This window comes from Myripristis murdjan, chromosome 8 (assembly GCF_902150065.1).
Source record: "Myripristis murdjan chromosome 8, fMyrMur1.1, whole genome shotgun sequence".
NCBI classification, from domain to species: domain Eukaryota; kingdom Metazoa; phylum Chordata; class Actinopteri; order Holocentriformes; family Holocentridae; genus Myripristis; species Myripristis murdjan.
In genome coordinates, this window is record NC_043987.1 from 27,925,636 (window position 1) to 28,068,621 (window position 142,986).

The window sequence follows — 142,986 nt, forward strand, 5'->3', positions numbered from 1 at the left end:
TTTAAAAAAAAAAAAAAAAAAAAAATGGAGTTAAAGGATTGCATTGCACAACGTTTAAAATAATGTCCTTATGTCTGGATTAAGTTAATATACCGGTAAGTCAATTTTATATTCACATTTCAGGTGTTAGATGTTCGCTAGCTTCTTTCAGCTTTAACATCATCCAAGAAGAGGACAAGGGTGGAGGACATCAGGTCCTTTCTGAAGAAGAACCAAAGTGTAAGAAAGAACCCAACTAAGTTAAGAATATTCTCTAATCATAGCTGATCCAACAGTTACCTTCTTTGATGTTGATAATTTGTATAGCCCGTATGTTTGGCAGACTAACGTCACACCCCCCACTCTTTTCCATGACTTGATCACAGGTTGAATTATTATGTTATTATGTAGCCTACTGATGATGGGTCATTATGAAATCAACATTTCTGATATGAAAAATTAGCCACAGCATGCTGATTTGTTTGTGAATGTGATTAGGAAAAGCACAGGTGAAATACAAATGATAGTGGAAGTTTCTGAGCAAAAATAGGTTTTATAAGCCGTAGAAGCTGCAAGTTTATGAGCTGCTGTTAAAATACAGTGGAACAGTGGAGGTGTTTTTTGTTGTTTTGATTTATGGAGGCTTAAGAGGGGATGACCTGATTTGACAGTATCTGTACTGTGTGATGTTTCTTTAATTGCTTGAAGATATGGTGGACTGCCCTCGTGGTTCAAAGTCCGAAACAATCTTGTGAGCATTCCTCAAATCTGCTCTACTATAACGTGATCTCAACTAATTAGTTTGCTTCTAAAGGTAAAATTGTGTACTCAGTTGAGTTGAGGTTTACCAAAACAAAAGAGGTTGAATACTTTTGCAAACAGCATATTCCATTTACTTTTTTTAAGATTATTTTTTTTGGCACTTCTGCTTTATTTGACAGTCACAGTAGAGTTAGACAGGAAAGGCAGGGGAGAGAGAGGGAATGACATGTCGCAAAGGACCTGAGGTTGGATTCGAACCCCGGTTGCTGCGATCGGGACTGAGCCCTGGTGGGCCTACATGGTGCGTGCTCTTAGCCGGTGAGCCACCAGGGCACCCCCATTTTTTTTTTTTTTACAGTTTGTGGTGTAAAACTCATCTTACCAACTAGTAATGTATTTACTGTAAATTAAAATATCCCATGTGAAAAAATATTAATATATGAATTGTCACTCAATGAAATCGGTGACTTAGCGAAGAGTTGAACATTTTTGCAATGCAGCTGTGTGCATGTCACATGGTCATTAAGGGCTGAGCCCCCCTAAAGGTCTGATCCTTGAATTTCCTCGGCTATATTTGTCAGAAAGGTTTAAAAGTGGGCTTGAATGAAAGAAAGTACTCTTGAAAATGATATCAACCACTGAAAAAAGTCTTGAAGATGAGTCTAAACCAGGATATGCACCAGCATTTATAGTGCTGGGTGTGGTTGCAACTTCACGAGTTGACTACTGCGACAAAGCCGTCACTTATCATATACTTATCATATCAAAATGTTCTCTTATCTACACACACGTATCTTTTCAAAAATTCTAAGTTTTGCCACCTTGAGTGGAATCTGGTCGGGCACACAGACTAACCCTATCTACCGTGTATTTTGATGAACTGAAATGAGTGAAGTGCTGCTTGCTACACTGGGTGTGTGCCAAATTAATGAACTGGTGTCTCTGATTCAGAAAATAATCTATTCCACTTCACATTCTTAAAATTTCCACACAAGCCAGGCAATTAAACTCCAAACACCTTGTGACTTTTATCCAGCAGTCCATTGCTCAATCGGTTACCTTTGCCCTCTTATTCTTCAGGCCTGGAGGCATGAGAGCGGGCCTGAGGTGAGACGTAAAGAGTCGTGGAGATGGTCGCAGAGAGAAGTCCTCCTCATTGACCGTATGCTCTATCCATGGCATGTGCTTCCAGTTGCAGGGATACGCCTGTAGACCACTGTCTCGCTCCAAAACGGAGATGATGATGTTTTGAGCCCATATAGTGCCTGAGTGTAAAATGTGCAGAGACAAATAGAAATGGCTCGTACCTTATAATGACAGTGCATCAAGTCAAGAAAGGCATACAAAAATAAATGATGGGACTCTAAACCATAAATTTGCTTTTTAAAAGATTATGAATATCTGCAGACTAATGCTCACCTGACTTTGGATACGTGACCAGGAATATGTCACTGTCACGGATCTCAAAGCTTTGAAGAGAATCAATGTGCTCAGCACTGGTGGTTCTCTTGGTAAAGTTGTGGTTCTTGTACCTGAAGAGGTAGTCGCTGATCTGCTCCATCATGGATCTCTGACTCAAACAGAGAGACAGAGGAGCGCATGAATGCCTTTATGCAAGGAGAAAATCAAATATTAAACAGCTGCTGAATTTGAACAGGATGTTTGTTTGTCTGTCTTTCCACTCATGCCACTTGTCTGCTACGTGATAACTGAGGCGGATCTACGGGTGGGCCTGGATGGGCGTAGGCCCACCCAGATTGACAGCTTGCCCACCCTATCAGATTCAAGACCAAAAAATAACTAACTAAATAAATAAATGTTTTAATGTCCTTTTTCCAACGTGTATTTTATGCTCGTTTACAACCTCTCGGCTCGTTTACCGAGAGTTTTTTTTTTCTTTCATCATATCATTTTATACATGTCTATCTAAAAAAATAAACAAAATGAAATAACAGGCCCATCCAGAATTTTTTAGGCCCACCCATTAGCCATGTTCTGTATCCGCCACTGTCTGATAGGAAGATGAGGAGGCGTGGAAAACAAGAGAAGAAAGTGAATGCGAGGAACAGGAAAAGTGAGGAGAACTTGTAGAGGTGAATTTGCCCTTTCTCAAAAAGTCTCACCAGGCGCTATGTTTTTTCCACACAAGATGAAAATGTACATCACAGATCTGCCTGGGACTCAATGATTATTGCTTTTCATTTTGAAACATGGATGCTGCATCTGTTTGTGCAGCTCAGTTGTTAGTTATTGTTAATAATATCACTAAATGTATTAACCATTGTAGAGTTCTGTGAGATAAATGGGGCTTTCTTTGAAGGAGTTAATCATGTCGATCAGTCCGTACAGTTAAAGGTATTCATGCAGGATGGGGAGAAGGGTCATATAAATTCCACATAGACTCAAATGTCAAATCACAGATGGCAGGCAGGAGTCGAGGAAAAGCAGCAACTTTACTTGAAGCAACAGGCACAACAAACTCCAGTACAGTCTGGAGTCCAAAACACAAGTTCAATCATTTCAACCAGAAAAAAATAATAACAAATCAAAAGGCCAAAGGCAGAAGCAAAAATATAGAGGAAAGGGTCATAACAGGATCAAGCTGGCAACACAACTGGCGGGAATGAAACAGGCCTGAATTAACAACACGTTCTCACTCATTAGGCACCCATTTCTCAGTAGCGGTTTCAGGCATGGGTGAAACGGGCAGCCGCCCAGGGGGGCATTTTTTCATGTCACATGGTGGACGGCACGAGCGCCAAAAAAAAAAAAAAAATCATCAGTGCTGCAAATCAGTTTTCTATTAGGCTACCGTATTCATCTGAATATAAGACGGTATTTTTTCCATTGAAAATGCCCTGAAAAAAACGCCCTCTTCTAATATCGTCATGGTAACGTGACGTTTTCTGCGTCATATAACGTGGTAATAGAGTCTGCCCAACCTGGGGTGTATTCAGCGTAGACCTACCGGTACGTAACGTCAGTCTAACAGAAACGATAAAGCTCTGAACAACCTGTTGCATTACGCAAGTGTTACATGGAAGCCAAGAGAGCCATTCTCCGTGTGATTGTGGTGGAAGAACTGACTGAGGATGACATTATTCTAAATGGATCACGAATAACAGGGGCACTGCAAAAGACTTTATGACAGGAAATCACTGCCACTGCTTTAGCGATCAGACGCAGGAGGAGACCTCCAACCCGGATCAGTGGAAATGATGTGGAATCATGTGGAAACTGTAGCTCCTAACTACACTGAGCTGACCTTTGTTGCTCATTTTAAGATGTGAAGAGAAACATTTCAGGTGACGGATCTACTCTACTCTGCTGTTTATGCACCTCTTGTGAGCTGAACTATCACTTAGACGTAGACTTACCCACCACTGTTTATAAAATGGAATAAAAGTGTTTTTTTTTTTTTTCTAACCACCGTGTTTTAAGTTTTAAGTTGAATAAAAGTTGCCATATTATTGAAGAAAAACAATCATCTATGTCTGATCTATTATCATACTTACCACATACATCATGTGCTTTTACCTCTTCAAATGATGGGTAACATTTGAAGCATTGGCTACACTTAAATACTACCTTGGAAGCTATAATGGAGCACTACCGTTTTAAATCGCGGAGGCTTGAATACAGGCTGATGCTGATTGGATAACACCTGTGACACGCCCACAAAACGGAGGAAAACTACCTGTGAGGCATGTTGCTCTCTGTCACAAAATATTACGACCAAACAGATCATTCAATGAAACAACATCACACAACGTTACGATACGTAACGTCGCTGAATACACCCCCGATCTCATAGAAATCTGTGAAATGAGCACGACCTCTTAATAACGCATTGCGTGCTCATCGCATGTAACCTGTTTTAATCATAGATTTCTATGGTTTTAATTCCATGTGGTCACCATGCAAACAGTGTCCACTGAAAGCAAATAAGACGTGTTTTCTTAAAATAAAGTTGATATTATACGGGACTTGTGGACTCGGAAGCACATGCCATCGTTACACAACCTTATAGCTTGTGGTAAGGCTGCCTTGGATGGTTTCAACGTTATGGCTAATAATCAGAACTATTTTTCAGAATATTGATTAAATTTGCACTTCCGGGATCTATGAACCACCACCCACAGCGTGACGTCTTTGAAGCCGAGAATCCGTGTGTCCAGCACGGATCCTCGTTGACTTTCAGTGGACACTGTTTTTGTAGTGACCATGCGGAATAAGTCCACGGAGTGATAAGTCCGCGTGCCATTCGTGCGCGACCGGGGGTTGGGGACCGCTGAGTTAAGGTGTCAGTGGAGGACGCATGGAGAAAAATCTTTAAAACTCAACATCTCTATCGTTTGACATTGGATGAAGACATGTCTCCACTTTGGAGATATGTATAACTCACTGAAGTGTGTTGTTATATTTTCTGGAGGCATTTATTCATCTGAGTTTCTTCATACGCCCTCCATTGACTCCAATACAATTGGCTCCAAAGTGAGATTCAGTGATTCAATGACCTCTCCATTGGGCGCCATGGTTTTGTTGGAGCGGCATGCGTCCGGTGATACGTCTCAGCGTTCATTGTTATTTATTTATTTTTTTTATCAGGTTTGTTGCTTTTATTGTTTCAATATGTTCACTTTATTTAGCATTATGAATACTTTTGGTTGGGTTTTGTAACTTCTCAAATTTTAATATATTTTAATATATGTTGTTTAAAATAAGGTAAGAAATTGTTGTTAATTCATTTGTCCATTTCTCATGTTTGTGTGTGTGTGTGTGTGCGCGCGCGTGTGTGTTCATATTCATGCAGTTATGAGCAGTGTGTGCATGATATGATGGTTGTGCTGGATGTGTTTTGGGGCCACAAACAAAATCTTCTTTAGGGCCACCAAAGTCCTAGGGCCGGCTCTGGGCAGACGCCTACACAAAACAGGATGTAGATACAAATTGTATCTCCTGAGTGTAGGCGTAGCCCTTTACAGGGTTGTCAGCGGTTGCCAGCTAGCTGGAGTGTGATTTTCATGTCATGATCTGTAATATTTGCATTGCATGTCTCCAAATAAAACACTATTTATTTAGGTAAACGATCCAGGGCATTCATAAATATTCAAATAACAATAATTGTCTGTCGTTTGAAATATGCAAACATTGCCTTCCCTTTCACCCTTTTTCATATGGCATAACTTATGTATAATTGTCAAAATTTATTGCCTCATAATTACAACAACTAACCGACAGAGCTTATTTTGAGCCTGCAATATGTGTAACACTGTAGATAATTCATAACATTTTACTTTTGCTTATAAAAAAAAGTATACACACTATCCTGAAAGAAACAGTCAGCAAGAGATAATAAACAAAACAGCAAGATAGAGTATTTTACTGTTTACAGCAGGCTAATATGAACCCTGTGGTTTCCATAAGGACAAGTTCCACAACCCCAAGTTAACACTTAATCAAGGACCTTCATTTGAAAAGATTTCGTCCTAGATATGAAAAAAAATATATATTCAATTGAATATTAAATTGTTCAGATGTCATACTTGAAGACTGACAATTAGATTCAAAGACATTTGATGAAAATATAGGAAATAGCCATTCATAAATAAAAAGTTCATTTTTCTCTAAGATAAAATACAATAAAATTAACTAGACCTCACCCCTGGAACCATCCGAAGGGCCCCTGGGGGTTCCTGGACCTTAGGTTGAAAACCACTGGGATAGTCTCCATCTAAATAACAAATTTAAGAAAACGTTCACTGTACATTGTAGTTGCCTTGATGCATTTTACTTAGTATCTGGATAAAAAAAAAAAAAAAATATCAAGGGAGCTCCAGTGTGTGGACGTCTTTTTGTTAAATGTCACATTTATCCTGTGTGGCCCAGCTCTTGCTCAAAGGCTTTATGGAGGTGCATGCAAACCCAGTGTTTGTTCACAGACTCCACAAAACAAAATGGCCACACAGACCAACATTGCAATAAGCCCACTGTGGTAGAGTAAAAGTTTTTCCCTTTATCCATCACCTGCAATATTCTGTCAAATATTAAACTATGTTTGTTACAAATGTCTGTTTGTCTTTGGTTTCTCAGTTTTTATATTTCATTTTATGTTTTTTTCATGCATTTTCACAATATTAAATTGCTGACTTTAAGTTGATAATTATTATTAATTAATTATTATTTATTGTACAAATGGATCCCCATTATTCTACTGACTGATGATGCAATTCACGATTCCGACCCGGAGAAATATAGCCAATAGGATTGGCCGATTTCACAAGACCACGCCCCTCATAATTCCACGTCCAACTGATGTCTCACAAACAAACTTCTTTAGCGACAATGTATCACTAGGCTACTAGCCTGAAGTCTTGCGGTGAAGAAAATTATTCTCAGTGCATTTACAATACATTAGTAACGTTACTAGTCCTTGACACTAGAAGGCGCTCTAAGACCGCCCAACTATCCGGTCCCAAACCAGAGGCTGTTTCAGGTGAGGATTCAGTTCACCCAAGGAGGTCAAAAGGAGTTCACCAGGCGTCTGAGCTCCGGACGTAACGTTAACGTTAATGTGTGCTCAGTCTGCGAGCATGTTGAGACTTCAGAGGTAAGCAGATGAATTTGTTTAGAAGTAACGTAGCCTTGAGTACTACAGTGGGATATACAAACGTAATGACATGTCCAACAGTGCAACGTTAGCTCCAGCTATAACCAGTGGTTAAAGTGGGATTTGACCGGTGGGGGAGCCCTAAACTTCCATTACTCCTGCCCCTCCCGCCGCATCTTGGCGCTTTTGAGAGAGCCATGCAGACTGTGCATGCGAAAATGATCTGTAGTCCGCGGCGCTACTGCCAGTTTGAATTGAATAATTTATTTATTTGACTAAGGTGGCGGCCCACTTTAACCCCTGGCTATAACGTTATAACGTTAGCTGTTTGTTGTCGCTAGCCTAAGTTAGCTAGGTAAAACAATTTAGCCCTTTAGTTAAAACCTTCTTGGAGAACATTGTTATGTCAGTCGTTAGATAATGTAGCCCTATATTATCGGGGATTAAAGATAAATCATCTGACATCTTGAAGTTGCAACTGCCGAAGTGAGACCAGGTGATTGCATTGAGGTAGGGCAGTGGCTTGTGAGACATAGCAACAGTAACTATGCGAGCTGCCAGCGTCGGAATGGTGAATTTAATTCCTAACTAAACGTAGGCTTTTAAAAGGTAACATTCTTGTGTGTAGCCTAGTGTGTAGCCTAGTTGTGTGTAGCCTAAGTGTAGCCCCTTACCTTAACCTTGGACAGAAGTTGAAGCAAACTTCAGTGTTTTATGCAGTTAGCATTTGCTTTTTTATACCTCCAACACACCATGAGCATTTTGACCACACCAGAGGCGTGACACAGGAGATTTTAGACACTTTATAGGCCCACCTATGTTTATATTTGCCCTTCCTTACCTGGCAGACTGGTTGGTCTAACTCAAATGACTAACCACATTTTTTATTCTTGATTCTTTTCATAATAAGGTAAAGCAATTGTAGCGTGAGGGAGGCTAGTACATAAGGTTGCGACAACGCCACCTGGGGAGTTTCACCCCAGGAAATTAGTTAAAGGGCTAATGCACAGGGGCCCACTCAGGTTCACAGCATCACAGGCAGAGACGGTTTCAATAAAGAAATATTTATTAACAAAGAAAGAAATAACAAATAAAGCACCAGAAAATAATCAACATCTTACTAAAACCGCTGGTAGGGGGAGGAAGGTCGGACAGGGCTGGGGCTTACTACAGCAGCAGGGGAGTAATAACGTAAAAAGAAGGGAGAAGGTCCAAAAATTATCCACCCGTGTCACTGCACACCAACCGAAAAGGGAACGTGAGGAAAACACCGCCACCAGGAAACCAAAATGCTGCCGGGAGCCTCAGCATCTGTCCAGGGAAATTCCAGCATCAGACCTGGCTCTGTTTTAATTTGTTTGATTGCTTTTATTCTTTCTATTGTTTTATTGCTCTGTTTTAATTATTATTTTTATTTATTATTTTTCATTTTTGTACAGTACTTTGTTTCAGCTGTGGTTGTTCTTAAAGTGCTATATAAATAAAGCTGAGTTGAGTTGAGAGATATAACTATTCCATTAATACCCTCTCTTTCATATCAGTATATGCCCTTTTAAAAGATTGGGTTTTTGTTTTATTGATCCAGAATGTTTTCCTCCACATTTCTCATGTATTAACATACAGAACAATATAGCTGTGTTTGTAATACAGTTACGTTTTCTACTGGATTATCAGATCAGCGGCATCAATAATGACGAATCTTGGACTCATACTTTTCTGACATAAGACACTGCATCCTTGGCTTGCCTCCAGACAAGTAGGGCAAGTACGGCATCCTCGAGGACGCCAACAAGGTGAGGCATCGCGCCACAACACACCTCTCATGATTTCTGCGTTGTGCCAGAAGATTTCAGAAGGACTTCTTGATGGAAAGTTTGGAATCAGATGTAAATAGTTGCTTTGATGGGTCAATAATGGAAGAACAAGTCGTGTCTCACTTTCTATGAATGGTCCGTCATAAATATTCAACATAATGCCAATTTTTATATATGAGTGACAACAAGAGCTCTGTTGAATATAAATTGAATTAACCAATCTTTCACAAAACACATAATAACTGTTTACAACACCTGAGGCTAAGGTCAACTACCACCATTCAATTCTGAGTTATGTCACAGTGAAGGTTGGCTTATCTTCTCCAGAACTCTGGTGGGATCCATAATAATGTTCCCCCACTAGAGGAAGGCCTAACAACTAACTCATTACTTTATAGGAGCAGTAACTTGGTAAAGTAACTCCCAACAGGCAGCCAAATTCAATTTCGTTCTCCCAATCTATTTTTGTTCATGTTCTTTGCTCGTGTTTTCATTTCTCCCAAATATGACACAGAAAGGTAGAAAACCTTATTTTTAAACATTATTTTACTGGTTATTTTGTGATTACACATGAACAGCATAATTTGTCATAAGACATAGACAGATATGTGGTGCCACAAAGCCCATGAATGTTTGAGCTGCTTATTTCTTGGACTGAGAAAACTGTGACAAACATCTACTAAGGTTGTGGTGGCAGCTCAGTGTCCCAGATGAACTTCAGTCCCATATCACCCAGTCGCTCCTGAAGGATCTGATCAAACCTCTCACTCTGGGCCACGGTAAAGGTGTTCTTCCAGTCACCGATCTTACCTGAAAAAAAAAAAAAAAAAAAAAAGTAGTTATGCCTGCTGTCTGTTTACATGAACCTGAACAGGATCTGCAGCTCAGATGATAAATTACCTTTGCGCAAGAATTGTCCTTTGAATATTTCTTTTGGCAGGAACTGATAATTGGCTTTTGGGTCATTCTTCATGTTCTTGAAAGTAGTTTTCTCAACAATTTGATCAACCACTGCCTCACTGATGCTTTTCCCTAAGAATTTGCAGATCTTAATTATTGCTGCCTTCAGGTCCTGAAAGAGAAACAAAATCAAGCAGGGAAGAGAAAAGAAATTCTGAACATTGATCAAGAAATTACTGGTTTGATGGTTAATATTGATGACCATGATTCACTTCATGCAAATCATCAAATGGATTTGAAATGCATTTCTCTTGCAGATTCTTCACCAGCCTCAGCTAAATGGTCCCAGAAAATCCCCAGAGGAAACCATGAGCCCTGCAGAGTTAAATCTTACCAAAACCATTTCCTCATATGTCAGGAAAAGGATGTTGTACTGGTCTCTCTTAGAATGCCACTCCCTGATGTGATCAAACCAGGATGATCCACCAACTGTTTAATGACGTAAAATTTATGTCAATATCTGAATGAAGAAATATGACCAAAATGGTAAAAGAAAGCCCATAGAATGCACTTACTGTCTGTCTTTGTCTGTTCTCTATGTGAACATCAGAATTGCCCTTTTCACTTTCAGCAACTTTGATAATCAGTATCTTTATTAACTCACCATTCCCCACCAGATATTTTTCCAAAAAGTCCTCGAAACTCTTGGGGGTCTCCAACCCAGCATAAACATAGCTGAAGTGGTAATAGGACACAACATTGTCCTTTGGGTTCCGCATCACATAGATAATCTGTCACGGAAATAACAGTCAGCTCACAACTCTTTTATGGGGAAAAGTTGGATGCCAAACTCCTTTTGCCTGAATTTCAGCAAAAGAGAAAAGAAAGTTGCAGAGTCTTGCTCTTCTTAACTCAGGGGGTCTTTTGGCATTCAAGTGATCTGACAAGCAGCCATGATTTCAATAAAAATGTTCAGCTTTTAGAGCTGTTTCAAGCTGCTTCTTTCCACCATATCTACAGTGCCTTCTGATAAACTGAATTCAGTTCAGTGCTTCTTGATGCACTGGATGTATACTGCTTTGAGGAACAGCTCCTCCAATTCTAAAACTGTCTAGCTGTCCACCTTGTGTTCGTAAAGGTCCCTTATAAGAAAGGCAACTGAAGTGTAATCACCCTGGATTTTAAAGCAATCTGGCACTGACATTGCCACATATCAGTCTGCTGCTCAGTCTATTACCTTTGCCCTCTTATTCTTCAGGCCTGAAGGCAGGAGAGTGGGGGTGAGATGAGATGTAAAGAGCCGCGGAGAAGGTCGTACAGAATAGTCCTCATTACCAACCCCGCACTCCAGCCATGGCATTTGCCTTGAGTTGTTGGGATAAGCAGGAAGATCAGTGTCTTGCTCCAGGATGGAGATGATGATGTTCTGAGTCCATATGGTGCCTGTGTGTAAAAAGCTCAGACATCTGAATATGGCTCCTACGTTATGACAGTGCATCGAGTCAAGAAAGGCTGATTTAAAAAAAAAAAAAAAAAAAAAAAAAAAAATCAGAATCTTGGCCAAAAATTAGAAATGCAGCAAACAACAACTTTGACACTCACCAACAAAACAGCAACCAAAACTGCTCCTACCTTCCTGGACTCCTTCCATGTTTATGCTCCCTCCCGCCCTCTTTGCCCTGCCATGGAGTGATGCCTGGTGCCTCCAGCACAATAAGGCCCTAAATCACCAGCTAGACTCTTCCCTTCTGTGGTTCCTCGGTGGTGGAACGAGCTACTAAACTCCATTCGATCTGCGGAGTCAGTCTCTGTCTTTAAGAGAAAGCTAAAAACCCAGCTCTTTAGGGAACACCTTCTCATATAATAAATTGTGCAATCCCCCAGATAATTAAACATAATAATAATAATAATAAAAAAAAAAAAAAATCTGTGTCCATGCTTTCTTCCTGCCTTGATGCACTTTGTGCTCTAGCTATACGTTCCCTCTCTACTCTGTCTTGTATCTCCTCTGTCCTTTGGACCAGAACCGGAACTTTATGGCACTTGATGTCGTTGTTCTCTCCTGAATAGATTTTTAGTGGATAAAAATCTCATGTGTACGTTGCTTTGGATAAAAGCATCTGCCAAATGTGAATTGTAATTGTAACTTACCTGACTTTGCATATGTGACCAGGAATATGTCACTGTCACAGATCTCAAAGCTTTGAAGTGAATCAATGTACTCTGCAGTGGTGAATCCAATGGGAAAGATGTGCTTTTTATACATGCAGAGGTAGTCGGAGATCTGCTCCATCATGTGGGAGCTCAATGCACAGCAAGAACACATGCAAATAGACAAAATACAGACAAATTAAGAAAACATCATCATTTTGACAGAACATGCATAGCATTTAAAAAATACACTGCTTATACCCCAAACAACAATGGAGGTTATTACAGTTAACTGCCTTTTCTCCTTTCACAGTGATGGTGTGTTTTTTGCCCAAACGCTGATTGGCCATTGCTTTATGTTGCTATTGGTGAGCTCACTTGGCATGTGTGCCTCCCCTATGATCCAGTGGAGCATTCATCGTCATCCAGCTTCAATTTTAATCCCATTAGTTACAAATGCTAAAGGGCAGATGCCTACACAAAATAGGACGTAGATACAAATTGTATCGTCTGAGTGTAGGCGTAGCCCTTTACAGGGTTGTCAGCGGTTGCCAGCTAGCTGGAGTGTGATTTTCATATCATGATCTGTAATATTTGCATTGCATGTCTCCAAATAAAACACTATTTATTTAGGTAAACGATCCAGGGCATTCATAAATATTCAAATAACAATAATTGTCTGTCGTTTGAAATATGCAAACATTGCCTTCCCTTTCACCCTTTTTCGTATGGCATAACTTATGTATGTATAGTCAAAATTTATTGCCTCATAATTACAACAACTAACCCACAGAGCTTATTTTGAGCCTGCAATATGTGTAACACTGTAGATAATTCATAATATTTTACTTTTGCTTATAAAAAAAAGTATACACACTATCCTGAAAGAAACAGTCAGCAAGAGATAATAAACAAAACAGCAAGATAGGTTTCAGAGTATTTTACTGTTTACAGCAGGCTAAAATGAACCCTATGGTTTCCATAAGGACATGTTCCACAACCCCAAGTTAACACTGAATCAAGGACCTTCATTTGAAAAGATTTTGTCCTAGATATGAAAATATATATATATATATATATATTCAATTGAATATTAAATTGTTCAGATGTCATACTTGAAGAAAATAGCCATTTATGAATAAAAAGTTCATTTTTCTCTAAGATAAAATATAGTGAAATTGACTAGACCTCACCCCTGGAACCATCTGAAGGGCCCCTGGAGGTTCCTGGACCTTAGGTTGAAAACCACTGGGATAGTCTCCATCCAAATAACAAAGTTAAGAAAACGTTCACTGTACATTGTAGTTGCCTTGATGCATTTTATTTAGTATCTGAATAAAAAAAAGCATCAAGGGAGCTACAGTGTGTGGACGTCTTTTTTGTTAAATGTCACATTTATCCTGTGTGGCCCAGCTCTTGCTCAAAGGCTTTATGGATGTGCATGCAAACCCAGTGTTTGTTCACAGACTCCACAAAACAAAATGGCCACACAGACCAGCATTGCAATAAGCCCACTGTGGTACAGTAACAATGACAGCTTGCAGTAAAGTTAAAATTCACCACATACAATAGTTTTCTTATTTACTTCAGCCTGTCTTCTTTTCATGCATTTTCTGAATATTATTTATTTAGCAATCTGCTGCTGACCTTAAATTGACAATGACTGATGATGTATTTTAATTACCAGGTTAACAATTGCTCACTAAATCTAGGCTTTTGAGGTAACATTTTTGTTTACTACCTATTTGCATCATCCATCCTTAATCCAAACTATAAACAGCCCCTTACCTTAACCTCTACCAAAGTTGAAGAAAACTTGAGTGTTTTATGTGGTGTGCTGTTGCTATTGTGTACCGTGGCACTTCAGGAGGATCTCTGTATGCAGCAAGTAGGCCCGCCCAGGTAGGCTTGCTCATGTTTGCTTTTGCCTTTCCTTACATGCCAGTCGGGTTGGTCTAATTCAAATGACTGACTAATTTTTTTTTTTTTTTTCCATGGCTCTTTTTAGTTTTAGGTAATATTTTTTGCTCATATTTTGCTCAGTTGTTTGACCCTTGAGTCAGAATAGATAAAATCTGTCTGTACCTACTGATCACTTTGAACCAAAGCATGGTAACTCAAAGATAAAACTATTGTTAATGGCCAAGTCTTCCCCTGCGTTCCAGTACCCATACTAGTCCAGTCATTTTATGAAAAAACCTAGGACAAATTGCAAGAGAAGCAAACTCAACTGATTTTGTATCCTCAGTTTGTCCTGAGTATATATATAGTAACCTTTGAATTCACTGTTATATAGTAACCTTTTAATTCAAGGTTACTATATACAGTACAGACCAAAAGTTTGGACACACCTTCTCATTCAATGCGTTTTCTTTATTTTCATGACTATTTACATTGTAGATTCTCACTGAAGGAATCAAAACTATGAATGAAAACATGTGGAATTATGTACTTAACAAAAAAGGTGAAATAAGTGAAAACATGTTTTATATTCTAGTTTCTTCAAAATAGCCACCCTTTGCTCTGATTACTGCTTTGCACACTCTTGGCATTCTCTCGATGAGCTTCAAGAGGTAGTCACCTGAAATGGTTTTCACTTCACAGGTGTGCCTTATCAGGGTTAATTAGTGGAATTTCTTGCTTTATCAATGGGGTTGGGACCATCAGTTGTGTTGTGCAGAAGTCAGGTTACTACACAGCCGACAGCCCTATTGGACAACTGTTAAAATTCATATTATGGCAAGAACCAATCAGCTAACTAAAGAAAAACGAGTGGCCATCATTACTTTAAGAAATGAAGGCCAGTCAGTCCGGAAAATTGCAAAAACTTTAAATGTGTCCCCAAGTGGAGTCGCAAAAACCATCAAGCGCTACAACGAAACTGGCACACATGAGGACCGACCCAGGAAAGGAAGACCAAGAGTCACCTCTGCTTCTGAGGACAAGTTCATCCGAGTCACCAGCCTCAGAAATCGCGAGTTAACAGCAGCTCAGATCAGAGACCAGATAAATGCCACACAGAGTTCTAGCAGCAGACCCATCTCTAGAACAACTGTTAAGAGGAGACTGCGCCAATCAGGCCTTCATGGTCAAATAGCTGCTAGGAAACCACTGCTAAGGAGAGGCAACAAGCAGAAGAGATTTGTTTAGGCCAAGAAACACAAGGAATGGACATTAGACCAGTGGAAATCTGTGCTTTGGTCTGATGAGTCCAAATTTGAGATCTTTGGTTCCAACCGCCGTGTCTTTGTGAGACGCAGAAAAGGTGAACGGATGGATTCCACATGCCTTTCAAATTTCAAAAGCAACCCATTGTATATAAAATGAAACTACAAAGTTGTCACTGACAACTCTGTAGTTTCGCACTGACCGCTCAGCTGAAGCTCCTTGGGTGAATGACAGTATTGCGACCTGGCATTAACCCTCTGTATGCCAAATGCTATATTAGCGGATTTAATAATAATAATTTGTTGTTATTTCTATCTGTTAAAGCTTCTCCTATGCTGTAGTTTCAATGTTTTGAGAGTGCAAGCGATTTTTTTTTTTTTTTTAGTAAATTAACATTCAGGGCTAATTACAAAATATCTGGGGCTTTAGCCCCGGATAAAACAGCCTAGTGACGCCACAGTGTTGTGCAATTAAATCTCTTTGTCAAATATAGACCTTAAAGTATAACAAACATGTCAATTAAATGTAGCCCACTTATAGCTTAAATTACAAGAGAAAGGCCCTGAGCTCTGTAATTTGATCACCTTATGCACAAAACTGCAAATCAGATTAAAGTTGATCAATGTCTATTTTAACTCTTTTTTTTTTTTTTTTTTTTTAATTTTAATATTAGTGTCTTGAGTCTTGTCTTTAACTGGTAATTAACTCTACCACACTTCATTAACCGTTATTGTTACTTTTTTGTCCAAATTATGAAACAACATCAACTTCTAAGTAATTAAGTTACATCAATATCAAAATATCACATCACTGTAACAATATATCACCTAAATGACTGAATAACTTCTCTGAAAATCAAACTTCAGAATCATAGGCACAATAAAACTCAAATCAGTGGGCCCACACTCACTGAACACACACTCACTAAACACACTAAACACACACGCCGGCAAACTGAATGTAACACCTGATGCAGGCCTGATGCGGAGCTTGGGAGCGGTGAGGCCTAAAACAAAACGGCCGCTTCACTCAGAAGAGCAAAAATAAAATATGGTACCTTATTGAGAGGTGCAGGTCCAATCTCCAAATTAAACTGTGTAAGAAGGTAAGATGGCGCAGCGAAGTCCAAAACGCAGCAAGGTCCGTTGAGCGGCAGGTGATGACGGTCGGCAAAACCAGGAGACAGGTGATGGCGGTCGGCTGATCTGAGAATAGTCTTGGCAGCTCACAACGATTACGATTACAACGATTTCAAGGTTTCCATGTCGGGAACGATGGGAAAAAAACAAGGCTCTGATGTGTGCTGGGATAGCTGCAACACGCCCACGAGTCCAGTCAATGGGCTAATGACTGCTACTTCACACAGCTTTATGCTAATACAAGCTATTTTACAATGTGACAAATAAAATCTCTCACTTCCGAGCTGAAAGTTTCTCCACAGAAAGTATGTAGATAATGTCTTAGAAACAGACTGTCGGGTAGATGGTCTTAAAACATACAACTACGCACTTCTGCTATACACTCACTTGCCCAGTGTTGGGCAAGCTACTTGGAAAATGTAGTGAGCTAAGCTACCAGTTACTCTGCATTAAATGAAGCTTCACTACACTGAAGCTACCCTCCAGATAATGTAGCAAGCTAAGCTACAATACAGTGACAAAATGTAGCTGAACTACATCAAAGCTACTTTTTTTTTTTTTTTTTTTTTTTTTTTTTTGTTAACATGAACCAACTTCATTCCAAGTCATTGCTATCTTAGTGATCAATAAAACTGTCAGTCAAACAGAAAGTCAGGCAAAAAATGTTCATTTCATTAGTTGATGAAACTGTGCTCTCTCTGCTTTTACTGCTACAAACCATGGCAACAAAAATACACAACATGCTTCACATAATAACAAAAAGCAGGTAGTGCATTTATACTAATGTGGGGGAAGTATGTATATACACTATATTACCAAAAATATTCGCTCACCCATTCAAATGATCAGAATCAGGTGTCCTAATCACTTGGCCTGGCCACAGGTGTATAAAATCAAGCACTCAGGCATGCAGACTGTGAAACAAGACATTTGTGAAAGAATGGGCCGCTCTCAGGAGCTCAGTGAATTCCAGCGTGGAACTGTCATAGGATGCCACCTGTGCAACAAATCCAGTCGTGAAATTTCCTCGCTCCTAAATATTCCACAGTCAACTGTCAGCTCTATTATAACAAAATGGAAGCGTTTGGGAACAACAGCAACTCAGCCACGAAGTGGTAGGCCACGTAAAGTGACGGAGAGGGGTCAGCGGATGCTGAAGCGCATAGTGCAAAGAGGTCGCCGACTTTCTGCACAGTCAATTGCTACAGAGCTACAAACTTCATGTGACCTTCAGATTAGCCCAAGTACAGTACGCAGAGAGCTTCATGGAATGGGTTTCCATGGCCGAGCAGCTGCAGCCAAGCCACACATCACCAAGTGCAATGCAAAGCGTCGGATGCAATGGTGTAAAGCACGCCGCCACTGGCCTCTAGAGCAGTGGAGACGCGTTCTCTGGAGTGATGACTCACGCTTTTCCATCTGGCAATCTGATGGACCAGTCTGGGTTTGGAGGTTGCCAGGAGAACGGTACATTTCAGACTGCATTGTGCCGACTGTGAAATTTGGTGGAGGAGGAATTATGGTGTGGGGTTGTTTTTCAGGAGCTGGGCTTGGCCCCTTAGTTCCAGTGAAAGGAACTTTGAATGCTTCAGGATACCAAAACATTTTGGACAATTCCATGCTCCCAACCTTGTGGGAACAGTTTGGAGCGGGCCCCTTCCTCTTCCAACATGACTGTGCACCAGTGCACAAAGCAAGGTCCATAAAGACATGGATGACAGAGTCTGGTGTGGATGAACTTGACTGGCCTGCACAGAGTCCTGACCTGAACCCGATAGAACACCTTTGGGATGAATTAGAGCGGAGACTGAGAGCCAGGCCTTCTCGACCAACATCAGTGTGTGACCTCACCAATGCGCTTTTGGAAGAATGGTCAAAAATTCCTATAAACACTCTCCTCAACCTTGTGGACAGTCTTCCCAGAAGAGTTGAAGCTGTAATAGCTGCAAAAGGTGGACCGACATCATATTGAACTCTATGGGTTAGGAATGGGATGGCACTTCAGTTCATAGTATGAGTAAAGGCAGGTGAGCGAATACTTTTGGTAATATAGTGTATGTTAGTGTGTGTGTATGTGTGCACACCTGTGTTTGCATGTAGTTTCTGCCTCTGTGTTCCAAAGTTTTTTCCTTATTAGTGGATAAGGAGGCCAGGCATCCTGATCTTTCTTACCAGCTTTCTTAACAGCTGCTTGTTCAGGCGACACACGTGCTCGTGTCCCGCTGCAGCAGACAATTAGGACAGGTAGTACGCGACGTCAAACAGAAAAGCGGCTGTCGGCTACACGTACAGGTCCGTGAGCAGCGGTGACGTCACCCACTGCTCCCGATCTACACTATATTGCCAAAAGTATTCGCTCGGCTGCCTTCACACACATATGAACATGAGTGACATCCCATTCTTAAACCATAGGATTTAATATGATGTGGGCCCATCCTTTGCAGCTAGAACAGCTTCAACTCTTCTAGGAAGGCTTTCCACAAGGTTTAGGAGTGTGTTTATGGGAATTTTTGACCATTCTTCCAGAAGTGCATTTGTGAGGTCAAACACTGATGTTGGACAAGAAGGCCTGGCTCGCAGTCTCCGCTCTAATTCATCCCAAAGGTGTTCTCTTGGGTTGAGGTCAGGACTCTGTGCAGGCCAGTCAAGTTCTTCCACACCAAACTCGCTTATCCATGTCTTTATGGACCTTGCTTTGTGCACTGGTGCACAGTCGTGTTGGAACAGGAAGGGCCATCTCCAAACTGTTCCCACAAAGTTGGGAGCATGAAATTGTCCAAAATGTCTTTGTATGCTGAAGCATTAAGAGTTCCTTTCACTGGAACTAAGGGGCCGAGCCCAACGTCCGAAAAACAACCCCACACCATAATCCCCCCTCCACCAAACTTTACACTTGGCACAATGCAGTCAGACAAGTACCGTTCTCTTGGCAACCACCAAACCCAGACTCGTCCATCAGATTGCCAGACGGAGAAGCGTGACTCGTCACTGCAGAGAACACGTGTCCACTGCTCTAGAGTCCAGTGGCGGTGTGCTTTACATCATTGCATCCGATGCTTTGCATTGTGCTTGGTGATGTAAGGCTTGGATGCAGCTGCTCGGCCATGGAAACCCATTCCATGAAGCTCTCTACGCACTGCTCTTGAGCTAATCTGAAGATCACATGAAGTTTAAAGGTCTCAAGCTATTGACTCTGCACACTATGCGTCTCAGCATCCGCTGACCCCGCTCTGTGATTTTATGTGGCCTACCACTCCGTGGCTGAGTTGCTGTCGTTCCCAATCGCTTCTACTTTGTTATAGTACCACTAACAGTTGATTGTGGAATATTTAGTAGCGAGGAAGTTTCACAACTGGACTTACTGCACAGGTGGCATCCTATTACATTACTATTACAGCATCACGCTAGAATTCACTGAGCTCCTGAGAGCGACCCATTCTTTCACAAATGTTTGTAGAAGTAGTCTGCATGCCTAGGTGCTTGATTTTATACACCTGTGGTCATGGAAGTGATTGGAACACCTGAATTCAATAATTTGGATAGATGAGCGAATACTTTTGGCAATATAGTGTATGTCAGATATCAAACCGCAGCAAAAAAGCTCCGTTGCGTTTAAGTTTGAGAAATGGCTGGGAAAATGTAGCTTCTGTGGACGCTACCGCGCTAATTGATCAGTAAAATAGTTTCACTACTTAAAAGCTGCTTGATTTGGAAAACAGCGACGCTATGACCGCGCTACTGAGAAATGTAGTTAAACTAGTAACGTCGTTACTTGTAACGCCGCTACTGCCCAACACTGCACTTGCCTTAACTTTTTCTCAGCCAAGCCACCAACATAACATCAATTCACTTCCCGTTTACTTCTTCTTACTTCTTCTTCGACCCAAACTCCTTTTCGTCTTGTTTTGGTCAGTCTCTCATAACACTTTGGCAAACACAACTTCCCGATACGTGTGAGAACCAGTGGCGTCGTTAGGCCTATTTTAGGGGGGCTGAAGCCCCCCTAAAATTTTCTTAAGCCCCCCCAAATAATTTAGTGTTTTTTTTTATATATATATAATTTTTTTTTTTTTTTTTTTTTTTTACAAAAAAGTGCAGACAAAATCAATATAAAGACGCAAGAATATGAATTTAAATAAATAATAATATAACCTGTCATAATTCACTTGAATATGATCATAAATCTGTTGGTTTCCCTTCACTTCACAGTGTAAGGTGGAGAGCGCCGTCAGTGCTTTGTTTTCCAGTCCGTTCCACTTGTTCGTATAGACAACGCCCACATTACTGAAAATCCAGTCCACGTTTTCACTGCTACCTTACACCCCGCAGGCATACACGGCATACATGCTGCACACAGCTGACTGAGAGCAGCGTTACTGCAACGTAAAGCAGGGATATACGGTACACAAGTTTTTCAAGAAAGTAAGTCGTTATCACTGCTGGTAGTAACAGTTAGTTAGCTACAGCCTCCAGCTAACAGCAGAAAGCTCTATATAATTTATCAACTAGGTGCTCCCCATTTTAACAAATAAAAACCTGGCTTGTGAATTAAATTGTTGGCATGATGTTGATTTCTGTCACTTGTTTTAGCTCTGAAAAAAGGGAGCGGAGCTCCTTGATGTATCACAAATATCAGTACATAATAATGATATACTAATAATATCCAGACGCGGCACACTAAGTATCGATAATGTCCCGATGGCAAATAGATTAGTATGTCTACCTGACATGCAGGAGACTGACGGTTCGATTCCCGGCCTGGACAACAAGGTGTTCCAACTTTATTACCTAATTTTGTTGTTGACAAAAACAATAAAGTGATTCTTATTATTCTGCCTGTCATTGGCTAGATGAAACACACAGTGGCACTGAAAAGTGACCTGGTGACTGTTTGTTATGTTTGTAGCCGCTAGCCTAGCCGGCTCCATATATTTCAAAGGGACCATTAGCTCCGCGGCTAACGCTACTTATTGAGAATGCATTTTGACTTAAAAGTCTGGTGCTGGGTGCTTATATTGATTTGAAATGAACTGGAATGAATGTCAAATCCGAGATTATTGCATTGCATTGTATTATATTGACAAAAGAAATGATACAGTATTTTGATGCATGTTGCTTTTAATTGATTGATCGACTGATTGATCTTTATTATTATTGTATCACAATACAACGAAATTTAGTTTGGAAAAATCCAGTCCAGATAGCAGCAATAATAAATAAATAAAGTGCCATAAACATAACATTTAATGACAGATCTCTTGTAATGCACTTTGTAACTGCACTAATTGAGTGTGCCCCTTCTTGTTATTTAAACACTTGTTAATTCTTCACACTGGATTTCAGTAAGAAATCCAGTGTGACACATACCACCTATCTCTCATTCTTCCCAAAATGAAATGATAAGTAGTGTCTCACAAGAAATCATAGAGCACATTGTGAAGGAATTAAAACAGGCCAGGATGTACTCTGTCAATGAGTAGGTTAATGTGAAAAATAAGGCATTTTTAAGCCTTGTTCTAACTTTGTGGGGAGATACATACACCAACTGATTCAGATTCAGATTTAAACAAAGATTTGTGTGGTATACTTTGTTGCCATGGCCTTCCTATGTGCAGTTTGGGCTCATTCTCCATTCATGCTGATAGGCACCTGCACTTACTGATCTGAAATAGATGCCTAAAAGGCGTTATCAATATGGCCATTAAGTGAACAGGCTTGGACTAAAAGGACTTTGATAGAACTACATGAGTGCTTTCAATTCCAGTGAGCCGCATACTAGGCCTATTGACCCTAATTAAGCACACACCCTTAATTGATTATACAGTGACTTGAATGCATTATGTTTTATGTCTAAATTTTGATATTATAAGTCTCTTAAAAGTCCCCTGAAGCCACTATTTAAGGGGTTGTTTTTCAAAAATTTCTCATGAATATGAAACATTTCAGTCAAGGTGCACCTTGTATGACTTATTTAACTTTAGCTTTTATTTAAGAGTCAAGATTAGAAAGTGGAGAGAGCCAAGAGACATATATATGAGCCAAATTAGCCAAATTTAAAGAATAGACTGAAGTAAAACAAACAAACAAACAAACAAACAATCAAACAAAAAAAAAAAAAACAAATCTATTGGTGGCCTAAGACTTTTACACTGTACAGTATCTTTGTTAAATCTGTCCAAAAATGTTGAAAAGCAATTTCTCAGTCTTTGTTTTCTGTCTGTGAAATTTTGTGCTTGCGCGCGTTCACTCACATCCTGTGCATCTCCTGGGGCTAAGCCCCCCCTGTCCTTAAAACCTAGTGACGCGAACCCTTTTCAATCTTGCTTATCTTGGACTCCCACCCATGGTCTCTGGTTACTTAATACCATAAACGTGTGTGGTGTGCCTGTCCTTTTCCCAGAAATCCCCAGATGTTTCGCACTCATGTTTTCAGCCTGTTTGGCACCAGTGCCGGTCACAATGACCTGGCACACACACACTTCCTGCCGCCAGAACAGAACATGACTTGACCTGTCTATTTGACCCTATCACTCTCCTACAATATTTATAACAATGAATTTGTACTTTAACATATTTATACTGTGACATCTGTTAAGCTTAAATGAAATTGCTTTTTAAACCATTTTAATTATTAATTTGTTAACCTTGAACATAAATTTTATTACCATATATATATATTTTTTATTAACCTGGTTACATAAAGTTAATGTGTAATGTGTGTTTGTCCAAATCAGCAGGAAATTACTGCTATGACAGAGCCTTCAAATAATCAGTGACAAGATGATGAGGTACACAATAATCTTTAGTTACACAATGAAAGGTAAACAACTCATAAAAAGGGTGAGGAGCTGTCAGGACAAGGCAACTAGTCACTCCAGGACAATTAAGTTAATTGTCCAGTTAATTCACATATGTACATAGACCATTAAGGCATTGAAGAACCACCACACACAGAGCTAGCCTACATTAGCTTCACGGCACACCTGGGCACGGCATGCTGAATTGAAGAACCATTACACACTGATTTGCACCCTTGCAAGAGGCACTGCAGTACAAAATACAAACTCACTGGAACCCATAAACTGTCCCGCTCTAAACTGTCACCCAATCTACAATGAATCACTCCATTCAATGGGAAGAAATTACTCAAAAATCCCCTCATTCAATGCGGCGGAATTGTGCAATTTTTGCAACAATTACAGGAATTACTCCAAAATCCCCATCGAATGGAAACGGGTTTCTATTGGCTGTCCTCTGGGGGCCCCCGGCCACCGCCTCCAGACCCAAATTGCATGAATTGCTCCCAAAACCCCATTGAATGACAATATTGAAATATTAATTTTTAGCCCTCGTTGCCATAGCAACCTCACTCCCTCATCTGAAAGAGGGGGCGGGGCGCCCGTTAGAACAGCCAATGGGGAAGCGTTGCCCACACACACACACACACACACACAGGAACAGCTCGCCTGGCTACCTGTCTTCACCGCCGGCAGTTCTAAATCACTGCGAGCGGCGCCCTCCCACACCCTAACAGAGTGCCGATCCACAATCTTGTGCTCCAACAACGAAATGCAGCCTCTGCTTGTCTTTTATTGTCCATCTCTCCCGCACCCACAATCAGTCACACCTGAATCAGTTTAGTCATTAGGGAGTCCCGGCTGTTGACGTCACTAGCCACTGCGTCCACAGCTTGCTCTCACCACAGTTTTTTACTATGTGCCACCCCCTCAAAATCACAAGAGGGGCCACCTTGGACAAAGCAAATTTTTAAGCAACAGATGGTTAAACACTGAGCAGTAAAGCCTTTTTTTTTTTTAACTAACTGCTTTGATGAGAAGCTCATTCATGCTTTTATTTACAGTAGACCAGATTACCATTTACCACCAATTTTAATGTTATTGAGAGAGAGGAATGGTGTGACCTTGGCAATATTTCTGCACTGGACAAAACAGCCTTTTACAACGGAGTTGATGTGCTTGTCAAGTTTTGTCACTCACAATTAGTCAATAGTGTCAATATTTTCGAAATTGACACCTAGATTGGCAAATGGTTATAAGTTAGGTGCCCAGCTATATCCCTGGAGGGGTTGAGGGGATCCATATAAAAGCACTTCGGTCTTACTGTCATTTAGCTGGAGAAAGTTTTTTTTTTAATCCATCCTGGACACAATCAAGAAGGGACCTAAGTGATTTCGTGTTGTTATGACCAGCTTCTGAGGGGAGGCACAGCTGAGTGTCATCTGCATAGCAATGGTATGAGATATTGTATTTTTGGAATATGGAACCTAGTGAGAGCATGTAAAGGGCAAATAAGATGGGACCTAAAATGGAGCCTTTTAGTACTCCACAGTTACACTTACACTTAAGCTGTAATGTAATATTTAGTAACTTCAGTTTGCAGGTAATATTTCGTAGTGTTTGTATGTTTTTGTTAATGCTTGTTAGTGTTGAATGTTTGTGACTGTTCCTGTGACAGTTCCTTACGATAGAGTGCAGTCTGTGGATGTGTGTAGCGGCCCTGGCAACTGACACCACCCTACCACCAGTCGGAGTATTCGGTGAGTGAGTCAATCCTGAGTTCCAGGTAGAAACATGGATTTCATATTAATTTGTTCTTAAATTAGCAGCATTAACATTACAAACCATAAGCTTACTGCTTTATCCTACTGTTGGCAATGAACGACTTTGACGCTGGTCCCAAAAAGTTCAACACACTCAGTGGCATGAAGGCAAAGCCTCACCGCACACACAACTAGCAACACTGGCATTACGTAGCTAGCTTTCCGAGATAGATGGAGGGGAACACAGGACTTTCCAAGTTCCCGGTTGCTTCTATATTTATCACGCAGGTGGATTGCAATCCGAGAGTGAATTTTACAGTAAACATTATTACATTAACCTTCATTGTCACTGGGTTACACATTCACAAGTTTCAGAAAGGCAAACGTCTTCATGGCCTTGTGTACTCATGTACATACAGTATGTGCTGAATGTCTTCCTGTCTACCTCTTGTTAACCTCTAAAAGCATTGTAATCTGAAGGATTTTTGTTTTTCTGAAGAATAACAGCTACAGATTGACCTGGTGGACCTGCTGTGCCATGCCGTCTGGATCAGAGTACCCCATGTTGGCGTAAGGAACACACTTTTTATTCACATGGCAGTCTAATTTGGTTTAAATCGGATTTGAGGTGTATAAACAGAATGAAACATATTTGCATATTATTATAGAGGCTGCAGTTTGCAGTTTGCCTGCTGGGAAAACAGGTCAGTGGATGATGCAGTCAGCATGGGACTGTGCAATGACTGCCCAGGGACATGTGCTAGGATCTTGTTTGTGGACTTCAGCTCGGCATTCAACACTATCACCCCAGAATCCTCTCCTCCAAACTCCCACAACTCACTGTATCCCACACCATCTGTCAGTGGATCACCAGCCTCCTGACAGGTAGAAAACAGCAGGTGAGGCTGTGGGAGATCACTTCTGGTGTGCAGACAGCCAGCACTGGTGTTCTCCTGGGATGTGTCCTCTCCCCATTGCTCTTCTGCCATTACACCAAGAACTGCACCTCCGGGGACCCAGCTGTTACACTTGCGAAGTTTGCGGATGACACTACAGGCACTGGACTCATCCAAGTTGGTGACAAGTCTGCATATTGGTGAGAGGCTGAATAGATGGTGCACTGGTATAGTCAAAACAACTTGGTGCTGAACATGCTCAAGACTGGGGAGACGATAGCACTGCTGCCGCTCATAATGTCCAACAACCCTGTCCAACATACTTGGACAGGGACCCTCTGGCAAACACTACAGAGCAATGTGCACCAAAACCAGAAAAAAAAGAAAAAAAAAGATCTTTTTCTTCCCACAGGCAATCTCTCTCATGAGCAGTTAACAGCATAGTGCAATAATGGACACTTGTTATAAAAACTTATGTAATTGCATCGTGCTGCATGTTTCTGTATTGTGTTGCATTGTCTGAATCTTCCAGCACATTTTCATAATGCCATTTGATCAAATTGATGTGGTTTTCTTAATTTGGTTGTTTTTTTGTCTGAATTTGCAGTGTTGTCAAATTTATTTATTTCTTTATTTTTATTTTTATTTTTTTTTAATTTGCTTGGGTTTTGTCTGCTTTCATGTGTTTTCTTAAGTTGAAGTGTTTTGAACTCTCAAGGCCACTGTACTGATAGAACAATTTGACTTTGACAGGACCACAGCTTGTTTATTTTCCTCTCTCACTATGCTACTCCTACCAGATAGAAAGACAAGGAGGCCTGGAAAAGGAAGGAGGAAAATGAATGAAACTAAGAGGCAAAGTGAGCAGAACCAGAAAAAAAGATCAACGGATCAATGCCTTTTCTCTTTGAAATTTACCTTGCAAGCTGCCTGTACTGTACTCGAGATGCGGAAGGTGAAAGATATTGTGTGTTTGTGTCAGGGCTGCCCCTGGACAAATTGCAGTAATGTGTGCGGTGGGATGTCAGATTACAGGTCTCTTTTTTTCTCTCCTCCTGGCTTGGGCTGATTTGGTACTCTAGCCTCGCGGGCGATGCGCGCGCCATGCCTGCGGGCAAAACGAGGCCCCCCATGGATCGTGAGGCTAGGCTATACGCAGCTGCGTGTTCTGCGTGTTGTTATATAGGCTACATGTTTTAAAAGGATATGATGTTTTGTTGAGTCTGACTACACAACATGATTTCACCAAAATATGAGACAGAATATCAGCTAGAAAACATGATTTTACTGGTTATCTTTGTGATTACATTTTAACAGCATAATTTGTCATAAGATATATACAGACATGTGGCGCCACAAGGCCTATTTTGAGCTGCTTATTTCTTGGACTGAGAAAACTGTGACAAACATCTTCTAAGATTGTGGTGGCAACTCAGTGTCCCAGATGAACTTCAGTCCCATATCACCCAGTCGCTCCTGAAGGATCTGATCAAACCTCTCACTCTGGGCCACAGTAAAGGTGTTCTTCCAGTCACCAATCTTACCTAGGGAAAAAAAAAAAATAATAATAATAATAATAAATAAATTATATATATATATATATATATATATATATATATATATATATATATATACAGTACAGGCCAAAAGTTTGGACACACCTTCTCATTCAATGCGTTTTCTTTATTTTCATGACTATTTACATTGTAGATTCTAACTGAAGGAATCAAAACTATGAATGAACACATGTGGAGTTATGTACTTAACAAAAAAAGGTGAAATAACTGAAAACATGTTTTATATTCTGGTTTCTTCAAAATAGCCACCCTTTGCTCTGATTACTGCTTTGCACACTCTTGGCATTCTCTCGATGAACTTCAAGAGGTAGTCACCTGAAATGGTTTTCCAACAGTTGGTTGGAAAACCATTCACAGTGGTTCCCACTGTGAAGCATGGAGGAGGAGGTGTGATGGTGTGGGGGTGTTTTGCTGGTGACACTGTTGGGGATTGATTCAAAATTGAAGGCACACTGAACCAGCATGGCTACCACAGCATCCTGCAGCGACATGCCATCCCATCCGGTTTGCGTTTAGTTGGACCATCATTTATTTTTCAACAGGACAATGAGCCCAAACACACCTCCAGGCTGTGTAAGGGCTATTTGACCAAGAAGGAGAGTGATGGAGTGCTGCGGCAGATGACCTGGCCTCCACAGTCACCGGACCTGAACCCAGTCGAGATGGTTTGGGGTGAGCTGGATCGCAAAGTGAAGGCAAAGGGGCCAACAAGTGCTAAACACCTCTGGGAACTCCTTCAAAACTGTTGGAAAACCATTTCAGGTGACTACCTCTTGAAGCTCATGGAGGGAATGCCAAGAGTGTGCAAAGCAGTAATCAGAGCAAAGGGTGGCTATTTTGAAGAAACTAGAATATAAAACATGTTTTCAGATATTTCACCTTTTTTTGTTAAGTACATAACTCCACGTGTTCATTCATAGTTTTGATTCCTTTAGTGAGAATCTACAATGTAAATAGTCATGAAAATAAAGAAAACACATTGAATGAGAAGGTGTGTCCAAACTTTTGGCCTGTACTGTATATATATATATATATATATATATATATATATATATGCTGCTGTCTGTTTACATAAACCTGAACAGGATCTGTAGTTCAGATGATAAATTACCTTTGCGCAAGAACTGTCCTTTGAGTATTTCCTCTGGCATGAACTCATAATTGGCCTTCGGGTCATTCTTCATGTTCTGGAAAGTAGTTTTCTCAACAATTTGATCAATGACTACCTGATTGAGATTTTTGCCAAGGAAGCTGCAGATCTTTATTATTGCTGCCTTCAGATCCTAAAAGAGAAACAAAATCAAACAGAGAAATAAAATCCAACAGAGCAGAGAAAGGAAGCTTTGAACATTGATAAAGAAATTACTTGTGTTAGGCATAACCTAATTGGTAAGAGAACTGGAGCTTAGTGACATCTGATATTGGCATTGAGGTAACCAAATTGGGGAGAGTGAGGCAGCAGGTTTCACAATAAAAGTATTTATTCCTTCCTTTAATGACAACATGTGTTGTTTTTGATGCACTTTACAGGCATAAGGGGACAATCTTGCTGGAGGCAGAGCAAAAAGAGCAATGCTCTAGACAGATTAATTTCATCTGTGTGCAGTTAACTCTGAATTGAAGGGGTGGTACCCTGCATTCCAAATCACATACTTCTACTTTTTACTTTTAGTATGTACTGCAGCTGCCTTACAAAGTATGTAGTGTAGTATGCAATATGCATGCATATGCATACTATTGGGCCACACTACATACGTCATCTCTGACCTCCGACCCTCTTGCTCACTTCTGCCGCCGTCCGTAGCGCCACATTTGAATGTTGTTGTCAAAATGCCAGTGCTGTTTCATACTGCGCTGTCGTCTGTCATACACTATATTACCAAAAGTATTCGCTCACCCATTCAAATGATCAGAATCAGGTGTCCTAATCACTTGGCCTGGCCACAGGTGTATAAAATCAAGCACTCAGGCATGCAGACTGTGAAACAAGACATTTGTGAAAGAATGGGCCGCTCTCAGGAGCTCAGTGAATTCCAGCGTGGAACTGTCATAGGATGCCACCTGTGCAACAAATCCAGTCGTGAAATTTCCTCGCTCCTAAATATTCCACAGTCAACTGTCAGCTCTATTATAACAAAATGGAAGCGTTTGGGAACAACAGCAACTCAGCCACGAAGTGGTAGGCCACGTAAAGTGACGGAGAGGGGTCAGCGGTTACTGAAGCGCATAGTGCAAAGAGGTCGCCGACTTTCTGCACAGTCAATTGCTACAGAGCTACAAACTTCATGTGACCTTCAGATTAGCCCAAGTACAGTACGCAGAGAGCTTCATGGAATGGGTTTCCATGGCCGAGCAGCTGCATCCAAGCCACACATCACCAAGTGCAATGCAAAGCGTCGGATGCAATGGTGTAAAGCACGCCGCCACTGGCCTCTAGAGCAGTGGAGACGCGTTCTCTGGAGTGATGAATCACGCTTTTCCATCTGGCAATCTGATGGACGAGTCTGGGTTTGGAGGTTGCCAGGAGAACGGTACATTTCAGACTGCATTGTGCCGACTGTGAAATTTGGTGGAGGAGGAATTATGGTGTGGGGTTGTTTTTCAGGAGCTGGGCTTGGCCCCTTAGTTCCAGTGAAAGGAACTTTGAATGCTTCAGGATACCAAAACATTTTGGACAATTCCATGCTCCCAACCTTGTGGGAACAGTTTGGAGCGGGCCCCTTCCTCTTCCAACATGACTGTGCACCAGTGCACAAAGCAAGGTCCATAAAGACATGGATGACAGAGTCTGGTGTGGATGAACTTGACTGGCCTGCACAGAGTCCTGACCTGAACCCGATAGAACACCTTTGGGATGAATTAGAGCGGAGACTGAGAGCCAGGCCTTCTCGACCAACATCAGTGTGTGACCTCACCAATGCGCTTTTGGAAGAATGGTCAAAAATTCCTATAAACACTCTCCTCAACCTTGTGGACAGTCTTCCCAGAAGAGTTGAAGCTGTAATAGCTGCAAAAGGTGGACCGACATCATATTGAACTCTATGGGTTAGGAATGGGATGGCACTTCAGTTCATAGTATGAGTAAAGGCAGGTGAGCAAATACTTTTGGTAATATAGTGTATTTCTTATCTTCTGTCTTCCTGTTGCTTCTGCTGTCACTGAGCGAGGTGAGTGCGATAAGTGTGTCGTGTTGTCTTCTGTATGTCGACGTGGCTTGTGCACGCAGCTCAGTCAGTGCGATGTAACGTCCACTGCGCAAAGGATTGTGGGTCAGAATGGCCAGAGAAGTATGCTGAAATGCATACTGCGAAATCTGACCGATGTAGTAGAACATCCTGGTACTCTTGGCATACTGCATCTGACACACTATGTATTGGGACATACTAATTATTTTTTTCCCCCTACTAAATAGTATGGTAGTATGAGTATTGGAACGTAGGGGTACTGATTGCTCCTCCCAGAGCTCAACAATGTCATGAGACATGAAAGACTTCAACTTTTTTGATGGTTAATGTTGATGAACATGATTCACTTTATGCAAAGCATCAAATGGATTTGAAATGTATTTCTCTTCCAGACTCTTCACCATTCTCAGCTAAATGGTCCCAGAAAATCTCCAGGTAAAACCATGAGCCCTGCAGAGCTAAATCTTACCAAAACCATTTCCTCATATGTCAGGAAAAGGATGTTGTACTGGTCTCTCTTAGTATGCCACTCCCTGATGTGATCAAACCAGGATGATCCACCAACTGTTTAATGACATGAAATCCATGGTCTTGGTTAAATATTCACCTCAAATCATATATTTTATTGGATATTTTATGAACCACAACAAGTAAATGAAGGTGAATGAGGACATATTGCCATAGTGGTAAAAGGCCACAGACCTCAGATGAAAAAATTCTTGCTTTGTTCACCTATTTGAACATCAGAGTACTCTTCCTCACTTTCAGCATCCCTGGTAACTAGTATGTATTTTTATTGACTCACCGTTCCCTGCCAGATATTGCTCCAGAAAGTCCTCAAAGCTCTTGGGCGTCTCCCAGTGGGCAAAGATATTGCAGAAATGGTAATAGGACACAATATTGTCCTTTGGGTTTCGCATCACATAGATAATCTGCCATGAAAAAAGAAAAAAAAAATCGGATACCAAACTGTAATCAATTTGTTAGCGGTTTAACATTGTCTCAATTTTGAACAAAGTAGAATATGAGTTTTACTCCTCTTAACTGAGTCTTTTGGCATTCAAGTGATCTGAAAAGCAGCAATGATTTCAATTTAAAAAAAAAAAAAAAAAAAAATCACCATTTAGAGTTGGTACAAAATGCTCTTCCCTACATATCTATTGTGCATTTTGATGAACTAAATTGTTCCAATTTAATAGTCAGTCAGTTGCTCAGTCTGTTACCTTTGCCCTCTTATTCTTCAGGCCTGGAGGCATGAGGGTGGGTGTCAGATGAGATGCCAAAAGCCGAGGAGAAGGTCGTAGAGAGTAATCTTCATTACCCCCTTTGTACTCCAGCCATGGCATTTGCTCAAAGTTGTTGGGATAAGCAGGAAGACCAGTGTCTTGCTCCAAGATGGAGATGATGATGTTCTGAGTCCATACGGTGCCTGTGTGTAAAAAGCTCACAGACATGTGAATATGGCTCCTACCTTATTATGACAGTGCATCGAGTTAAGAAAGACTGATAAAAATTGTAGGAGTCTCATCTAAAAATTGCACTAAGTTTCTGAGAAGTCATTGTACTTACCTGACTTTGGATATGTGACCAGGAATATGTCACTGTCACGGATCTCAAAGGTCTGGAGTGAATCAATGTACTCTGCAGTGGTGTGTCCCTTGGTAAAGTTGTAGTTCTTATACTTGAACAGGTACTGATCAACACTGAGCTGTTCCATTCTGACTCAATCAGGGAGATCCAAGCTTACTGCCACAGAGTCACAGCCTATATGACCGTGCCTGGCGAAGAGGAGCAGAGATCACAAAGTGGTTGGACTTTGACAGGGTACATCCCATTTGTTTATCCTATGTCTTGTTTCCTTTCTTTCCTCATAACCTTGTCTACTACCAGATAGGAGGATTAGAAGGGAAATAAACTGAAGGGAGGAAAGTGAATGAGAGGAGGAGGGAAAGTGATCACAACTGGAAGTCCATATTGGTGAAGTGACCTGATCACAAATTTTCAGTCTTATAGCCAAGGTCCAGGGTTCTCTTTGCTATTCAAGTTGATCAGTCGAAACAGTCAGAAGTTTTCATGCTTGGAGATAAAGGTTATAAAAGTTCATAGTCAGTGGTGCAGCAGGTGGCCACAAAAGTTGTACAGTCAACAAAGGCCAAGCACAAAATAACCTGCCCCTTAAGATGTACAAAGCATTATGAAAGACATTATGGTGTATAAAAGCTTATAGCAATGAGTTCCAATTTCTCAGAGAAAAGGAAAGTTTTAAACACAAACAAATACACAGTTTGAAATTACACTTGTAGGCCATTCCATTGAGCAATTTGCTACTTGTCCTTACTTGACCCTCTTACTTTTCCTCTAGCACCATCCTCAGGCCAAACATATGAATTGCACATCATGTATCTCTAAAATAAATGTAATTGTCAAGTAGTTTGCAAACCATTCCCTGGCCTTCCAAGAAATGAACCTCTCAATATTTGTAACCGTGAGACCTTCAGTAACATCTTAAAGAAAAAACAATTTATTAAAAGTACATTAACAGAAGTCAAAAAATATTTAACAAGAATAAATAAGGGACAGTGGAAACAAAACAACAACAACAAAAAAAATCATGACAGAAGCTCAATTTTCCCTGGATTTCTCAGACCTATCCAGCTGCACTAATCAAGACCATAGTGATCAGGGATAACCGGTATCACAACGCTGGTCATCAACTTGCTCATTTAATCCAGGGGTGTATTCAACGACGTTACGATACGTAACGTTGTGTGACGTCTCACTGAATGATATGTTTGGTTGTAACGTTTTGTAACAGATATAGTTTTCCTCCATTTTGTGGGTGTGTCAGAGGTGTTATCCAATCAGCATCAGCCTGTATTTAAGCCTCCGCGATTTAAAACGATAGTACTCCATTATGGCTTCCAAGTCGCTATATCAGTGTAGCCAGTGGTTAAAATGTTACCCATCATTTGAAGAGGTAAAAGCACATGTACGTGGTAAGTATGATGATAGATCAGACATAAATTAGGTTTATTTACCAACAAGAGATAATTAAACACTCCTATGGAATAAGAAAACAAGATATGAATGCATTTAAGGAAGAATTAAGCCAAACTGATTGGAAAGATGTTTTACTCACAGCTGATATAGAGGCCTCTTGTGAGTCCTTTATAGGTACAATAAACAGAATTAAAGAAAAAAAAAAAAAACATAAAAAAAAACATTTAAAAATGGGCGCCGTAAGAGTAGCCTACCCTGGTTTAATGACCACCTGTGGGACTTGATGAAAAAATGTGATTTTGCTTTGAAAGTAGCACTGAAGTCTAAATCAATTAACAACAGACACATTTTTATAAGCCTTTGTAATAAAGTAGTGAATGAACTAAGGAAAGTTAAGGCAAACTTTTTTATGGACATTATCAAAGAAGGAAAAGGAAATAGTAAATTGATATGGAGGAACATAAGTAAACTAACAAAGAAAGACAGCAAGCAAAATCAGGGAAAGGGACATGAACTGAAAATTCAGGGAAATTTAACCAATGATCTTAATGAAATTGCCTCTGCATTTAATACTTATTTTTACTGCGTCAGTGCAGAATCTATCACACACATTTGGTGCAAGACCTAAAGACATAGCAGCACCAGACTTTACTAAATTGATTTTTAAGATAACTGAAGTCCCAGAAAGTAAAGTTTGTAAGATCCTAAACACTTTAAAGGCCTTGCCTCAAAGGCAAAAGATACATTTAAGTGGGATTCAACATTTCTACCCTCAGCACCCCCATTACTCATCTAGTTAATTTGTCTATAAAACAGTCAATTTTTCCAGCTGCATGGAAGGCTGCAGTTGTAGTTCCCATTTTTAAGGCAGGTGAACCAACTGATGTAGCCAACTATAGGCCCATCGGTATTTTGCCTGTGGCATCAAAGATCACAGAAAAAGTGGTAATTGAACAACTAACTGACTTTCTAAATTTTGGACAAGGCCTCCTTCATCCCATGCAATTCAGCTTCAGAAAAAAAACATTCAACCGAAAGGACTACCTGTTATTTTATTGAAAAAATCTAATCAAAACTAGACAGTGGCAGTGCTGTAGGAGTTGACTTCTTGGATCTTAAAAAAGCATGTGATACAGTAAACCATAATGTCCTTTCAGTGTTGTCAAATTTTAATTTTTCTGATGATGTAATGAAATAGATGGAATCCTATCTCACTATGAGAAGACAATGCACCAGAGTTGGGAATAAGATGTCATCATTCATTGACTGCTCTGTTGGTGTCACGCAGGGCTCAATTTTAGGCCCTTTATTATTTAGTTATTATAACATACAAGTCTAAAAAGTTGAGGTTGGCCACATCTAAAAAATGCCAAAGATACTCAGGGCCTCCAAACTGAACCTTTTAATGACATTAAAATGTATTTTCCAACAGTTTTGTGAAGATTTTCTTTTTTTTTTTAATACAAGAAAGATTGCTTTCTGTTGTGGCATATGGACTGGCAAATATGATTTAAAGTTTGATTTACATCACTAGACTAGGGATTGGCATTTTCAGTGATTTCAATATTCAAGTACTCGAATTACATTATCAACAAGTAATCAATTATTCTCAAATTAAATATTTTAATGTAAACAAATAATTATGGAAGGTCTGTACTTAACATCGGTTCTGCTAGTGTTTCCAGTCAGACATGGACATCCCCGACATGGCCTGTTGTTTACTAAAAACCAGCTTCTGGCTGTCAGAGACCATTATTACATCATAATAAACCATTTATGTGAATAAACGGCCAACACTGAAAACCAAATGTGTTTCCAAATGCAGTTATTGAACAACTGCAACAGGTCCGTCAATCACGTTGTTGTAACATTCAGCTGCCAGACGTCACAGTGGTATGGACTTCTGTTCTTTGTTGCTTCACACGTAGCTGTCAATCAACAGCCTAAATCATAAACACAAAGTTCAAATAAATCTAATGTTCTCCGCTCTGGTATCATCACATCGGCATGTGCTAACAGGGCTAGCAGTTAGCTGGTGTTAACAGGACTAGCAGAAGATGTGACATGAGGCTGTCTGTTAGCCGTCTCCACTGTCTTCTCCTTGTGCTTTAAGCGCATGTGGTTTAGCATCGAGCTGGTATTATACAAGTTTAACGCCACATATCTTACATTGCACGTTATCATCATCCTTTTTGTCAAAGTATTTCCAGACATCACTCTTCCTGGTCGCGGCTGGCCCCTCTGCCCGCTAGTGGTGCCCCTTCAGCAGATGGCGCCCTAGGCAACTGCCTATGCCACCTATGCCAAAAGCCGGCCCTGCATCCCTACATTAGACAGTTTAAAAAGAACAATAGTGAGGAAGGTTGCGATGGCCCAGGTGGGGAGGAGGGTTGAGGAGTTCCAGGATGGTCAAGTTGAGGAGGCTTCGCAAACTGTTTGATGGATTGGCAATAACTCTTCCCAGCTTGCTTCTTCTGTCGATACCTGCAAGAATCATAATACATCTATTTATTTATATATTAATAATATTCATCTGATATATGAATAACATATACTTATTTATAGTTTATTTACTCATATCTTTATTTACTGCAAGTCCTTGAATGCACTTTGTACTTGTGGCACTGATAAAGATAATTCAGGCTTATAGCGAATGCCTTTACTGACACAATTGACATACACTGACATTACTACCGTCATATACTTTCACAGTTATACCTTTCCTCTCTCTTTTCTAGTCTGTCCTATCTAGCTGCAGGATCTGCCCTGATCTCTACACAGAAACATGCACCTATCTCTTTACTGGAAAGAGACATCTGTAAAAATGCAAAATAATGTGTAAAATCTACAAAAATGTATTCCATATGTTAAAACTCATTTAAAACAATTGCACAAACTTCACAAATTATTAAAATAATTAAGAAAGAAATAGATAATTCAGTTTTAATCCTCTGTGTCATGTGGTAAAACAGCGTGTCATATGGTAAAACCGTTTGTCCACATGACATCTTTTGTTTGTCCGCATGACGGATTTCACCATTTTCATTCCTAATAGGCAGTTGCATGGCCACCTATTGCCTACACTGACCTTTACCTTGACCAGTAAACGTTAAAGTTTATGTGAAAATCAATATTTTTTAAATCTATAACTTTATCAACACTTTTTTGACATTTGACTGCATGGCACTCAAATCTGTGACACCTTGTATGACACCTGGAAGAGGTGATAATAACTTAAATATAGGAGCACATTTTTGAACTTACCTCCAACTCTGGTGATCTTTAAGGGTCCTCTGAGTGATGTCATCACAGGTCACATGACATGAGTCATATTTCTAAAGTTCAAAATGGCTTCCAATCTTTGTTTTACCGCATGACATTGAGGGAAATCTGTCTTTGCAGAACAAAGTGATTTAGATATTAATGAAATTTCTTAAAGATACTGTATATCCTATTACTACTTTGCAGAGCCTTTCTATACATTTTAAAAAATATGCCAAAGACAAAAGCTGATGATTTTTAAACATTTTTAATCATTTTAAAAGCAGTTGTCTTTTTGAAATTAAGTGACACCCGTTTTACCACATGACATTTACCACTTAAATGCTGTAAAAGTCTGCCAATTATGTATTTATCATGCAAACATGAATAACGTGGAGGGGAAATGATGATGTGAAATTAATGAAAATATACAATATTAAATTTATTTTATACAATTATGTAATAGACATTTCCCCTGGAATCGAAAATCAGTACGGCACGTCACTGACATTATACACCATAATGTCTTTCATAATGCTTTGTACTTCTTAAGGGGCTGGTCATTTTGTGCTTGGCCTTTGTTGACTGTTCAACCTTTGAGGCAACCTGCTGCACCACTGACTATGAACTTTTACAACCTTTCTCTCCAAGCATGAATACTTCTGACTGTTTCAACTGATCAGCTTGGATAGCAAAGTGGACCCTGGACCCTGGCTATAAGACTGGAAGTTTGTGATCGGGTTACTTCACCAATATGGACTCAGAGTTCTGCCAGTTGTGATCACTGTCCCTCCTCCTCTTATTTACTTTCCTCTCTTCAGTTTGTTTTCCCCCTAATCCTCCTATCTGGTAGTAGACAAGGTAGTGAGGAAGGAAAGGAAACAAGACATATGATAAACAAATGGGATGTACCTTGTCAAAGTCCAACCACTTTGTGATCTCTGCTCCTGTTTGCCAGGCACGGTCATATAGGCTGTGACTAGGTGGCAGTAAGCTTGGATCTCTCTGACTGAGTCAGAATGGAACAGCTCAGTGTTGATCAGTACCTGTTCAAGTATAAGAACTACAACTTTACCAAGGGACACACCACTGCAGAGTACATTGATTCACTCCAGACCTTTGAGATCCGTGACAGTGACATATTCCTGGTCACATATCCAAAGTCAGGTGAGTACAATGACTTCTTAGAAATTTAGTGCAATTTTTAGCTAAGACTCCTGCAGTTTTTATCAGTCTTTCATGACTCGATGCACTGTCATAATAATGTAGGGGCCATATTCAGATGGCTCTGAGCTTTTTACACACAGGCACCATATGGACTCAGAACATCATCATCTCCATCTTGGAGCATGACACTGGTCTTCCAGCTTATCCCAACAACATGGAGCAGATGCCGTGGCTGGAGTATGAAGGGGGTCGTGAAGATTACTCTCTACGACCTTCTCCTCGGCTTTTGGCCTCTCATATGACCCCCACTCTCATGCCTCCAGGCCTGAAGAATAAGAGGGCAAAGGTAACAGACTGAGCAACTGACTGTTTATTAAATTGGAACAATTCAGTTCATCAAAATGCACAATAGATATGTAGGGAAGAGCAATTTCTATCAGCTATAAAAGTTGATTTTTTTTTTTATTGAATCATGGCTGCTTGTTGGATCACTTGAATAGCATAAGACTGAATGTGCTGCATTGTGTACCTTGATACAACTTTTGTTATAATAACAAATAACAAATAGAACTGAATTGAATTGAATGCCAAAAGACTCCCTCAGTTCAGAGGAGTAAGACTCACATTCTACTTTGCTCAAAATTGAGGCAATGTTAAACTGCTAACAAACTGAATACAGTTTGGTATCCAATTTTCTTTTTTTTTCATGGCAGATTATCTATGTGATGCGAAACCCAAAGGACAATATTGTGTCCTATTACCATTTCTGCAATATCTTTTCCGACTGGGAGACCCCCAAGAGCTTTGAGGACTTTCTGGAGCAATATCTGGCAGGGAACGGTGAGTTAATAAAAAGATAAACTAATTACCAAGGATGCTAAAAGTGAAGATGGGTAATCTGATGTTCAGATAGGTGATTGAAAAAAGAACATGAATTCCATGTCATTAAACAGTTGCTGGATCATCCTGGTTTGATCACATCAGGGAGTGGCATTCTAAGAGAGACCAGTACAACATCCTTTTCCTGACATATGAAGAGATGGTTTTGGTAAGATTTAGTTCTGCAGGGCTCATGGTTTCCTCTGGTGATTTTCCGGGACCATTTAGCTGAGACTGGTGAAGAGTCCGGAACAAAAATACATTTCAAATCCATTTGATGCTTTGCATAAAGTGAATCATATTCATCAATATTAACCATGAAAAAAGTAATTTCTTCATCAATGGTCAAAGCTTCCTTTCTCTGCTCTGTTCTCTGTTTGATTTTGTTTACTTGCTTGAATTTGTTTCTCTTTTAGGATCTGAAGGCAGCAATAATTAAGCTCTGCAAATTCTTAGGGAGCAACCTCAGCGAGGCAGTGATTGATCAAATCGTTGAGAAAACTACTTTCAAGAGCATGAAGAATGACCCAAAAGCCAATTATCAGTTCCTGCCAGAGGGAATGCTCAAAGGACAATTCCTGCGCAAAGGTAATTTATCATCTGAACTGCAGATCCTGTTTTGGTTCATGTAAACAGACAGCAGGAATATAATTTTTTTTTTTTTTTTCAGGTAAGATCGGTGACTGGAAGAACACCTTTACTGTGGCCCAGAGTGAGAGGTTTGATCAGATCCTTCAGGAGCGACTGGGTGATATGGGACTGAAGTTCATCTGGGACACTGAGCTGCCACCACAACCTTAGTAGATGTTTGTCACAGTTTTCTCAATTGAAGAATAAGCAGCTCAAACATTCATGGGCTTTCTAACGCCACATGTCTGTATATGTCTGATGACAAATTATGCTGTCGATGTGTAATCACAAAGATAACCAGTAAAAATGTTTTCTAGCTGATATGCGCCATCATATTTGGGAGAAATGAGAAATGAGAAACCAAGAGCACAGAACACTAACACTAACACAAATAGATTGTGAGAATGAACTAACTGCTAGTTAGTAGTTGCTTTACCATGTTACTACTCTTATAAAGTAATGATAATCAAACATAACTTTCAGAGTACTTCTGTAGTTACCTGCAATAAAGTGTGCTTTTCAGATTTCTATTTTGATGTTGTGATCACCACTGGTGAGAAAGACATCTTTACTGATTGCACTATCAACTCAGACAGAGACTGACCAAACGTTTTCTATTTTTTTTTTTTTTTTTTACAGGAAATACACAAGTAACAAGTAGTTCTGAATGTAGATAACAAGCTTTGAATTTATGTATTCTTGCTTCTTTGGAAAATACACCAAACTAACATGGAGTAAATACTATGGGGTTCAAGTTTCTTCTTCTGGTACACCAGCAGTAACAGCAACACAGGAGCATGGCTGACACTGGCCTTGTATTTGGTCAAATTCCCAGAGAAGGGCAGCAAAGGGAAAATTTCAGGGCTAGGCCTAGTAAGTCTCTAGGGGTTGTCCATGAGCCTGCTCAGTGTGAGGTGAGGAACGTTCTAGGGACAGATGGAAAGTTTGATCCTGTCAGAAAATGTCACTCACTCAAGGGACACTGGAAAAGGGAGTGTCCAATAAGTAGGAGTGGTCAACAATCAGCTGATTCCACTGTATATGTGAAGTGGGTTGGTTTAACGTCTTCTGCACCAAGCACTGGTCTGTCTGAATCTGATGTTCTTCCCTTGAAAGCAGGTCCATCTAAAGGCATAGATGAAATATATGTGATTATAGTTCAGATGGCTTTGTGTCTTTGGATGGAAGGGTGAAGATACCGTGAAAGGAGAAGGAAAGGGAGAAAGCCATCTTGGAGCCACCCAGTTTATAAAGGCTCCAAACAGGTGTCACCAATCCCTTAATGAGACAGGAGGGGCCAGACCATCAGGGAGGAACCTTTTAAGAAAGGAAGCAGAGGCGGGCCAACAGATATACCAGCCTACAGCCTAAAGCCCATGCACCACCTTTGGGAGCCCAAAGTTAGTTAAAAAGGAATTCAATGCTTTCAGTACTGGCTTGGTTTTAATGGAATGCAAAGGGAATGCAGCATGATAGCTGGTACTCTTATAAATCACAGTCAACAGGTATTCACTCCCAGCCTCCCTCTTTGGAAGTGGACCTGCACAGTCAAGCAGCAGATATTCAAATGGCTTCTTCACCACTGGAATTGGGTGCAACAGAGCTGGTTTAATCTGTTGGTTGGCTTTCCAGTATATTGACATGTTTTGCAAGTTTTACTGTACATTGCCACATCCCTTTAGATCAGGCTAGAAGAAATGGAAAAGCACGTTGTCATAAGTTTTCTTCACATCTAGTTGGCCTGCCACTCCATCACGTGATGAGCTCAACACAAGGTTCCTAAATTTTAAGGGCACTGAGACTTGGACAATACTGTCCACATGCACACTGTTCACCACACAAGCCCACTTCCTTAACAACAAGCCATCATTCAGAGAGTAGCCACTAGGAACACCCTTGAGCTCCTTTTCTGGACAGACCAAGCCAAACACTGATTTCACTGTGGGATCTACAGCTTGTGCTTTAAAGGCCCCATGGCATAAAAAATGCAATTTTTGTTGTTTTTTCGTAATAGGGAATGTCTCAGGGCCACATAAATACTGTCCCATTCATTAATCCTGTGATAAATAGAGAAATGCACAAAGCCCGTCTTTTGAAACTCTCCCTTTAAAACGCACGGACAGCACTTCCTCCTTTTTGTGACGTCACACATAAGGCTACTCCGCCCACTAGCCGGACCGCCTCCGCTTCCCAGGTAACAAGCTAACAAGTTAGCGACATGTCAAAGAAATGTTGTTGTACCATAGACAGATGCAAAGAGACTCATGTTTCTCTGCACACTCTTCCAAAAGAAACACGTTACAGACCAGTGGCTGATGTTAATTTTTTCCTGGGTTCCGCAGGAGTTTAGTCGAGATTTGCTCGTCTGTTCGGCTTATTTCAGCACCGACTGTTTCATCAACCTGACACAATACAATGTCGGTTTTGCAAAGAAAATATTGGTAAAGTAATATTTTTTTTACAAATATTTCATGATAATATTTGACATTGTGTAAAACTTTAACGGTGTCCGAAAACTTTTTTCCACCACTGTAAATACTGTCCCATGCATTAAGCCTGTGATAAATGGAGAAATGTCTATGGATATTCTCATTTATCCAGGTCATCGTTCTCTTTGGGCAAAATGAATCGTAGGCAACTGGACTTGTATTTGTCTTAGGAAGACGTTTTGCCGCTTATCCAAGGGGCTTCATCAGTTTGTACTGATGAAGCCCCTTGGATAAGCGATGTAACGTCTATTGCCTAAAGCAAATGGAAAAATGCACACAGCCTGTTTTTTGAAACTCTCCCTTTAAAACGCGCGGACAGCACTTCCTCCTTTTTGTGACGTCACACATAAGGCTACTCCGCCCACTTAAACTAGCCGGAGCGCCTCCGCTCGACATGTTGACGAAATGTTGTTGCGCAATAGATGGATGCAAGGAGACTCATGTTTCACTGCACAGTCTTCCAAAAGAAACACACGTTACAGACGAGTAGCTGATGTTATTTTTTTCCAGAGTCCTGCAGGATTTTAGTCCAAATTTGCTAGTCTGTTTGGCTCATTTCAGCGCCAACTATTTTATCAACCTGACACAATACAGTGCCGGTTTTGCCGGCACGTGTCTCCTGCCGTCTGTGGTTCGGGATTTGAATCGGGTTCAAACATATACGGTCGAATAACATCACGCTCAACGGTAGCGATGACAATCATACATAATATAGATCTGTATAAGATGATAATTCCCGTTTACTGGTGAGTACCATGGACCACCGCTGAACAGCGTAGGTTTCAGTTACTTGCCTGTGATTGGCCCGACCATATGTCACTCAAATCAGTCAGCCAATTAGTGAAGAGGTGCTGATTCTCTCTTCTGATTGGCTAAACGAACCGTGCTGCCAGAGCTCCGGGAGAAAGGCAAGAGGGAGGAGCTGTGAAGCTATATTTATTGGACCACAGGTACTCAAAACCACAAATACATCTTTCAGTGATATCAACAGTTAAAATAAAACCCTGGAAAAGTGTACAACATGGGGCCTTTAATGTTGTGACAGCAGGAGAATCACAGACACCAAAGCTTGGCGGTAGATTGTCAGTATGACAGAGGTGACTGGCAGCTTTTAAGGTCTTTAGATTTTACATACACTTTGCATGTCTTACATAGTCAGTCAGGTAATAAAGCAATAAAACTTTCACATCACCAAAAACAGACCTAGTTAATTAACAGGCCTAACCATGACTTCCAAACAAGTAACTGACCACTTCTAAATAAGATCAGCAGGCAGAGGGTCTGATCCATTGCAAAGACCACCAGCTTAACTCTGCGGTCAGACAAAGGCTAATGCAATACATGATTTTAATGATAAATTCCCTCACACTTCCCACCCCAGAAGCAGAGCACCAGCGAGTAATGTGAGCCAAATCCTGACATTATGTTGAATACCTATGATGTCCTGTCCAAAGAAAGTGCCCAGCCAACATGTCCCTGTGGGCCCCACATGGGTTAAAAGTGGGCTACATGGGAGCCAAGTGGGCATGGGCTTGAACTGGGCAAACTGTGTGGGCCCCATGCGGTTTTAGTGACATGGGCCCCCAATGGGAAGCCCATGTGGGCTGACTATATGGGCCCCATAAGGGATTTGAGTGGGCTAAGTGGGCATGAGGTGGAAGTGGGTAAAATTATATAGGACTCATATGGTTTCAATAACATGGGCCCACATGGGAAGCCCATGAGGGCTCACTATGTGGGCCCTATAAGGGATGTATGTGGGCTGAATGGGCATGGGCTTCATCTGGGTAACACTCTTTGTGTCCCATATGGTTTAAGTAATATGGGTCTCATATGGGAAGCCTATGTGTCCTGACTATATGGGCCCTATAAGGGATGCATGCGGGCTAAAAGGGCATGGGCATGAACCAGGTAACATTATATGGGACCCACATGGTTTCAGTAACTTGAGCCCCACATGAGACGCCCATGTGAGCAGGCTATATAGGCCCATTGTGGGATATATGCGGTCTAAGTGGGCATGGGCTGTGACTGGGTAACAATCTGTGGGCCCCATAAGGGATATATGTGTGCTGAATGGGCATGGGCTTCATATGGGTCACACTGTGTGTGTCCCATATGGTTTAAGTAATACAGGTCCCATATGGAAAGCCCATGTGAGCTGACTATATGGGCCCCATAAGGGATGTATGTGGGCTAAGAGGACATGGGCATGGACCTGGTTACATTATCTGGGACCCATATGGTTTCAGTAACTTGAGCCCCACATGTGACGCCCATGTGAGCAGGCTATATAGGCCCATTGTGGGATATATGCGGTCTAAGTGGGCATGGGCTGTGACTGGGTAACAATCTGTGGGCCCCATAAGGGATATATGTGTGCTGAATGGGCATGGGCTTCATATGGGTCACACTGTGTGTGTCCCATATGGTTTAAGTAATATGGGTCTTATATGGGAAGCCCATGTGTCCTGACTATATGGGCCCGATAAGGGATATATGTAGGCTAAAAGGGCATGGGCATGGACCTGGTTACATTATCTGGGACCCATATGGTTTCAGTAACTTGCGGCCCACATGTGACGCCCATGTGAGCAGGCTATATAGGCCCAATGTGGGATAAATGCAATCTAAGTGGGCATGGGCTGTAACTGGGTAACAATCTGTGGGCCCCATAAGGGATATATGTGGGCTGAATGGGCATGGGCTTCATCTGGGTAACACTCTTTGTGTCCCATATGGTTTAAGTAATATGGGTCCCATATGGGAAGCCTATGTGTTCAGACTATATGGACCCCATAAGGGATGCATGCGGGCTAAGAGGACATAGGCAGGAACCAGGTAACATTATATGGGACCCATATGGTTTCAGTAACATGGGCCCGACATGGGACTCCCATGTGAGCTGACTATATGGGTTTATAGTTCATAAATTTACAAGAAAAAATGTTAGTCTATTTCAGGGGTCCAGTGTCACTGCAGGTTTCATTCCCACCAAGCAAGATCACACCTGATATGACCAATCCACTGTGATTGTCAAGACTGGTTTCCTCCTGCTTGGTTGCAATGAAAACCTGCACTCACACTGGACCCCTGGAATAGACACAAACATTCTTTTCATGTGAATTTATTTTTGACCGATTGTGCCGTATCTATTTTGCACTAGAATTTACTAGATGGGGTTTTAGTTACACCTATGTAAATGTGTACATCTACTGTCCAGTGTGAAACCCAATTGTGTGCAATTTGCATGAGGTCAACAGCATTCGCTAACTCCCAGTGTAATTCTGCTTGAAATTCATTGGGTTAAAGTGAAACGGGCCCATTATAGAACTTGTTGACAAACCCACTTGCAACCCATATTTCAGCCCATGTTTTGCCCATATAGTACCTGCATAGAACTTGAGGTGGGACCAAGATGGGCCTTGCGTATGTTGCCCAGTTGGGGCCCACTTAACACCCAGTCCTAATCCTGCTTGAAACCCACATGGGCAATTGGAATGGGGCCACCATGGAACCCGCGGACAATCCCATATGGGGCCCATCGGACAATCCCATATGGGGCCCGTTTTTTAGCCCACTTAGTACCCACATGGGCCCCACATACAAATGTTGGCTGGGTGTTACCCAAGTATCATGCAAGCTTGAAATGCTGTGTCAGTGTCGGCCATGCTGCTGTGTTGCTGTTAGTGCTGGTGTAACAGGAAATGAGGTTTGCGATAGTGGGGCGGCGTAGCTAAACTATCATTCATTTTGTGATAAAAACACCAAATTTGGTACACACATTGCTGAATATGTGTTGAATGAATCTGGATATCGGGCCACTGCAAATTTTTATTCTGATGACTGTAGCAGCCATTTTTAAAAATGGCCGCCAGTGGTTACTGGCATGGAATGCTTTGCCTACCCTATAGCTGCTGTTTCATGTTTTCAGCACCACAAATATAATTTAGAGACATTTTAAAGTGGAAAAAAGCTTTATTACAATGTAACAGAACAGAACATAAACTTTAATAGGCTCTCACATTGCCCTTCACAGTCTACGAATCTTGTATTTTTTTTTTTTTTAAAAAAGGAGACATTTAAGTTCTAAAAAAAGCATAATGAAAGTAAATTAAGTTTCTTGCTTTCAGGAAGCTCAAACAGTCACAAAACTACAGTATAATAAATATGGCTTGTTTGCTGTCACTAACGACATGGCAATTTTTTTTTTTTTTTTTTTAGCATTATCAGTACAGCATTTCAAAGAATATCAATATTTTCTTACACCCCTACTATCTATCAAAATGTAATTTTGTTGAAATGTCTACATTCTACAATACATAATTTTACAGTGTCTTACTCTCCCACACTCAGCTTTGCTACATACTTGCTACATTCCAAGCTAGCTACATGTTCCAAGCTAACTACCTAGCTTAACTACCTAGTTTTGCCAGCTTGAAAATTTACCTCTCCACTGTTCCCCACAGTAATTCTTTTTCTCTTTAGCCTTTATCTATGATGTTCAAAATGTATACATCCAAAAACTAACAAGATGGCGGCACGCAGTGGTGCAGCGGCTTCTCGAGCTCCCGGGATTAAGTCTTTTTTACCGACCTTTGAGGCCGCTTTTAGCACTAGTTTAGTGCTAAACTCGCGTGTAAGGTACAGCTCAACCGAACCGATGGTCATCAGAGACAGTTCGGTTTCTACAATTTCACCGAAGCTGAAATCTGCACTCGGAAGAGAGCGCCTCCTCAGGACAAAGGAGTGGCGCAGCAGAGTACGGCAAGCAGCGGGCAAGAGGAAGCGGTGTGCCCGTAAACAGAAGAGGGGGAAGCGGGCGGGTGTGCTAGCCCAGCTAAAGGCTAGCAGACCGCCGATGCCAAGTCTCTTTCTGGCCAACGTCCGCTCACTGGATAATAAAGTGGACTCGTTACGTCTGAGGCTGAGTGTTTCTGCAGAGATGAGGAACTGTGCTGTTCTTTGCCTCACGGAAACCTGGCTAAACAACAACATGCCAGACTCAGCCTTCCACATAGACGGCCTGCAGCTTTTCCGAGCGGACCGCGACCACCGGTTGGGGAAAACACGGGGAGGAGAACTGTGTGTGTACGTGAATGAAGGTTGGTGCACAAACAGTGGACTGGTGAAAACATACTGCTCTGAGGCAATAGAACTGATGACTGTGAGATGTCGGCCGTACTATTTGCCTCGAGAGTTCACCGCGGTGTTCGTCACCATTGTTTACATCCCGCCGGGTGCTAATGCTAACGAAGCATTGAAGGAGCTACACGACACCATTAGCTCGCTGCAGACAAAGCACCCGGAGGCGTTTTAGGTGGTTGCGGGGGACTTCAATCACGTGAAACTGACGGACACTCTGCCCAGTTTTTACCAGCATGTCACCTTTCCCACACGGGGAGACAACACTCTGGACTGTGTGTACAGCAACGTTCGCGGTGCGTACAGAGCTCTTCCCCGCCCTCATCTTGGCCTCTCCGACCACATCTCCATCCTGCTGGCGCCAGCATACCGCCCCCTGCTGAGACGGATCAGGCCAACAAAGAAGACAGTCACTGTGTGGCCCAGGGATGCAGCCTCTGTGCTCCAGGACTGTTTTCAGTGCACAGACTGGCAGGTCTTCAGAGAGGCAGCTACATATGAGGGAGAGGTGGACCTGGAGAAATACACCTCCTCCGTCCTCGGCTTCATCTCCAAGTGTGCTGATGATGTCACCACCACCAGGACAGTAACCTGCTATTCGAACCAGAAGCCCTGGCTGAATGCTGAGGTGAGAGCGCTGCTGAAAGCTAGGGATGCTGCGTTCAGGGCAGGTGAGGCATCAGCACTCAGAGAGGCGAGGAAAGGACTGAATGCAGGCATTGCGAGGGCCAAAGCCACATACGCCCAAAAAATCCAGGGTCACTTCACCACCAATGACCCCCGGCGCATGTGGAAAGGCATCAAGTGCATCACGGACTACAACACCAGGGTATGCACAATGCCCAAGGGACCCCTCCTTGCCAGATGCACTCAACCACTTTTACGCCCGCTTTGAGGACCATGACACCCCCCCCAGCACCAGACTCACACCACCACCCGGTGACACGCCCCTCAGTGTGACCACTGCAGACGTGAGGAAGACCCTCCAGGGAATCAACCCCCGCAAAGCTGCAGACCCTGACAACATCCCAGGATGGGTACTGAGGGACTGTGCACACCAGCTGTCTGAGGTGCTGACGGACATCTTTAACACCTCACTGTCACTGTCATCTGTCCCCACCTGCCTAAAGACTGCCACAATTGTCCCTGTCCCCAAGTGGTCCACAGTGACATGTCTAGATGACTACCGACCCATAGCCTTAACCCCGGTAGTCATGAAGTGTTTTGAAAGGCTGGTCATGGCCCACATCAAGGACTCCATCGACATCACTGTGGACCCCCATCAATATGCCTACAGGAAAAACCGCTCCACTGATGACGCCATTTCATCGGTGGTCCACACAACCCTCACCCATCTGGAGAGCAGGAACTCCTACGTCCGTCTGTTCTTCCTGGATTTCTCCTCTGCCTTCAACACCATCATCCCTCAGACCCTGGTGCAGAAGCTCTCCTCCCTCGGACTGAGTTCCACACTGGAGAACTGGGTCCTGGACTTCCTGACCAACAGACCTCAGACTGTCAGGATCCACAACACCGTCTCCTCCCCCATCACCCTCAGCACTGGCTCGCCACAGGGCTGTGTGCTGAGCCCCCTCCTGTTCACTCTGCTGACGTATGACTGCTCGGCGAGACACCACAGCTGTCATATAGTGAAGTTTGTGGACGACACAGCAGTAGTGGGACGCATCACTAACAGCGATGAGTCCGAATACAGAGAGGAAGTGGAACACCTGGTGCAGTGGTGCAGTGAAAACAACATCTGCATCAACGTGAAAAAGACAAAGGAGATGGTGGTGGATTTCAGAAGGGACAAGCGCCCTCTCCCTCCCCTGCACATCGGAGGAGCAGCTGTGGAAGTGGTCTCCAGCTTCAGGTACCTGGGTGTGCACATAACCAGTGACCTCACCTGGAGCGCCAACACTTCCCGTCTGGTCAGGAAGGCCCACCAGCGTCTCTACTTCCTCAGGAAGCTGCGGAAGGCTGGACTGGGGAGCTCCGTCCTGAGGAGCTTCTACCACTGTGCGGTGGAGAGCATCCTCTGCACCTGCATCACCGTGTGGCACGGCAGCTGCACTGCTGCTGAGAGGAAGGCTCTGCAGAGGGTGGTGAAGGCTGCACAGAGGACTGTGGGGAGCAGCCTTCCCACCACCTCGGACCTGTACACCTCACGATGCAGGGGGAGGGCCCTCCGCATCTTGAAGGACTCCACCCATCCCGTCTGTTTCAGCCCCTCCCCTCAGGCAGGCGGCTGAGGAGCATCCAGAGCAAGACCACCAGGCTCAGAAACAGCTTCTTCCCTGCAGCTGTCAGACTGTTGAACTCGAGCCATGCTCTGTAGTCTCTCATCTCATTCTCTCTCTCTCCCTTCTCCTGCACAAATCACTTTCCACCATAAGTGCAATATTACTAACATGCGTGTTTAGCACTAAGCTAATTCTGCGCTGACCAAGTCCAACAGTTCCATGAATCCCAGTCCCGGGCATCAGGTTCTGTGGCTTGGTCCATTCTACACTACACTGTCCATATTATATATACATATTTATATATATCTATATCTATATCTATATATCTATATCTATATCTATATCTATATCTATATCTATATCTATATATATATATATATATATATCTATATATACACTATATTACCAAAAGTATTCGCTCACCTGCCTTTACTCATACTATGAACTGAAGTGCCATCCCATTCCTAACCCATAGAGTTCAATATGATGTCGGTCCACCTTTTGCAGCTATTACAGCTTCAACTCTTCTGGGAAGACTGTCCACAAGGTTGAGGAGAGTGTTTATAGGAATTTTTAACCATTCTTCCAAAAGCGCATTGGTGAGGTCACACACTGATGTTGGTCGAGAAGGCCTGGCTCTCAGTCTCCGCTCTAATTCATCCCAAAGGTGTTCTATCGGGTTCAGGTCAGGACTCTGTGCAGGCCAGTCAAGTTCATCCACACCAGACTCTGTCATCCATGTCTTTATGGACCTTGCTTTGTGCACTGGTGCACAGTCATGTTGGAAGAGGAAGGGGCCCGCTCCAAACTGTTCCCACAAGGTTGGGAGCATGGAATTGTCCAAAATGTTTTGGTATCCTGAAGCATTCAAAGTTCCTTTCACTGGAACTAAGGGGCCAAGCCCAGCTCCTGAAAAACAACCCCACACCATAATTCCTCCTCCACCAAATTTCACAGTCGGCACAATGCAGTCTGAAATGTACCGTTCTCCTGGCAACCTCCAAACCCAGACTCGTCCATCAGATTGCCAGATGGAAAAGCGTGATTCATCACTCCAGAGAACGCGTCTCCACTGCTCTAGAGGCCAGTGGCGGCGTGCTTTACACCATTGCATCCGACGCTTTGCATTGCACTTGGTGATGTGTGGCTTGGCTGCAGCTGCTCGGCCATGGAAACCCATTCCATGAAGCTCTCTGCGTACTGTACTTGGGCTAATCTGAAGGTCACATGAAGTTTGTAGCTCTGTAGCAATTGACTGTGCAGAAAGTCGGCGACCTCTTTGCACTATGCGCTTCAGCATCCGCTGACCCCTCTCCGTCACTTTACGTGGCCTACCACTTCGTGGCTGAGTTGCTGTTGTTCCCAAACGCTTCCATTTTGTTATAATAGAGCTGACAGTTGACTGTGGAATATTTAGGAGCGAGGAAATTTCACGACTGGATTTGTTGCACAGGTGGCATCCTATGACAGTTCCACGCTGGAATTCACTGAGCTCCTGAGAGCGGCCCATTCTTTCACAAATGTCTTGTTTCACAGTCTGCATGCCTGAGTGCTTGATTTTATACACCTGTGGCCAGGCCAAGTGATTAGGACACCTGATTCTGATCATTTGAATGGGTGAGCGAATACTTTTGGTAATATAGTGTATATACTGTTTATATTTACATAGGCTGTTTATATTTTTCTCTATATTTTTATATTTACTGCTTATATATACCCCGCGACCCTAGTGAGGATAAGCGGTTAAGAAGATGAATGAATGAATGAATGAATGCTTATATATATATATATATATATATATATATATATATTATATTTATTATTTATTTATTATACATATACTACTTACTTATATATAGGCTGTTTATTTATACTTATTATATATATACTATTTATATTTTTATTTTTATTTACATTTATACATGCTGTTTACATTTATTTACATATACTGTTATAGTTTACATACTGTTTATATCCACACATACTGTCTATATATATATATATATATATATATATATACTGTTATATATCTTATATATCTTATATATCTTATATTCTATATTTACACTTATATTTACACTTCTTTTTCTGGTCTTTTTTTCGGGAGGGGTTTTTTGGCTTATACCGGGACCTGAGTGCTAATTTCGTACCACTAGCATGTAAGTGTGAACTGGTATGACAATAAAGTTCCTTGAATCCTTCCTTGAATCCTTGATATTTTATTCATAATTATTACAGTTGAAATAAAATGTTTAGGCCTAACTTGACAGACTGTCCACTGCACCGCTTGTCGCAGGAAGCATATGGATCATTCCATGTCATTTCAACAAATGGCCAACGCACTTGGATCTCAAAAAATTCTGAAAAATTCACCAGTTGTTCCGTGTTTATCCAATAGGCACATTGTAAAATTTTTGTTTGCTCGGATGGATACTTTTTGAGATACGGCCAATTTAGTGAGGGGGTATGTGTCGATTTTGGTGCAATTTTCGCGCGTCCTTATTTTTACATCTCTACCAACTCTCTCAGAATATACAAAAACATCTGTCATACATCATAACTGGTAGGCATGCCAGCCCCTCAAAAATGGAAAACAAATTACACAGGTTTCATAGTCGACCATGTTTGGGCCTTCAGAAAACAACTTTGTATTTGCCCCAGCTTCTTGATTTTTTCAGAGCTTTGAGATACATACATGGACTGTTCAAAGCATTAATGGTTAGTCAGATATATGCATTTTTTTTTTATATCCCAAACATGGGGCTATTTCACCACTCGCGAATATTGAAACTCCTCAATATTAGACCATTGTGGCTTGCTTTTGTGTATTCATTTATTGTTTATTATTTGTTCATTATTAACCGAAAATATAATGACCATTGCATCAGAAATGCATTTATTTGTCACAACATCACAACATCATTTTCATGAAATTTTTACCAAATCTCTTAAGCTGCACGGTCCGTGTATGATTCGTTCAATTGATATTCAATTGATAATCAAAAAACAGTAAAATGAAAAAATGACTTGATATTCCATAGTTTGTTTTTCAATGTCACACAAAAAACAAATAACAAGTCGTTTTTCGAACCTTTGATGTTATGCTGAGGTCAAAAAAAGAACATTTAAAAAACGGTCCCAGGGCCGAATTTGATTTTGATATTCAATCTTTCTGATTTGTGTGCCCCGGAAGTTATTAGGCGTATGGATTTCTTCATTTGTTGTGATTACCAGTAGGCTACGTTCGGGCGCTTACAATGGCCTCATTGGAGTCGCATGCTGACTTTATCAAGGAGTTAGACTCTCAATTCATGTTGATAAATTACGAAAAACAGCAAAGTCCGATTGGTTTGACAATTGTCACACTGCTTTTTCCTGCACAATATGGTCAATATGGATGGATTTGGGGGGCCCTGTCAGGAATTGTCCTAACTTTTCCCCCATATACGGCGCCCCTGCACAGGATTATTATAAAGAGACAATACCTTGCACACGGGTGATACCATTAATATCTTAATGTAGGATATTTACATGAAACGCCCCGATGGATCAGGTTAATTTCATTTGAACAACAGATTTCCCGAGCATTTATATGGGCTACGCAAACTTCAATCCACATCATAAAAATTAATCCACGGACCACCAAAGTAACGTTTGACTGTTTAATTAAATCAACTTAAAATTACTCTGGCACGGTTGGGGGGGGGGCACCTGTTAGGTGCGCCGCGCACACAGACTGCTGTAGGCTACTTTCATTATAAACCGACTTTTGTAATACGGTTGCAGCAGCACCATGGACACAGACAACATGGTTGATTATTGATTGCGGCCATTCGCTGGTAATCGCGCTGCGCACATTAAACGATTTTGCAGAGGCAGGAGGAAAGTTGGCATGATTTACGTTGTATCCACGTTCGCGCTGCGTGCGTGACCGTGCATGTGCTCGTGCATGAACGCCCGTACCGTGCTGGAGCTCAACAGACAGATCTCAGATGGATCTCAGGCTCAACATATAGATCACAGATAAACAGAACCGTTTTTAGTCAAAAGGGAAAAAAAGGCTCTTGATGAGCACTTCAGCGTGAGAAATCGGAGGTGTGGCGTGAGAGCGTGTGAAGCCAATCAAATGTGTGAGTCTCACGGCCAGTGCGTGAGAGTTGGCAGCTCTGCAGTTATGATGTATGACAGATGTTTTTATATATTCTGAGAGAGTAGGTGGAGGTGTGTTATTGTACCAAATTTCAGTTTCCTATGTGGTGTAGTTCCTGAGATATTGACACCTGAAAATGGAGGAAAAATAAGGACGCGCAAAAATTGCACCAAAATCGACACATACCCCCCTCACCGAATTGGCCATATCTCAAAAAGTATCCATCCGAGCAAACTAAAATTTTACAATGTGCCTATTGGATATATAAGGAACAACTGGTGAATTTTTCAGAATTTTTTGAGACCAAAGTGCGTGGGATGTCCTGAAAATTTGGTGAAATGACATGGAATGACCCATATGCTAGCTAGCTCGTTGGCTAGCTGGTTTGCAGTGGTGGGGTAGAAAGTGTTTGAGAAACTGAGTGTGTATAACTGTATTTTTTCTTAATTTAATGTGTATTTACATTTTAAAAATATTTTAATCAATCATTGTAATATTTTTATTCACTTTAACAAATCAAATGCCTGCTATGGCCACTAGGGGGGCGCTTGTGATGGCCCAATATCCAGATATGTTTGAAATATATCCACCAACACATCTACCAAATTTTATGCTTTTATCACAAAATGAACGATTGTTGTGATATACTGAGCTAAGCCGCTCCACTATGAAGAAACTTGCACCTCATAGTATTTACTCCATGTTAGTTTGGTGTATTTTCCAAAGAGGCAAGAATACATCAACTCAAAACATGTTATCTACATTCAGACCTACTTGTTACTGGTGTATTTCCTGTCACAAACAAGAAACAAACAAAAAACAATCGAAACAACAACAACAACAACAACATCAACAGCACTGAAAACATTTGGTCAGTCTCCGCCTTTGAGTTGATAATGCACTCAGTAAAGCTGTCGTTTTCACCAGTGGTGATCACAACACCAAAATAGAAATCTGAAAAGCACACTTTATTGGAGGCAACTACAGAAGTACTCTGAAAAGTTATGTTTGATTAGGATTAAGTAACTCATTACTTTATAAGAGTAGTAGCATGGTAAAGCAAATATTAACTAGCAGCCAAGTTCATCTTCATTCTCTTAATCTATTTGTGTTAGTGTTCTGTGCCTGTGGTTTCTCATTTCTCCCAACTATGAGAGAGAATATCAGCTAGAAAGCATGATTTTACTGGTTATCTTTGTGATTACATATCAGCAGCATAATTTGTCATAAGACATATACAAATATGTTTAAGCTGCTTGTTTCTTGGACTGAGAAAACTGTGACACACATCTTCTAAGGTTGTGGTGGCAGCTCAGGGTCCCAGATGAACTTCAGTCCCATATCACCCAGTCGCTCCTCAAGGATCTGATCAAACCTCTCACTCTGGGCCACAGTAAAGGTGTTCTTCCGGTCACCGATCTTACCTGAAAACAAATTAATTCATATGCCTGCTGTCTGTTTACATGAACCTGAACATGATCTGCAGTTCAGATGATAAACTACCTTTGCGCATGAATTGTCCTTTGAGTATTCTCTCTGGCAGGAACTGATAATTGGCCTTTGGGTCATTCTTCATGCTCCTGAAAGTAGTTTTCTCAACAATTTAGTCAATGACTGCCTCACTCAGGTTTTTGCCTAGGAAGCTGCAGATCTTAAATATTGCTGCCTTCAGATCCTAAAAGAGAAACACAATAAAGTAGAGAAACAAAATCAAGCAGAGCAGACAAAGAAAACTGAGCATTGTTCAAGAAATGACTTACTTGATGGTTCATATTAATAAACATAACTCACATTATGAATGAGCATTTTTGTTCCAGACTCTTCACCAGCCTCAGCTAAATGATCCCTAAAACTCCTCAGGGGAAACGTTGAGCCTGGCAGAGTTCAATCTTACCAAAATCATCTCTTCATATGTCAGGAAAAGGATGTTGTACTGGTCTCTCTTAAGGCTGAATTATGCTTCCGCGTAGGAAGAGCGTACGGAGGTTGTGCGAAGCTTACGGGGGTTGTGCGACCACCGCAGAGCCTTGCCGCGCGCCTCCCAAAAATTGTAACTACGCGGACCCTCCGCAGCCCCACAAGAGCTGTGATTGGTCCGCCGAAGTACATCATTTCCGGCATTTCGTTGCAACCGGTATCACATCCTGTTGTTGTGCCGGCCGACAGCGCCGTTTTTAAAACAACTGTTGTGTCTCGACTCGTCGGTTGTGTTTGAAAACTTTGGAGAGTGCTGGATCTCGCGGAAGAACGCCTGGCCGAGGAGGTGCGCAAGTACCCGCACCTATACGACTCGTCCTCTCGCCAAGAGCAGCGATCATACGTCACAGGGTCTACATTGGTGGGAGGAGAATTGCTCAGTGTGTTTCGCAGAGGTATGTTGGACACACACGCGCTGCGTAGGAAATGCGTGCTTCGCACAACCCCCGTACGCTCTTCCAACGCGGAAGCATAATTCAGCCTTTAGTATGCCACTTCCTGATGTGATCAAACCAGGATGATCCACCAACTGTTTAATGACATGAAATTCCTATTCTTGGTTAAATATTCACCTCAAATCATATCTTTTATTGGATATTTTATGAAACACAATCAGACAATATCTGTGAATGAGGAAATATGGCCAAAGTGCTTAAGGCCATAGTCTGCAGATAAAAAAGTCTTACTTTTTTACTTGTTTGAACACCAAGGTGGCCCTCTTCACTTTCCACATCTCTGATAATCAGTATATGCTACCTGAATCACTGAACGCAAAAGAGAGGGAATTCGCATGTAGCGTTGCACGTCACAACAACGCGCAATGTCACATGACATGACTGCTCAGAGATTAATTTATGACAATACCAAACATAATGTAATTCAGATTTATTTCTGAAAATAATCTTATTTTATTGCATTGCTTAAATGTTTATAGATATGTATACAGGGAAAAAAAAATATTGGACCTATTTTTGACTCAATGTAGTGACACATTTCAGACACTAGGGAAGGCAATGCCCCACCTGCCCCCCTGCAAACTCCGCCTATGACTAAGAGGCAAAGTGAGCAGAGCCAGAAAAAAAAAAGATCAATGGATCAACGTTTTTTCTCTTGGAAATTTACCTTGCAAGCTGCCTGTACTGTACTGGAGATACGGAAGGTGAAAGATACTATGTGTTTGTGTGCTGGATGTTTTAAAATGATATGATGTTTTGTTGAGTCTGACTACACAACAATGATTTCACCAAAATTTGAGACAGAATATCAGCTAGAAAACATGATTTTAGTGGTTATCTTTGTGATTACATTTTAACAGCATAATTTGTCATAAGTCATATATACAGACATGTGGTGCTACGAAGCCCATAAATGTTTGAACTGATTATTTCTTGGATTGAGAAAACTGTGATACACATCTTCTAAGGTTGTGGTGGCAGCTCAGTGTCCCAGATGAACTTCAGTCCCATATCACCCAGTCGCTCCTGAAGGATCTGATCAAACCTCTCACTCTGGGCCACAGTAAAGGTGTTCTTCCAGTCACCAATCTTACCTGAAAAAAAAAAAAAATTATATTCCTGCTGTCTGTTCACATGAACCTGAACAGGATCTGCAGTTCAGATGATAAATTACCTTTGCGCATGAATTGTCCTTTGAGCATTTCCTCTGGCCAGAACTGATAATTGGCCTTTGGGTCATTCTTCATGTTCTTGAAAGTAGTTTTCTCAACAATTTGGTCAATGACTGCCTCACTGAGGTTTCTCCCTAAGAATTTACAGAGCTTAATTATCGCTGCCTTCAGGTCCTGAAAGAGAAACAAAATCAAACAGAACAGAGCAGAGAAAGGAAGCTTTAAACATTGATCGAGAATTAACTTGTTTCATGGTTAATGCAACCATGAAATGCAACCACTTTATGCAACAGATCAAATGGATTTGACATGTATATTTCTTCCAGACTCTTCACGAGTACCTGGTCCCTGAAAATCCCCTAGGGAAACCATGAGCCCTGCAGAGCTAAATCTTACCAAAACCATCTCTTCATACATCAGGAAAAGGATGTTGTACTGGTCTCTCTTAGAATGCCACTCCCTGATGTGATCAAACCAGGATGATCCACCAACTGTTTAATGACAAGAAATCCATATTCTTGGTTAAATATTCACCTCAAACATGAAACACAACAAGAAAATGAATGTGAATGAGGGAATATGGCCAAAGTGTCAAAAGCCAAAGACCTCAGATGAAAAAACTATTGCTTTGTTCACCTATTTGAACATCAGATTTTATTTATTTTTTATTTATTTATTTTTATTTATTTAACCTTTATTTTGACAGGGTAGGTCCATTAACAGCGGGCTGTCTTTTCCAAAGACGCCCTGTACCCTTCTTCACTTTCAGCATCCTTGGTATTTAGTATATATTTTATAAACTCACCGTTCCCTGACAGATATTGCTCCAGAAAGTCCTCAAAGCTCTTGGGGGTCTCCCATGGTGGGAAGACACTGCAGAAATGGTAATAGGACACAATATTGTCCTTTGGATTTCGCATCACATAGATAATCTGCCATGAAAAACAAAGAAAATCGGATACCAAACTGTAATCAATTTATTTGCAGCTTAACTGCTAACAAATTTTGAGCAAAGTAGAATGTGAGTCTTACTCCTCAGAACTGAGGGAGTCTTTTGGCATTCACGTGATCCAACAAGCAGCCATGATTTCAATAAAAAAATTCAACTTTTAGAGTTGGTACAAAATGCTCTTCCCTACATTGTGCATTTTGATGAACTAAATTGTTCCAATTTAATAGTCAGTCAGTTGCTCAGTCTGTTACCTTTCCCCGCTTATTCTTCAGGCCTGGAGGCATGAGAGTGGGGGTCATATGAGAGGACAAAAGCCGAGGAGAAGGTCGTAGAGAGTAATCTTCTCGACCCTCTTTGTACTCCAGCCATGGCATATGCTCAAAGTTGTTGGGATAAGCTGGAAGATCAGTGTCTTGCTCCAAGATGGAGATGATGATGTTCTGAGTCCATATGGTGCCTGTGTGTAAAAAGCTCAGAGACATCTGAATATGGCTCCTACCTTATTATGACAGTGCATCGAGTCATGAAAGACTGATAAAAATTGTAGGAGTCTCATCTAAAAATTGCACTAATTATCTAAGAAGTCATTGTACTTACCTGACTTTGGATATGTGACCAGGAATATGTCACTGTCACGGATCTCAAAGGTCTGGAGTGAATCAATGTACTCTGCAGTGGTGTGTCCCTTGGTAAAGTTGTAGTTCTTATACTTGAACAGGTACTGATCAACACTGAGCTGTTCCATTCTGACTCAACCAGGGAGATCCAAGCTTACTGCCACAGAGTCACAGCCTATATGACCATGCCTGGCGAAGAGGAGCAGAGATCACAAAGTGGTTGGACTTTGACAGGGTACATCCCATTTGTTTATCATGTTTTCCTTCCTCATTACCTTGTCTACTACCAGATAGGAGGATTAGGGGGAAAATAAACTGAAGAGAGGAAAGTAAATGAGAGGAGGAGGGACAGTGATCACAACTGACAGAACTCTGAGTCCATTTTGGTGAAGTGACTCGATCACAAACTCCCAGTCTTATAGCCAAGGTTAGGGGTTCTCTTTGCTATTCAAGTTGATCAGTCGAAACAGTCAGAGGTACTCATGCTTGGAGAGAAAGGTTGTAAAAGTTCATAGTCAGTGGTGCAGCAGGTGGCCACAAAAGTTGAACAATCAACAAAAGCAAAGCACAAAATGACCTGCCCCTTAAGAAGTACAAAGCATTATGAAAGACATTATGGTGTATAAAAGCTTATAGCAATCAGATCCAATTTCTCAGAGAAAAAGAAAGTTACTGTCTACATTTAAACACAAACAAGTACACAATTTGAAATTACACTTGCAGGCCTTTCCTATTGAGCAATTTGCTACTTGTCCTTGCTTGACCCTCTTACCTTTCCTCTAGCACCATCCTCAGGCCAAACATATGAATTGCACATCATGTATCTCTAAATGAAATGTAATTGACAAGTAGTTTGCAAACCATTCCCTGGCTTTCCAAGCAATGAACCTCTCAATATTTGTAACCTTGTGACATTTTGTGTAGTGCTACTTTGACACTACCCCATTAAGGGGGAAGGCCTTAAAACTGACACAAGTATAGCCAGTTCTCAAGATTCAAGATTTTTATTCGTCACATGCATGAATGTACAAGTACAGCAGCAGTGAAATGCAATGGTGACAACTCCAGCACTGTGCAAGTAAAATAGATGAAAACAGAAATAAAGTAGAAGGTATATAAACTAGGCAAAAAAAGTTCTGCGCCGCTTTTTCAGTCTATAATTTCTCCCCTTTATTTATACCCAATAGTGTTGCATCTTATACCATTTTAAAGCTTGATTCGTCCTCTTTCCAGTGAGATGTAAGTTGTAAGGATCCTGCATTTCTGGAATGAGTGACACCGGTAATTGTGTGGGAAGCGACCAATTTTTTTTTTTTTTTGAGAAAACCCCCTCCAATATTTTTTCAGTTGATCATTTCTCCCATTTAACAATACCGATTGGTGTTGTCTTTTATACCGTTAGAAAGCCTGATTACTCCCCTTTTCATTGAGAAATGTCAATTACATTTCATTTAGAGATACATAATGTGAAATTCATATGTTTGGCCTGAGGATGGTGCTAGAGGAAAGGTAAGAGGGTCAAGTAAGGACAAGTTGTAAGTAAGGAAGAGTAGCAAATTGCTCAATGGGAAAGCCCTACATGCAAAGCCGGCCCTACAACTTTGGTGGTGTTACGAGTTTCAACTAGTGTAACTGGAGTAACAAATGATTTTTACTCAGGTTCACTGCTCTCACCCTCCTGCTCGGTGCTCCACCTGGAAAACAGTAAAATGCAGTCAGTGAGTGAAAGAGCGAACTGCCATCTCCGTCTCTGCATCTTGGTCTCTTTATTACAAATTTCCAAAATCATGGTATAAAACAATAAACATCCCCTAGTGCAATCACATTTCAGCTTCATATTTCAGTTTCACTGTCCATGTGTTGATCTAAATTCAACCACATCCATACAGTCTCTACTCTCCACACATAAGTGGGTAACAGTTTCCAGGCACACATGCACAACAATACTGCCTTTATCAAAAATAAATCTTGCTTTCTTCTTTTCAAGTGTAATATTAGCAAACAGATAAATCATGTTTTAATTCACATGGCTACGTGTTAGTTTTTAACTCAAGAAATCAACCATACTATTGTAATAATGTAAATCATAAATCGTTGTTGGCTTTAAACTAATATTTAAATGACTGTAGAGTCAATACATGAAGCACAATACACATAGGGAAGACTATTTAACTTATAACATGATTAAATACAGACCAGACACATAACTGTTTCTCTATGCATTCAGGATAATCATAATAATATATGACACCATACACCTCAGGAGAAAGCGGATTTTGTAAGTTTTACCGTGTACTAACCTGGAAAACAGTAAAATGCAGTCAGTGAGCGAAAGAGCGAACTGCCATCTTCGTCTCTGCATCTTGGTCTGAGAGGGAAGAGGGAGGTGCCTCTCACCTTAGGCACCGCAGTGCGCCGACACCTGTACTTTGGTTCCGCTTTCCTCTTTCTCCCTTTTTTTCTCCATACATTAACATTGTACTTCACAATAAAAATATTTAAAATATATTAAACCGCTGGTTGGTTATTACAGGCATTAATAAAGCAGTGTACATGCTCATGTAAATAATGGATTTAAACCAGAAATAAACAAAAAGTGACAAAGTGTTTTCTCACTAAGGTGTATCACAGTGGCCCTAAACAAGATTTTGTTTGTGGCCCCAAAACACATCCAACACAACCATCAAATCATGCACACACTGCTCATTACTGCATGGATACGAACACACACACACACACACACACAAGAAATGGACAAATGAATTAACAATATCTTACTTTATTTTAAACAATGTATATTAAAATATATAAAAATTGCAAAACCCAACCAAAAATATTCAAAATTCTGCATAAACTGAACATATTGAAACAATGAAAGCAACAAACCTGATAAAAAAACAACAAATAAATAACAATGAACAATCAACTTGAGTCCAAAATATTCAAAATAAAGTTAAAACTGCAAAAGTGTAAACTACATTGTTCAAAGCAAGATGCTGAAGATGTCTCTTCTGCTGCAGCAGTAGATGTGCCAAAGAACTTCAGTAATGCCCCTAAAAAGATTATGATTTGAATTTTTTTTTTTTTTTTTATTCTTAAATATAAGGCACTTAAGGTACATTACATGCATCTGTCAGACTTACATATTAATCACACAACAAATGCAATTTTTTTTTCAAAACTTGCAAATTATCCAATTAAAATGTCAAAATATGATCTACAAAGATTTACATTTACAAAACTAATTAAACAATTTGGGGCAATTTGGATATATGATAGATTGTATATTGATATAATAAACCAAATCACCAATACTTCATGTTGCAAGAAAACACTGGGTACCAGTAAAAAACAAAACAAAACAAAACAAACAAACAAACAAACAAAAAAAAAACACTGTAGCCTTTATGAATCATAAACGACGATGCATCCTACTCATGTTAGCTAACGTTAGGTAGCAAGCATAGAGTAAGAAATCAGCAAGCTTGTTTAAATGATTTGAGCTATTTCAGTTAAAATCATGAACACTTAAAATGCATTACTTCCTAGACAGCTTCCCAGGTTAAATTATTGTGGCATAGTGTTGCAAATACAAATTTTAATGTGGAAAAAAAAAACACATTAGAAGGCTAAGTAAGTTAGTTTAGCTAATAACCAAAGCTAGCCATACAATCAAGGAGGTATCTGGTTAACTTATGCTGAAAATTTTCAGATTCAGTGAAGAATAACAAACCTTTATCCCTCGCCATTTTTTTCCTTTTCCAATCTTCTCTTTTTGTGCCACTCCTACATTTCTGTTTAGGACCCATGTTGCAGCTGTAATCAAGGTGTTATACAAGTGGCGCGGCCAGGGTGCGAAATAAGGGGGAGCACAGCTCCCCTAGTGGTGACATGAGCTCCCCTGGCTGGAAACATTGTGAAATTTTGGGGGAGCGGTGCTTGCTCGGTGCCGGCCACTACCGCACGGAGTGTGTGGCCACCCGGTCAGGTCTGGAGGATCTGGTTGATTATTATTATCTGTTGATTATTTATTGAGCAATGCCGCGATTCGCAGCTAATCACACTGCATGCATTAAACAATTTTGCGGAAGCAGGAGGATGGCATGATTTACGCCGTATCCATGTTCGTGCGCTGTGTGTGTGACCGTGCATGTGGTCGTGCATGAGTGCCCGTACCGTACTGGAGCACACCCCCTCCAACCGTGCCAGAGTAATTTTAAGTTGATTTAATTAAACAGTCAAACGTTACTTTGGTGGTCCGTGGATTAATTTTTATGATGTGGATTGAAGTTTGCGTAGCCCATATAAATGCTCGGGAAATCTGTTGTTCAAATGAAATTAACCTGATCCATCGGGACGAATTTTCTCTTTATAATAATCCTATGTCTGCTCTGTTGTAGGATATTAACTGCAACGACCAGCAGTTATACAGCGTTAGTAAGAGGTGTAGGCTATTAATTTAGGCATAGGATTGTGTGCAGTACTATTGTTAAGGTGTGCATATGAAGTGTTTCAACACAGACACAGAGTCACAGTGAGTGTGTGGCCCCTCTGGCGGTTGTGGCCCTAAACAACCGCATAGCCCGTTTATGCCACAAGCCAGCTCTGCCTACATATGTAATTTCAAACTGTGTATTTGTTTGTGTTTAAATGTAGTCAGTAACTTTCCTTTTCTCTGAGGAATTGGAACATATTGCTATAAGCTTTTATACACCATAATGTCTTTCATAATGTGTTGTACTTTTTAAGGGGCAGGTCATTTTGTGCTTGGCCTTTGTTGATTGTTCAACTTTTGTGGCCACCTGCCGCACCACTGACTATGAACTTTTATAACCTTTCTCTCCAAGCATGAGTACCTCTGACTGTTTTGACTCATCAACTTGAATAGCAAAGAGAACCCCTGACCTTGGCTATAAGACTGAAAGTTTGTGATCGGGTCACTTCACCAATATGGACTCCTATCTCTAATCCTCCTATCTGGTAGAAGACAAGGTAGTGAGGAGGGAAAGAAAACAAAACACAGGATAAACAAATGGGATGTACCCTGTCAAAGTCCAACCACTTTGTGATCTCTGCTCCTCTTCGCCTGGCACGGTCATATAGGCTGTGACTAGGTGGCAGTAAGCTTGGATCTCCCTGATTGAGTCAGAATGGAACAGCTCAGTGTTGATCAGTACCTGTTCAAGTATAAGAACTACAACTTTACCATGGGATACACCACTGCAGAGTACATTGATTCACTCCAGACCTTTGAGATCCGTGACAGTGACATATTCCTGGTCACATATCCAAAGTCAGGTAAGTACAATGACTTCTTAGAAAATTAGTGCAATTTTTAGCCAAGAATCCTATCATTTTTATCAGTCTTTCTTGACTCGATGCACTGTCATAATAAGGTAGGAGCCATGTTCACATGTCTCTGAGCTTTTTACACACAGGCACCATATGGAGTCAGAACATCATCATCTCTATTTTGGAGCAAGACACTGATCTTCCTGCTCAGCCCAACAACTTTGAGCAAATGCCATGGCTGGAGTACAGAGGGGGTCGAGAAGATTACTCTCTACGACCTTCTCCTCGGCTTTTGGCCTCTCATATGACCCCCACTCTCATGCCTCCAGGCCTGAAGAATAAGAGGGCAAAGGTAACAGACTGAGCAACTGACTGTTTGTTAACTTGGAGCAATTTAGTTAATCAAAATGCACAATAGATATGTAGGGAGGAGCATTTTGTACCAACTCTAAAAGCTGAATTTTTTTTATTGAAATCATGGCTGCTTGTTGGATCACTTGAATGGCATAAGACTTAGGGCTTTATCTTTCACACTGCGCTACCCATTGCCACTACCCACTACCTGTGAATTACGCATTGAACAGCTTCCTCTATCCCTAAACGGTATCTTGCGGCCACACTACCCGCTATGCATTATGCCGACTCCTTTATTTGTGCCTGGAGGTGTGCCCGAGGGTGTGTTTATGCGCTTTCCCTACAGTTGCTATCTTGACCATACATGTTAGGGAAAGTGTATAGCAGGTCCTCAAAACCACCCGCTATCCCATTTGGGCTTTTACAAGGGCGCGCCCAGGCGGCTTCAATGCGCCTCCACTTGGACACGTGGACATGCACATGCGCCTCCACCTCCCGATTTAACTCGCCTATAAAAAGCCACCTTGCTTTAGCCTCAGTTGATCCCTTAAGAAAATGGCAGAGATAGTACTAAATCGTGGGTTTCGGTTTGCGGATTTGGGATAGCGCAGCCTGCTCTTAAAGGCAATGGCACCTGGCACATTGATTGGTTTAATTGGCGTAATGCCCAAACCACGCCTATGCATAATTTAACGGGTAGCAAAGGTGTTTTAGGGATAAAAGCAGGTGTGCAAGATACCAACTTTTGTGGGGGAACGCCTCTTACGCAATGCTAAATCCCCAAATAACAGGTTTAAGGACTCTGATGTAAGATAGGGCCCCCAATGTGCTGCATTGTGCACCTTGAGATAACTTCTGTTATAATAACAAATAACAAATAAAACTGATTTGAACTGAATGCCAAAAGACCCCCTCAGTTCAGAGGAGAAAGACTCACATTCTACTTTGCTCAAAATTGAGGCAATGTTAAACTGCTAATAAACTGATTACAGTTTGGTATCTGATTCTTCCCTGCTCTCAACGAAGGCGGATGCTTTTTCTCTAGCTCCCTCCTGCCCTTATCTGCCCTGCTTTGCTCTCTGTCTTGTGCTGTCTTAGTCGGATCTAGCGGAGCCTCTCTCTGCATTTCTCTCCGAAAACCTACAACAATGGATCTGCTCAGCTGGTCTCTCAATGCAATTGATCAAATTTTCTCTACAAGAAAACTGGGCAAAGGAGAGCCCGCATGCCCCGCCGGAACGTTTGCCGCCGGGTACACCATCGACTCCTGGGAGCAGTGGAGGGTTGTGTGCCTGTTGTTTCTTTATGTCGAGGATATTGAAGATGTATACATGATTGGATTTATGATAACAGGATTTCTGCTGTTTGGTGCTGGTGGATTCCTGATTCATCGCAAAGTTCAGAGGGTGTTGGCAGCGCATTTGGTTCTGGAGAAACTGCCAGCCATAGAAGGTTTGTGCCGTGCTAACAACACTCAGACTCGTGCATTATGCGAATTAATTCGCAAGCAGGAAGTAATTCCGGGACTTTTACACCAGATGGATAACAGCTTGGACAAGTTGGAAGCTCGACTCAGAGGAAATGTGCCATAAATTGGAAATTTTCGGAATCACAGAGAGAACCACAGAGACTTAAGGCTGATGGAAATTGCAGAGTCAGCCTGACCCAGAACAGTCACTTTATCTACAATTCGGAGCCCCAGTGACCTTGGAAGGCCGCTATCTTCACTTTCTCCTGGATGTTTATGCAGAATGCCGCTCTCCCCCACTCCCTCCCCATCACCCTCCACCTAGGAACCTCTACTCTGTTCAAGACTCACGACGCTGTCTCCCGGGCAACGGCCAGGGTTGTCATCTTATCAGATGGCAGAGACAATGTTGAGACTGAGTAGTGAAGAAGGTCCCTGGACTTACACATACACATACACAAGGGCACACATACACGCATCCCTTGAAATTCAACACCTCGTTGGCCGCCCACCCCCTCTCCCTCCCGTTACAGTGCAGTTTGTGGGTGCAGAGCGCCGTAGTGGCTGCTTATGCCCCTCGTCTGTGCTGGGACCCCCCCCCCCCCCCCCCCCCCCCCCCCCCCCCCCCCCCAAATCCCTTCCTCCTTCCACATGTGCAATGTCTCGAGTCATGTTGTAATGTTTAATTTGTGCTTATTGTGCTGGGATGTGTTTTTTTTTCCTAATGCCACGTCGTGCTCCCCTAGGAGCCCAGTTTGACATTTTTTCCCCCTTCCCTAATGTCCTCCTTTCTCATATAATGTAAGGGGCGCTGCGCACGCTGGCTGACCCGAAGTTCTCCCGATTCTGTAACCCTGTATTTGTCATGTCTTTTTTGTGTTTCTTGGACGGGATGTAACTTAAATTGAAAATCCCCTTGTGGGACAAATAAAGTATGATTGATTGATTGATTGATTGATTGATTGATTGATTGATTGATTTCTTTTTTTTTTTTTTCATGGCAGATTATCTATGTGATGCGAAACCCAAAGGACAATATTGTGTCCTATTACCATTTCTGCAATATCTTTGCCCGCTGGGAGACTCCCAAGAGCTTTGAGGACTTTCTGGAGCAATATCTGGCAGGGAACGGTGAGTTAATAAAAAGATAAACTAATTACCAATGATGCTGAAAGTGAAGAAGGGTAATCTGATGTTCAAATAGGTGAATAAAAAAAGAACATGAATTTCATGTCATTAAACAGTTGCTGGATCATCCTGGTTTGATCACATCAGGGAGTGGCATTCTAAGAGAGACCAGTACAACATCCTTTTCCTGACATATGAGGAAATGGTTTTGGTAAGATTTAACTCTGCAGGGCTCATGGTTTCCCCTGGGGATTTTCTGGGACCATTTAGCTGAGACTGGTGAAGAGTCTGGAACAAAAATACATTTCAAATCCATCTGATACTTTGCATGAAGTGAATCATGTTCATCAATATTAACCATGCTTGAATTTGTTTCTCTTTTAGGATCTGAAGGCAGCAATAATTAAGCTCTGCACATTCTTAGGGAGCAACCTCAGTGAGGAACTGATTGAGCAAATTGTTGAGAAAACCACTTTTAAGAACATGAAGAATGACCCAAAGGCCAATTATCAGTTCCTGCCAGAGGGAATGCTCAAAGGACAATTCATGCGCAAAGGTAATTTAACATCTGAACTGCAGATCCTGTTAAGGTTCATGTAAACAGACAGCAGGAATATACTTTTTTTTTCAGGTAAGATCGGTGACTGGAAGAACACCTTTACCGTGGCCCAGAGTGAGAGGTTTGATCAGATCCTTCAGGAGCGACTGGGTGATATGGGACTGAAGTTCATCTGGGACACTGAGCTGCCACCACAACCTTAGAAGATGTGTATCACAGTTTTCTCATTCCAAGAAATAAGCAGCTCAGTCATTTGTGGGCTTTGTGGCACCACATGTCTGTCTATGTCTAATGACAAATTATGCTGTTGATATGTAATCACAAAGATAACCAGTAAAAAAAAAAAAAAAAAAAATGTTTTCTAGCTGATATGCGCCCTCATATTTGGGAGAAATGAGAAACCAAGAGCACAGAACACTAACACAAATAGATTGTGAGAATGAAAATGAACTTGTCTGCTAGTTAGTAGTTGCTTTACCATGCTACTACTCTTATAAAGTAATGAGTTACTTAATCTTAATCAAACATAACTTTTCAGAGTACTTCTGTAGTTACCTGCAATAAAGTGTGCTTTTCAGATTTCTATTTTGGTGTCGTGATCACCACTGGTGAGAAAGACATCTTTACTGAGTGCACTATTAACTCAGAGGTGGAGTTGAAAAAACTCAAAATTACTATTGTGATGTACTAACATACATAGGTTTACTTTACTTAAATTCTTAAGTTTAGCCAACTTGAAGTTGTTTTTTCAGTAAAATTATAATTACAGGTACACTGGACTGTATATGTCTTGTTGAGCTAACTTTTATTTAAACTCAAGATTTGCAGTTAATGCAACTTGGGTGCCCAGAAGTTCAGTAAACTCAAAAAGGATGTGCAGCTGGTTGCCTTACATTTTTAAGTTAGCTTAATTTAGTTACATAAACAGGTTTACACAAAAAAGCATGCTTTTAAGTTGGGATAACTACAACAAAACTGACTGCTGTATATGAGCATTCCGCCTTAAGTCTGAAAGCTGCCGCTGGACCCTTCTCAGTAACAGACAAGAACACTGATCTTCCAACATAACTCTTTTTTTAATAACAATGAAAAACATTTGCTGTGACTGACTCAATAATTTAACTTTTTTTTTTTTTTTTAAAAAAGCGCTTTGTCAATAATTGTACAAGTACCTCTTTCTTTTTTGCACAATGATTTAAAATATTATATCTCTTTAGGGGAAAAAAAACATGACAAACCAGTATGAGGGACGAAAAATAACAAAACAATAAATAAATTAATAAATAAATAAAGCCTGGGGTGACATACTTTCAAGGACAAATTTTCAGAATATCATATTACATAAATATATTAAAAAGAGCAAATAAATCACAATTTTTTAAAGGCTTTCATATTCGTGGAGTGGCTAATGGTCCTAATATATGCAAATGAGTTGGTTTTGGTTAGTGTGACGACATTTGTGAATATGCCATTTAGCAATGAAATAAGACAACAGACAAGTCTCAGGTTATTGCACATTAAGGAGGAGAAATGACAAATAATTATAAATGAAAGAAAAAATGTATTAAATTAAAAAATATATATATACAAATACATACATACACACACACGTATATATATATATTTATATATACACTACTCACAAAAAGTTAGGGATATTTGGCTTTCGGGTGAAATTTCATGATGAACCTAAAATGCATTATAACCTTTACAGGTGAACTTAATGTGACCTTCTGTAAACTTTTGAATGCACATGTCCAACTGTTCAGTGTTTCAGTACTTTTTGCACAAGTTGCTGTTCTCTAACAAGGAGCTTAACGGCAAAATTCACAACAGGTGTTTGATCCATGAATCAACCAATAAATTTCCTGGTTCAATTAGAATTGGTATTTAAACAGTCCTCCTCATCATGCTGTTCACATTTTGACATCATGAGACCAAGACGACACCTAACAATTGATCAGCAGCACCTCGCCATTGCGAGGCTTCAAACAGGACATCCCACACTGATGACCGCTTCATTGTGAACAGTGCCCTGTGGAACCGGATGATGAATGCCACTCAACTCCAGGCACGTTTAAGGGAGGTGAGAGGCACCCAAGTGTCACGTCAGACCATTCAAAACCGTTTACATCAGCATGGTCTGCGTGCTAGACGACCTGCAAGGATACCTGACCACACCACCAGGCACAGGTGTCATCGTCTTGCATGGGCCAGGCAGCATTTACGCTGGACGAGGGACCAGTGGGCCTCAGTGCTGTTCTCTGATGAAAGACGATTCATGTTGAGCAGAAATGATGGCCGCCAACGATGTTGGAGACGTCAAGGAGAGCACTATGCATCAGCCGCTGTTGTCACCAGACGAGCCTTTGGTGGTGGTGGTGTTACTGTGTGGGCAGGTGTGTCTAGTCAGTACAGAATTGCCCTACACTTTGTGAATGGTACAGTGACAAGCCCATACTATCTGAATAACATCATTAATCCAGTCATTGTGCCCCTGCATGAACAACACAGGCCTAATTTCATCTTCATGGACGACAATGCTCCAGCTCATCGAGGTCGTATCATTAGGGAACGGCTGCTGGAGACTGGGGTACCTCAGATGGAGTGGCCTGCACTTTCTCCAGACCTGAATCCCATAGAAAACCTATGGGATCAGCTGAGTCGCCGTGTAGAGGCTCGGAGCTCTGTACCCCAGAACCTCAATGTCCTGAGGGCCGCCCTTCAAGAAGAGTGGGATGCCATGCCTCAGCAGACAATAAGTCGACTTGTGAACAGCATGAGACGTCGTTGTCAAGCTGTAATTGATGCTCAAGGGCAAATGACAAGTTATTGAGACATTGACATTTTTTGTTGTGGTATACCCACCACTGTTGTTGGCTTTTGTTTCAAGAAATTGTTTGAGATGAGGAAATCACCAGTGCATGCTTCTACTTAAATGCCCTACTTTCATGATATAATATCACTGTAGCATGAACTTTTTACATTTTCCATAAATTTCACCCGAAAGCCAAATATCCCTAACTTTTTGTGAGTAGTGTATATATACGTGTGTGTGTGTGTGTGTATATACACACATATACAGTACAGGCCAAAACTTTGGACACATCTTCTCATTCAATGCGTTTTCTTTATTTTCATGACTATTTACATTGTAGATTCTGACTGAAGGCATCAAAACTATGAATGAACACATGTGGAGTCATGTACTTAACAATAAAAAGGTGAAATAACTGAAAACATGTTTTATATTCTAGTTTCCTCAAAATAGCCACGCTTTGCTCTGATTACTGCTTTGCACACTCTTGGCATTCTTTCGATGAGCTTCAAGATGTAGTCACCTGAAATGGCTTTCACTTCACAGGTGTGCTATATCAGGGTTAATTAGTTGAATTTCTTGCTTTATCAATGGGGTTGGGACCATCAATTGTGTTGTGCAGAAGTCAGGTTACTACACAGCTGACAGCCCTATTTGACAACTGTTAGAATTCATATTATGGCAAGAACCAATCAGCTAACTAAGGAAAAACGAGTAGCCATCATTACTTTAAGAAATGAAGGTCAGTCAGTCCGGAAAATTGCAAAAACTTTAAATGTGTCCCCAAGTGGAGTCGCAAAAACCATCAAGCGCTACAACGAAACTGGCACACATGAGGACCGACCCAGGAAAGGAAGACCAAGAGTCACCTCTGCTTCTGAGGACAAGTTCATCCGAGTCACCAGCCTCAGAAATCGCAAGTTAACAGCAGCTCAGATCAGAGACCAGATAAATGCCACACAGAGTTCTAGCAGCAGACCCATCTCTAGAACAACTGTTAAGAGGAGTCTGCGCCAATCAGGCCTTCATGGTCAAATAGCTGCTAGGAAACCACTGCTAAGGAGAGGCAACAAGCAGAAGAGATTTGTTTGGGCCAAGAAACACAAGGAATGGACATTAGACCAGTGGAAATCTGTGCTTTGGTCTGATGAGTCCAAATTTGAGATCTTTGGTTCCAACCGCCGTGTCTTTGTGAGACGCAGAAAAGGTGAACGGATGGATTCCACATGCCTGGTTCCCACTGTGAAGCATGGAGGAGGAGGTGTGATGGTGTGGGGGTGTTTTGCTGGTGACACTGTTGGAGATTTATTCAAAATTGAAGGCACACTGAACCAGCATGGCTACCACAGCATCCTGCAGCGACATGCTATCCCATCCGGTTTGCGTTTAGTTGGACGATCATTTATTTTTCAACAGGACAATGACCCCAAACACACCTCCAGGCTGTGTAAGGGCTATTTGACCAAGAAGGAGAGTGATGGAGTGCTGCGGCAGATGACCTGGCCTCCACAGTCACCGGACCTGAACCCAGTTTGGGGTGAGCTGGACCGCAGAGTGAAGGCAAAGGGGCCAACAAGTGCTAAACACCTCTGGGAACTCCTTCAAGACTGTTGGAAAACCATTTCAGGTGACTACCTCTTGAAGCTCATCGAGAGAATGCCAAGAGTGTGCAAAGCAGTAATCAGAGCAAAGGGTGGCTATTTTGAAGAAACTAGAATATAAAACATGTTTTCAGTTATTTCACCTTTTTTGTTAAGTACATAACTCCACATGTGTTCATTCATAGCTCTGATTCCTTCAGTGAGAATCTACAATGTAAATAGTCATGAAAATAAAGAAAACGCATTGAATGAGAAGGTGTGTCCAAACTTTTGGCCTGTACTGTATATATATATATATATATATATATATATATATATATATATATGTATATATATATATATATATATATATATATATATAGAGAGAGAGAGAGAGAGAGAGAGAGAGAGAGAGGTAAAGGTATAAGTATATAGATATAGATAGACTGATGGATTGTTTCAAGATTCAAGCACACTCAACACAGTATATCATACAAGTCAATTAACATACACACACACACACACACACACACACACACACACACACAAATAGATAGATAGATAGATAGATAGATTAAAAAGATGAGCTGATTAGATTTTGGAGGTCAAAGGTCAAGGTCAGAGCGACCTCGTCCTGTCTTGTTCATCTCCTAAACCTTTCCACAACATCATTAATGCCTTTTAAGCACACTCCTTTGCGGTGGCTTCCAGAACCCTGGCTGCCCCCGTCCAAGTTATTGTGATAATAACCTTTAGAGTCAAATAGTGTTCTCAATGTACAAGTCGCACAAGTGATTTTTCTCAACTAATTCATTGAGTAAACTTGTTTTTTTTTTTTTGTGTTAGCTAAGCATCTTGACCAAATGGTTGTTCATTCCACTTAAAAAATGGGTTACAATTACACTTCATAAGTTGGAGTTTTTATAGTGCTGTATAACTCACAAACAATAGTTGTCTGAACTAAACTATTCACATTGACAGTACTATTTTTGAGAAACATTGCGTAAATTTGTTTTTTCAAGTTACCTCAGCAAATTGCCCAAGTGGTTGTTCACTTGACTTAAAAAAACAGGTTAGGATAACAAATCATAAGTTGGCGTTTTTACAGTGTACCTACACAGCTAAAAAAGACAAAAATGACTTTTATTTATTTATTTATTTATTTATTTATTTAAAATACCGAACATACCGACATGAGCAAAGTGACGTCGGTTATCGTCATAAATTACGGTATCGGTAAATTTTCGGTATATCGCCCAGCCCTAGGAGGAACTGTGATCACATCTGGGAGAACTCTGAGTCCGTATTGGTGAAGTGACCCTATCACAAACTTCCAGTCTTATAGCCAAGGTCTGGGGTTCTCTATGCAATTATTCAAGTTGATCAGTTGAAACAGTCAGAAGTATTCATGCTTGGAGAAAGGTTGTTCATAGTCAGTGGCGCGGCAGGTAGCCACAAAACCTTACAGTTAACAAAAGCCAAGCACAAAATTACCTCCCCCTCAAGAAGTACAAAGCATTATGAAATATATCATGGTGTATAAAAGTTTATAGCAATGAGTTCCGATTTCACAAACAAATATACACTTTGAAATTACACATGTAGGCCTTTCCTATTGAGCGATTTGCCAATTTACCATCTTCAGGTCAAACATTTGAAATGCACAAAATGTATCTCTAAATGACATGGACAAATTACCAAGTAATTTGCAGAGCATTCCCTCGCTTTCAAAGAAATGAACCTGTTGATGGAGGTAACCTTGTGACCCTCCATGTAGTGTTACCTTGACACCACCCCATTAAGGGGGAAGATCTTTAAACTGATATCAGCCTAGCCAGTTCTTTGAATATTTATAGACATATTGTTGAAATTTAAATTATGGCTAACTGATATTCTACAGAGCTCACTTACATTTAACTTACATATTCTTTGACATTATGTTTAATATCTATGAGGGTACTGTCCAAAGAAAGGGTTACCAAAGTAACATGCAAGCATGTCAGCCATGCTGCTGTGTTGCTTTTGGTGCTGGTAAAACAGGACACGGGGTGCATGCAGAAACTCGCACCTCATAGTATTTACTCCATGTTAGTTTGGTGTATTTTCCAAGGAAGTGAGAATACATCAGTTCAAAGCATGTTATCTACATTCAGAACTACTTGTTACTGGTGTATTTCCTGTCAAAAAAAAAAAAAAAAAAAAAAATTAAACATTTGGTCAGTCTCTGTCTTTGAGTTGATAGTGCACTCAGTTAAGCTGTTTTTCTCACCAGCGGTGATCACAACTCCAAAACATATATTTGAAAAGCACACTTTATTGTTGGTACCTAAAGAAGTATTTAAAAACGTTTCATTTGATAAAGACTAAGTAACTTGGCAAAACAACTACTAACTAGCAGCCAAGTTCATTTTCATTCTCCTAATCTATTTTTGTTAGTGTGCCGTCCTCTTGTTTTCTCATTTCTCCCAAATATGAGACAGAATATCATCTAGAAAACATTATTTTACTGGTTATCTTTGTTATTACACATGAACAGCATAATTTGTCATAAGACATAGACAGACATGTGGTGCCACAAGGCCTATGAATGTTTGAGCTGCTTATTTCTTGGACAGAGAAAACTGTGACAAACATCTTCTAAGGTTGTGGTGGCAGCTCAGTGTCCCAGATGAACTTCAGTCCCATATCACCCAGTCGCTCCTGGAGGATCTGATCAAACGTCTCACTCTGGGCCACAGTAAAGGTGTTCTTCCAGTCACCGATCTTACCTGAGGGGAAAAAAAAATAATAATAAAAATATATACATAGATAGATATATGCCTGCTGTCTATTTACATTAACTTGTACAGGATCTGCAGTTCAGATGATAAATTACCTTTGCGCATGAATTGTCCTTTGAGTATTTCCTCTGGCATGAACTGATAATTGGCCTTTGGGTCATTCTTCATGTTCTTGAAAGTAGTTTTCTCAACAATTTGATCAATGACTGCCTCACTCAGGTTTTTGCCTAGGAAGCTGCAGATCTTAATTATTGCTGCCTTCAGGTCCTAAAAGAGAAACACAATAAAGTAGAGAAACAAAATCAAGCAGAGCAGACAAAGAAAACTGAGCATTGTTCAAGAAATGACTTACTTGATGGTTAATATTAATAGACATAACTCACATTATGAATGAGAATTTTTGTTCCAGACTCTTCACCAGCCTCAGCTAACTGCTCCCTAAAACTCCTGAGGGGAAACTTTGAGCCTGGCAGAGCTAAATCTTACCAAAACCATCTCTTCATATGTCAGGAAAAGGATGTTGTACTGGTCTCTCTCAGCATGCCACTCCCTGATGTGATCAAACCAGGATGATCCAGCAACTGTTTAATGACATGAAATTCATGTTTTTGGTTAGATATTCACCTCAAATCATATCTTTTATTGGATATTTCATGAAACATAATTAGACAATATCTGTGAAGGAGGAAATATGGCCAACATGCTTAAGGCCATAGTCTGCAGATAAAAAAAGTCTTACTTTTTTACTTGTTTGAACACCAAGGTGGCCCTCTTCACTTTCCACATCTTTGATAATCAGTAAATGTTTTTGTTAACTCACCATTTCCCACCAAATATTGATCCAGAAAGTCCTCAAAGTTCTTCGGGGTCTCCAACCCAGCAAAGATACTGCAGAAATGGTAATAGGACACAATGTTGTCCTTTGGGTTCCGCATCACATAGATAATCTGCCATGTAAATGTACAAGAGTCAGCTAAGAGCCTGTCTCTCTTAAATGGGGAAAGAAGTAGATGTGAAACGCACATTTTGATTAACTAAACTGTTCCAATTCAACACACAGTCTATTGCTCAGTCTTTTACCTTTGTCCTCTTATTCTTCAGGCCTGGAGGCAAGAGGGTGGGGGTCAGATGAGAGGCCAAAAGCCGAGGAGAAGGTCGTAGGGAGTAGTCTTCAGGATCTTCTCTGTACTCCAGCCATGGCATTTGCTTTGAGTTGTTGGGATAAGCAGGAAGATCAGTGTCTTGCTCCAAGATGGAGATGATGATGTTCTGAGTCCATACGGTGCCTGTGTGTAAAAAGCTCAGAGACATCTGAATATGGCTCCTACCTTATTATGACAGTGCATCGAGTCAAGAAAGACTAATAAAAACGGTAAGAGTCTTAGCTAAAAATTGCACTAAATTTCTGAGAAGTCATTGTACTTACCTGACTTTGGATATGTGACCAGGAATATGTCACTGTCACGGATCTCAAAGGTCTGGAGTGAATCAATGTACTCTGCAGTGGTGTGTCCCTTGGTAAAGTTGTAGTTCTTATACTTGAACAGGTACTGATCAACACTGAGCTGTTCCATTCTGACTCAACCAGGGAGATCCAAGCTTACTGCCACAGAGTCACAGCCTATATGACCATGCCAGGCGAAGAGGAGCAGAGATCACAAAGTGGTTGGACTTTGACAGGGTACATCCCATTTGTTTATCCTATGTCTTGTTTCCTTTCCTTTCTCACAACCTTGTCTACTACCAGATAGGAGGATTAGGGGGAAAATAAACTGAAGGGAGTAAAGTGAATGAGAGGAGGAGGGACAGTGATCACAACTGGCAGAACTCTGAGTCCATTTTGGTGAAGTGACCCTATCACAAACTTCCAGTCTTATAGCCAAGGTCCAGGGTTCACTTTGCTATCCAAGTTGATCAGTCGAAACAGTCAGAAGTATTCATGCTTGGAGAGAAAGGTTGTAAAAGTTCATAGTCAGTGTGGTGCAGCAGGTGGCCACAAAAGTTGAAGAGTCAACAAAAGCCAAGCACAAAATGACCTGCCCCTTAAGATGTACAAAGCATTATGAAAGACATTATGGTGTATAAAAGCTTATAGCAATGAGTTCCAATTTCTCAGAGAAAAGGAAAGTTACTGTCTACATTTAAACACAAACAAATACACAATTTGAAATTACACTTGCAGGCCCTTCCTATTGAGCAATTTGCTACTTGTCCTTACTTGACCTTCTTACCTTTCCTCTAGCACCATCCTCAGGCCAAACATATGAATTGCACATAATGTATCTCTAAAAAAAATGTAATTGACAAGTAGTTTGCAAACCATTCCCTGGCTTTCCAAGCAATGAACCTCTCGAAATTTGTAACCTTGTGACCTTTTGTGTAGTGCTACCTTGACACTACCCTATTAAGAGGGAAGACCTTAAAACTGACACAAGTATAGCCAGTTCTTTCAATATTTATAGACCTATTGAAATTTAAATTGTTGTTCTACTGAGCTCTTGTTTACATTGAACATACATATTGCTATACCCAGCTTGTCCAGAAGAGGATAACAAAGGAGGGAGGTCCACACAGTAACATCTTAAAGAAAAACAATTTATTAAATATACGTTAACAGAAGTCAAAAATATTTAACAAGAATAAATAAGGGACAGGGAAAATAAAAAAAACAAAAATGACACCTAAGGCCTGTATCATGAAGCAAGCTCAGTTTTCCCTGGATTTCTCAGACCTATCCAGCTGCACTAACCGAGACCATGGTGATCAGGGACAACCAGTATCACAACGCTGGTCATCAACTCGCTCACTCGATCTACGTTTGCCTCATCAAGAGCTGTGAACGCGCACCGCGGCTGCCGCGAAGAGAAGGCAGAATGCTTGGCAACAAATTGCCGACTGCATAAATGCGTAAGTTACACATCAGTGGCTCAAGTAGTCCACATCTGACACTGTACTGCCCAGATGTGTTTTGTGTATGACAGGTAGGCTAGAGTTGAATTCCTCCAGGTGTGTTCCCTCATGGGTTAAAAGAACGTGGGAGCAAGTAAAAATTAGACACAAGAACATCATTGCATCTGGTAAGTTTGCCTTTTTAATGTCATTGCGTTATACAGGCTATAATAAAGCTAGAAGCTGACGCCACAATTCAATCACGTCAGTACATCAAGTTGATAGCCTGAATAAAATCAGATACTGAGCTACGTTAGAACTCAGCAGGAACAAAAGGCAAGTATAAAGGCCTACTCGCCCTCTTGAATGAAGGGTAGAAATGATCCTTTTTCACATTTGCATCAGCGAGCTGTCAGTTAGGCCCATTCTCTCACCCAGGAATAATTTGCCCCCCAAAACATTTAGAGTCATTTTAAATGTCCCTAAAATGTTGTGAAATGCCTTTAAAATACTTTTAATTATCAAATTTCCATATATCAGAGAACTGTTTTTCCACCTCCCGGGCCACCACCTTCTTTGCCCCTTGCTCGCGATTCTCTGTGCCCTGTCCTCTCACCACCTTCACAGCTTCAGCATAGGAGAACCCCCCCCCAGCCCTCACCTTCTGGACCTGAGATTCCCTCCTCATGATCTCACATTCCCCAAACGCCACACTGTGATTTCCCCCACAGCTGCAACAATTAGGCTGCACCCCATTTCCACACTCCCCATAACCATGGCCCCGCCTCACATCTAGCGCACCTCCTCTTTTCCTTACAGATCTGAGCCGTATGGCCAAACCGCTGGCAATTGTAACACCGCAGTGGCCTTGGCACATAGGCCCGAACTGGATAACTAACAAACACAAGGAGCACTCTACCCCCCTCAATCCTGCTATGGTCCTACTAGGTTCAGGATAGGTTTCCTATCCCAATGAGAGGTTAATCAGCTTTGTGATACAGAAAATCTGGAGTGGAGCCTGATGTTATCTCGCTGCTTCATGATACAGGCCTCAGGAGTCATTTTTGGTTTGTTAGTTTCCACTATCCCTTATTTATTCTTGTTAAATATTTTTGACTTCTGTTAACGTATCTTTAATAAATTGTTTTTCTTTAAGATGTTACTGTGTGGACCTCCCTTCTTTGTTATGCTCTTCTGGACAAGCTGGGCATAGCAATATATAAGATACATGCAAACAAGAGCTCAGTAGAACATGAGTGGACTTCAATTTAAATTTCAATAGGTCTATAAGTATTGAAAGAACTGGTTATACTTGTATCAGTTTTGAGGCCTTCCCCCTCAATGGGGTAGTGTCAAGGTAGCACTACACAAAATGTCACAAGGTTACAAATTTTGAGAGGTTCATTTCTTGGAAAGCCAGGGAATGGTTTTCAAACTACTTGTCAATTACATTTCTTTAAGAGATACATGACGTGCAATTCATATGTTTGGCCTGAGGATGGTGCTAGAGGAAAGGTAAGAGGGTCAAGTAAGGACAAGTAGCAAATTGCTCAATAGGAAAGTCCTACATGTGAAATTCAAACTGTGTATTTGTTTGTGTTTAAATGTAGTCAGTAACTTTCCTTTGCTCTGAGAGATTGAAACTCAATGTTATAAGCTTTTATACACCATAATGTCAATTTCATAATGCTTTGTACTTTTTAATTAATGGGCAGGTAATTTTGTGCTTGGCCTTTGTTGACTGTTCAACTTTTGTGGCCACCTGCTGCACCACTGACTATGAACTTTTATAACCTTTCTCTCCAAGCATGAATACTTCTGACTGTTTCGACTGATCAACTTGAATAGCAAAGCGAACCATGGACCTTGGCTATAAGACTGAAAGTTTGTGATCAGGTCACTTCACCTAAATGGACTCAGAGTTCTGCCAGTTGTCATCACTGTCCCTCCTCCTCTCATTCACTTTACTCCCTTCAGTTTATTTTCCCCCTAATCCTCCTGGTAGTAGACAAGGTAGTGAGGAAGGAAAGGAAACAAGACATAGGATAAACAAATGGGATGCACCCTGTCAAAGTCCAACCACTTTGTGATCTCTGCTCCTGTTCGCCTGGCACGGTCATATAGGCTGTGACTAGGTGGCAGTAAACTTGGATCTCCCTGATTGAGTCAGAATGGAACAGCTCAGTGTTGATCAGTACCTGTTCAAATATAAGAACTACAACTTTACCAAGGGACACACCACTGCAGAGTACATTGATTCACTCCAGACCTTTGAGACCCGTGACAGTGACATATTCCTGGTCACATATCCAAAGTCAGGTAAGTACAATGACTTCTTAGAAATTTAGTGCAATTTTTAGCTAAGACTCCTACAATTTTTATTAGTCTTTCTTGACTCGATGCACTGTCATAATAAGGTAGGAGCCATATTCAGATGTCTCTGAGCTTTTTACACACAGGCACCGTATGGACTCAGAACATCATCATCGCCATCTTGGAGCAAGACACTGGTCTTCCTGCTTATCCCAACAACTTTAAGCAAATGCCATGGCTGGAGTACAGAGGGGGTCGTGAAGATTACTCTCTACGACCTTGTCCTCGGCTTTTGGCCTCTCATCTGACCCCCACTCTCATGCCTCCAGGCCTGAAGAATAAGAGGGCAAAGGTAACAGACTGAGCAACTGACTGACTGTTAAATTGGAACAATTTAGTTCATCAAAATCAACACGTCCTCACTCTCAATGCGTCAACAGCCTGATGAATGGTCAGGGTCCCTTAGCGTCGCAAACAGTGTCCACTGAAAGTCAGTGAGGATCCGTGCTGGACGCACGGATTCTCGGCTTCAAAGACCTCACGCTATGGGTGGTGGTTCATAGATCCCGGAAGTGCAAATTTAATCGATATTCTGAAAAATAGTTCTGATTATTAGCCATAATGTAACTTATCACGAGCTATGAGGTTGTGTAACGATGGCATGTGTCCACAAGTCCCGTATAATATCAACTTTATTTTAAGAAAACATGTTTTATTCGCGATGTCATATCACGGAGAAGCACTACATTACCCATGATCCTAATCAGCGACGTGTTTGATTTGACAGTCTTAATCAATAAAGTGCATGAAAGTCGTCAAATCTTCTTAAAAGAAGATTATAATATGCTGATATGTTGCGCCATTGAACACCACCCTTTCAGTCAGCGAAACACAGCGGGTGGAAAAACCATGGAAACACGTCAAAATAGCACTAAAGATTCCTTTTTTTTCATAACACATCCTTATTCGTGATATAAACATTTGCTACATGTTAACATTATACTTTTGCTGTTGAAAAACTACCGTATGTATGTTTTCTAAACCTAATTTCAAAACTTTTACCCTAACCCGGAAGAGGGGTACCAGAACTACAATCTGTGCGAAGTTGCAACACACAGAGGTGTCCTGCGCCATAGGTTTTGTAGTTCTAATATGTTATGTCTATTATGTGATGTTGTGATCACAAATTTTGCTATCTTAATTAAAGTTTTTGGGTGTGGGAAGAACGCCTGTTTGGTCTTATTTTATTTATTTTTTTCTTAAGATAGTGAAATCATGTTTTTTTCCATGTTTTGACACTAGTCAGTGGCACCCCTTATTGGTTTGCCATCGGGTATGATAATACCCGAGCTTTCCAAAAATGTTGACCCCATGTCTGTGCCAAATCAAAATGCATAATAGATATGTAGGGAAGAGCAATTCGTACCAGCTATGAAAGTTTTTTTTTTTTTTTTTTTTTTTTTTTTTTTTTAAATCATGGCTGCTTGTCGGATTACATGAATGGCATAAGACTGAATGTCCTGCATTGTGCACCTTGAGACAACTTTTGCTATAATAACAAATAAAATTGAATTGAAGTGAATGCCAAAAGACTCCCTCAGTTCAGAGGAGTAAGACTCACATTTTACTTTACTCAAAATTGAGGCAATGTTAAACTGCTAACAAACTGATTACAGTGGGGTATACAATTTTCTTTTTTTTTTTCATGGCAGATTATCTATGTGATGCGAAACCCAAAGGACAATATTGTATCCTATTATCATTTCTGCAATATCTTTGCCAACTGGGAGACCCCCAAGAGCTTTGAGGACTTTCTGGAGCAATATCTGGCAGGGAACGGTGAGTTAATAAAAAGATAAACTAATTAACAAGGATGCTGAAAGTGAATAAGGGTACTCTGATGTTGAAATAGGTGAATAAAAAAAGAACATGTCATTAAACAGTTGTTGGATCATCCTGGTTTGATCACATCAGGGAGTGGCATTCTAAGAGAGACCAGTACAACATCCTTTTCCTGACATATGAGGAAATGGTTTTGGTAAGATTTAGCTCATGGTTTCCCCTGGGGATTTTCAGGGACCATTTAGCTGAGACTGGTGAAGAGTCTGGAACAAAAATACATTTCAAATCCATTTGATGTTTTGCATGAAGTGAATCATGTTCATTAATATTAAACATGAAAAAAAGTCATTTCTTCATCAACGTTCAAAGCTTCCTTTCTCTGCTCTGTTCTCTGTTTGATTTTGTTTCTTTGCTTGAATTTGTTTCTCTTTTAGGATCTGAAGGCAGCAATAATTAAGCTCTGCAAATTCTTAGGGAGAAATCTCAGTGAGGCAGTGATTGATCAAATTGTTGAGAAAACTACTTTCAAGAACATGAAGAATGACCCAAAAGCCAATTATCAGTTCCTGCCAGAGAAAATACTCAAAGGACAATTCTTGCGCAAAGGTAATTTATCATCTGAACTGCAGATCCTGTTCAGGTTTATGTAAACAGACAGCAGGCATATAAATTTATTTTTTTCAGGTAAGATCGGTGACTGGAAGAACACCTTTACTGTGGCCCAGAGTGAGAGGTTTGATCAGATCCTTCAGGAGCGACTGGGTGATATGGGACTGAAGTTCATCTGGGACACTGAGCTGCCACCACAACCTTAGAAGATGTGTATCACAGTTTTCTCGGTCCAAGAAATAAGCAGCTCAATCATTTGTGGGCCTTGTAACACCACATGTCTGTATATGTCTTATAACAAAATATGCTGCTGGTATGTAATCACAAAGATAACCAGTAAAATAATGTTTTCTAGCTGTTATTCTCTCTCATATTTGGGAGAAATGAGAAACCAAGAGCACAGAACATGAAAAAAAAAAAAAAAAAAAAAAAAAAAAAAAGATCAGGAGAATGAAAATGAACTTGGCTGCTAGGTAGTATTTGCTTTACCATCTTACTACTCTTAGAAAGTAATGAGTTACTTAATCTTTATCAAACATAACTTTTCAGAGTACTTCTGTAGTTACCTAGAATCAAGTGTGCTTTTCAGATTTGTATTTTGGTGTTGTGATCACCACTGGTGAGAAAGACATCTTTACTGAGTGCACTATTAACTCAAAGCAGAGAGTGACCAAATGTTTTCAGTGTTTTTTTTTTTTGTTTTGTTTTGTTTTGTTTTTACAGGAAATACACAAGTAACAATTAGATCTGAATGTAGATAACATGCTTTGAATTTCATGTATTCTTGCTTCTTTGGAAAATACACCAAACGAACATGGAGTAAATACTATGAGGTGCAAGCTTCTTCTTCTGGTACACCAGCAGTAACAGCAACACAGCAGCATGGCTGACACTGGCCTTGTATTTGGTCAGTTTCCCAGAGAAGGGCAGCAGATGGAAAATTTCAGGGCTAGGCCTAGTAAGTCTCTAGGAGTTGCCCATGAGCCTGCTCAGTGTGAGACATTATTCTGGGGAATGACTTGGCTAAGGCAAGTGTGTGGAAAGATGGTCCCCCATTGTTGTGTGTGGATTCACCCCTTCAGGAAGCTGCGGAATCAGATGATTATGCTAAACAGCACCCTAAAGGCTGAGTTATGCTTCAGCGTCAGAAGAGTGTACGGGGGTTGTGCGAAGCACGCATTTCCTACGCAGCGCGTGTTTGTCCAACATACCTCTGCGAAACACACTGAGCAATTTTCCGCCCACCAACGTCGCTGCTCTTCTGTACGTCTTTGTAATGGCGAGAGGACGAGTCGTATAGGTGCGGGTACTTGCGCACCTCCTCGGCCAGGCGTTCTTCCGCGAGATCCAGCACTCTCCAAAGTTTTCAAACACAACCAAGGAGTCGAGACACAACAGTTGTTTTAAAAACGGCGCTGTCGGCCGGCACAACAACAGGATGTGATGCCGGTTGCAACGAAATGCCGGAAATGATGTACTTCGGCGGACCAATCACAGCTCTTGTGGGGCTGCGTAGGGTCCGCGTAGTTACAATTTTTGGGAGGCGCGCGGCAAGGCTCTGCGGCGGTCGCACAACCCCCGTAAGCTTCGCACAACCTCCGTACGCTCTTCCTACGCGGAAGCATAATTCAGCCTTAAGGTTTTGCCCTCCTGTGCAGTCTGAGGTCGGTGAACAGATCAAGCTCTCTAGGGAAGAACAAATTTCTGAGGGAAAGGAGCAGTGTAAATTGTTTGCTATCCCATTGCCATCACTGTCTATAGAGGAGTGTATTAAAGGCCCCATGCTGTACACTTTTCCAGGGTTTAATTTTAACTGTTGGTATCCCTAGCAAGATGTATTTGTGGTTATGAGTACCTGTGGTCTGCTAAATACAGTTTCACAGCTCCTCTCTCTTGCCTTTCTCCTGGAGCTCTGGCAGCACGGTTCGTTTAGCCAATCAGAAGAGAGAATCAGCATTTCTCCACTGATTGGCTGACTGTTTTGAGTGACATATGGTCGGGCCAATCACAGGCAAGTTAACGGCTATAATGTTATCAACGGTACTAATGAGAAACTTTACACTTCAGAAAATGTTACTGTCTTGATGAGACAGAGACAACAAATCACTTACTGGTTGCAGGTTGACGTTGATCCAGACAATGTGGGGACAGCAGGATCCTTTATCAATAGTTTCTTTGCGAAAGCGGCATTGTATTGGGTCAGGTTGATAAAACAGTCGGCGCTGAAATGAGCTGAACAGACAAGCAAATTTGGACTAAAATTCTGCGGGACCCGGGAAAAAATTAACATCAGCCACTGGTCTGTAACGTGCGTTTCTTTTGGAAGAGTGTGCAGTGAAACATGAGTCTCCTTGCATCTGTCTATGGTGCAACAACATTTCTTCGACATGTCGCTAACTTGTTAGCTTGTTACCTGGGGAGCGGAGGCCAGCAGGCTAGTTTAAGTGGGAGGAGTAGCCTTATGTGTGACATCACAAAAAGGAGGAAGTGCTGTCCGTGCGTTTTAAAGGGAGAGTTTAAAAAAACGGGCTGTGTGCATTTCTCCATTTATCACAGGTTTAATGCATGGGACAGTATTTATGTGGACCCAAGACCTTCCTTATCACGAAAAAAACAACGAAAATTGCACTTTTCATGCCATGGGGCCTTTAAAGGCCTGATAACAATCTGACTGTTCACTTGTTGAAGAATTCCACAACAGAACCTATGATGATCTATGTGATTTAATTGTGTTTAACAGTTAAAAGTTCTTTACCTGCACACCTTTCTACTTACATCAATGATTGAAAGGTAAAGACACCTTCTGCGGCTGCAGTTCTCACTGATGAATGTATTTTAACACACGGTACTGGCCTTGTATTTGCTCAAGTTCCTAGAGAAGAAAATTTCAGGGATAGGCCTAGTAAGTCTCTAGGGGTTGCCCATGAGCCTGCTCAGTGTGATGTGAGGAACTTTCTAGGGCCAGATGGAAAGTTTGATCCTAAAGCACAAGCAGTAGATCCCACAGTGAAATCATGGGCATGGGCATTAGGCCGTAGGCTGGTATATCTGTTTGCCTGCCTCTGCTTCCTTTCTTAAAGGTTCCTCCCTGATGGTCTGGCCCCTCCTGGTGACACCTGTTTGAAGCCTTTATAAAAAGGGTGGCTCCAAAATGGCTTCTTCCCTCTCCCTCAGGTTCAGGTTACTTTATTCGTACCCGTAGGTAGATTTGTCCTGCAGTGAGTCGTCCAAACACACATACACATCCAAACATTGGAAGTCGGGTGCCTCCCCGGCACCCACCTTGGTTTTGTTTGGGGTTATTTTGTATTTGTTTTGCTTTTGTTACTGTTTAGAGCTGAGGCCTGTATCACAAAGCAGGATTCAGGCTTTAGTGAGATAACTTCAGGCTCCGCTCTGGATTTTCTGTCACAAAGCTGGTTCACCTCATTGGAATAGGAAACCTATCCTGAACTAACTAGCCTGCTCCGAGGCAGGCTAGCTTTCAGGACAAGATTGAATCCAATATAAAGCACCATGCCCTGGCCAATCAGCTGTTTGAGAAAACATGGCCTGCCCATTCATTGAGAATCCCATTGAAGAAGGAGCCCAAATAGTGAGGAGAGCATTACTGCGTGGAAGGATTTTCCTGGACCGATCAAATCCGTTAGATTTTGCCGACGACTATCTGTATGAGAGGTACCGGTTCTCACAGCCAGGCCTTAAGGAACATCTGTCAGATTCTGGAGCCACATATTGGCCGTGCAACCCACAGGAGCGCTGCCCTGACTGTCCCTCGGGCTGTCTGCATCGCCATGTAATTTTTCGCTACAGGGAGCTTCATGTATTCAGTTGGAGATGCAGAGAGGCTCAGTAAAAATACAGTCTGTCGAGCTGTCTATCAAGTTGCCTCTGCCCTGACAAACTTGATGGATGACTTTATCATCTTTGCAGGCCACCTGCCCGCACATGTCATAAAACAACGATTTTTTGCCATCGCAGGTGGGTCAATATCACAAGAGAATTTGCATTTAATGTCATATTCATTGTAATGGGTAAAACTTAGACTGTTCGAAATGCATGTTGGCCGAGCTCCTGCACTTTTCTTTAAATACATAGATTTACTCCATGCAGACAATTTACGAGCAAAATGCAAAACATGATTGGCTGGAGTCTACTTGCTTCTTTTGTTTGTTTGTTTGTTTGTTTTTTAATTACGTGAGAAATAGGTTTTTTCTTATTCTTGGCTAATTCCAGTTCCCTCCATGATTGCTTGGCGACCAAAGATCGGACATCTCGTAACGTCCTCCATCTGAGCCCCAATAAAAACTTTGCTTTACATGGTCCTGATAACCTCACGGCCTCAGTTGATGAGGTTATTGGCCGACTTCACTCTAACATCAAACCTGCCGCTGAGAATCTCAGTGTCATTTTTGACCAGTTCATGTCTTCATGTCTCAAAGCTCGCCCAGTGTTTTCTTTAAATGAGAAACATCTCAAAAATAGCTTATCTTTTAGAGACCTCGAACTTCTGATTCACACTTTGATTTAGTCCTTTCTAGATTATTGTAATTCCCTCTACACACAAGCCTCTGTAAAGCTGCCTTAAATATTTTACAGTTGGTTCAGATTATTTAGTAGAACGAGCTGTAGGTCCCACATAATCTCGTTCTAGTACTACCACTACAACTACAAAAATTAATATACTACTACTACTGTTGTATCTTTATTTTATTGATACAGTATTTCATTTAATAGTTCATTAATGCAGTAGTTATTGAGTAATTCATGTGGTTAAAAAGGTAAACTATTTACAAGGAGTCATTTGTTTTATTTGGTTAGTTTAAGTTAATTTACTGTAAACATTGACTGATATAGACCACAAGGTGGCAGTAGGGTTCTACGCATCGAGTAAAAAGGGTCACGAAGAAATGTTGCTCTTGGCTCCGAGAGAGAAAAAATGGTGAAGATGTTTTCAGTAATGCAATGCCGTGATTCGATATTATGGAAAAAGGTCTGATTATTAGCCATAACGTTGTGACCATCCAAGGCAGACTTACCACGAGCTATGAGGTTGTGTAACGATGGCATGTGCTTCAGCCGAGTCCACAAGTCCCGTATAATATCAACGTTTTATTTGCGATGTCTTATCACGGAGAAGCACTACATTACCCACAATCCTAATGTTTATCAGCGACGTATGGACAGCATGTCATCCTCAATGTCCACCACCTGTAGAGACAGTATGGAATTGTTTGTGAGGGCCAGCTCCTCTGCAGGGGTGTATTTTTCACCAGGCCCACCACGCTCCGTCTGCTTCTGCAAATTTTTCTTCCTATTGGCTGTAGCAGTGAAAATCAGAGGGGGAAATATGGTTAAGTTGAAGCTGCTTCCATGAGGGATTAGAGACAAACCATACAACCTCGCATAATAGACTAGAAAGAGAAAGGACGTAATAAAAATGTGAAACAACACATTTCAGCCTAGCTAAAAGCTGCCTGGTATACACAGCTGACATTCTGTAGGAGAGTAAAACAGAAATGAGGTCATTAAGGGGAATTTGATAATTAAAAGTATTTTAAAGGCATTTCACAACATTTTAGGGACATTTAAAATGGCACAATTAATTAGCTCTAAATGTTTGTGGGGGGCAAATTATTCCTGGGTGAGAGAATGGGCCTGATTGACAGCTCGCTGATGCAAATGTGAAAGGATCATTTCTGCCCTTCATTCAAGAAGGTGAGGAGGCCTTTATATTTGCCTTTTGTTCCTGCTATGTTCTAACGCAGCTCAGTATCTGATTTTATTCAGGCTATCAACTTGATGTACATGAACACGATTGAATTGTGACATCAGCTCCTAGCTTTATTATAGCCTGTATAACATAATGACATTAAAAAGGCAAACTAGATGCAATTATGTTCTTGTGTTTAATTTTTACTTGCTCCCACGTTCTTTTAACCCCTGAGGGGTTACACCTGGAGATACTATACCTGTCATACACGCAACACATCTGTGCAGTACAGTGATTTCATGGGTTTCAGCATCAGATGTGGACTACTTGAGCCATTGATGTGTAACTTACGCATTTATGCAGTGGGCAATTCGTTGCCAAGCATTCTACCTTCTCTTTGCGGCAGCCACGGAGTTCAATTTAGTATGTAAATTTTGTTTTTCCTCCTCATACTTTTCCAGTATTATATGCTGCTCCTCTGCTGTGAAATATACTGTGCGTTTTTCCTTGTCGCTCATGTTTGAGATTGGTCTTATGCCTTGGAACCTGCCACTTATACGTGCACATTCGCGGCTCTTGATGTGGCAAACGTAGATCGAGGGAGCGAGTTGATGACCAGCGTCGTGATACCGGTTATCCCTGATCACCATGGTCTCGATTAGTGTATCCGGATAGGTCTGAGAAAATCAGGTGGTCTGAGGTCTGAGAAAAAATTGAGCTTGCTTCGTGATACAGGCCTCTGCTCTAAACAGTAACAAAAGCAAAACAAATACGAAATAACCCCAAACAAAACCAAGGTGGGTACCAGGGAGGCACCAGACTTCCAGCAGGGAGAGGGAGGAAGCCATCTTGGAGCCACCCTTTTTATAAAGGCTCCAAACAGGTGTCACCAATCCCTTAATGAGAGAGGAGGGGCCAGACCATCAGGGAGGAACCTTTAAGAAAGGAAGCAGAGGCAGGCCAACAGATATACCAGCCTACGGCCTAATGCCCATGCCCATGATTTCACTGTGGGACCTACTGCTTGTGCTTTAGGATCAAACTTTCCATCTGGCCCTAGAAAGTTCCTCACCTCACACTGAGCAGGCTCATGGGCAACCCCTAGAGACTTACTAGGCCTATCCCTGAAATTTTCTTCTCTAGGAACTTGACCAAAAACAAGGCCAGTACCGTGTGTTAAAATACATTCATCAGTGAGAACTGCAGCCGCAGGTGTCTTCACCTTTCACTCATTGATGTAAGTAGAAAGGTGTGCAGGTAAAGAACTTGTAAGCTGTTTGAACACAATTAACCCTCCTATTATGTTTGGGGTCAATTTGACCCCATTCAGTTTTTAACGTCTCAAAATAAATGCTTAACATCATTTTTTTTGGTTCATATTTTATGACTTTTCCTAATTTAATGGATACTACCGGGTAAATATGAAATTCACACAATGATATGTTTTCAGTGTCCTGTACGCATTTTGTACGCATCGGTGGTGTTTGGGGTCAATTTGATCCCAGGCTGTTTTAGCTGTATAAAACATCATTTTAAACACATTTGTTTTGGTTTTTTTGGATGATATTGAGGTCACTATAACATGCAATTTGATAATCTTCAAAAAACTTCCCTCTGCTTTAGGGCCCTAACCTAACATAACCATACCTGAAGTAGTACGGGAACCACTGACATGGGTGGATATGGGGGGAGATATTGGGGAGGGGAAAACATAATACCTATGAGAACTTTGATATTTCCCGCACTGTGAGGGTGGGGAAATATGGTTCCCACAAGGACATTGATAGTTCCCACCACATGGGGGAGGAGCAAACATATAGAAGCTTGCACAGCAGCCTTCTAAATCATTTCTCTTGTTGCTCTGTGTACTCTCACTTTATGCTCTCTCTTAGTTGAATATGAGCGCTAAGCAAAGGTTTTCTGCCACTGAGGTTTTGTCACAGCTCTTTGACCGTGAAGTGACACAGAGGAGAATGTGTCTGAGACAGAGGATCATGTTGAGGAGGACCCTGGTTATGAGGCATCCTCCTCTGATGAGAATGAAACCCTCAGTGTTGACCCTCCTGTTGTCTCTCAACCACCAGCAGACACGTTACCTTCCAAAAATGGAGCGGTATTATGGTCCCTCTCCCACATGAACAACAGGGTAGACTTAGTGCTGCTAATGTCATCAAAATGGCTCCAGGCCCCAGCAGATGCGCTGTCAGCCATGTCCGAGACATAAAATCAGCATTTGAGCTCTTTGTAACACCATCAGTCAGAAAGGATATACTTGTGATGACAAACTTAGAGGGGAGGTGTGTATGGGGACAGCTGGAAAGACTTGGATGTGACCCACTTGCAGGTCCACATTGGGTTACTCACTCAGAAGTTGTGTTTCTTTTGCCTGGGTTCAAATTGACCCCGAACATAAGACATGTTACTATCTTTGATAATAGAAATTGTTTTTCTTTCCAAATATTATAAATAACAAAAATCTGTTCTTAGAAATAATATAAAACCATTAAAACACCAAAAATATATTTATTTCCAATTTTAGGTCAATCAGTGAGATTTTATGGTGATTTGCATATTTTTCCATAGTCGCGTAATAGGAAAACTGGATGTATAGGTGGGGGTGGGGGAGGGTTATGTTTTATTTAAAGGACTATTTAGGTAGTCAACAAAGAAACCTAAAGTACCTGACACAAAAATTTTGGTAACAATTTTAATTATAATAATTTTGTTGAGGTTTAAACTGCTGGGGTCAAATTGACCCCAAACATAAGGGATGTTAGTAAAATTTGAACATAACAGGAGGGTTAAATCACATAGGTTCTGTTGTGGAATTTGTTTTTTCGTGATAGGGAAGGTCTTGGGTCCACATAAATACTGTCCCATGCATTAAACCTGTGATAAATGGAGAAATGCACACAGCTCGTTTTTTGAAACTCTCCCTTTAAAATGTGCGGACAGCACTTCCTCCTTTTTGTGATGTCACACGAGGCTACTCCTCCCACTTAAATTAGCCTGCTGGCCTCCGCTCCCCAGGTAACAAGCTAACAAGTTAGCGACATGTCGAAGAAACGTTGTTGCGCCACAGACGGATGCAAGGAGACTCATGTTTCATTGCACACTCTTCCAAAAGAAACACATGTTACAGACCAGTGGCTGATGGTCAATTTTTTCCCCGGGTCCCGCAGGATTTTAGTCCAAATTTGCTGTCTCTTTGGCTCATTTCAGCACCAACTGTTTTATCAACCTGCCACAATACAGTGCCGGTTCGCCGGTGTCTCCTGTCATCTGTGGTTCGGGATCTGAGTCGGGCTCAAACATATGCAGTCGTATAACATCATGCTCAGCGATAGCCATGACATCCGTACATAATATAGATCTGTATAAGATGATAATTCCCTTTTACTGGTGAGCACCACTGAGCACTGCTGAACAGCGTAGGTTTCAGTTACTTGCCTGTGATTGGCCCAACCATATACCACTCAAAACAGTCAGCCAATCAGTGGAGAGGTGCTGATTCTCTCTTGTGATTGGCTAAATGAACCGTGCTGCTAGAGCTCCAGCCCTGCGTTCCAATACTCATACTATCATACTATTTAGTAGGGAAAAAAAGATTTAGTGTGTCCCAATACATAGTATGTCAGATGCAGTATGCCAAGAGTACCAGGATGTTCTACTATATCCGGTCAGATTTCGCAGTATGGATTTCAGCATGCTGCTCTCGCCATTCTGACCCACAATCCTTTGTGCAGCGGACGTTACGTCGCACTGCGTGTACAGGCCACGCCCACATACGGACGACAACAAAACACACATATCGCACAAAACTCGCTCAGTGACCGCAGAAGCGACAGGAAGATAGAAGATAATAAATATGACAGAGGACAGCGCAGTATGAAACAGCACCGGCATTTTGACAACAACATTCAAATTTGCCGCTACGGACGGCGGCGGAAGTGAGCGAGAGGGCCGGACTTCAGGGACGATGTATGTAGTGTGTCCCAATAGTATGCATATGCATATTTCATACTAAACTACATACTTTGTAAGGGCAGCTGCAGTATCTACTAAAAGTAAAAAGTATAAGTATGTGATTTGGAACGCAGGGCAGGACAAAGGCAAGAGAGAGGAGCTGTGAAACTATGGCCCAATCCCAGTGTACACCCTCACACACTCACGGACTTTGAGGTGCGCTCCCGTTAAGTCCATGAGGGCTTAGGGTTGTCCCACTGACAAATCATGAAGTACGTGAGGGATCTCTCGCGGACTTTTTGAGCCCTTAATGCACCCTTTCCGTAAGTGGGCATCTCCGCAGACTTAGCGTTAGGGAATTACCCATAGTTCATTGCATTGTGACATATGAGATGAATGCCCTGGGGAAACCAGCTGGCGGCCGCTATAAAAGCAAAGTGAAATGAGCGAATTTGTAAACAAAAAACATGGAGGGTGCAATCAGCAGTGACGCCGCAAAAAAGAAGAAGTTCTCATGTGAGTATAATATTTTATATAAAACAAAAAACGTAAAATAAAAAGTCCCAAAGCTGCGATTGTGAGAAACATGATGTATCGCTGTTGACAACCAAAGGGCTGTCCCATTCCTTTTTACAGTACTTCAGCCCCTTGCAGCCTCACGCACTCAATCACTTTCCAGGTGCAGCTACTTATGTGAGGGCTTAGGGAGGAGATTGAGATTCAGCCACCATATTGCAGACCACAGGTACTCAAAACCACAAATACATCTTTCAGGGATATCAACAGTTAAAATAAAACCCTGGAAAAGAGTACAGCATGGGGCCTTTAATGTTGTGACAGCAGGAGAATCACACACACCAAAGCTTGGCGGTAGATTGTCAGTATGACAGAGGTGACTGGCAGCTTTTAAGGTCTTTAGATTTTACATAAACTTTGCATGTCTTACATAGTCAGTCAGGTAATAAAGCAATAAAAACTTTCACATCACCAAAAACAGACCTAGTTAATGAACAGGCCTAGCCATGACTTCCAAACAAGTAACTGACCACTTCTAAATAAGATCAGCAGGCAGAGGGTCTGATCCATTGCAAATATCACCAGCTTAACTCTGCGGTCAGACAAAGGCTAATGCAATACATGATTTTAATGGTAAATTCCTTCACACTTCCCACCCCAGAAGCAGAGCACCAGCGAGTAATGTGAGCCAAATCCTGACATTATGTTGAATATCTGTGAGGTCCTGTCCAAAGAAAGTGTTACCCAAGTAACATGCAAGCTTGAAATGTTGTGTCAGTGTCAGCCATGCTGCTGTGTTGCTGTGCTGGTGTAAGAGGAAATGAGGTTTGTGAAGAAACTTGCACCTCATAGTATTTACTCCATGTTAGTTTGGTGTATTTTCCAAAGAAGCAAGAATACATCAATTCAAAGCATGTTATCTACATTCAGACCTACTTGTTACTGGTGTATTTCCTGTCAGAAATAAACAAACAAACAAAAAACAATCAAACAAACAAAAACAACAATAACACTGAAAACATTTGGTCAGTCTCCGCCTTTGAGTTGATAATGCACTCAGTAAAGCTGTTGTTTTCACCAGTGGTAATCACAACATCAAAATACAAATCTGAAAAGCACACTTGATTGTAGGTAACTACAGAAGTACTCTGAAAAGTTATATTTGATTAAGATTAAGTAACTCATTACTTTCTAAGAGTAGTAACATGGTAAAGCAACTACTACCTAGCAGCAAAGTTCATCTTCATTCTCTTAATCTATTTTTGTTAGTGTTCTGTGCTCTTGGTTTCTCATTTCTCCCAAATATGAGAAAGAATATGAGCTAGAAAACATTATTTTACTGGTTATCTTTGTGATTACACATGAACAGCATAATTTGTCATAAGACATATACAGACATGTGGTGCCACAAGGCCTATGAATGTTTGAGCTGCTTATTTCTTGGACTGTGACAAACATCTTCTAAGGTTGTGGTGGCAGCTCAGTGTCCCAGATGAACTTCAGTCCCAGATCACCCAGTCGCTCCTGAAGGATCTGATCAAACGTCTCACTCTGGGCCACAGTAAAGGTGTTCTTCCAGTCACCGATCTTACCTGAAAATAAATAAATAAATACAATACAATACAATACAATACAATACAATACAATACAATAAAAAAAAATAAAAAAAATGTATATGCCTGCTGTCTGTTTACATGAACCTGAAGAGGATCTGCAGTTCAAATGATAAATTACCTTTGCGCATGAATTGTCCTTTGAGCATTTCCTCTGGCATGAACTGATAATTGGCTTTTGGGTCATTCTTCATGTTCTTGAAAGTAGTTTTCTCAACAATTTGATCAATCACTGCCTCACTCAGGTTTTTGCCTAGGAAGCTGCAGATCTTAAATATTGCTGCCTTCAGATCCTAAAAGAGAAACACAATAAAGTAGAGAAACAAAATTAAGCAGATCACAGCAAGAAAACTTTGAGCATTACTCAAGAAATGACTTACTTGATGGTTAACATTAATAAACATAACTCACATGATTGTGGTGGCACTAGCCTAGTAGTGCAGGAGAGTAATGCAGCCTGGGCCTGAGTCCTCCCTTGTCCCACCCCCCATTAATCAGAGCCAGGAAATATAAGACACCTGTGGCTGCAAGTTTGTTTGCACCAGGTATGTGCTCAAAGTAGTTTTTGTGGATCTTTATTGCTACACCAGTTAATTTAGCATGTGTGATGTGTTGGCTGGCCAGGTATGAGGTGATTTCCCTCCTGCACCCATGTAAAGCATAGACCTCAAGGTGGTGAATAGGATTCCTCCTCACAATTAAGAAATAGTAAAGCGAGCTGAGTTAAATGTGGTTTCCCCCTTCTTTTAGGTCCTCCTGCCCCTTGGACTACTGCTGCTTTGCCTTATTTGCCTTTTGTCCTTCTTGACTTTCATTTACTGTTTTGCTTTGCTTTATTTGTTAATTTGTCCTTTGTTGTGCCCAGTTGCTTTGTCATTTATTTGCCCCTCTTTATTTTGCAGCTGGGATACATGGTTATTTGTTGTTTTGAATTGCTTTGACTTTCTGCAAGTTCTTTATTTTAGGAGTTGAGAGGCATATTGAGAGGCTAGGCACCTGCGGTGAGGTCCCTTCATTTTTGCATGTGAGTAGTTGCACTGGGACACCATAGACTGCACCATTTTGTTGTTTTTTACTATTTTTCCCTTTTCAGCAGCTCCAGCCCCTGCCTTTTGCTTTGATTATTTTGCTTATTTTCAATAAAAGCTTCAAATTATGACTACTTGCCTCTGCCTCCTAATTGGGGACAAACCTGAGTGTCATTGAACAGTATTTCCGTTGGTGAAATTCCCCAGGTGGCATTGTCTGGCTTTCTATTTTTCCCTTATGGCCATATTAACTTCCAACAATCCCAACCTACCCTCCTACTCTTGCAACATTATGAATGAACATTTTTGTTCCAGACTCTTCACCAGCCTCAGCTGAATGAACCCTAAAACTCCCTAGGGGAAAGTTTGAGCCTGGCAGAGCTAAATCTTACCAAAACCATCTCTTCATATGTCAAGAAAAGGATGTTGTACTGGTCTCTCTCAGCATGCCACTTCCTGATGTGATCAAACCAGGATGATCCACCAACTGTTTAATGACATGAAATTCATATTCTTGGTTAAATGTTCACCTCAAATAATATCTTATTGGATATCTTATTAAACACAATAAGGCAACATTTGTGAATGAGGAAATATGACCAAAGTGCTTAAGGCTAGAGTCTGCAGATAAGACTTACTTTTTTTGTTTTACTTGTTTGAACACCAAGGTGGCCCTCTTCACTTTCTAGATCTTTGATAATCAGTATATGTTTTTGTTAACTCACCATTTCCCACCAAATATTGATCCAAAAAGTCCTCAAAGTTCGTTGGGGTCTCCAAACAAGTAAGGATACTGCAGAAATGGTAATAGGACACAATGTTGTCCTTTGGGTTCCGCATCACATAGATAATCTGCCATATAAATGTACAAGAGTCAGATGAGAGCCTGTCTCTCTTTAATGGGGAAAGAAGTAGATGTGAAACACACATTTTGATTAAACTGTTCCAATTCAACACAGTCTATTGCTCAGTCTTTTACCTTTGCCCTCTTATTCTTCAGGCCTGGAGGCATGAGGGTGGGGGTGAGATGAGATGTAAAGAGGCGTGGCGAAGGCCGTAGAGAGTAGACATCATTTCTAGCTATGTGCTCCAGCCATGGCATTTGCTTTGAGTTGTTGAGATAAGCAGGAAGACCAGTGTCTTGCTCCGAGATGGAGATGATGATGTTCTGAGTCCATATGGTGCCTGTGTGTAAAAAGCTCAGAGACATCTGAATATGGCTCCTACCTTATTATGACAGTGCATTGAGTCAAGAGAGGCGGATAAAAATGATTGGAGTCTTAGCTAAATGATGCATTAAATTTCTAAGAAGTCATTGTACTCACCTGACTTTGGATATGTGACCAGGAATATGTCACTGTCACGGATCTCAAAGGTCTGGAGTGAATCAATGTACTCTGCAGTGGTGTATCCGATGGCAAAATTGTGGTTCTTATATTTGCACAGATATTCGCTGATCTGTTCCATTCTGACTCAGTCAGGGAGATCCAAGTTTACTGCCACCGAGTCACTGCCTATATGAAACTGTCATGCAAAGAGGAGCAGATAATCAAACAGAACACAGTGGTTGGACTTTGACAGGGTACATCCCATTTGTTTTGCCTACATCTTGTTTCCTTTCCTTCCTCACCACCTAGTCTGCTACCAGATAGGAGGTTTAGGGGGGAAACAAAGGAAGGGAGGAAAGTGAATGAGAAGAGGAGGGACAGTGATTATAACTGCTAGAACTCTGAGTCCATATTGTTGAAGTGACCCTATCACAAACTTCCAGTCTCATAGCCAAGTTCAGGGGTTCTGTTTTCAAGTTGATCAGTTGAAACAGTCAGAGGTACTCATTCTTTGGGAGAAAGGTTGTAAAAGTTCATAGTCAGTGGTGGTGCAGGTGGCCACAAAAGTTGAACAGTCAACAAAGGCCAAGCACAAAATGACCAGCCCCTTAAGAAGTACAAAGTATTATGAAAGACATTAAGATATTAGATATTAAGGGGTAAGGCCTTTAAACTGTTATTAGTCCAGCCAGTTCTTTGAATATATAGACATGTTGTTGACATTTAAATTATGGTTCATTGATATTCTACTGAGCTCTTGTTTACATTTAACTTACATATCCTTTGAAAATATGTTGAATATTTGTGAGGTCCTGTCCAAAGAAAGTGTTACCCAAGTAACATGCAAGCTTGAAATGCTGTCAGTGTCAGCCATGCTGTTGTGTTCAATCAATCAATCAATCAAACTTTATTTATAGAGCACATTTCATACATAAAATGTAGCAAAGTGCTTTACATGTTAAAAGCACCCCGTATGAAAACATAAGATAAGAATATAAAACGTATAAAGAGAAATAAAAACATATAAGATAAAAATATATAAGATCATTAATAAAAGATAAAATAAACATGTAAAAACATATAAGAACATTTAGTTAAAAGCCAAAACAAAAAGTATAGGGTATAAGAAGAACATTAAATAAAAGTCTAAAAGTATATTAAGAACATGAGTTAAAAGTCAAATTAAATAGGTGGGTCTTGAGCCTATTTTTAAAAATATCAATGTTCTCTGCTGCCCTCAGGTCCTCCGGCAGGCTGTTCCACAATCGGGGGCCATAAAACTGGAAAGATGACTCACTGTGTGTTCGTGTTTTTACTCTGGGAATAGAAAACAGGCTGGTGTTGGATGACCTGAGGGTCCGTGAGGGTTCGTAAGGTAAAAGCAATTCAGAGGCCCAAGACCCCTAAGACATAAAAACCATTAAAAGAACCTTAAAGTCGATCCTGAAACATACAGGGAGCCAATGCAGTGATTCTAAAACTGGTGTAACATGCGCCTGCCTTCTGGTCCTCGTTAGCACACGTGCAGCTGAGTTCTGTAGAAGTTATAAACTTGTAATGTTTCTTTTAGGAAGACCAGAAAGCAGGGCATTGCAATAGTCAATACGACTGGAGATAAAAGCATGCATCAGCATCTCTGTGTTTGCCCAAGAGAGAAACAGGTGGACTCAGGCTATATTCTTTAAATGATAAAATCCTGTTTTTGTAACATGTTTAATGTGTGGAATAAAATTGAGCTCAGAGTCAAAAATGACACCCAAATTTTTTATCTGATTGGATGGATTTAAAGACAGTTTGTAGTTTTGGTAAAAGTTTCACTCTCTGGGCCTCAGTACTGATGGTTAAAACTTCGGTTTTGTCCTGGTTGAGCTGCAGGAAGTTTTCTGCCATCCAGGATTTGATGTCTAAAATACAGTTAAAAAGGGCATCAACATGGAACATGGAAATATACAGCTGTGTGTCATCAGCATAGCTGTGAAAATTGATCCCATGTCTCCTGATGACACTGCCAAGTGGGAGCATATATAAATTAAAAAGAATTGGGCCTAAAATTGATCCTTGGGGCACACCACATTTTATTTCATGTATTCTTGAGGAGCATGTATCCAAGCTTACCAGGAATTTTCTCGCTGTGAGATAGGAAGTGAAGCACTTAAGAACAGTGCCAGAGTCTATTTAAAAGAATAGTGTGATCTACTGTATCAAAAGCAGCGCTTAGATCCAGTAACACAAGGACTGAAAGCTTGTGTGTGTCCAAATTGCACCTGAGGTCATTAACAATTTTTAACAGTGCAGTCTCTGTACTGTGATTCATCCTTAAACCAGACTGAAACTTCTCAAAGATTGAATGATTAATTAAAAAAAAAAAATCATTCAGCTGAATAAAAACATTTTTTTTCTAAAATGTTACTTAAAAATGGTAAGTTGGATACTGGTCTGTATTTATGAAGAATGCTGGGATCCAAATTGTTCTTCTTCAGAAGAGGCCTCACTACAGCTGTTTTGAAAACTGCAGGGAAGACGCCTGTCTGAAGAGAACAATTGACAATGTTTAAGAGCTCAACTTCAAAGAATCCATAAAATGTTTTAAAAAGTGATGCTGGGATTGGGTCTAAAGGCAGGTTGTTGGTTTAACTTGGGAACTTACTCTACCAAGCAGGTTAGCATCAGCCAGGACAAACCTGTCCAGTGTTTCCTCAGGGTAAAACAGACATTCAAATGTATTAAGAATAGTATTTTGATTACCTAAAATTGTGGATCTGCTTAGATCAATTTTACCTCTGAAGTGGTCTGCAAAGTCCTCATAAAGAGAGTTTGTTGGAGTGTGTTGGAACTTGCTGTAATCCGGATTAATTAAACGGTCGATTGTCTCAAAAAGGATTTTGGGATTGTTATTGTGAAATGAGATTATTCTGCTTAAATGGTTATTTCTTGCTTCTCTCAGAGCTTTGTTATATATTTTAAATTGCTCACGGTTCATCTGGTGTTGTATTGTTAATTTGTTAATTTGTTTTTCCTCCATTTTCTCTCTGCCACCCTGCAATTTCTCTTCAGTTTTTTGATTTCTTCATTTCTCCACGGCATTGTCTGTTTAGTTGGGACTTTCTTAAAAACTGGTGGAGCAACAATATCAATGGTTGTCTTTAATTAGGGCCCGAGCACTGTCCCAGTGCGAAGCCCTATTGTATTTGTAAGGTTTTTCTCTTCTTCTTCTTCTTATTAGGGTCCTCGCCTCTCTGGGAGAGGACCCTATTTTTTTTTGCTTCGTTTCTTTTTCTTCGTTTCTTTTTTCTTCTCCTTCTTATTATTACGTCTCTTTGAGGCTTAATTTGACCCCCTAAACATGCTCAAAAACTCACCAAATTCGGCACGCACACCAGGTCTGGCGAAAAATTCGATAAAATCAAAAATCGGACCCCCCTGGTGCAAAAATGGGCTCGGTAGCGCCACCTAGGGACACAAAGGCAGCCCCTGCAGCCCACAGGAATGTGATAGAAAGACCAAACCAGCGCCGAAACGTAGATCTCATCAAGCCCGACATTTTTCGTGCCGTGCCCCCCACCTAAAACCAACAGGAAGTCCGCAATTTGCATTTGAATGTCACGTTTTCGCCCAAATTTGAGCTTTGCATAAACTCTATAAACTCCCAGGGCGTTAATTTTATCGGCTTGAAATCTGAACAGATGACACAGGACACAGTGCTGAACAAAAGTTCTTCAAGGTTCAGTAACATTTCAAACGGTTTAGATTTCAGAAGCCCTCAAAGTCAGTGTCCACAACCAGCGCCTCCACTTTTCCCCATGGACTCTGGTGGGAATAGCGCAGAATGCTAGGGGCTAATTAGGCCCCTGGTGACTAAAGTAAAAGTCTGACAGCTTTCAACCCTATGCCGATGGAAAGAGGACCACAATTCCTACAAAACTATATATCATGGTGTGGATTGGAAAAGGTGTGTGGCCACGGTGAAGAGTTGTTTAACAGGTGGGACTCTGGTCTGCTCTGCTCTGCACTCTGCCTGCTGTACTGACACACACTAGCTGCTGGCACATCCCCCAATGCACATCCCCCTTAAAAGGAGTGACAGGTCATGTCAAGCACACACTAGGACATGCTAAGGGCGCCATCTGCTGGAGGAACACCTCTAGCAACAGGGCCAGAACTTTGTGTGTGTGTGTGTGCATGTGCGTATGTTTGTGTGTGTGTGTGTGTGTGTGTGTGTGTGTGTGTGTGTGTGTGCCTAAGCGTGCATGTGTCTGTGTGTGTGTGTGTGTGTGTGTGTGTGCTTATTGCCACAGCCACTGGGCACAAGTGGGCACGAGGTGGCGCGGGTGCGAGGGCCCGTCCAACGCTGCTTGCAGCTTTAATTATTAGGGCCCGAGCACTGTCCCAGTGCGAAGCCCTATTGTTTTTCGTTCGTTTTTTCTTATTATTATTATTACGCCACTTTGACGCTTAATTTGACCCCCTAAACATGCTCAAAAACTCACCAAATTTGGCACGCACATCAGGTCTGGCAAAAAATTCGATAAAATCAAAAATCGGAACCCCCCGGTGCAAAAATGGGCTCGGTAGCGCCACCTAGGGACGCAAAGGCAGCCGCTGCGGCTCACAGGAATGTCATAGAAAGACCAAACCAGCGCCGAAACGTAGATCTCATCAAGCCCGACATTTTTCGTGCCGTGCCCCCCACCTAAAACCTACAGGAAGTCCACAATTTGCATTTGAAAGTCACGTTTTCGCCCAAATTTGAGCTTTGCAGAAAATCTATAATCTCCCAGGGCGTTAATTTTATCGGCTTGAAAACATAATACATGACAGAGAACGCAGTGCTTAACAAATATTCTTCAAGGCTAAGTATTCATTTGAACCGTTTGGATTTCAGAGGCCATCAAAGTCAGAGTGTCCACAACCAGCGCCTCCACTTTTTCCCATGGACCCTGGTGTGCCTGCTGTGAATTAACATGCACTTGCCGTGAGCATAGGCACTAATTAGGCCCCAGGAGTCCAAAGTAAAAGTCTGACAGCTTCCAAACCTATGCCGATGGAAAGAGGACTAATTCTCCTACAAAAATAGGAGGACTTGCTGTGGATTGGAAAAAGTTTATGGCCGCGGTGAAGAGTTGTTTAACAGGTTTGGACTCTGTTTTTTTTTTTCCTCTGCTCTGCCTGCTTTTCCCTTCCCCCCCAGAAGCAGAAACAACTCTCAAACTCAAACGCAAGCTTAGGGCGACATCTGCTGGAGGAGCGCCGCTAGTGGCTGGTCCAGAACTTTGTGTGTTTGTGTGTGTGACTGATTGAGTGTGTGTGTGTGTGTGTGTGTGTGTGTGTGCGTGTGTGTGTGTGTGTGTGTGTGCTTAATGCCACAGCCACCGGGCACAAGTGGGCACGAGGTGACACGGGTGCGAGGGCCCGTCCAACGCTGCTTGCAGCTTTAATTAATACGTCAATTTAACCCTTAATTTGACCCCCTAAACATGCTCAAAACTCACCGAATTCGGCACGCACACCAGGTCTGGCGAAAAATTCGATAAAATCAAAAATCGAACCTCCCAGGTGCAAAAATGGGCTCGGTAGCGCCACCTAGGGACGCAAAGGCAGCCCCTGCGGCCCACAGGAATGTGATAGAAAGACCAAACCAGCGCTGAAACGTAGATCTCATCAAGCCCGACATTTTTCGTGCCGTGCCCCCCACCTAAAACCAAAAGGAAGTCTGCAATTTGCATTTGAATGTCACGTTTTCGCCCAAATTTCCGTGTAACCCCTGTCCCGTGTAGCTAATAAATAAGAATTACTAAGTAATTATGGTCTTGTAGTGCACTGAGACGGGGCCTGAGTTCGTCTTTTAAGGGGCGCTATTTACCTGTAATCAATTTGCTAATAACATAAAATACGTTGGCGGTGCCTCCATTAAACATCTAAGAAGTAAACAAAATTGTTTATACTTCCCTTTTAAAATCAAATTTCCACTTAACTCTTGGTATCGCTTACCGTAGTTAACCCAGAATATCACATTTGTAAAATATAACACAGGATATAGTTCAACAAATACAATTATTTATTACTACAAAATAAAACTTTCCAAAGGACTTTATAGCTCACTGTGACCTTGACGTAATCCAATAACAGTACTCACACATCAATCACATATCATGTCTGATCCACAAATTACCACTGAGAAATCTCAGGAAAAAATATAAACCCAAAATGTCCATAGCCCACATGCACACACACATTCACACCGGGCTACCAAAAACAAATAAAATAAAACGTTGCAGGCCCGGACGGTGCTTGGGGGCGTTGAGGCCTAAAACAAATGGCCGCTTCACTGGTCTATCCAGCGCAACAAAAAAAAGAGAAAGCACGTGCAATGGTTGGAGTACTCACGAATACCGTACAGTCAAAGGTGAGTGGGGGATGGGGAAGGGGCAAGCTGCAAGTTCCGCGCCAACAGAATGGCGGTAGCGACACAGGGCAACAGCCTCGGCTCCAGCACAACGGCTACAGGCTCTCCCTTGAAAGGTCCAGGGCTCTCCCGGGCCTCACTCTCTCCCTCTCCGGCAAATGCACAGTCCTAAATGCATAATTCCACTTACTAGTAGAAATATAGGCTACGTCATAGCAAAAACCACAATACACAATACAAAATTTAGCTAGTGCTAGCTGCAATACTGAACAGTAGTAACAGTATATAACTCCGTGTGTAGCTAAGCTAAAGGCTAACAGCGGTTAGCATTTTAATGCGTCGAGTAGACACGACGAGCAAACCACATAAAAAGTACATTAAAATACATATTTTTACCTCCGGCAAATCCTCCGAGGCTATACAATCACCGCAGGACGACTCTCTGTCAGTCTTGGGCATGAGGAGTGTGGTTATTTTATTTTTCTCTTTGCAGCGATCCTACTTGGATGCCGACAAAATGGTTTCTCTCTCTAGCTCACAGCTCACTGCGCCACTGAGCGGACGCTAAGCACCTCCTCCCTACACCAGGTGAGGATGGGATTGGCTAAGGACCACAACATAACAAAGATAGGAGAATCAAAGATGTTTCACTGTCGCACAACAAATGTGATCTCATGACATTTGTACCACCAACCCACTATAAATGATTTTTAAAACAAACGCCACTCTTATCTCTGACTTTTAACAGCACATCAAATGACTGTTTTTAACATGTGGTACTCCAACACATTTTAACATATTTACACTCAATGAACTTACTCTTATTTATATTTTTAACAACATTTTAACATCTGTATATAAAAGAATGAAATTAAGGACCACAGGGCTACATCCGCTTTGCAGAAAATCTTTCTCCTCCCAGGGCGTTAATTTTATCGGCTTGAACAGCAAATATACGACAGAGGACATAGTCCTTAACAAAAGTTCAGAAGGAATTTACATTCCTTCGAAGCGTTTGGATTTCAGAAGCCCTCAAAGTCAGAGTGTCCACAACCAGCGCCTCCACTTTTTCCCATGGACCCTGGTGTGCCTGCTGTGAATTAACAGGCACTTGCCCTGACAATGGGCACTAATTAGGCCCCAGGAGTCCAAAGTAAAAGTCTGACAGCTTCCAAACCTATGCAGATGGAAAGAGGACTAATTCTCCTACAAAAATAGGAGGTATTGCTGTGGATTGGACAAACTTTGTGGCCACTGTGAAGACTAGTTTAACAAGTTTGGACTCTGGGTTTTTTTTCCCCTGCTTCCCCTGCTCCCCTGCTTTTTTCCACTGCCCCTCCCCCACTCAGCCCCTTGGTCAAGATTGACAGGCCTCAGAAACAACTCTCAAACTCAAACGCAAGCTTAGGGCGACATCTGCTGGAGGAGCGCCGCTAGCAACTGGGCCAGAACTGTGTGTGTGTGTGTGTGTGTGTGTGTGTGATTGAGTGAATGGCACCGTGAATGGACCGTTCCCAACTGGCACGAGTGGGACGCGGCAGCACGGGTGCGAGGGCCCGTCCAACACTGCTTGCAGCTTTAATTTACTGTTAAAATCATCAACAATAAAATCACAGGGTGCAGGTAAAGAAACTGGAGGATGTTTATCTAAAATGTCAATAAAATCTGCAGCCACTTCAAAGGTAATGTAGCATTTCCTGACAGTTCTCACTGTGGTCTCCTGCTGAATAGAACCGGTGATATTAAAAAACACGCAGTAATGGTCGGACACAGCCAAGTCAACAACAGAGGACACACCAGCTGAGAGGCCATGGCTAATGACCAGATCCAGGGTGTGTCCCCTGTTGTGAGTCGGCTGTGTGACCAGCATGTGTAAAATCCATGCAGCTGAGGAGGTTTAAAAACTCTATGGACATGTGGTCTGATGGATTGTCTGTGTGTAAGTTAAAATCAGCAGATAAATGATAAAATTGTAAGTGTCATGGATTATTGATAAAAATTCTGAAAAGTCACTGATAAAAGCAGCATCATATTTTGGTGGTCTGTAGATTGTGATGCAAAGAATTGAGGGGCTGCTAAAAACAAATGCATGGTGTTCGAAGGTGGTGTCTGAAAAGTTTTAATAATGGAATTTATTCGTAGGATAAAGCCCTTGAGTTGTCGCAACTCGTTTTCGAGAGGGTCCCACACACATCACGCACAAAACAAACAGATCTGATCAAATGAGATGATCAAATGTACTCATCAAATGAGGTGTTTATTGGTCCAAGTGAATTGTTGATTATTGATGCAGTACCACCACCCTTCCTGCCACTTCTCACGGATAATGTGAAGTTAAAATTTGGTGGGGAGGCCTCAGAACAACTGGCGCGTCTGTACCCAGCCATGTTTCAGTTAGAAATAAACAATCAATCTGATTATCTAAAACTAGGTCATTAATAATAAAAGATTTTTTAAAAAGGGAGCAAACATTAAAAAGTGCCATGTTGATGGTAACAAGTGACTTATTAAGTGAAGAGGAGGATTGCTGGTGTTTTGGGAGAGGTCTTAGGTTATTAGTATTCACAGAGTGATCATGGTGGTGTCTGGTGTGTTGACGTAATGTAATGATAACGGGAATGGGTAAAATGCTGGTGTGAAATGGTCCATGTCCGGTGTTGTGTGTATGATGGTTAGAGGCGGTACTTGATGCATAGGAGCAAGGACCCGGGGGACATCAATCGGTGGTGGACAGATCAACTGTTGCAGGTTTGGGGAGATTGGCATGCTGCACACCGTATGCCAGGTTGGCGGACAGCATGCTGGCACTTGACCTGTTCAGGTGAAGCCCGTCTGGCCCAAAAAGATGCCGTCTCTCCCCAAAAACATCAAAATTGTCTATAAAGCCAACATGGTGAGAGTTAAGGATGAATTATGCTTCCGCGTAGGAAGAGCGTACGGAGGTTGTGCGGAGCTTACGGGGGTTGTGCGACCGCCGCAGAGCCTTGCCGCGCGCCTTGCCGCGCGCCTCCCAAAAATTGTAACTACGCGGACCCTCCGCAGCCCCACAGGAGCTGTGATTGGTCCGCCGAAGTACACTATTTCCGGCATTTCGTTGCAACCGGCATCACATTCCTGTTGTTGTGCCGTCAGCGCGTTTTTTTTTTTTTTTTTTTTTTTTTTTTTTTTAAACTGTTGTGTCTCGACTCGTCGGTTGTGTTTGAAAACTTTGGAGAGTGCCCGCACCTATACGACTCGTCCACTCGCCACAGAAGAGCAGCGACCATACGTCACAGGGTCTACGTTGGTGGGAGGAGAATTGCTCTGTGTGTTTGCAGAGGTATGTTGGACACACACGCGCTGCGTAGGAAATGCGTGCTTCGCACAACCCCCGTACGCTCTTCCAATGCTGAAGCATAATTCAGCCTTTATACAGGCAGAGGAGAGCCAGGTGTTGAGGCTGAGCAGCCTGCTGAAGCTGCCTATCCCTCTACCACAGGTGGGGGTGAGGCCGGAGATAAAAACACTCACCTGGGACTGTGTGTGGTGACCCTAACCCAGTGGTGCAGGAGGGTAGTGCACCCTGAGCCTGACTCCTCCCTTGTCTCAGCCCCCTTCAATCAGAGTCAGGAAATAAAAGGCACCTGTGAGCCTCTGCTCTTTCTCTGCCTGCCTCATGCCCTGTCCCTGCTGTGGCTGCACATTGTTGCACTAGGTATGTGTCCAACTGTTTTTGGTGGTTCCTTACCTGTATTGTCACCTCCAGCCTAGTGTAATGTGTGTGTGTGTGTGTGTTGGCTGTTCAGGTCAAGGATTTCCCTCCTGCTCTCCTGCCATCCCATGTAATATCTAGGCCTAAAAGGTGGTGAGTAGGGTTCTTCCTCCTTATCAGTTCAGGGTATGATAAAGGGCCAAATTAACTGGTTTCCCCCTCTTTTAGGTCCTCCTGCCCCATTGACTACTGCTGCTTTGCCTACTTGCTTTTTTAGACTTATTTCCTTTTTGCTTATTGCCTTATTTGTTTATCAATTTGCCCTTTGTTACGCCCAGTTGTGTTTAGTTGCCCATTTGTTGAACAGCTGGGATACTTATTTATGTTGTGAGTTGTTTTCTGTGAGTTTTCCTTTATTTCAGGAGTGGAGTGCCATATTGCTGAGGGGCTAGGCACTTGTGGTGAGGTCCCTGCACTTTTTGCGTGTGAGTAGTTGCACTGGGACACCATAGACTGCACCATTGTCTTGTGTGAGGTTTGCTGTGTTTGCTGTGTTCACTGGTGGATAGCGGTAGCACCCCTAGGCACCCCTCCGTGTAGTCTGCCTCTCACAAGTGGCCTCCTCTCCTTTTTCTACTCTTTAGTTTAACTTACGTTGGGCTGTGTTTTAGCTTTTGTGATTGTCCTTTTTAGAATTTATATTCAGGCCTTTTTAGTATTAATTGTAATAAAGTAATTTCTCAATTGTGTATATGTGGTATATCCAAAATATATGCATATGGTCAGTTGAGTTTGATAGTGAAACTGATGTTAACATATTGCTTCAGTAATTTTTGAGCACTTTATTTTTTTGCTAATTTTAATTTATTATTTCCATGTTATGGGTTACACTCAAATATTAATATTAATGTCATAATTGTTTGGAGATAACATGATCAGATCGCAGGGAAACAGGGAGGGCGGAACCAAAGTTAGTTCACGTTGCGCCCAGGTGATTCCAGGTGATGGACTCCAACGGTCCCTCCCTCAGAACATGTTTGAAACGCAACACGAGTGGTTCATCTCTCTCTCTCTCTCTCCTGTGACATTTACCTGTATTTTTCAGGTTAGTACACCGTGACAACCACAAAATGACTACCTCTAAGAGTTAACATACTTTAGCATTAGTAGCATGCTTTTGGTGATGTTTGTCAATGAGTAAAAGTAAGTTTGATGCGAGGTGAAATCTCCGCTCTAGTAAACAAAGCCGCTTGGCGGGAGTCTCCGGAAAATGGCGCCTGCCTGTTGTTGTAAGCGGAGCTCATGCATTGTGTGTAGCCATTGTTTTTTTTCATGTATTTTCCCCTTTTGGGCCCTGCACACCTGACAAATATTGTAAAAATAAGTTGTTTTGTTGGGAATTAATATTATATGGTGTTTGTTTACCATAGGAGTATTATAGAAATTACTTGAAAATTGATGTGTTTTTTGAATGCTGTTTTCTGTTCGGATAGCTACAGTTTAATGTGTCAATCCGTATTTTCATTTTGTTAAAAGGTGCTAGTAATATTCTAGATGAGTTTATAAACATTCCCTATGTAAAAGGTCTACTGTTTACATTGATACCAGTCTGCACTATTTTAAATAGCTTTCAGTGAAATTTGGTATGTCAAATGTGATTCTTGACTTAAACACTATATATATATATATATATATATATATATATATATATATATATAATTGTAGCCATGGTAACAGCACAGACGCTGAAAATGTGCTTTTGGAGACAGTCAAACATATTATGAATCCTTTTGATTCATCTATTTATTTTGGATTTATTTTGAGTTTTATAATGAATGTGGAACTACCTGTGATATGATGTGGAGTGAAATACACTGTATTTCTTGAATTTATGTAGGGACAGGTGAGGACCAGTGGACACTGATACAGAGACTTGCACTTAGGGAAAGAATGTTTGTTTTATTGTGAAAAATTGCAAAGTAAACAGAACATGTTGGAAACGCAACACGAGTGGTTCATCTCTCTCTTTCTCCTGTGACATTTCCTTGTATTTTTCAGGTGTGAGGAGGAAAGGACCACCATTCATTTTGTTATTTAGGTCACTCAGTGTTAGAGACCGGTAACATATAGTTGTGCTGTTTTTACTATTTCTTTTTCTTCTCCGCAGCTCCAGCCCCTGCCTTTTGGTTTTGATTATTTTTGCTTATTTTCAATAAAATTTATCTTAATTGTCCATACTTGCCTCTGCCTCCTAATTGGGAACGAACCTGTGTGTCCTCTTGTATTTCCTGGGGTGAAACTCCCCAGGTGGCGTTGTCTGGCTTTCCATTTTCCTCATAGCTATATTAACTTCTCATAACTTCAATCTACCCTCCTACACTCCGCCACATGTGACACGGTTTTAAAAACGTGGGTGAAGTCCCGCTTTAAAAATCCCAACTGCTGCCTGGCGATGTCGTTCGCTCCTGCGTGGATAATCCTTTTCGCCTGGGGATACGAGCTCAGGATGTCCGGGATTTTACCCGTTATGTCCATAACGGTAGCCCCAGGGAACGACAGGGTGAACGCCCCCCTCATGTGGACATGCCTCAAGATGGAGTCCCCGATGACGAGGGTTGTGGGAGCATCCGCTCGATCTCCAGGGGGGCATGCCAGCTCAGCCACCCTGACACTCACACCAGGACCCCAGGTGTGATCCCTCACCTGGTGGGGAGAACGGGAGGAGTGCCAGCGCACCGTGTCCTTAACCAGCCGCTTGCGCTGGGATGAGGAGCAGGATGTCGGAGGCAGACGGCCCCGTTGCACACCCAACTGATGGTGGAGGGCAGCTAGCCGTGAGTAAAGGGAAGGTTGTGGTGTCCGTCAACAGGAGCATGATGTCTGTGACCGCAGAAACCGGCGTTACTGTTGGTGCTAGTATAACAGGAAATGGGGTGCATTCAGAAACTTGCAACTCATAGTATTTAGTTTGGTGTATTTTCCAAGGAATCAAGAATACATCAACTGAAAGCATGTTTTCTACATTCAGACCTACTTGCTACTTGTGTATTTCCTGTCAAAAAAAAAAACAAAAAACGTTCGGTCAGTCTCCATCTTTGAGTTGATAGTGACAGTAGATGTCTTACTCACCAGTGGTGATGACAACACCAAAATACATGTCTGAAAAGCACACTTAGGTAACTACAGAAGAAGCCTACTTTGAAAGGTTATGTTTGATAAAGACTAAGTAACTCGACACTTTATAGGAGTAGTAACATGGTAAAATAACTACCTACTAGCAGCCGAGTTCATTTTAACTCTCCAAATTTATTTTAGTTAGTGTTCTGTGCTCTTGTTTTCTCATTTCTCCCAAATATAAGAGAATATGAGCTAGAAAACATTATTTTACTAATTATCTTTGTCATTACACATGGACCGTATCATTTGTCATAAGATATACAGACATGTGGTGCCACAAAGCCCATGAATGTTTGAGCTGCTTATTTCTTGGACTGAGAAAATGGTGACAAACATCTTCTAAGGTTGTGGTGGCAGCTCGGTGTCCCAGATGAACTTCAGTCCCATATCACCCAGTCGCTCCAGAAGGATCTGATCAAACCTCTCACTCTGGGCCACAGTAAAGGTGTTCTTCCAGTCGCTAATCTTACCTGGGGAGAAAAAAAAAAGAAAAAAAAAAGTGAACCTGAACAGGATCTGCAGTTCAGATGATAAATTACCTTTGCGCAAGAATTTTCCTTTGAGTATTTCCTCTGGCATGAACTCATAATTGGACTTTGGGTCATTCTTCATGCTCTTGAAAGTAGTTTTCTTAACAATTTGATCAATCACTACTTCACTCAGGTTGTTGCCTAGGAAACTGCAGATCTTAATTATTGCTGCCTTCAGATCCTGAAGAGAAACAAAATCAAGCAGAGAGCTTTGTGCAAAGCATCAAGTGAATTTGAAATGCATTTGTCTTCCGGACTCTTCACCAGTCTTAGCTAAATGATCCCGGAAAATCCCCATAGGAAACCATGAGCCCTGCAGAGCTAAATCTTACCAAAACCATTTCCTCATATGTCAGGAAAAGGATGTTGTACTGGCCTCTCTTAGCATGCCACTCCCTGATGTGATCAAACCAGGATGATCCAACAACTGTTTAATGACAGTAAAATCATGTTCTTGCTTAAATATTTACCTCAAATCATATGATATTTTATGAAACACAACAAGCACATGAATGTCAATGAGGAAATATTGCCAAAGTGGTAAAAGGCCACAGACCCAAGATGAAAAAAAGTCTTCCTTTGTTCACCTTTTTGAACATCAGAGTAGATGCATATATATGCACACAGTCACACACACACACACACACACACACATATATATATATATATATATATATATATATATATATATATTCACACCTTTGCTCTAGTCCAGTGTTTCCCGAGCACATTGCAGGGGGTACGTGAAAACATAGGCGGAAATCCCGGGGGTGTCGGGGGGGGACAAGCCCTCCATCCATAAATTTTGAATAATATAGTAATATGCAATGAAAGTGCAATGAAAGCGGTGCTAATTATAAATGTAAAATAGTGGGTTTTTAAGTGTTTAAAAGTTATGACCCCCCCATGCCTCACAGTGGTTTGGTCCGCATCCTGCTGCCGGCAGAGCGGCAGCTCGGTAACTTTCAGTCCGTCAGCCTGAGAGGCAGCAGCCTGATGAGAACTAGCAAGAAAACCTCCTTAACTGAAAGCCAGTGAGTCATTTATCACACCACCTGTTCACCAAGCACAAGGCTGGAATATGAAAAGCGATATTTTTCCCTGCTTGGTCCAAAACCTGCCTCTTTCAGCTCACTGTTTAAGCTAATAGCTAATGAGACAGTGAGGGAGAGAGAGGACAGACCACAGGAGGAGCAGATACTGAGCTTTTTAGTCTTTCAAAAAGTCTGTCAGGATATTCATGTCAGAAATAGTTCATATTTTACTGATATTTTGAGTTTGTCTCTAGATAGATATCTATTTTTTGCATTTTAAACTGCATTATTTTGTGGCATAGTTTCATTTCATTTTCTTATTTGATCTAAAAGGGACAGTGTACAGCTCAAACACATACTGTATGTCACAATTTGATGTCATATCTTGCTTTGTTTTTTGTTGACACTACAATCAATCTGTTTTTTGAAGAATAGTTTGATGTAGTTGGATTATTCAAGGTATTTCCTCTAGTTTTAGAGTTTATTTTGAGTTTCTGGTTCTTGTAAAGCTACTTTGATGGACTGTAGTGGAAATAGAACAGTGAGTAAAGAAATTAGGATTATTGCTTTTAATAGCATTATTTAAAACCTATGAACATGCTGAGGGCTCAGCACTTAATGGCAAATTTCAAAGGAGCATAAGAGAGTTCAGAGAGAGATGTACAGTCGTGCCAGACAGCAATTACTCTCTGAAATTTTGCTGTCACATAGATAATCTGCCATGAAAAGAAGAAGGAAAAAAATTGAATACCAAACTGTAATAATTTTTTAGCAGTTTAATATTGCTTCAATTTTCAGCAAAGATGAACATGAGTCTTACTCTTCTTAACAGAGGGAATCTTTTGACATTCAAGTGATCTGTCAAGCAGTGATGATTTCCACTGAAATTTTAAGCTTTTACAGCAAGTACAAAATGCTCCTTCTATGGTACATTTTGATTTTTGTTCAAATTCAACAAACAGTCTATTGCTCAGTCTTTTACCATTGCCTTCTTGTTCTTCAGGCCTGGAGGCATGAGGGTGGGGGTGAGATGAGAGGTAAAAAGCCGAGGAGAAGGTCGTAGCGAGTAGTCTTCACTCCCTTGGTACTCCAACCACGGCATCTGCTCCATGTTGTTGGGATAAACTGGAAGACCAGTGTCTTGCTCCAAGATGGAGATGATGATGTTCTGAGTCCATATGGTGCCTGTGTGCAAAAAGCTCAGAGACATCTGAATATGGCTCCTACCTTATTATGACAGTGCATCGAGTCAAGAAAGACTGATAAAAATTATAGGATTCTTGGCTAAAAATTGTACAAAATTTCTAAGAAGTCGTTGTACTCACCTGACTTTGGATATGTGACCAGGAATATGTCACTGTCACGGATCTCAGAGGTCTGGAGTGAATCAATGTACTCTGCAGTGGCGTATCCGATGGGAAGATTGTAGTTCTTATATTTGCACAGATATTCGCTGATCTGTTCCATTCTGACTCAATCAGGGAGATCCAAGTTTACTGCCACCGAGTCACAGCCTATATGAAACTATCATGCAAAGAGGAGCAGATAATCAAACAGAACACTGTGTGGTTGGACTTTGACAGGGTATGTCTCATTTGTTTTGCCTACATCTTGTCTACTACCAGATAGGAAGATTAGGGGGAAAAGAACTGAAGGCAGGAAAGTTAAAATTAAAATTTAAGAGAATTTGTCCATGTCATTTAACACTTAAATGACATGGACAAATTACCAAGTAATTTGCAGAGCATTCCCTGGCTTTCAATGAAATTAAACTCTTGATGTAGGAAACCTTGTGACCCTTGTGTTACCTTGACACTACTTCATTAAGGGGGAAGGCCTTTAATCTGAAATCAGTACAGCCGGTTCTTTGAATATTTATAGACATGTTGTTGAAATCTAAATTATGGTTCACTGATATTATACTGAGATCTTGTTTACATTTAACTTACATATAATATCATTTGACATTATGTTGAATATCTATAAGGCAGTGTTGTCACAATACCATAATTTTGACTTGGATACCAGTAACAAGTTTTGTATTACGATACTCGATACTGAACAACACGTCCTCACTCCCAATGCGTCAACAGCCTGATGAATGGTCAGGGTCCCTTAGCGTCACATGCCGACTCATTAGGCACCCGTTTCTTGTCAGTTTTCGATGAGTTGGGTAACCCGACAGACTTCCCGACAGAACTCCCACAACGTCTGAAATAGACGCCACGGGAAGCATTCTGTGAGATTATGTTGGGCAGACTCTATTACCACGTTATATGATGCAGAAAACGTCACATTACCATGACAACAAAGAGTTAGTTGATGCCCCAAATCCTTCCCGTGGCGTCTATTTCGTCAGGCTGTTGACGCATTGGGAGTGAGGACGTGTTGTACTGAAACGATACTTAAAACTGAAACGATACCAATTTGATACTCGGTACCAAATGATACTAAAATGACTAATCTGATAAGAAACCGAATGTCCACAAGGGTTAATTACATTTTTTTTTAATTCACAGTTTATCAACAACTTGCTTAGTTAAAAACCTTTCAGTTGAAGTCTGTTCAACTATATGCTAATGTTAGAACATCATCTTTATTTCCATTTCTTGAGTACTTTTGGGCCAAATTAAAGGCAGAGGAGATGGAGGGCTGAGCTGTGGTTGGTTGGCTGGTGGTGACTTGAACTCTGGTATTAAAACAAGAGGAACCAAAGGGATGTGTGAACATTAATTGATTGATAGTTGATAGTTGTATTACATGTACTGTAGGGGCAAGATGGCGGTGCTACGCCCGAGAGCAGCCTGCCACTTACTACCTGTCCTAGCATTTGTGTTTTCATTGTTTGTCTTACTACGTCAAACTATCATCCAAACTCTGATCATCTACAGCTACAATCGGAAAACACTCTATGACATTCGTGCATCATTAGAGGAGATCCCAGCTTGGGGCGTGGGGCAACAGGTGAATTTGCCATCTCTCTTCACTATTCCCCACGGACCCTGGAGTATTAACCGACAGATCCACCGCCACCGGAGAGGTGGAGGGTGACGCCGAGGACATCGGGCCGGTGCAGCTGTAAAACGCAAACAGCGGGCAGCGAGTTTGAATGCCGTGCCGTCTCCCGGTTCCCCAACCCGGCCCCTAGTGCTGCCGCTGCGTACGCCGGTATTGACACCTACCTCGTCGGCGAGTGCATATGCGTTGAAGATGGGACTCCTGAACGCCAGATCGGTGAAGGAAAAAACATCCATCCTAAATGATTTCATGTCCAAGCAAGACCTGTCATTCTTCTTCATTACAGAAACTTGGCAAGTCCCGGAAGATTATTCCGCTCTCAATGAACTCTGCCCGGCTGGCTGGAATTACCTTTGCAAACCAAGACGCGGAAAGATTGGAGGGGGCGTGGCCTTTCTATATAAGGAAAAATATATCTGTTCTCAGCTGAACTGTCATACTTTTTCCAGTTTTGAGGTTCAGTTGGTGAAAGTGGGCTCAACTGACCCCCTCCTGATCATGATCATCTACCGTCCGACGGAAAGCAAGGTTTTTAAGGAAACCAAGAATTTTATATCTCAATTCTCTGATTTTCTTACTGAAATCATCCCCAGCCATGACAAGGTGCTGATCGTGGGAGATTTCAACATCCATGTGGATAATCCTACCAGGGCTTTTGAAACTGAATTTTTAGATCTGGTGGATTCTTTTGGCCTGACCCAGCATGTCTCCGGCCCCACCCACAGAGGACGCCATACATTAGATCTTGTCCTCTCAGTCAACCTTCCCATCAGTGACGTGGAGATTATGGTAGCCCATGCAGACTGTGACCACAAGGCTGTGCTGTTCACATCATCCCTGTTCATCCCCCCCGTCAATACTCAATCCTCTGCTTATCTCTCCCGGTTTATCAATGCCCAGACAGCCCCAAGATTCTCCTCTGCTTTCATGGCCGCCCATAATACCAGGGCAGGTGAGACTTCATCTGACCCAGAGGATCTCACTTCCACGTTCAACGCCTCCTGTCACTCGATCCTGGACTCAATCGCGCCGTCTACTCTGAGGAGGCCAAAACCCAGGGCCACTCCTTGGCTCAATGACACCATCAGAGCCCAGAGAAGGGCATGGCGACAGGCAGATCGCAGGTGGAAAAAGGACGGACTACACATCTCGCTTGAGATTCTGAGAGAAAAGCAGAGGACCTATCAGAAGATGGCAAAGGCTGAAAGGGCGAAGTACTTTGCCGCTCTCATCACCAACAATGCACAAAATCCCAGAGTATTGTTCAGGACCATCAACTCTGTTGTTCAACCCCCTCCTTCTGCCATTCCGGATCCATCCCCGGCCAAGTGTGAGGAATTTTTGTCCTTTTTTTCTGACAAAGTAACCACCATCAGAAAAAACATCCCACATTCCACCCGGGACTTAGCTATCACTAAAGGATGCTCATCCACTTTCCCCAGTTTTTGCCCTATCACGCTCCCATCCCTCTCTAAGATGGCTGCCGCACTGAGGTCAGCCTCCTCCCCTCTGGACCCCATCCCGGCTCCCCTCCTCAAAGAGGTGTTTGATGCTGTCGGACCACACATCCTGTCAATTGTCAACAGTTCACTGGCTACTGGTATTGTTCCATCCAGCTTCAAACATGCTGTCGTCCAGCCACTTCTCAAGAAACCCAACCTGGACCCCTCCATCCTCAGCAACTACAGACCCATTTCAAAGCTCCCATTTGTGTCTAAGATACTGGAAAAGGCTGTCCTCAGCCAGCTGTGGCCTTATCTCCAACACAATAACATCCTGGAGAAGTTTCAGTCTGGCTTCAGACCTGGCCACAGCACTGAGTCCGCACTTTTAAAGGTATTGAATGACCTCCTGCTCATTGCTGACTCCAGAAAATGTGCTGCGCTGGTTCTCTTAGACCTAAGCGCAGCCTTTGATACCATTGACCACGCCATCCTCGTTGACCGCCTCCAGCAGGAGGTTGGCATCTCCCACACTGCTTTGCTCTGGTTCAAGTCATACCTGAACAACAGAACTTTTTCCGTCCACATAGCAAACAGCTCCTCCAGACAAGCCAACCTCTCCTGTGGGGTTCCTCAGGGCTCCATCCTCGGTCCCATTCTGTTCTCCCTCTATATGCTCCCCCTCAGTTACGTCTTCCAACGCCATAACATCTCATTCCACTGCTATGCGGACGATACACAGTTCTACTTACCTCTCAACACTGATGACCCCACCGACGTGGACCACCTGAAGGACTGCCTGGGCGATGTGAAAGAATGGATGGCTCAGAACTTTCTACAGCTGAACGACAGCAAGGGGGAAATCCTCCTGATTGGCCCCTCCACCGCTGTCACTCAGCTCACCAACAACTTAGGAAGCTTGTCAACACTGGTGAAACCTTATGTCAAGAACCTCGGGGTCATTTTCGACTCCGCGCTCAACTTTGACCGACAAGTGAGCTCTGTGGTGCAATCTGCTTTCTACCAACTACGCATCATATCCAAAATTAAAGCCTTCCTCACCCCCAGTGACCTACGGAGGGTTGTCCTCATGTTAATTTTTTCTCGACTTGACTACTGTAACTCCCTCTACGCTGGGGTCACTGACAAAACCATCTCCCGCCTGCAGTTAGTCCAAAATGCCGCTGCCAGGCTGGTGTCAGGCACCAAAAATGAGGGACCACATCTCCCCTGTCCTCATCTCCCTCCACTGGCTCCCTGTGAGGCAGAGAGTGAAATTCAAGATCTGCATGTTCGTCTTCAAGGCTCTCAACAATCTTGGCCCAGCCTACATCAAGGACCTCCTGGACCTGTCCTCCACCTCCAGGCCGAGGCGTAACCTCAGGTCCGAGGACCAACTGTGCCTGAGGGTCCCACGGACTAACTTAGTGAGGCAGGAGGACCATTCCTTTGTGGTAATGGCACCAAAGTTGTGGAACAGGCTCCCTCTAGACATCAAGTCTGCCCCCACTCTGGAGTCCTTCAGGGCCAAACTGAAAACTCACCTTTTCAATGGGGGTCTCTGATTTGGTATGCTGTGTGTTGTGGAGTGTATGTGAGATGAATGTGTGGGTTTTCCTGTTGTTCTTGTCATGTTTTGTCTCTTTTGTTCCCGGGCTGCACCCCGGGCCAATGTAATAGTTGGATGGGGGGCGCATTATAAATAAACATAACATAACATAACATAACATAACATAACATAACATAACATAACATAACATAACATAACATAACATAACATGACATAACATAACATAACATAACTAGGGCTGGGCAAGTTAACGCGTTATTATCACATTAATTCATTAGACTATTGACGCCGATATTTACTTTATCGCGCATTAACGCATGTTGCTCACATGCTTTTATTTTGTAAAAGTCTGTTGCACTCAGTCTAAAGCCCAAACGCGCCCAAGCACGTTTGCCCCTGGTGTGCGCGTCATCACGTTGAAACAGACACAGGCATGGCCCGACGACATTATAAATCAGTGTAGTTCAAATACATTCATCATGTCTTCCTTTTAACTAAAAGACGTTTTTGGTCCTTTTAATCAGACATGGGATGTTTATTTACCGTGACAGTTTGGGAGGTAACTTCCTCCTCCTTCAGAAAGGTCCAACTGACAGCCAGAGCGGCACCTGGCAGATCCAGCAGAATAGACCTGACCGGGTTGCCGCACACCACGCGGTGCCGTGGCCGGTGCTGGTTGTACTGACGCGGTGCCGGCCAGCACCAGGTCTGCCGGATCCCCGCGCACACAGACTGTTGTACTTTCATTATAAACAGACTTTTGTTTATACGCGGTTGCAGCAGCACAACGGACAGCGACACAGACAACATGGTTGATTATTGATTGCGCAACAATCGCTTGTGAAAGGTTGTTTTCTCTTGCTGGTCACATTGTGCAAAATAAAAAGAGAGCTTCTTTATCTTATGAAAATGTAAATAATCGTGTGTGCCTTAGCAACTGGCTTAGTGCAGAGGAATACAAAAAAAACAGAAGTCCAGTAAAACATGCGCTTTACATTCTAGTCCCCTGTAAAGGAAGTTTCAGTAGTGAACTTTTTTGTGCTTCACACTTTGGTATTGAACATAGACTGGTAATGCTGCTCCCTGTTAAAAGTTTCTGCTGTTACCTCAGAAATTGCCTGTTTGTCCTGATTGTGGCTCAGGATTTTGTTGGTAGATTTTTTTTTTTCATAAAGAGAATGTCCTGGCAGTGGCAATAAGCTTTAATTTATTATTATTACTATTATTATTTATTTTATTTATTATTATTATTATTATTATGACATTTTTTTAAGTTGAGATTTACACTAAATATGTGTTACTGATAAGTGGTGATGTTAAAAGTGTTTGCACAACAAATGTTATGGCACTTTCGTTTATATGGCAGCAGAACATTGAAATAAAAGTGCTCTTTACAATACTTATTGGATTTTGCGAATACAATGCGATTAATTGTGATTAATCAGGCAAATTATGCAATTAATTGCGATTAAAGATTTTAATTGTTGCCCAGCCCTAAACATAACATAACATAACATAACATTAACCATATATAATTATTAAAATGATAATAATAATAATAATAATAATAATAATAATAACAATAACAATAATAATAATAATAATAATTAACAAGCAATGGAATCTTAGCAATTTATTATTAATTTTACAGATTATTTTTCTCTGGTCATAATATTGAAAGAGTCATTCATACTAAACCTCCAATTCACTCCAGAATTATCAATATCTTAGGGCTAAATAAAAATTTGGATAAGTCATGAGTGGTGGGCCAATGCAGGTAATGTCAAGACTTGCGTGAATTATACCTGAATTACGCTGAAACCACTGTGAAAATCTGTTATTAAAGAATCACTTTCATCTTGTCATTTCATTTATCTTCAGAACATTTTTAGATATATAGCCTACTGTAGCAGCATTCAATTACTAAACTTATACATTCACTTCTGTTTTTATCATTATTTTGTAGCCATGGGGCATGGTAGCCTAATAATAATACCGGTAATATTAACATGGCACCAGCCACCTCTGAATATTCTTTTCTTCATCCCCTGGGGGGGTGCCTTAGGCTAATTTACTAGCCGTTTTAAAATTGCCGCTGGTTAACTTAAGCAACTAGAGCTATTTTTAGCAGCCCATCACCCTATTTCACCTTTTAAAATATGTTTTGAATGCAATTTTAAATAGCACGTCAGGTGATTCGGGTTAAACTGTAGAAAAAATAGATGTCACAAAAGCAAGTGACATACTCATAGAGAGGAATGCGAACACCATGTACCTCAATCCCACAGAGGAGAAAGAAATCATTGACATAGTTAATAATTGTAAAAATAAAACATCTACTGATTGCGATGACATTGACATGAAAACAGTAAAATGGGTAATTGAGGGTATTTCTAAACCACTAACTCATATCTGTAACCTATCATTCCAAGTTGGACAATTTCCTAAAAAAAATGAGAACAGCAAAGATCATACCAATGTACAAAACTGGCAATAACCACCTCTTTACAAATTACAGGCCTGTCTCACTACTCCCACAATTCTCCAAAATCCTAGAAAAGCTATTTAATGATAGATTAAGCAAATTCATAGATAAACACCGACTACTTACTGATAGTCAATATGGATTCAGACCAAACCGTTCAACTTCACTAGCCTTAACCGACCTCATAGAAGAAGTTACCAGTTCCATAGACAATAAGAAAATAGCCATTGGGGTATTCATACACTTAAAAAAAGCTTTTGACACACTGAACCATGAATTACTGATCGAGAAGTTAGATCGCTATGGTATTCGAGGTGTTACTTTGAATTGGGTAAGGAATTACACTATATTGCCAAAAGTATTCGCTCGGCTGCCTTCACACACATATGAACATGAGTGACATCCCATTCTTAAACCATAGGATTTAATATGATGTGGGCCCATCCTTTGCAGCTATAACAGCTTCAACTCTTCTAGGAAGGCTTTCCACAAGGTTTAGGAGAGTGTTTATGGGAATTTTTGACCATTCTTCCAAAAGTGCATTTGTGAGGTCAAACACTGATGTTGGTCGAGAAGGCCTGGCTCTCAGTCTCTGCTCTAATTCATCCCAAAGGTGTTCTCTCGGGTTGAGGTCAGGACTCTGTGCAGGCCAGTCAAGTTCATCCACACCAGACTCTGTCATCCATGTCTTTATGGACCTTGCTTTGTGCACTGGTGCACAGTCATGTTGGAAGAGGAAGGGGCCCGCTCCAAACTGTTCCCACAAGGTTGGGAGCATGGAATTGTCCAAAATGTCTTTGTATGCTGAAGCATTAAGAGTTCCTTTCACTGGAACTAAGGGGCCGAAAAACAACCCCACACCATAATCCCCCCTCCACCAAACTTTACACTCGGCACAATGCAGTCAGACAAGTACCGTTCTCCTGGCAACCACCAAACCCAGACTCGTCCATCAGATTGCCAGACGGAGAAGCGTGACTCGTCACTGCAGAGAACACGTCTCCACTGCTCTAGAGTCCAGTGGCGGTGTGCTTTACACCGCTGCATCCGATGCTTTGCATTGTGCTTGGTGATGTAAGGCTTGGATGCAGCTGCTCGGCCATGGAAACCCATTCCATGAAGCTCTCTACGCACTGCTCTTGAGCTAATCTGAAGATCACATGAAGTTTAAAGGTCTCAAGCTATTGACTCTGCAGAAAGTTGGCGTCCTCTGCGCACTATGCGTCTCAGCATCCGCTGACCCCGCTCTGTGATTTTATGTGGCCTACCACTCCGTGGCTGAGTTGCTGTCGTTCCCAATCGCTTCTACTTTGTTATAGTACCACTAACAGTTGATTGTGGAATATTTAGTAGCGAGGAAGTTTCACAACTGGACTTACTGCACAGGTGGCATCTTATTACATTACTATTACAGCACCATGCTGGAATTCACTGAGCTCCTGAGAGCGACCCATTCTTTCACAAATGTTTGTAGAAGTAGTCTGCATGCCTAGGTGCTTGATTTTATACACCTGTGGTCATGGAAGTGATTGGAACACCTGAATTCAATGATTTGGATAGATGAGCGAATACTTTTGACAATATAGTGTACCTCAAGAGCAGGCAACAATTTGTAAAGATTGGAAATAATGAATCTGATTATCATTACATTGAGTGTGGTGTCCCCCAGGGGTCAGTGCTAGGACCAGTATTATTTAATATATATATTAATGACATCTGTAAAATATCGAATGGTGTTAAATTTGTTCTGTTTGCAGATGACACAAACATCTTGACTACTGGTGAGAACCTACAACAACTTCTGTCCTTAATCACCTCGGAAATCAAAGAAATAAAAATTGGTTTGATAATAACAAGTTAACATTGAATTTGAGCAAGACAAAAATCATGATATTTGGAAATTACAACAAAAATGCTCAAATACAAGTGGAAATGGAAGGTGTATCTTTAGAAAAGGTACATGAAAACAAATTCCTAGGTGTAATAATTGATGACAGAATTTGCTGGAAACCTCACATTAGACATGTACAAACAGAACTATCTAGAAGTATTTCAGTCCTTGCAAAACATATCCTGAACAATAAATCACTCCTTATTCTCTATAACTCACTACTCCTACCATATCTAACTTACTGTTCAGAAATCTGGGGAAACACATACAGAATCTCTTTATATCCGCTGTGCAAACTTCAAAAATGAGCCATCAGAATTATCCATAATGGCAGTTTTTATGAACACACTAATCATCTATTTTTGCAGTCAAAAATTCTTAGACTACATGATCTGGTAGAATGAAAAACTGCACAAATAATGTTTAAAGCAAGTAATAAGCTTTTACCTGGACCCATACAGAAAATGTTTTCTGAAAGAGAGGGCGGCTATAACCTAAGGGGACACAGCAACTTAAAAGTACGAAGTATAAGCACAACGAAAAAGAGCTTCTGTATCTCAAGTTATGGTGTAAAATTGTGGAACAGCTTAAATGAAGGGCTAAAACAAAGCCAAAGTATAAGCCAGTTTAAGAAGAAATATAAGGAGGACATATTCAAAAGATACAGGATCACGGATGAATGAAAATAAATGTGTATGAATGTGTGTTGTATGCAATCTAAGATTGAATAGTGAACTAGGTGTGTATGTATGAATATGTGGGTATGTATATGTATGTGTGTAAGTACATATATATGCATATATGTGTGTATGTATGTGTATGTACATAGGCATATGTGTATATGTGTATGTGTGAATGTATATATGTATATATGTATGTATGTGGGTGTAAATGACTAAATATAAGTGCATTGTAAGTGGTACTACAGGTAATGCAGTGTTGAATAAGACTTTACATTTCTCTGTATGTTGATATATTAGTAACACAATACTGATGTTAATTACACAGATTCTATATTTCTATATTTCATAGATTAATATATAACTTTGATGATAATTACTTAGGTATCATACAATATGTAATATGTAGGAACTCAAGGGGTAGGATCCTATAAGTTTTTAACTTCTTCCTACTCCCTTTTGAACATGTGCTGGCCAGCCAGGAAATAGCGTTGAATTTATTTATTTTGTACTTTTCTTCTGTTGCCCTGTTGTTGCATTGTCTGTTGCCCTTTTATACAACATGTTCAAAATAAATAAATAAACAAATAAATAAATAAATAAAACTGTAAGGTATTCCTAAATCCCATATCTCATCATCATGGGTGGACTGGCCATCGGGCACACTGGGCATCTGCCCGGTGGGCCGACAGTCCTACTTTTTTAAAATTATTATTATTTAAATAGCTGACCGGCCCATTCAACCAGTAGATCAGCGGCCCGAATGACACTGGGCTGGCCCAATCACATTGCTAAACAACCCATTTTGCGCAGTTTGGTCCCGCCTGCATAATGATTTCAGCAAATAAAGTCATTGCAAGAGTTTGTTTACCAACCACCAGGCCAGCCCTTGAGACACGCTGGTCTGTGGCCCATTGGTTATTTTTCTTCACTGACATGGGGCTGGCCCAATCACATCACGAGCCTGTGTGTCGGCGCTGGTGTGCAGTGCAACGCGGGTCTAACGTTATCTCATAGGATCCAGCCAAGTAATTTGACATATTTGAAGATTTTTTTTTTTTTTTTTAAAGTAACGTAATAGTTACTTTTCCTGGTAAATAATTACTTTTTAGTAGAAGTAACTAGTAACTATAATTAATTACTTTTTCAAAGTAACTTGCCCAACACTGCTGATGACAGCTAATTAATTGCATGGCATTATGGTTATAAAGACTTGCACAGTTGGTGTACACATTTAAGAGACCGGAAAGGTGTGTGTTATCGAATGTGGTGGGCCAGTCAGGTCCAAAATGCCCAGTCCGCCCATGCTCATCATCGTCCTACATGCTGCAGGTGTTACGGATTAACTGGTTTACGTGTTAACTGGTGACCTTTGTTTGTAAAAGTCGGGCGTTTCTCGTGGCAACAGCAGATGTTCCAATCACGGCGAGGGGAGGAGGCTGATCTCGCAAATGCCTGAATGACTATTCTTAAATGTCGTTTAGCTATAAATTTCTAGACTTGGCTAATTATCTGCTCAACTTAGCTTGTTGGTGGTTCATGCGGCTTAATGAAACGGTGGGATCAGAAATCTACTCCATATTTTGCATTATTTTCTTCAAAAAAAAAAAAAAAAAAAATCCACCCGGGGTTTGATACCGGGTGAAACCTAAAAGAAAAATTGCAGGTCATTTAATTGGACCACTAGGCTAGCGTACCTGTTGCGGGGTAGGTCCGACAATAGCGTATAGGAGATGTCAGGCAATAACAACCACACAGCCTCCTCCAGGCTCTGAATACCTTTGCCAGATTAACTTGTGACCGCTGTTACTGCGATGATAACAGCCACAGCCACAGCCGCACGCGCGCGCGCGCGCGCGCGCACACACACACACAAACACACGCACGCACGCACGCACGCACACACACACACACACACACACACACACACACTTTGTAGTGCTTCTCAAGCTCAGCGCTTGTCGAGGATCGGAGATTTTGTCTGCTTGGAGGATATTTGGGGGGAAATAGACTATAGCGACTAGCCTACAATGAATAAATTCATTGTAGCACAATGAATAGCAACATACATACAGCTGGCCCTGAAGTTTACAATACATATTGATTCCCCAGTGGATGCAACAACTGCATCCAACGCTACATTATAAAAAGGACAGCATCTAACTTTATCATGGAGGCTAAGTAATCCCATAAAACCACACGAAACAACTGTTTGCAGTTGTTGTTAACACGGAAACCGGTTAATCCGTAACACCGGCATGTCAGCATGCTTATTCACTAACCTGTGGTGCTTTGAATTCCTTAAAGAGCTGGGTGTCTGTCGCTAAGGTGCTTGGACAGGTTTGGACAGGTTCTCACTGCTTTGTAACATCGCTTGCACACAGGTTTGGCCAGGTCTCTCCGTCGTCGGCAGCCTAGTAAGCAAAGTAACCCCACGGGATACTTCTGCTTCCCTTTTTGTCAACAATAATCGGTCAATGAGCTGAATGCAGCCAATGCGCACCAAATCTCGCGTAGGCCTAGCCTTGGGTCATGTTCCCAGCCAACATTTGTATGTGGGGCCCATGTGGGTACTAAGTGGGCTAAAAAACGGGCCCCATATGGGATTGTCCGATGGGCCCCATATGGGATTGTCCGCGGGTTCCATGGTGGCCCCATTCCAATTGCCCATGTGGGTTTCAAGCAGGATTAGGACTGGGTGTTAAGTGGGCCCCAACTGGGCAACATACGCAAGGCCCATCTTGGTCCCACCTCAAGTTCTATGCAGGTACTATATGGGCAAAACATGGGCTGAAATATGGGTTGCAAGTGGGTTTGTCAACAAGTTCTATAATGGGCCCGTTTCACTTTAACCCAATGAATTTCAAGCAGAATTACACTGGGAGTTAGCGAATGCTGTTGACCTCATGCAAATTGCACACAATTGGGTTTCACACTGGACAGTAGATGTACACATTTACATAGGTGTAACTAAAACCCCATCTAGTAAATTCTAGTGCAAAATAGATACGGCACAATCGGTCAAAAATAAATTCACATGAAAAGAATGTTTGTGTCTATTCCAGGGATCCAGTGTGAGTGCAGGTTTTCATTGCAACCAAGCAGGAGGAAACCAGTCTTGACAATCACAGTGGATTGGTCATATCAGGTGTGATCTTGCTTGGTGGGAATGAAACCTGCAGTGACACTGGACCCCTGAAATAGACTAACATTTTTTCTTGTAAATTTATGAACTATAAACCCATATAGTCAGCTCACATGGGAGTCCCATGTCGGGCCCATGTTACTGAAACCATATGGGTCCCATATAATGTTACCTGGTTCCTGCCTATGTCCTCTTAGCCCGCATGCATCCCTTATGGGGTCCATATAGTCTGAACACATAGGCTTCCCATATGGGACCCATATTACTTAAACCATATGGGACACAAAGAGTGTTACCCAGATGAAGCCCATGCCCATTCAGCCCACATATATCCCTTATGGGGCCCACAGATTGTTACCCAGTTACAGCCCATGCCCACTTAGATTGCATTTATCCCACATTGGGCCTATATAGCCTGCTCACATGGGCGTCACATGTGGGCCGCAAGTTACTGAAACCATATGGGTCCCAGATAATGTAACCAGGTCCATGCCCATGCCCTTTTAGCCTACATATATCCCTTATCGGGCCCATATAGTCAGGACACATGGGCTTCCCATATAAGACCCATATTACTTAAACCATATGGGACACACACAGTGTGACCCATATGAAGCCCATGCCCATTCAGCACACATATATCCCTTATGGGGCCCACAGATTGTTACCCAGTCACAGCCCATGCCCACTTAGACCGCATATATCCCACAATGGGCCTATATAGCCTGCTCACATGGGCGTCACATGTGGGGCTCAAGTTACTGAAACCATATGGGTCCCAGATAATGTAACCAGGTCCATGCCCATGTCCTCTTAGCCCACATACATCCCTTATGGGGCCCATATAGTCAGCTCACATGGGCTTTCCATATGGGACCTGTATTACTTAAACCATATGGGACACACACAGTGTGACCCATATGAAGCCCATGCCCATTCAGCACACATATATCCCTTATGGGGCCCACAGATTGTTACCCAGTCACAGCCCATGCCCACTTAGACCGCATATATCCCACAATGGGCCTATATAGCCTGCTCACATGGGCGTCTCATGTGGGGCTCAAGTTACTGAAACCATGTGGGTCCCATATAATGTTACCTGGTTCATGCCCATGCCCTTTTAGCCCGCATGCATCCCTTATAGGGCCCATATAGTCAGGACACATAGGCTTCCCATATGAGACCCATATTACTTAAACCATATGGGACACAAAGAGTGTTACCCAGATGAAGCCCATGCCCATTCAGCCCACATACATCCCTTATAGGGCCCACATAGTGAGCCCTCATGGGCTTCCCATGTGGGCCCATGTTATTGAAACCATATGAGTCCTATATAATTTTACCCACTTCCACCTCATGCCCACTTAGCCCACTCAAATCCCTTATGGGGCCCATATAGTCAGCCCACATGGGCTTCCCATTGGGGGCCCATGTCACTAAAACCGCATGGGGCCCACACAGTTTGCCCAGTTCAAGCCCATGCCCACTTGGCTCCCATGTAGCCCACTTTTAACCCATGTGGGGCCCACAGGGACATGTTGGCTGGGTTATGCTTGACTTGGCCAGGCCTTACATCTTTCCCGGCCTTTGTGTTGGACACAAGAATACCGAACGTCAGAGAAATGTAATACCATACCGTTTTTTTTGTTTGTTTGTTTGTTTGTTTAAGTTTCGAAAAAAATACCGAAGTTTCGGTATAGGCTACCGTGCAACACTACTATGAGGTAGGCCTACTGTCCAAAGAATGTAACATGCAAGCTTGAAATGCTGTCAGTCATGCTGTGTTGCCGTTGGTGCTAGTGTTACAGGAAATGGGGTCCATGCAAAAAACTTGCACCTCATAGTATTTACTCCATAGATTGATTAGGTTAATTTTGTCTTCTCAAATAGATATATTCAGTTTTTCTTATCTAAAGACAATATATTTGTAGGAGATGTTTCTTTTACCTGCTTGACAGTTTCGTCTGTAGCTCCAGCCTTCCTCAGAAGCATCATATGACGCTATCTGTCACGTTAATTCAGATACCTGCATAATCAAAGGAATCAAAACCAAGTGTAGAATATGGTGGTTGGTGTGTAATGGTAATGGCGCCCCCTGCTGGGAGTTGTTAAGTCTGACGATCACAGGTCTCCTGATCCTCTTCAGTCTTTTTAAATGGAGCCATAAAGTCTCCTTTCCTGCTGCCTATAATGTTCAGGTTTTCTTTTTGTCACAGTAATAAAGGTGTTCATTCACTTCTATGTTTGGCACTGCGCTCATAGTTAGTGCTTCTGTTGTACTGGACTGCATTTTATTGAGAGGCGTTTCCACGAATCTGTCCCCCCTCATGTATATAAATAGAGAGGACAAAAAATTAGAAATGGAGTCCAGTACAAGAGCTCTACAAACTAAAACCTCAATAATAAACACACAATTAATCTGACACATTGTCCACAATGTCAACAAAAACTGAACAATATAAACTTTCCTAGAATTTATGGCAGAACTGTTGCAATGAACAGTGTGTGTGTGTGTGTGTGTGTGCACGCGCGCGCGCGTGTATGTACAATGAAATTGGCCAAGAAAATACATTTATATGGGTAATATAACAACAACAACAACAACAACAAAATAAATAAATAATAATAATAATAATAATAATAATAATAATAATATATATATATATATATATATATATATATATATATATATATATATATATATATATATATATATATATATATAACAAAAACTAAACCTCAAATTAAATTTATATAATTCTCGAAAATAAATACCTCATACCTCTGACAAATTTAAAAGTTAAAAATAAAATTTAAAAGAAAGCATTTGACAAAATATTGTCATGGCAAGAGAAAAACAAATGTAGGCCTATATGTGCATAGTGAAAGCAAAATGAGCAATATAATAATGACGGCTTTAAAAAAAAATTCAACAGAACAGTGTGCAGTGTATGTTTTTGAGTTTTCCGGTCATACACACATATTTACTTTTATTTTGAAGTTAGTCAACCGGAACTACGATTACTGGCTTCGTCTAACTGCAGAGTTTGACGCCGCCCAGGAAAACGCGCGCTGTCTGTCTTCACTTACGTCCGCAAAAACATAGAAAATCAGCAGATCCTCTCGGAGCTCATCAGTTTTTCTTTTCGCTTGTCAAGTGAGCAGGAAGAGAAATGTCTGGCCGCGGCAAAGGAGGTAAAGGTCTGGGGAAAGGAGGCGCCAAGCGCCACCGTAAAGTTCTCCGCGACAACATCCAGGGCATCACCAAGCCCGCCATCCGCCGCCTGGCTCGCCGCGGCGGAGTCAAGCGTATCTCCGGCCTCATCTACGAGGAGACTCGCGGAGTGCTCAAGGTTTTCCTGGAGAATGTCATCCGCGACGCCGTCACCTATACTGAGCACGCCAAGAGGAAGACGGTCACCGCCATGGATGTGGTCTACGCTCTTAAGAGGCAGGGCCGCACTCTGTACGGCTTCGGAGGCTGAGCACCAACAACTCCAATAATATAACAACAAAGGCTCTTTTCAGAGCCGCCCACAAAGCACTCAAGAGCTGATTTCCCTACTAATTTAATTTGAACATTGTGAAAACTATGATTTTTGTTCTCAAATGTGAAAATGTATTGTCCAGCAAGCAGAGACGTTTCCTTATTTACTCTGAATTTAATTCAGGTCTACAATCAGTTACCAGTTACAGTAGCCTAACTAAACATGCTAGCTACAAAAACGTACTAACTGAATACATGCAAATGTAAATAAATACATGTATATTGTAACGTCACTAAAAAACAATACAGCTCAGCAAAAAGTTCCTAGCAATTCTACTTTAGTTATTGCATGTTTTTTTCCCCAATGGGTTCATTAAAATGTGAGCAACTATACTAAAAATGCAACAAGTTGTTGTCGTTTTTTTTTGTTTTTTTTTTTCCCTAAGTAACACATTTAACATCTTGGCAGTATGGTTGTAATTCTTTATCCTGATTTTCATTTGAAATGAGACCTTTCATCTTTATACTTCACACATCAGACGAACTAACTAGGCGTCTTATGTTGACATTCATTTCACTACAAATCCAAGAGCTGTTCATCAACAGGGAAACAGTCTAATAAATGATATCATTTATTTAAATAATGGGATGAATTTAATTTCTGTTCCTGCATTTGCTCTGGTTTTAATCCAAGTCTGTATTGTGTACTTTTACTGTATTTGTCACAAGACTGAATCCGCTTCATGTTTGAAACACAATAATACATGTGGAAAATAATAATGCAGGAAATGGTTAAAAAAAAAAAAAAAAGTCACTTATCTGGTTTAAGAGATTTGGGTGCCTTTGTTTTTGACGCGCTTTTATTTCGCTGCTGAAGCTGAAATGGTTTTGAATGAATGAAGGGAGCGGCAGTCGGTGGACGGTGTGGGAGACTGTGCTCAGCCAATCATACAGACGGAACGGCGCAGTGAACGTGACGTCATTGACAGACCGCCGTCCGTCTGCTGCTGCCCGGGAAGCTGGCCAAGCACGCCGTGTCTGAGGGCACCAAGGCCGTCACCAAGTACACCAGCTCCAAGTAAACATCAGCTATTTTAGCGTTAACAACACAAAGGCTCTTCTGAGAGCCAAACACCTCCAATCAAAGGGCAGAGTCTGTTCAACATCACTTAAGAAGATGATATGGTGGTGTATTTGGCTGACTATAGCACACAGAATGTGCTGTAATTTACAGTTAAGGAGTATATTCAGTAATACTATGCATTGTTCAAAATCAAACGTGTTACGTGTTAATGTTGACTGAGCGGGAGAGACTGAAATTAATCTGTTTGGTGTAACCCACTGTCTCATGACAGGCCATTATGCAAGCACACACTCAGTCACACTACACCTACCTCTTAAAAATGATTAATTGCTACTCCTTATGGTCTGACATGTCTCACAATCAAAAAGAAAACCTTGAGAACAAAGAGAGGGCTTAGGCTCACACAGCATCACAGCAATGGCAGAGCCACACACGTCTGTATATCAGTTGAAATCCTTAAAAATCAACTCATGCGAACCAATAGTATTTTGTATTACAGTATTAGTATGTTATACTATTAGCTTGATCTTAATATATTTGTTCAAGGAAGCCAAACAAGCTTTGGATTTGCAGAAATATCTGTTTATTTGTTGCATTTAGTGAGGAAACAAGGCTTGAAGCTATTGCATTCGTATTACTTAAAGAAAATAGATTTCATATCCACAACCTCTGTAGAAAATGACTCATTGTATTGTGCTACTCTCCTTATGGTCTGACATGTTTCACAATCAATAAGAAAAAAATACTTGTGAACAAAACATAACCCTAATAAATATTGTGCTGGTTAAACCAGAGATTTCATGTATAAAACAACTGAATTTGTGAATTTCCCAGTTTGGGATCAATAAAGTATACCTATCTATCTATATATGGAGGGAAAGCTTGTCGACGGGTATTTGAAAACGCCTGTCTTCCAATCGGGTTGTTCTGCCACACGCGCGCCCCTACTCTGGACCAATCAGCGTCAGCCCCGCCCCGGCGTTGCGGATATAAAAGCGCCACAGCTCCCCAAGCAGTTTACTATTTTGTGTCTTTCCAAGGAGACTGTTTTAGTGTGAGCGATGGCCCGAACAAAGCAGACCGCCCGTAAGTCCACCGGAGGCAAAGCCCCCAGGAAGCAGCTGGCCACCAAGGCGGCCAGGAAGAGCGCCCCGGCCACCGGTGGCGTCAAGAAGCCTCACCGCTATCGGCCCGGCACCGTGGCTCTCAGGGAGATCCGCCGCTACCAGAAATCCACCGAGCTGCTCATCCGCAAGCTGCCCTTCCAGCGCCTCGTCCGAGAGATCGCCCAGGACTTCAAGACCGACCTGCGCTTCCAGAGCTCGGCCGTCATGGCTCTGCAGGAGGCCAGCGAGGCTTACCTGGTCGGTCTCTTCGAGGACACCAACCTGTGCGCCATCCACGCCAAGAGGGTCACCATCATGCCCAAAGACATCCAGCTGGCCCGCCGCATCCGCGGAGAGAGGGCTTAGGCCAAGCCGGCGAACACAACACACAACCAAAGGCTCTTTTCAGAGCCACACACTTTTACGCAAGAGGCACGAATCCTTTTTTTTTTTTTTTAAACTTCATTTCTCTAAATGAGGTGGGAGCAGGCCCTGAGTTGCTAATTGGAGGACCGATGCCTGAAATTTGCAGGCAAAGTTCAAAAGATCATGTTTTCATATTTCTGAAACTTAAGTTGTGATGGAACTGTTTCCTTGCAGAGGAAAAAGATGGTAGTGTTATTAGAAAGTTTAACATTTCATATTTAAAATTTATTTCATTTTTAAGGTTAAGGATATCTGAACTTATTTGAATGTTGGAGAAATAAATCTACATTGTGAAGCAACCCTTACTTGCACTGAATTGGAAATATTTTAGAAAGATACATTACAAGGCTTTACAGAACAATGCGCTATTGTAGACTTAACATGTAAAGTTATAATTACATGATCTTAATAATAGTTTGTGATCTCAAGTGGCCCGGTCTGAGGCATGAAACTCCAGGGCTGAAAATGAGTCCCACTCAGGGCTGGAGTGGGACTCTTAACTTAAACGTTGTATCATACATGTAAGATACTGTAGACCGGAAATGGTATTAAAGGAGCCGTAGAGGGAATTTCAAGTATGCAGCTGCAGAACAGAAACAGCAGAGCTGTTGTAGTTTTAATATACAGCACTGAATACTACAGTCAATACTGCGATTAAACCACCAGATGGAGACACAGACCGTCTGTTTGCATGGAGGGCAGCGGGCTGGAATCGATTCAAACAACTAGAGACACTGGCGTGGCGATTTACTAGTAGTTTTATGAGACCAGTCACAACTTTGGATCACAAAAATATCGAAGTTAAGACGACGTGAGAACGTAATGGCATTTTAACTGTCTCTTTTACACAATTATAGGACTTATGCAGAATAAGAACCACACCCATCCTTAGATGAAAATTAAAATACTCATTATGATCAAATTTACTTTTAAAGTAGCTGCTGTGTGAAAACTATAAATCCTTATGACAACAAAAGGCATTACTTAAGTGTCCAGTAAAAGTCTTATGCCAGGAAACAGAAACACAGCACAGGGAAACTGAAGCTGGAAACGGGGAAAACATAAATTAGACGTTTCAGAATTACAGTTGGAACAAAACCAACAAATAACGTGCAACCCCAATACTACTACTACTACTACTTTTGACCTGGAACTGAAAACTGAAATGAGTAGAAAAATGATTGAATTGAATGACGACGTGACGCTGATGACGTTTTCGGTCTCTGATTGGTTGGTTGTCGACACGGTTCTCCTCCTTCAGCTCGACTGCGCCAAAATGTCCGGCGCTCATTGGACAACTCTCGTGCGGAAACGTCCGCCCAAATTCAAACTCAGGCGCGCGCTGCCGCTCTGCCGGCAGCCTCTTTTCTTATTGGTTGCTGCCCAGCCCCCTCGTGCGCTCCGCGGACATAAAGCGCCGTGTTTGACCGCTGCAGCTCATTTTCTTTCCCTGTCAACTGCACGAGGAAGACTTGATCATGAGCGGAAGAGGCAAAACCGGCGGTAAGGCTCGCGCTAAGGCCAAGACCCGTTCTTCTCGCGCCGGGCTCCAGTTCCCGGTCGGTCGCGTGCACAGGCTTCTGCGTAAAGGCAACTACGCTGAGCGCGTGGGTGCTGGCGCGCCCGTCTACCTGGCGGCCGTGCTGGAGTACCTGACCGCTGAGATCCTCGAGCTGGCTGGAAACGCCGCCCGCGACAACAAGAAGACCCGCATCATCCCAAGGCACCTGCAGCTGGCCGTCCGCAACGACGAGGAGCTCAACAAGCTGCTGGGCGGAGTCACCATCGCTCAGGGCGGCGTGCTGCCCAACATCCAGGCCGTGCTGCTGCCCAAGAAGACCGACAAGCCGGCCAAGGCCAAGTAGACCCACAGCCCACCTCAAAACACACAAAGGCTCTTTTAAGAGCCACACAAACACGGCAAAAGAGACTCTGCCTTACTTACTAATACTGAGTGAAATGAAAACAAGTAATAGTTGAAATAATTGAAAGGATTGGATGGAAGTTACTTTCTAAGACTAAGATTAACTTTAAAGGCACTATCATTAATATTCTATACTAATGTGGGTTTTCTCAGCCTTTTTAAGTCACACATGGTTCTATAAACATTGCTGTTTCCTCCAGAGTTCACTGAGGATGCCGTGTAAAACAAAACCACTAAATGTAAAATGTGGAAGCTCTTAACAGTCACACACCCTGCAAAAAAGCACGTCCTGACTACAGTATGAGTGGGGTATAATGCTGTCAAGTAAACAAGAACTATAGTAATGTGTTGCCACCACAAGTGCTCAGTTTTGATATTTCAAATTGGTCTCATCTCTATTCTCACCCATTTCCTAACCACAATACTAAATCAGAAAATCACTGATGTGTGTCAAAAGTATTACATTTATATTTATTTACATTTATAGACACTCTGTTCCTCACACACACTGAAAGATGAGACAGTCTTGAAGTTATACTAATTTATGAAGAGACAATAAAAATAGCAGCATAAAAGTATTAGAGATTACATGACATTACAAATTTAAAAAGACATTTTTCTATCCATACCAAACTTATGGGCCTATAAAGCTCTTTGAGACTGGAAACAGAACTGTGCCTGTAAAAAAAAAAAAAAGTTAATTTTATGCAATGCAATTTTTTTTTTTTTTTTTTTTTCAGTTTTCAATTACTTCCATTAAAAAGAGACAACATGGTAAATGTGAGTGAGATTTGTCTCCTCAAGGTTGAAGCCCCGGGTGTTGCTCTAGGAGCAAAGTTAACAGCCTGGCCTTCTGAAAGAATCGGATGATTTAGCAGATTATGGGTTAAGACCTGAATGCGTGTGAAGACATGCTGTGATCATGTCATTGTCAGACTGCAAACATGAAACATTAAAACTGCCAATTAATGGCTATAATTTGAGTGTAATGTGCATGTGGCCACACATCGATAAATATTTATTTATTTTTTAATCAGACCTGATGCAATGTCAATACATGACACGTGCCATTTTGGTGAAGGAGCTCTTTGAGTGAGTGTGTGGCTCTTAAAAGAGCCTTTGAGTTGTTGCTGATGTTGAGCTGCTCACTTCTTGGTCGTCTTTGGTTTGGGTTTGGACTTGACGAGCTTTTTTGCTGCTGGTTTCTTCGCCGCCACTTTCTTTGGGGCAGCTTTCTTGGACGTCCCGCTCTTCTTCGGGGTCTTCTTAGCCGCTGGTTTCTTTGCCGACTTCTTGCTGGGTGATTTTTTGGCCGCAAGCTTCTTGGCAGCCTTCTTGGCCGGGCTTGGCTTGGTCTTCTTAGCGGCAGCTGCTTTCTTGGGCGTTCCTGCTGCTTTCTTGACGCCGGGCTTCTTTGCCTTGACGGGTTTCTTGGCTCCGGGCTTCTTGTCGGGCTTGTCGGCCTTCTTAAGCTTGTAGGAGCCTTTGATCTGGAACAGGACGCCGCTATCCACCTGCTTCTTGAGCGTCAGAAGAATCCGCTTGCGGTTCTTCTCCACGTCGCAGCCCCGGGCGGCCAGCTTCTTCTTGATGGCGGCCAGCGACTCGCCTTTGCGCTCCTTGGACTCTGTTAGGATCTGGATGATCTGCTCTCCGACGCTGAGGCTGCTCTTCGACCTCGGCTTAGCGGCCGCCTTCTTCTTCTGCGGTTTGACCGGAGCGGCGGCAGGAGGGGCGGCTGGAGCGACTTCTGCCATGGTTGCTGTCGTCTGTCTGTGCTCTTCTCACACACTCTCACACACTTTTCTGTGGCTGAGAAAACTGTCGGCGAGGACGAGCACGAGGCGGGACTTATACACTGCATGCGGACCGTGTAGACTCAGCTCACAGCAGCTCCCTTCTCCGCCACACTTTTGTGTTTTCTCCTCCACTTTTTCCGCCTCAAATCCGTCGCCGGGAGAAGCGCCGGAGTGGAGAAATGAGCGGAGCCGAGAGAAAACGTCCTTCTCCCCGGGATCGAGTCGTTTTCAGCGCCGTGGAGACTCGGATTTGATTCGGGAAAGCCGAAAACCCCTCCGACACACCGCCACATCGCTCGGCTCGCAGCGTCTTTTCTTCACATTTCGTCCCTTAAATCGCTTCAAAGAGCTTCGGAGCTCAAAGCAAACCTCATGTCCGGGCAGCAGAGATGGCCGCCGAGGGAAACTAGGCCCAAACTTTAGTCTCATTTGTTGAATTTAGTTAGAAAGGGAAGATTTGTCGGTGCGAGTAAACACACTGATGCCGGCGCAGCCACGGGGCGCCTCGCACTTCCTGGACGTTTCCGTGTTTCAATTTTCTGTCCAGTAAAAGTCAGTGATCTCGTCAGTGTTGATCTGATGATGCCGAGAAATCAGGGAAAATAATAATGTTTTCTGACCATTAATACAAAATTGGATTTCTTTGCTTTCTACTTTTCATGTGAAACAAACATGTAATCGTCGCTGCTCTACAGAAATCTGCTGCAAGATCATCACGCTGGAATACCATCTCGTTCGGATTGCACGGAAAATTAACAAAGAATGAATGAATGAATGGATGAATGAATAATCACTTTTTTGTCTTTTACCAACATCTGCTTTGTTGCCTTTTGCTTCAAAGAAAAATGACCAGACAGAAATGACCATCAGATGTTATTATGTGGACTATCAAATAAAAAGTGAATAATCACTTCTCACTTCTCACATATCACTGTTTACTGTTCCTCAGGACATTTTTTGTCATTTATTTCAATGATTATGATGTTTGTGTTCTGATATTTTAGAATAAATCTATTTAGTTGTAAGTATGTCATGGCTAAGAACTGACAATAATAACATTTCAAATAAACAAGTCATCAAATTCAGCCAACTATATATATATATATATATATATATATATATATATATATATATATATATATATATTTTTTTTTTTTTTTTTTTTTTCTAAGTGGACAGTTTCATGGTTAAAATCAACAGACAGTGATGACTTAGACTGAAACCAGTTTTGAAAATGTGCTAATGGCTCAGATAGCAAAATATACATCTGATTACTGTTTAAGTGCATTTATTAATAAAAAATGAACATGTCATATTTGCAGCAGGATAATGAACCAGAGCACAACTGAAGAAGAGAGAAGATGAAGGAAAGTTTTAAAATCATCACCTGGCCATCTTTCAAAACCTCTCCTCCACGATTAAAGCGTTGTGATTGAATTAAATCTGAAAATCGGGTTTTTCAAAACAGATTACAGGTACCAGATTAAGTTTATTAGGGTCCGGGCTGCTAAGCTGCCAGGACACTACTGTATTCCTAAGATTTCTTTCTTTTTCTTTCTTTCTTTCTTTCTTTCTTTCTTTCTTTCTTTCTTTCTTTCTTTCTTTCTTTCGAGGAAATCATACTTCCCATGGGTGAAAACTCACCAAACATTGCACAAAGGTCCAGTCCCATGCCAGATTACCTCAGCTGCAAACTCAAGACAATAGTCCTGATGGTGGTGCTATAATAAGCCTCTATAGTTCAAAATTTTGAAATTCATAACAAATCAACCATATGTGCTACAACTTCACAAATTTCATTAAACTGTAGCCTCAATATTGAAGAAACGTTTGTGCACTTAAACCTATTGAAAATTATGCAGTCCATGATTTTTTTTTTTTTTTTTTTTTAACTGTGAAACTTCTTAAACCTATTTCCCCCCACAATGGTGACATTGCTCAAATGTCACTTTTTTTTTTTTTTTTTTTTTTTTTAATTCCTATTTTCAAGACATACAAAACAAACAATACCACCACACAGTATTGACACTAATCTAGACAAGGACAAAAGACTAACTGCACACAACCAGACAAAACAAAACATGTCAGAGTGATACAGATTGGCAGAGGACAAAAATCTGTCTTTATTTATTTATTTATTTATTTTTCCCGCTTTAAGGGAACAAGCTGTAAAATTAGGAAGAAGTCATTAAAAGGAAGGGTGTCTCCTTCTTATATAGTTCCGAATGGAGGGCCATATATCAGTAGCATCATCCCTACAGAAACCCTGCAGTGATGAAGCAGCACTTTCCATCAGCACCAACTCCACAAAGTCCTCGAGCCAGCGCTCCAGGCAAAAACAATTCGGTTTCCTCACTTTCCAGTTCATTAGTATGATTCTTTTTACCGAAAGAAAAGCCAGTGTAAAGAGACGCTTTGTTGCTGAGGATCTGACTCCATCCACGCCTATCCCCAGCAAACAGATCTCTGGGGATACAGATATATTAACATTTGTTATCTTGCTTAATGCATTGTGCACTCCTTCCCACAACCTTTTTACTTCTGGGCAATCCCATAGCACATGCATAATTGTTCCTCTTTCTCTACAGCCATGCCAGCATGCATCAGATGTGTCTGGATCCATCTACTTCAGCTTTAGTGGTGTGATATAGACACGATGTAGGAGTTTCAGCTGAATAAGTTTGTATCTGACATCTAGATGCAGCGTTTGGGTGCTGCATTATGGCGCCCCACTGTTGTGCTGTTATGTTTTTCCCCAGATCTTGTTCCCATTGTAATTTGATTTTATCCATGATGCTAGCAGGGGATGTGTGAATAAACTTATATAATTTAGATATTGTGCCTCTGTTTCTAGTAATTTCTTTTAACTTTGTATCTCTTTCCCCCTCCGAGGCCAATACTAAATCACCAGTTTTGTATTTCTCCAAAATTGATTTGAACTGTAAATACTGGAAAAAGCAGGTGTCATTCAGAGCAAATTTGGTTTTGAGCTCGTTGAAACTTATTATTTTTCCTTGTGTTATGACTTGAGTGAGGCTCTTTCTATTGTGGCTTATCCATATCTCATTAGAGAGCATTTTTCCATCATCTACCATGACTCCAAAATTTTGGAGTCATGGTAGATGATGTGTGGTAAATTTCAGAATTGTATCTCAAAAACTCAATTTTTGACAGCATTTTGAATTTTGTCAATTTGTGAAGCCTCACATGAATTGACACTTGCCAATTAGCTCAGTGAGATAGAGCATTGTCCTTCATGCTAGAAATGTATTTTAGTCTGAGTGTTCATTTTGTCCCTATTGTTCCTCCATAGTCTTGTCAGCTTGTTCGTCCTTACACCTGCCCTGCATTGTCTCATTAGCCCCGTCCCCGTGTTGCATGTCTTTGTTGTGTTTCGGCCAATCATCTGTCCCCTCCAGGCCTGTGTCCTGCCCCTTTCTTACCAGGTGTGTCAATCAGTTCAGTTTGTATTTAAGTTCATATTCTTCTGCTTGTTGCTTAGAATATCCTAGAAATGCCCGGATCCGACCCATCACTGCGCAGCAGATATAATTTGTAATTTTGTAATCCAGTGCAACTGCTCTTTGGCTTTTTCAAAACTCGCAGCTCAAACATCAGGATAATTTTGATTCCACCAAGAATGGTGGATTCAGAGTGGACTGACAAAATGGTTTCACATGTTTATAGAAATGAATTGAAACCTTAGGGAACACAGGAACCTGCTCACTGAAACAGATTTAAAATACTCAAGATCTTCATGAAACTAGAAAGAATCGGCTGATTTCATTTTTCTGAACAAAGTGCTCCTTCTCAGCCCCACTGCCTCTCTGTAGCCTGATGGATGATGTGAAGTTCTTTAATAAACCTTTATTTGTCAAAGCATAAAAGAAAAATCACTCTGTTATCAAAAAGAAATGCAAATGTTGCTGTTGTGTCCAAAGATCAATTAACTTAATAAGTTTGCAGATGGAGGCAAAGCAAATCATTAACAAGTTTCTTTCATCATCACATTAGCTCTTACTTGTCCAGCAGAGGGTCACAATAGAAGGGGATTAAAATCACTCCTAATCCAGATTTGGACATCTGGACCCTTTGGAATCTGGATCAGCGTTGTCAAATCTGACAGTTTTTAGAAAATCTGGTCAATTTGATCCTTTGTAAAAAAAAAAAAAAAAAAAAAAAAGGCCACAACCTTATTTATTAAGCTGATCTGAGATAAATAAATAATTAAAAAAATGATTCAAAGCACACACACACACACACACACACACATATTAAAGGTTCAGGGATCTGATTCAGTCATGTTTACTAAATATACACAAAAGATATTTTCTAACATCTTAAAGCACCTGGCAAATAGTGTTAATGCCAGATCCTGCTAGAAGTAAGGATCTATTCTTCATATTCATGCCTTCTAAAAATCTTTAAATGATTCGGTCCAGCGTTTGTCCTGAGCTCAGATACACAACTTAATCTTAAAAAGCTCTTGGGGGCCAGTTCCCTGACGACATCCCACAATACCCTGAACAGCAGGGGGAGGAACCATCCAAGTGTTTTTTTTTTGTTTTGTTTTGTTTTGTTTTTAAGCCAATTTAGTGTTCATCAGCCCAGGTTACATACACATTAATTGATTAATTAAATACAAACAAACAAACAAACAAATAATTGACAAAAAATCCTCATTGGCTAAAGAAGTGACTTTTTAAAATTTAAATGTAGTCTATCTGTCTGATCAGACAGTCAGCATTGCAGACCATCTGAAATTATAAGATGAACACTATTAAACCAATCAACGCACATCACAAGCAATGTACAGTGTTCATTGATTGACAATATCAAAAAGTCATGTTCAACTGAACATTAATGCTGCTAAAGGATTTCCTATTCTCAAAATCCGCCTCATAGGCGCCTGAGGGGGATTTTATCTTGATGATGTGCGTGCAGAAGAGCATGGAGCATGAGGAGCAAATATAAGGATAAGATAAGAGGAACTTTATTTATCCCTGTTAGGATGGCCGTGTAGCGGGTGGACAATGGACATATGAGGCTTGAGACAGAGGTCAGGTGCAGACCAACCAGGTGTTTATTTCACCCAAAAAGACACAAAATAAAAAAAGAAAGACATTCTCCCACAGAACTGTGGACCACGGGCAGCATGTGGTCCTGGCAGCAACAGTGATTGATTGAAACAGGCAGCCTTATACCCTACCACTGACAATGAGCTGAGCCCTGACCACAGCACACGGAGATCTCACCCTCACCCAACATTTCACTATATACAAACAAACAGCAGACACATTAAAATATAGCTACATCAACAAAATCAATTAATCTAAATGATCTGTGCTGTGCTACACCTTACACTAGATCAAATCAAAAAGAAAAGAATTAATCAAAACTCCATACACCCCTACACCAATCATGATGTGGTCTCTCCTGGAACCTTTAAACTGGTGCTCAGAGCTTGGGAACTCTTTTGGCCTGAACACCCTGCAGAGGAGAACAAAGGTACGTGAATGCACAATGAAACAATCATACACACACAAAGAGCACATGGCATTACTCCACACTAAATGCATGTTCCTTTGTTTTACAGGTTGGCCTTCAATCAATGACCAAAAATCTAAACACCATAACAAACAGAAATTCAATAAAATAATTCAATGCTTGGTGTTTGTGTCGTATTTCATTTACCACTTACTCCAGAAAATGTACTATAGAATAGACAAACTAAGTAATGAAGAGGGCCTTCATTACAATCCCAAAGGGAAATTCAATTAAGTCAGTGAGCTCATCTATTTATCAAAGCGTTATAGCCTACAGTCTGATGGAGTTACATTTACACAATTTCACTCACATCTGCAGTTAATTTCATTTACAATTTCAACTGATTAATAATCAGAGTAGGCAGCTACGTTTTCGGAGATGTTAATATTTGGATTGTAATTGTGATGGTTTCAGCGGAGCAGTGAGTGTCTAGGCCTATTTGTGCACTAGGCTACCTACGCATTCAGGCGGTCTGCAATACTTTGCCAGGCTTTCTCTCATTGTTTATAGCAGTGGCCGTGTTGCCCTTCTTTTTGATTTGATCCTTTACCTCCTCAGATTTCTTCCTCCGACGGGGAAAAGTACGCTGCTCTGCTTGCCATGGTGAATCGGTGAATCTGTGATGGATGGCGGGGTTTATTGAGAAAGCCGCATGCGTGCCCTTACCAAAAAGAAGTAAACTTCTAGTTTACCATTCCAAGTATACTTAAGTGGAGTTTGAGTATACTTTATCAAGTATACTTTCCTTACCAAGTATACTTGTATGTATGTGCTAGTAGTGTACTTACATATGTACTACTTAGTATACTTACAAAGTATACTTATACTAAAAGTACCCTGATTTGGCCCATTTTTGAGTATACTCGAGTAAACTTCAAGGTTACTTTACTTATATATAAGTATACTTAAATTATACTATTTCCTGTACTTGAGTTCTACTACTCTTTTACTTAAAGTAAACCATTCGTATACTCAATGTACTTGAAATATACTTTACTTATACTTGAATTAAACTGTTTTCATATTGCATAAGGATGCAAAATTTGTTCTCCGTGTTTGACCCATCCCCTGAGGGAGCGGTGGGCAGCAGCGGTGCCATGCTCGGGAATTATTTCATGATCTAACCCCCCAATTCCAACCCCAAATACCGAGTGCCAAGCAGGAAGGCAATGGGCAGCATTTTTAGAGTCTTTGGTATGACCCGGCTGGGGATTGAACCCCCAACCTCCCAGTCTCAGGGCAGACACTCTACCACTAGGCCACTGAGTTGGCATAGCCTTACTTGAATCAAATAGTTGAGTGGAGAGGTATCTGAAAAGTATACTTACTTAAGTATTAGTTCACAGAAAGTATACTTAGTTCATAAAAAGTATACTTATAAGTATACTTGAGTATACTACTTTTTGGTAAGGGTGCACTTATCCAGGATAGGTTTCAGCTGGCTTGATTAATCCGTGTCTGCTCATCCTGGCTTGGAGGTAACACTGACAGAAATAATAAATCTTCAATTTTTGCTCATGACGTTAGTTTCAAAGTTTTAAACCATCACACATCTTTTTTTTTTTTTTTTTAATCTGTCAGCAAAACTAAAGTTACCATCAGAGGAAATTACAGGTGATGTAGTTCTGCTCTATGGCCACTAGATAGAGACCATTAACTACTTTAGACATTTTTCAGTTGCGGTCCAAGAGAAAATTCAATAAAACATTTTATTTTTCAGGTGTTATCTGTTGTGTGAGTGGCGTGAATGAAAATGAATGAGGAGCACAGACTCACATCTGTGTTGAGGAACCCCCCAGGGGTCAAATCACTGAAAATCAAGTTTGATGCTTGGCCAGCCACACATCTTCGGTACAGACATCATCAG

At 41.4% G+C, this 142,986-nt stretch overlaps 13 protein-coding genes across 13 annotated transcripts in view; 5 read left to right on the forward strand and 8 right to left on the reverse strand.

Moving 5' to 3' along the window:
- LOC115363663 (amine sulfotransferase-like) overlaps positions 1-2,305 on the reverse strand; it is a 4,098-nt gene extending 1,793 nt beyond the window's left edge. Inside the window, exons 1-2 of the mRNA XM_030057939.1 lie at positions 2,161-2,305; positions 1,801-2,006 (exon numbers count right to left, since the gene is read on the reverse strand). Coding sequence (XP_029913799.1) covers positions 1,801-2,006; positions 2,161-2,305 — 351 coding nt within the window. The remainder of the gene's footprint in view (positions 1-1,800; positions 2,007-2,160) is intronic.
- A 7,539-nt stretch (positions 2,306-9,844) lies between these two features.
- On the reverse strand, positions 9,845-12,358 carry LOC115363664 (amine sulfotransferase-like). Its single transcript, XM_030057940.1, has 6 exons — positions 12,217-12,358; positions 11,303-11,508; positions 10,730-10,856; positions 10,460-10,554; positions 10,066-10,237; positions 9,845-9,975 (listed from the first exon to the last, which is right to left on the reverse strand). Exons 1-6 carry the CDS (start codon positions 12,356-12,358, stop codon positions 9,845-9,847), a joined length of 873 nt encoding a protein of 290 aa, XP_029913800.1.
- A 15,034-nt stretch (positions 12,359-27,392) lies between these two features.
- On the reverse strand, positions 27,393-32,458 carry LOC115363665 (amine sulfotransferase-like). Its single transcript, XM_030057941.1, has 6 exons — positions 32,311-32,458; positions 31,965-32,170; positions 31,547-31,673; positions 31,211-31,305; positions 28,668-28,839; positions 27,393-27,523 (listed from the first exon to the last, which is right to left on the reverse strand). The coding sequence occupies exons 1-6, from the start codon at positions 32,456-32,458 to the stop codon at positions 27,393-27,395; spliced, it is 879 nt and encodes a 292-aa protein (XP_029913801.1).
- A 5,563-nt stretch (positions 32,459-38,021) lies between these two features.
- LOC115363666 (amine sulfotransferase-like) lies at positions 38,022-39,849 on the forward strand. The gene is made up of 6 exons (XM_030057943.1): positions 38,022-38,169; positions 38,310-38,515; positions 38,883-39,009; positions 39,123-39,217; positions 39,465-39,636; positions 39,719-39,849. The coding sequence occupies exons 1-6, from the start codon at positions 38,022-38,024 to the stop codon at positions 39,847-39,849; spliced, it is 879 nt and encodes a 292-aa protein (XP_029913803.1).
- Positions 39,850-56,976: 17,127 nt separating this feature from the next.
- LOC115364304 (amine sulfotransferase-like) lies at positions 56,977-59,006 on the reverse strand. Its single transcript, XM_030058804.1, has 6 exons — positions 58,859-59,006; positions 58,513-58,718; positions 58,115-58,241; positions 57,706-57,800; positions 57,312-57,483; positions 56,977-57,231 (listed from the first exon to the last, which is right to left on the reverse strand). The coding sequence occupies exons 1-6, from the start codon at positions 59,004-59,006 to the stop codon at positions 57,101-57,103; spliced, it is 879 nt and encodes a 292-aa protein (XP_029914664.1). The 3' UTR covers positions 56,977-57,100.
- A 5,022-nt stretch (positions 59,007-64,028) lies between these two features.
- On the forward strand, positions 64,029-67,882 carry LOC115363667 (amine sulfotransferase-like). The gene is made up of 6 exons (XM_030057944.1): positions 64,029-64,176; positions 64,317-64,522; positions 66,997-67,123; positions 67,237-67,331; positions 67,505-67,676; positions 67,752-67,882. The coding sequence occupies exons 1-6, from the start codon at positions 64,029-64,031 to the stop codon at positions 67,880-67,882; spliced, it is 879 nt and encodes a 292-aa protein (XP_029913804.1).
- A 6,832-nt stretch (positions 67,883-74,714) lies between these two features.
- LOC115363668 (amine sulfotransferase-like) lies at positions 74,715-76,431 on the reverse strand. The gene is made up of 6 exons (XM_030057945.1): positions 76,284-76,431; positions 75,938-76,143; positions 75,678-75,804; positions 75,344-75,438; positions 74,953-75,124; positions 74,715-74,845 (listed from the first exon to the last, which is right to left on the reverse strand). The coding sequence occupies exons 1-6, from the start codon at positions 76,429-76,431 to the stop codon at positions 74,715-74,717; spliced, it is 879 nt and encodes a 292-aa protein (XP_029913805.1).
- A 3,486-nt stretch (positions 76,432-79,917) lies between these two features.
- Positions 79,918-82,716, forward strand: LOC115363670 (amine sulfotransferase-like). Its single transcript, XM_030057946.1, has 6 exons — positions 79,918-80,065; positions 80,206-80,411; positions 81,772-81,898; positions 82,003-82,097; positions 82,336-82,507; positions 82,586-82,716. Exons 1-6 carry the CDS (start codon positions 79,918-79,920, stop codon positions 82,714-82,716), a joined length of 879 nt encoding a protein of 292 aa, XP_029913806.1.
- Positions 82,717-94,059: 11,343 nt separating this feature from the next.
- On the reverse strand, positions 94,060-96,868 carry LOC115363277 (amine sulfotransferase-like). Its single transcript, XM_030057387.1, has 6 exons — positions 96,672-96,868; positions 96,326-96,531; positions 96,072-96,198; positions 95,739-95,833; positions 94,440-94,611; positions 94,060-94,297 (listed from the first exon to the last, which is right to left on the reverse strand). The coding sequence occupies exons 1-6, from the start codon at positions 96,811-96,813 to the stop codon at positions 94,167-94,169; spliced, it is 873 nt and encodes a 290-aa protein (XP_029913247.1). The 5' UTR covers positions 96,814-96,868; the 3' UTR covers positions 94,060-94,166.
- Positions 96,869-110,284: 13,416 nt separating this feature from the next.
- LOC115363671 (amine sulfotransferase-like) lies at positions 110,285-112,976 on the reverse strand. The gene is made up of 6 exons (XM_030057947.1): positions 112,835-112,976; positions 112,492-112,694; positions 112,330-112,333; positions 110,808-110,902; positions 110,485-110,656; positions 110,285-110,415 (listed from the first exon to the last, which is right to left on the reverse strand). Exons 1-6 carry the CDS (start codon positions 112,974-112,976, stop codon positions 110,285-110,287), a joined length of 747 nt encoding a protein of 248 aa, XP_029913807.1.
- A 15,898-nt stretch (positions 112,977-128,874) lies between these two features.
- Positions 128,875-129,411, forward strand: LOC115363284 (histone H4). Its single transcript, XM_030057394.1, has one exon. The coding sequence runs from the start codon at positions 128,920-128,922 to the stop codon at positions 129,229-129,231; it is 312 nt and encodes a 103-aa protein (XP_029913254.1). The 5' UTR covers positions 128,875-128,919; the 3' UTR covers positions 129,232-129,411.
- Positions 129,412-133,313: 3,902 nt separating this feature from the next.
- On the forward strand, positions 133,314-133,753 carry LOC115363282 (histone H2A). Its single transcript, XM_030057391.1, has one exon. The coding sequence runs from the start codon at positions 133,328-133,330 to the stop codon at positions 133,712-133,714; it is 387 nt and encodes a 128-aa protein (XP_029913251.1). The 5' UTR covers positions 133,314-133,327; the 3' UTR covers positions 133,715-133,753.
- Positions 133,754-134,456: 703 nt separating this feature from the next.
- On the reverse strand, positions 134,457-135,585 carry LOC115363278 (histone H1-like). The gene has a single exon (XM_030057388.1). It carries the CDS (start codon positions 135,528-135,530, stop codon positions 134,919-134,921), a length of 612 nt encoding a protein of 203 aa, XP_029913248.1. The 5' UTR covers positions 135,531-135,585; the 3' UTR covers positions 134,457-134,918.
- Positions 135,586-142,986: the final 7,401 nt, after the last annotated feature.

Bases quoted from the DNA above. Each gene is read 5' to 3' on its own strand.
- LOC115363664 (XM_030057940.1), bottom strand. From the start codon at position 12,358: ATGGAGCAGATCTCCGACTACCTCTGCATGTATAAAAAGCACATCTTT. The intron at 11,509-12,216 runs GTAAGTTACAAT...TTTTACACACAG, and splicing joins GGTCACATATGCAAAGTCAG to GCACCATATGGACTCAGAAC. The intron at 9,976-10,065 runs GTAATTTATCAT...TTTTTTTTTCAG, and splicing joins AGGACAATTCTTGCGCAAAG to GTAAGATCGGTGACTGGAAG.
- LOC115363665 (XM_030057941.1), bottom strand. From the start codon at position 32,458: ATGGAACAGCTCAGTGTTGATCAGTACCTGTTCAAGTATAAGAACTAC. The intron at 31,674-31,964 runs GTAACAGACTGA...TTTTCATGGCAG, and splicing joins TGAAGAATAAGAGGGCAAAG to ATTATCTATGTGATGCGAAA. The intron at 31,306-31,546 runs GTGAGTCAATAA...GTCATTAAACAG, and splicing joins GCAATATCTGGCAGGGAACG to TTGGTGGATCATCCTGGTTT.
- LOC115363666 (XM_030057943.1), top strand. From the start codon at position 38,022: ATGGAACAGCTCAGTGTTGATCAGTACCTGTTCAAGTATAAGAACTAC. The intron at 38,170-38,309 runs GTGAGTACAATG...TTTTACACACAG, and splicing joins GGTCACATATCCAAAGTCAG to GCACCATATGGACTCAGAAC. The intron at 39,218-39,464 runs GTAAGATTTAGT...TTTCTCTTTTAG, and splicing joins CATATGAAGAGATGGTTTTG to GATCTGAAGGCAGCAATAAT.
- LOC115364304 (XM_030058804.1), bottom strand. From the start codon at position 59,006: ATGGAACAGCTCAGTGTTGATCAGTACCTGTTCAAGTATAAGAACTAC. The intron at 57,801-58,114 runs GTGAGTTTATAA...GTCATTAAACAG, and splicing joins GCAATATCTGTCAGGGAACG to TTGGTGGATCATCCTGGTTT. The intron at 57,484-57,705 runs GTAAGATTTAGC...TTTCTCTTTCAG, and splicing joins TGTATGAAGAGATGGTTTTG to GACCTGAAGGCAGCGATAAT.
- LOC115363667 (XM_030057944.1), top strand. From the start codon at position 64,029: ATGGAACAGCTCAGTGTTGATCAGTACCTGTTCAAGTATAAGAACTAC. The intron at 64,177-64,316 runs GTAAGTACAATG...TTTTACACACAG, and splicing joins GGTCACATATCCAAAGTCAG to GCACCATATGGAGTCAGAAC. The intron at 67,677-67,751 runs GTAATTTAACAT...TTTTTTTTTCAG, and splicing joins AGGACAATTCATGCGCAAAG to GTAAGATCGGTGACTGGAAG.
- LOC115363668 (XM_030057945.1), bottom strand. From the start codon at position 76,431: ATGGAACAGCTCAGTGTTGATCAGTACCTGTTCAAGTATAAGAACTAC. The intron at 76,144-76,283 runs GTAAGTACAATG...TTTTACACACAG, and splicing joins GGTCACATATCCAAAGTCAG to GCACCGTATGGACTCAGAAC. The intron at 75,805-75,937 runs GTAAAAGACTGA...TTTACATGGCAG, and splicing joins TGAAGAATAAGAGGACAAAG to ATTATCTATGTGATGCGGAA.
- LOC115363670 (XM_030057946.1), top strand. From the start codon at position 79,918: ATGGAACAGCTCAGTGTTGATCAGTACCTGTTCAAATATAAGAACTAC. The intron at 80,412-81,771 runs GTAACAGACTGA...TTTTCATGGCAG, and splicing joins TGAAGAATAAGAGGGCAAAG to ATTATCTATGTGATGCGAAA. The intron at 82,098-82,335 runs GTAAGATTTAGC...TTTCTCTTTTAG, and splicing joins CATATGAGGAAATGGTTTTG to GATCTGAAGGCAGCAATAAT.
- LOC115363277 (XM_030057387.1), bottom strand. From the start codon at position 96,813: ATGGAACAGATCAGCGAATATCTGTGCAAATATAAGAACCACAATTTT. The intron at 96,199-96,325 runs GTAAAAGACTGA...TTTATATGGCAG, and splicing joins TGAAGAATAAGAGGGCAAAG to ATTATCTATGTGATGCGGAA. The intron at 95,834-96,071 runs GTGAGTTAACAA...GTCATTAAACAG, and splicing joins TCAATATTTGGTGGGAAATG to TTGGTGGATCATCCTGGTTT.
- LOC115363671 (XM_030057947.1), bottom strand. From the start codon at position 112,976: ATGGAACAGATCAGCGAATATCTGTGCAAATATAAGAACTACAATCTT. The intron at 110,657-110,807 runs GTAAGATTTAGC...GTTTCTCTTCAG, and splicing joins CATATGAGGAAATGGTTTTG to GATCTGAAGGCAGCAATAAT. The intron at 110,416-110,484 runs GTAATTTATCAT...TTTTCTCCCCAG, and splicing joins AGGAAAATTCTTGCGCAAAG to GTAAGATTAGCGACTGGAAG.
- LOC115363284 (XM_030057394.1), top strand. From the start codon at position 128,920: ATGTCTGGCCGCGGCAAAGGAGGTAAAGGTCTGGGGAAAGGAGGCGCC.
- LOC115363282 (XM_030057391.1), top strand. From the start codon at position 133,328: ATGAGCGGAAGAGGCAAAACCGGCGGTAAGGCTCGCGCTAAGGCCAAG.
- LOC115363278 (XM_030057388.1), bottom strand. From the start codon at position 135,530: ATGGCAGAAGTCGCTCCAGCCGCCCCTCCTGCCGCCGCTCCGGTCAAA.